General features: G+C 35.7%; 8 protein-coding genes across 10 annotated transcripts; 5 read left to right on the top strand and 3 right to left on the bottom strand.

The window, feature by feature from the left end:
• The first annotated feature begins 34836 nt into the window (after nt 1-34836).
• On the top strand, nt 34837-35301 carry LOC140804780 (uncharacterized). Its single transcript, XM_073160909.1, has one exon. It carries the CDS (start codon nt 34837-34839, stop codon nt 35299-35301), a length of 465 nt encoding a protein of 154 aa, XP_073017010.1.
• A 7797-nt stretch (nt 35302-43098) lies between these two features.
• On the top strand, nt 43099-44862 carry LOC140811577 (proline-rich protein 2-like). The gene is made up of 2 exons (XM_073169545.1): nt 43099-43371; nt 43681-44862. Exons 1-2 carry the CDS (start codon nt 43212-43214, stop codon nt 44640-44642), a joined length of 1122 nt encoding a protein of 373 aa, XP_073025646.1. The 5' UTR covers nt 43099-43211; the 3' UTR covers nt 44643-44862.
• Nucleotides 44863-45256: 394 nt separating this feature from the next.
• LOC140828162 (carbamoyl phosphate synthase arginine-specific large chain, chloroplastic-like) lies at nt 45257-56166 on the bottom strand. 2 transcript variants are annotated; one of them, XM_073191156.1, is made up of 4 exons: nt 56047-56166; nt 48059-49403; nt 47263-47955; nt 45257-46992 (listed from the first exon to the last, which is right to left on the bottom strand). In XM_073191156.1, exons 2-4 carry the CDS (start codon nt 49376-49378, stop codon nt 45424-45426), a joined length of 3582 nt encoding a protein of 1193 aa, XP_073047257.1. In that variant the 5' UTR covers nt 49379-49403; nt 56047-56166; the 3' UTR covers nt 45257-45423. The 2 variants fall into 2 exon arrangements, with proteins under 2 accessions (XP_073047257.1, XP_073047250.1); XM_073191149.1 differs by having other exon boundaries at nt 56059-56166.
• A 15112-nt stretch (nt 56167-71278) lies between these two features.
• On the bottom strand, nt 71279-74587 carry LOC140828144 (uncharacterized). 2 transcript variants are annotated; one of them, XM_073191139.1, is made up of 8 exons: nt 74465-74587; nt 73684-73958; nt 73485-73577; nt 72736-72880; nt 72529-72639; nt 72367-72449; nt 72227-72284; nt 71279-71605 (listed from the first exon to the last, which is right to left on the bottom strand). In XM_073191139.1, exons 2-8 carry the CDS (start codon nt 73945-73947, stop codon nt 71526-71528), a joined length of 834 nt encoding a protein of 277 aa, XP_073047240.1. In that variant the 5' UTR covers nt 73948-73958; nt 74465-74587; the 3' UTR covers nt 71279-71525. The 2 variants fall into 2 exon arrangements, with proteins under 2 accessions (XP_073047240.1, XP_073047233.1); XM_073191132.1 differs by having other exon boundaries at nt 73684-73976; nt 74465-74556.
• Nucleotides 74588-75949: 1362 nt separating this feature from the next.
• On the top strand, nt 75950-92730 carry LOC140804771 (kinesin-like protein KIN-7O; the record flags this gene model as incomplete). Its single annotated transcript, XM_073160899.1, has 23 exons — nt 75950-76121; nt 77135-77270; nt 77735-77824; nt 78064-78182; nt 78572-78685; nt 78777-78858; nt 79123-79190; nt 79266-79340; nt 80415-80560; nt 80640-80742; nt 81632-81712; nt 84013-84081; nt 84186-84245; nt 84320-84478; nt 84900-84956; nt 85419-85655; nt 85726-85791; nt 85867-86049; nt 91338-91442; nt 91992-92069; nt 92143-92286; nt 92444-92557; nt 92644-92730. Coding segments are annotated over exons 1-23 (2406 nt in total), but the record flags the coding sequence as incomplete, so codon positions are not given.
• A 366-nt stretch (nt 92731-93096) lies between these two features.
• On the top strand, nt 93097-102733 carry LOC140828135 (kinesin-like protein KIN-7I). Its single transcript, XM_073191122.1, has 9 exons — nt 93097-93220; nt 93300-93485; nt 94051-94257; nt 94390-94479; nt 94555-94695; nt 101009-101103; nt 101189-101265; nt 101512-101592; nt 102273-102733. Exons 2-7 carry the CDS (start codon nt 93369-93371, stop codon nt 101223-101225), a joined length of 687 nt encoding a protein of 228 aa, XP_073047223.1. The 5' UTR covers nt 93097-93220; nt 93300-93368; the 3' UTR covers nt 101226-101265; nt 101512-101592; nt 102273-102733.
• Nucleotides 102734-108837: 6104 nt separating this feature from the next.
• Nucleotides 108838-111516, top strand: LOC140828127 (arginine decarboxylase-like). The gene has a single exon (XM_073191111.1). It carries the CDS (start codon nt 109251-109253, stop codon nt 111390-111392), a length of 2142 nt encoding a protein of 713 aa, XP_073047212.1. The 5' UTR covers nt 108838-109250; the 3' UTR covers nt 111393-111516.
• A 20201-nt stretch (nt 111517-131717) lies between these two features.
• On the bottom strand, nt 131718-138786 carry LOC140828117 (kinesin-like protein KIN-7F). Its single transcript, XM_073191103.1, has 15 exons — nt 138632-138786; nt 138015-138164; nt 137782-137860; nt 136959-137407; nt 136402-136491; nt 136155-136255; nt 135881-135994; nt 135729-135810; nt 135564-135631; nt 135403-135468; nt 135159-135283; nt 134566-134893; nt 133208-134119; nt 132774-133054; nt 131718-132412 (listed from the first exon to the last, which is right to left on the bottom strand). The coding sequence occupies exons 4-15, from the start codon at nt 137179-137181 to the stop codon at nt 132091-132093; spliced, it is 2712 nt and encodes a 903-aa protein (XP_073047204.1). The 5' UTR covers nt 137182-137407; nt 137782-137860; nt 138015-138164; nt 138632-138786; the 3' UTR covers nt 131718-132090.
• Nucleotides 138787-144179: the final 5393 nt, after the last annotated feature.

Genomic DNA, 144179 nt, shown 5'->3' with positions numbered 1-144179 from the left:
AATTTATTATAAAATAGAGGACCAACAATACAAATAGATAAATATATAGCACAAAAAATATAGTTTTTTCAAAAAAAAATTATAAAGATTCAATACTTGATCTTGAAAAATATAAGAAAAGGTTATTAAACTCAAAACTGGGGGTAGTTTTCCTTGTATGGGCATCCCGAGATTTCATGATTATTAATAAATATGTTTGAATTATATTAATATAAATATCATCAAATATTATAAAATTGCCTTTCGTAGCTCATTAATTAAATAATTTTAAAATAACGTATTTAATATACCCTATAAACATGCATTATTTTTTGTTCAGACATATATATATATATATATATATATATATATATATATATATATATGCAAAACTTGTGTGAGACGGTCTCACAGGTCGTATTTGTGAGACGGATCTCTTATTTGGGTCATCCATGAAAAAATATTATGCTAAGAGTATTCTTTTTTATTGTGAATATGGGTAGGGTTGACCTGTATCACAGATTAGGATCTATGAGTCAGTCTCACATGAGACTCACTCACATATATATATATATATATATATATATATATATATATATATATATATATATATATATATATATAATATATATATATATATAGAACCTGCTTTCACCGAGTTGCTACAGAACAAATGAATATTACATCAATTTTCATGTGTTCAAACTCCTCAACAAAATTCAATAGTGGAAAGGAAACATCAACATTTGCTTAATGTTGCTCGATCTTTGTTTTTCAGTCTCATGTGCATATTCGTTTCTTGAGTGAGTGTATTTTGACAGCAACTTATTTGATAAATTATGTGCCTTCACCATGGACTCATAACAAATCTCCTTATGAGTTGTTGTATCAGAAAAGCGTTGTTGGTTGCCTTCCATTCGCAACCACATTATCAGCTCATTGTGAAAAATTTCTTCCAAGAGCTCGTGTATGTGTCTTTTTGGAATATCCCCCATGCATGAAAGCACACAAGTTATTGGACATTAGGAGCAAGTTGAACCTCGGTTCTTCCATCAAGCTATCAAATTTGATGCATGGAGGGCAGCAATGAGTGATGACCTTGATGCAATGGAAGCCAACAATACTTGGTCAGTGGTTCTTCTTCCTTCGATAAACAACCCATCAGTTGTCGTTCGGTATACAAGATAAAACACAAATCTCGTGGATCTATAGACAGATATAAGGCTTGGTTAGTTGCTAAAGGATACACTCAACATGAAGGCGTTGATTTCTTTGAAACCTTTTCCCCAGTTTCTAAACTAGACACTGTCGAAGTTTTACTCACTCTAGCTGCTAGTCAAAGTTGAAAACTTGCTCGGTTGAATGTCAACAATGCCTTTCTAAACGGTGATCTACGTGAAGAAGTTTACATGGATCTTCCCTCCCTTGGGTACACTCCCAACTTGAATCTAGATTTATACAATCTCAAGCTGACTATATTTTATTCACCAAAGGCTCGGGTTCTTCTTTCTATGTCTTGCTAGTATATGTTGACAACATCATCATTGCGGGACATTCTCTTAGTTTAATTCATGAGTTAAATTTTGTTCTCCAATGCAAATTCAAACTTGTGGATTTGGGTGCTCTAAAATACTTTCTCGGTCTTGAGATAGCACGGTCGATACATGGTATTTGTTTATCACAACACAATTACACGTTGCATCTACTCGAAGGTTCAGGTTTCCTTGCTTCCAAGCTTGTGATTGTGCCTATGGAACCCCATATTCAACTCAGTCTCACATATTCGAATTACTTGCATATCTCACCCAATATAGAAACATCATTGGTCGTCTACTCTATGTCACATTGTCATGACCGAACATCACATTTGCAGTACACAAATTGAGTATAATTGTGTTCCCAATCTCGTTCTTCCCATTTGAAGGTTGTGCATCATATTCTAAGATATCTAAAATTAAATCATGGGCAAGGGATTTTCTTTCCAGCCTCTTCTGCCATCCAATTACATGATTTTTCAGATGCCGATTGGCCTGCATGTGCTGATACACGAAAATTAGTCACCAGATTGTGTATTTTTAGGTGACGCTTTGATTTCATGGAAAACCAAGAAACAAGTGACTATTTCCAGAACATCCACAGAGGTAAAATATAGAGCTTTAGCAACTACAACAAGCGAAGTACTAGGGCTTACTCAGTTACTCAAAGACTTAAATTGTAACGTACCGTACTTTTAACTACTTAAAAATTTGCGAAAAAATTAAAAATTTCTTAAATAAACGTGAACATTCAAAATTCGATAAAAGAAATAAACTGTACGTCTCACAAGTTGTTGCAACAAAGGTTGAAGTTTAAAGTTTGACAAAAGTATTAAATGTTTTCATAAGACTTAAAACATGACGGTCCTCGGGTTTAGCCTCCCGCTCAGTCCAAGCATGCTTTGGTTACCACCTCCAGCCTCTTCATAAACATCCTCACCTGCATCGATCAAGTCTAGTGAGTCTAAAGACTCAACACGTATAAACTGGAAGTAACAAGTACTACATAATAAGATCACATGCAACTTTAAAATAGATCATTCATACTTAAAACTTGACTTGTATATCAAAACCTGAACATACGTGCATACATACTTAGACGTGCCATCAACATAAATTTTTCTTAAACATGTCTGCATACTTGAACATACATAGCTTCATCATTTTGCGTAGAGATATGTTTCAATGCAAGTGACCCATAACATAATCGCCTTATCAGACTAAGCCACAGTACTGGGCTGACAAGATTGAATCCACTGCCACATACATGAGATCCCCGTTCATAATTAACGGGCTGATTGGTCTCCGTTCATAATCTAACGCTTTCTAATCTCGATCTAAACCCGTTCATAATTTAACGGACGGATTGATCCCCGTTCATAATTTAACGCTTTCCAATATTAAACATAATTTGGTCACAAGACATTTAGCATACCTCAAAAACTTAAAATATTTTTTCTGCACGTCAAACATACTTACTTGGCGTTGAGGGATTCGTTGGATCTCGCTTGGGGTCACTGCTGCACATACTAACATGAATTTCAACACTTAACTTGCATACTTAGACGTACGTATTCTTGCTCACCACCGAATTAAATAGATAGATTATGACATTCTAGATCACTCGGGACTTGATCCTCGTTAAATCGTCGTACTAACCCATTACATCGAACCTCGAAAAATCTCTAAAATTATGTGTGAACATTTCCAAAAAGTAAATGACATGAACTCACTATAGAACTTGAAAAGAAGAAAGAAAAAAATATTTTTACAGATGGGGCCGCACTTGCGCGGTAAAACCTTACCGCTCGCGAGCCAGGGTCCGCGCTCGAGCGATAATAAATTACCGCTCGAGCGCTGAGCCTTCTGGGGAAAATACTCGGACAGAAAGAGTGACGCTCAAGCGGTAAAATATTACCGCTCGGGCGCCGAGTCTTCTGGACTCCGCGACACGAAGCTCAAAACTCCTACTAAATTATATGAATCATGAACTGATCTATCGAGACTCATCTTAGGACGCTATGACAGAGATTCAACTCAAACAAAAGTCCCCAAAAACGACGACTCACAACAACTACGCAACATAATCCCTAACATGAATTTTAACACCAAAATACTTCCTACGACTTTTACTTCAACCAAGTGCCTACCACCGACACAAGACTAAGCACCAAAATTTATCACAATGTCATACTCACAATACCCAAACGCAGCAGCGATCCACCAATGGTTCCCAATGAAGCCTGCAACTCAAAAACTTCAAGAACACATCAATAACACATTTTCAGAAAATGCAGTTTGAGCAGTCTCTCAAAAATCACCATAACTCACTCAATTTTTATCCAAATACTTCGAATTTTATATCAAATAGAATGTATCAAAAAGTTCTATGATTTTCATGTTGAAAGTTTTCTCAAAATCAGGACCGAAAAATCACAGTTTTTAAAAAAAAAGTAAAAATGAGATTTTCACATCCAGAAACGTTCAAAAATACGATCTAAACAATTACCGCTCAAACTTTACACTTCACACATGTATTTTTACGCATAAAAACAACGCAACACATACTATAACATGATCGACGCAGGAAAAATAGAATATACATGCATTTTGATAATTAGAATTACCGAACAACAATACCGAAACGGGGAGAGATGCGAGGTTGATCGGAACGAACGTGGCACGTTTTTCTTGCAATAAAATCAACAAAACTTGCTGGAAAAAATTTCTGAAAGGATGGGCGGCTGTACTTGGGAAGGAGAACCCTAGGCTTTTTCTTTGAAATAAAAAATCTGAATGTGTGTGTGTTAATCGGTTTTTAGTGTGTGTAAAAACATGTATGTGTGTGTGAGTGTATAAAACGTGTGTGTTTGTTTTTAATTAGGAGAAATTATAGTTAAATTAACTAATTAAAATACTAATTAAAGGTTAACACACCTTAATTTAATCAAGCTCCTCAATTAAAATAACTACACATTAATTTTATAAAATTCTCTAATTAGCACAATAAAATACAAAAATGCTAACTTTAAAAGTTTTAAACTCTTAAATCACTAAATACATAAATAAGGCTTTTAAAATGCTAACCTAAATAAATTATTTAAAATGCCCCAACCTCAACTTAAAATAAAATATCACATTTAAAAGTTCCAAAATCGTCACCGGTATCCTTTCCTCGAGCTCGCCTCGAATAATCGCCTGAAACATGGAACTCGAAAAGCATTTTAACGTGCATCGCATAAACATTAAAATAATGCAATTTAAATAAATCATGCATCAGTAAAATCATTTTAGACTTAAATAAAATATTTAACGATTAAATAAATGCATGGTTTATACGTGTACTGAATTTGGGCACTACATGCATATCACCATTTCTACTCATGCCACTATATTTTGTGACAGCCAATCAACCATTCATCTTGCTTATAATCTTATATTCTACGAGCGTACAAAACAAATTGAGATCGACTGTCATTTTATTCGTGAGAAAATCAAGGAAGTTGCGATTAAACTTCTGCTAATTCCGTCTTATTTACAGCACTCTAACATGTTCACAAAATCGCTTCCATGTTCAGCTCTTTCTCATTTGATTTCCAAGATATATGTCAAAGATATTTACAATCCATTTTGAAGGGGTATCATATTAATAGTTCGGTTTAGATATTAGTTAAACGGTTAGTTTATTAACTTGATTGATTACACGTGTATAAATAACAAGTGTAAAATTGACTTGAATGAATCAATCCATTTTTATTTAAGTGCATGCTTATCTTTGTAATAAAGACAAGAATAGAAACTAGTCCTGGATGTAGAAACTCCAAAGGTTGCCACAGAGAAAGTAGATCAATGCGTTCCTGGGAAGTTATTTTACTCGATGGCGGTTAATAGGAAAGCATTCCGGAAAAAAATGACAAGGCTTCTACAGACGAAAAATAAGGTGGCCATAAAAAATGCAGGTGATAATATATTGCTATATGAATCTACATCGTTGGTGGATCAGCATAGGGTTTTGATGGAAGGGCCAAGGAGCCAACAAATACAAAACACCATCTGAGGTGATATTTGATTAGATGTCTATATGGGTGTAGTGCCATAACGTTCTGGTGGCCGTAATGCACAAAATGATAATGGAAAGGATAAGGAACCAGATCAATCAAGTAAAACAAGTCTATAGTCTAAGCATACAGATCGAGTGAATATCAAATCACCATTACTTTTCTAAAGGACTTAACTAAACTAATAGCTACTAAGAGTCCAAAACTATACATGTTTCCGTCGTTAGCCCTTGCTGTTGAGAGCCCCAAAACTAGAGCACAACTTTGCAACAACCTTAGAAGCACTTAGCTATTGCCCGAGCCTCGATTATATGGCTAAGAACGCTTATAAATTCACAAGAAATGAAAGAGAAAACTTGAACTTACCACTTGAAAATGAAATATTCATGGCCTTTTTATAGAAGATGTTTGGTAGATCCGATCCTGAGTTCGGATCGTCCAATCTCTACATGCACAGCGTTTTGACACTTCTGTGGATACTTAGGTTCGGAAGGTCTGAACTGGCCTTCGGAAGATCTGATCTCCCACGTGTTTGTACAGTTTTGACACCTCAATAGACTGTTTGGCCATGAAACTTCGGAAAGTATGATCTATATTCGGATCATCCATCAAGTTCGATGCTTTGGAACCCACCCTTTGTGGATCCGATCTCTTCGGATGATCCGAATTGCATTTATTTGGTTCCAAACTAGTTTACAATTTTATTTTTTTGATTAATGACCACTTAAGCATCTTTAACATTAAAATTGAACTCAGGTCACTACATTATCCCCCTCTCAAGAGATTTCATCCTCAATATTAAGGATAGGATAAGCAAAATCAATGGAATTGAGAAAACACAATATTTTATTACAATTGAGGAGTTACACAATACAATCGCTGAAACAAAAGAAAGTATATCTCAAAACAACTCTGGATACTCTGACGCATACGACTTTATAACTCCCAAGTCGCTTCCCTAGTGCCTTGGCACTGCCATTACACCATAACCAGTGGTATGTTCTTCTTCCGAATTACTTTCAATTTTCTTCAGGCAATCCTGAGCGGTTTCTCCACATAGGATAGATTTGGATCTAGTTGAATCTACATACTGTCGTAACAATGATACGTGGAAAACACCATGAATTCTTGAGATATATGGCGGTAAATCCAAATGGTATGCTACATCTCCAACCTTTTCCAGAATCTCAAATGGACCAATGAACCTCGATGCGAAATTGCCTTTAAATTGAAATCATCACCTTCCGAAAAGATGAAACATTCAAGAATATGTGTTCTTCTGGCCAAAACTGTAGAGGTCTACGCTTGGTGTTGGCGTAACTGGCTTGCCTATGCTATGCAGCTCTGATTCTTTGTTTGATCAAGTTTACCTTATCCACAATCTGCTGAACTAACTCTGGTCCCTCTACCTACCGCTCACCGACCTCATCCCAAAACAGAGGTGTATGATAATGGCGCCCATACAAAGCCTCAAAAGGTGACATGCCGATACTGCGATTGTAGCTATTATTATATGTAAACTCGATCAACGGTAAATGATATTGCCACGCTTGATCAAAATGCATCACTGATTCCCTAGGCATATACTCAAGTGTACGAGTGGTCAACTCTGACTGGCCATCAGTCTCTAGATGAAAGGTTGTACTCGGACTCGATGTAATACCCAATGCTGGCTTAAAACTGCCCTAAAAGCATTAACTAAACCTTGGATCTCTATCAGAGATAAAACTCAACGATACACCATGTAGTTGTACAGTCTCCTCAATGTAAAAATGAGTCATGCGATCAAAAGAAAATATCAGTTATACGGAAAGAAATTAGCAGACTTGGACAATCGATACACAACAACTCAGATTTTCGTCATTGTTCCTTGAAGACATAGGCAAGTGGGTGACGAAGTCCATCGTCACATGTTCTCACTTCCAATCGGGAATTTTAAACTCTGAAGAAATCTTCCAGGTCGTCGATAATCTGCCTTGACTTTCTGACATACACGGAACTTAGACACAAATTGATAAACATTGCGCTTCATTCCTTTCCACCAGAATCCCGTATGCAAAGCTTTGTACATTTTCATACTGCCGAGATGAATGGTGAACCTACTCCGGTGTGCTTGAGGCAAAATATCATCTCTCAATTCCGGATCATTGGGTACAACCACTCGTCTAGATAAAAAAAATATCCCATCAGACTGGAAATTGAAACCAGGAGCATTATCTCATTTAGCTAGTAGGTTAACCTCTGAATTTTCGGGTCATAGAACTGCGCATTCTTTATGCGAGTATGCAAGGCTGGCTCAGCTAGTATTGTAAAGACTCAAATCCCTTGTTCCTATTTCTTGTGTTGAAATGTGAACCCCGAAGAAAAACATTACTATCAGTGCTAGAAAGGGAACTAGTATGAAGTGAACTCATATTCACTTTACTCGGCGATAAAATTCGTAGAACCTGGATGGTACTTATTCTCCCAGTCATAATATTTCAACATATCCATCCATCGGAGTTGTCTCATGTTCAACTCAGCCTGAGTGAACAAGTATTTTAAACTTTTGTGATCTGAATAAATCTTGAATATCTCGCCATACAGATAATGAAATCAGATCTTCAACATAAATACAATGGTTTCAAGATCTAAGTCATGTACGAGGTAGTTCTCCTCGTGAGATTTCAACTAACTGGAAGCGTAAGCAATCACATGTTCATTATGAGTCAAACACACATCCTAATCTTCATAAATATGCATTGGTATAGACTACAAATCCACCAGATCCAGACGGTAAAAATAACACAGGTGTTATCGTCAATCCTCATTGCAATTCCCAGAAACTCTTCTCATACTTTGCTGACCACTCAAAAGCTGACCACTCAAAAGGAACATTTAAAACGACTATAATATCTATATGTGAGGACTCCTCAATAAACTTAGTCAATGGTCTATCTATATGTGAGAACTCCTCAATAAAACGACTATAATATCTTGCTAATCCAAAAAAGCTACAGATCTTTGAAGTTGTAGTCGGACGCGACGAATTCAGAATAGCATGTCATGTTTGGGTCAATAGAAACTCCATTTTTAGAGAGAACATGAACAATGAACACCACTTGATCAATCCAGAATTCGCACTTGTTCTACTTGGCATACAACTGTTTATCTCGCAAAATTTGCAATAATATCCTCAAATGTCGTGAGTGTTCATCTATACTGTGAGAATATATCAAAAAATCATCGATGAACACTATGAAGAACTTGTCAAGATATTCTATAAATCCTCGATTCATCATATCCATGAAGACTGCAGATGCGCTAGTCAAACCAAAAGGCATCAATAAAAACCCATTTTGATCGTACCTCGTACAAAAAATTGTCTTAGAAATATCCTTGTTGCAAACTCGCAAGTGATAATAACCAAACCTTGTATCAATCTTCAAATACACAGAAGTCTCTTGAAGCTGATCAAACAGATCAATAATGCACAGTAAGGGATACTTATTCTTGATCGTCACTTGGTTGAACTATTTGTATTTGATACAAAGATGCATGGAACCATCTTTATTCTAAACGAAAGCAGTGTTGGTCCCCAAGGTGAAACAATTGGACGAATATAACCTTTGTCCAACAAATACTACAGTTGCTACTTCAATTCCCTAATCTTTGACGGTGACACACAATAGGTGCACGGGAAATTGGAGTTGTCCTCGATATAAGTTCAATCCCAAAGTCAAATCCTCTAACAGAGAGAATTCCTGGAATCTCATTAAGAAACACATCTGGAAATTCTTGGACTATTGGGATACTCTGGATATCAACACGGTCCATGGATGTATCGATTACTTAAATGAGGTGTCCTCCCCCGTCAGACTCTAATGCATGACAGGATTTTAGGGCAAATACCACCGGCACCGGGGTCGCGCTCCCTCACCATAAAAGAACCACATGTCATCTCCTTTCGGACAAAACTGAACCATCCTCTGGTAACAATCCATAGTGGCTCAGTATATAGTCAACAAGTCTAACCCAAGGATGCAGTCAAAATCCTCCATCGCAAAACCATCAAATTGGCATTCAACAGGTTATCCTCAAACTCTATGGAACAACCTAACAATAAATGCTCAGCCAAAACCTAATGTCCCATTGGAGTATACACAAGTAACAAAATGTCTAAAGAAACATACGGCAACTTGGACTTCTTGAAGAACTAGCAGAAATAAACAAATGTGATGCACCTGTATCGATTAATATAACGGCAGGTATACCACTTAAAAATAAAAGTACATTTGATCATACGCTCGCTCTCAGCCTTGGATTGATCGTGGTTGAGAGCAAATACTTGCATTGGAACTCTAGGACGAAGATTAGAACTATTATGTGGTGCTGGGATTTTTCTGCTGGAAAGAATTATGAGAAACACTACCGAATCCTCCCATATTTGGACAATATTTCTTCAAATGACCCATCTCACCACATAGATAACATGCCCAGAAGCTCTACGGCACTCCTCTGTTGGATGCTTTCTCCCAAAATGATCATAACGACCCTTATTCTTCTTAACAAAACGGAAAACGCCATCGGAACCAGAAGAAGAAGATAAAGTACCTTGCTTCTTGAATGATCGAGGACGCAAAATAAGAGAATTCGTAGATCGAGAAGAAAACAACGCTCTAGCATGGTTCACACTAATCTCGACCTGATGACAATGGTTAACCAGGCCCTAATAAGAATTAAGATCATCACATACTGACACTCGATCAAATATCTGATGATTCAGACCCTACAGGAAGTGGTCATACTTGGCGGCATAACTCTCATCGATATGCGGACAAAACAAAAATAGATCCATAAACCTATGATGATACTCATTGATGGACATACTGTTTTGCTTCAGACTGAGAAATTCGGTTGAATTTGCATGAAGGAGAGCTTAAGCGAAATGCAGATTCAGAAAAGCTTTACGGAAATCTGCCCAAAGTACTTATCCCTGCTTGTGGACGAACTGTGAAAATGTGTACCTCCACCACTTCCGAGCTCTACCCTCAAGCAGAAAACTAATAGCCTCTATATTATGCTCCTCGGTACACTAGAGAGCACTGAAACAACTTTCCATATGCTCGAGCCAATCCTCTCTTGCCTCCAGAGTTTGACCATACATCAAAAGCTTTGGTCCCGTCACTAGGAATAGATGCAACTCATAACGGCTTCTACCACACTCACGACCAACACTTCTTGGATACTCTCATCACCATGTCTGATAATCTAAAAAGAGTAACGAACATTATCAAAAGATTTGGTCCTGTCACTAGGAATCGATGCAACTCATAACGGCTTCTACCACACTCACGACCAACACTGCCATGGATACTCTCATCACCATGTCTGATCATCTAAAAAGAGTAAAGAACATTATTCCCAAAACATATTTTCTAAATCCCAAAAATCTTATGCATGCTCTGATACAATAAATGTAGTGACACCAAGCCCGAATCGCATACTAACCAGAACTTAAGCATAAATTAACTTGAATGTAAACTTGCGAAAACGACAACAATAATCTCAAAACAAATCTGAAGGAATACAAAAAGTTACAACTAAAAACCAAAATATCAATTATACAACAAAATCAAATCAGTGCCTGAAAACTCTAATAGAAAAAACTGACATAGAAACGAAAAAACCCCCACAACCTGTCACTAGCTCCGCCTCTAACACTGCCTCGTCTAACCTAAGGCATGCCACGTCGAGTGGGGTGTCCAAGATAGCCATGGTCGAAAAAAATGGAGCACCTGGGGTCTCGGTACCCCTCAGGAAGAGTAGAAGAAGGGGTTTAGGTTTTAGGTTTGGCGGCAGATTTTATCTTGCCTTTCTCCTGGGCACTGGAAGTCCCAGCAGCCTGTCGAGAAGCTTTGGATTTCTTGGAGGGTTTGCGAGTTGGGTTTCGAATTTGAAGTGGAGGGAGAGATGTTTATTTTTTGGAGGTGGTCGTAGATTGAGAACAGGAGAAACTTCTGGTGGTAGAATTGGAGTGTAACTCGGCGGACTCATATTCCAATGAGTAGAGCACGTTTGCACCAGAGGTAGAAGAGTAGAATTTGACATGTTACCGTGCAAGAAAACTTACAAAAGAGGATGAGAGAAATGTAAAGCGTGGTCGGAGTCACATAACGAGAAATCATAAAACAAGAAGAATGTCGGAAGAACGAGAACCAGAGAGCTGAAGTTGCAAAAGTGATAATAAAAAAGGGTGATTAGTATTTAAAGACGCCAGAGGGATTATCTGAGCCATTTATCTCGGATGGAATGAAAGGGCAGGATGCACCTTATAAGTTGAACCAAATCACTCAGGAATGTGAACGATGGGTCGGGTAGGTGAAGCGACATTTGACAGACACTCATCTTTTCAACTGTCAGGGCTTACGTCACGTTTCCATCAGCCCTAGCCCTCCTAATATTCAAATGTCCCACTGTTTTTCCCAGCCAAGTGCAAGCAGGACCACTCGAGACAACGAGTTGTACTCTAGCCCGACTAATTAAGGATTGAGTCGTGATGTCCTAGGAAAGGCTCAAGTCATCTTTGGACTCGGACGGAGAAAGAGAGACCAAGAGGATACCGACCTGGAGATGGTCCAGGTAAACAAATGTATACCCCACCTAGACATCCATTTTCACCCCGGACATGTAGCAACTAGTTAAGCATATCAGACATGTAGACCCATTCAAGCTCGGGATCACATCCCTAGTCGGATAATATAAAGAGACTAAGTCAACAAATCATAGACCCTGTCCACGGGCAACTACAGACACGCTCACCTCCACGTGCACAAATTGTGATGGGAGCAAGACGTGTCTGCTCGTGGCCACTACCCAATAATCCCTTGATGGTCACCGACCTAGGTACTCTATAAATACCGTCCATGTCCTAGTATGTTTTTTATAAAACAAAATTTTTGTATTGTCAAATTACAAAATCATTATATTTTTATTTAATAAAAAATCATAAAAACTTATTTTAATAAATAAACTCTTAACTAAAACTATCATATCCTAATAAATCAAATTTTTATATCACCCATATGACTTATTATTGACCTGTAATCTTTTATTTATTAAATTAATGATCAAAGTATTATAATAATTATTTTATGTAAAAAAAATTGAGGGGGACTAAGCCCCTGACGCTGTATGGGTCAGCCCGAGGTATCTTCCGCATGAAAAATGCTAGTAATTATATTGTATATTATAAATATGTGATACTCGTGATCACCAAATGTATGTTTCTTATTTTTCCTTTCATTAATAATTGTTAACTAAAGTGATTTTTTATCCGCTTAAAATTAGAATATAACAACATTTCCCCCAACCACATTAAAATATTTAAAAACAAGTAGCATACAGATACATATTTAAATGTCCAATAATATTTATTCATTATTTAAATATTTAGTAGATAAAATAATATATAATTTTTAAAATATTTTTTTCTAACAGTTCTACTAGCCAGGATATCGAATGCAATAGTAATAATGTCAGTTTAATGCAAAATATTGTTATCATCATTTGAATGTTATCTCAAATGATATAAATATTTTCGATATAATAATTTATTTAAAATTTAAATGTATTCATTACAGTATAACAATCATTTTAAATAATTATTCAAATGCTTATACATAATAATTTTAAATATTAATCATAATAATTAGATAAAATAATATTTTGTGTATTACACGAATGAGATACTAGTACATATGTAGACATGAACACCCATTGGTGATCTCTACAAGATGGATATAAATATGCCAAAATAAAGTTTCATTAACAAGATGATAAGTCAAAATGTACAACTTTGGTTACAAGATGAATAGAATTGACATGCCTTATTTGTGTATTTCTCATATGGTTATATAGATGATTTCTATATTTAAGATTCATTTTTATCCTGAATCTTTTAAATTTTTTTTATTAACTGGTCTTGATATAATTTTGTATGACCGAGCGTTTGTCGTTTTACCAAAAGTTATAATCGATGATAATTGTGCAAATCAAATATTTTAAACTGCACAACAGCTCAAGCACCAATATTCGATCGCTCTTCCAGCAGAGACAATTATTGCACCCGACAATTTCTCTCCCAAGAATTGCATTTCTTGCCATCAATGAGAATTGAATTCTTGACATTGTATCTGATGCCAATTGTAGGATCGAGCGCTTTCCGTTTTACCAAAAATTATAGCTGATGGTAATGGTGCAAATCAAATCTTTTAAACTGCACAGCACCTCAAACACCATTGTTAGATCATTTTTCCACCAGAGAATTATAGCACCCAACAAATCTCTCTCTCATATATTATTTAATAAATAAATATATATCTAGCTAGCTAGTAGTGAAAAAAATACCGAAATGTTCGATACATCAAGTTTACCGTATTGAAAAATACCGCATTTGCTAAAATTTTCGGAATACTTAATATTTTGGTACAGTACGGTTACGATACCGAACTTTTCGATATGATAACGATATGAAATTTGAAAATTTCGATATATACCGAAATTCCGAAATTCCGAACAATATATATGTGTGTGTATATATATAGATATAAAGTTAATTTATAAGATATTGATGAATAAACTCATATTTTGTCAGGGGAAAAGAGTGACAACTCATTACACGTTGATCATTTAATAATTAATAATAGTAAGAGATTTTTTTAGAAATAATAATAATATATAGAATTTACAGCAGATATTTTTTTTTTCGCTGCCGTGGAGGAGGAGCTACCATAAGTTGAGGGATTTCTATTTATCACATAAATTTTGGCCTGATAAATTTAGATATCTTATAAAATTTCCAAAAAAAAAAAAACTCATATCGATCTCACATGTCAATTGTATAAAAAATATTTTTCAAATTATCTAAATCATTAGAAAATGTTATATTTTCACAAATATATATTTGATATCGTACGAGAGACCTATTCTAAAATCTTATATAGTTGGAAAAATTTGAAAATAATAAAAAAGATTGATAAATGAAGAGGATGAAAAATTCATAATGTTTGAGGAGACACGATCGAAACAGATATCCTCGTATAAAATTTTATTAATTTTAAGTGAATTCTAATTTTACTTAATCTTTGGCATTAAAAAAAATTAGAAGCAAATGTATGCGTGAATAAAATATTACAAAAAATACTTTTATTAGCTTTTCAAGTGTTTTTCTAAATATAAAAGCTCGTCTAAATACATTGCAGAAAATTAAAAGTATTTTTGTTTTAATAAATGGATGTAAATGATTTTGTATCTACACACTTGCTTGATATGATATAACATATGTAGCACCGATATTATAAGCATACTTCAGACATGATGCCGACGTGGTATTGAAATTTATGCAATAGTCTGCAAATCATTTTATTCAGGTGAACAATGCTAACCAAGTCAAATGTTACAGGCTCACCCGATTAAATGTTGGTAAGAAGAATCTAACTCCTGATAGTTGGTTAAGTAATCATCAACTCGGACACCCTCTTATGAACGAAATGGTAGTAAATAATAGCGTAATGTGGACACTTATGTAATAAAGGATTAAAAATTTAAATTGCAAACCATCTATTGTGTTAAAACTTATGGATGCCTAATTGGTTACCAAAATATAATTTAAACTTATATGACTAAAATTTTATTTTATTTCTTTCTTTTAACGTTTATAATACATGTATAAAAAATGAAGTAAATTGTATATATCACCTTTGTAAAATATATATATATATATATATATATATATATATATATATATATGTATATATAAAAGCATTAAACCCCCACTGCGTGCACTACGTAATTGTCCCTGTTATGAGAGCAATATAAACTTGGTGTTTAGGTTATTATACTATTTAAAATATTGAAGTTGCATCATTACCACTAATTAAAACTTTTAGTAAATTAAGTGAAAAGCAATTGATCTCACATTGACATCAATGTCAAGGTCATCTATTCGATTCTAATATATTGCAAGCAGTACAACTATTTGGAGGAGATTGTTTGTGGGGACCCGGACGCTAATCATGTTCTTAATCGTCATTGGGACTAAATCAATTATAATAATCAGGGTCTAATTTTTTTTTTCTTTTTAAAATGCGGAAGGTAATGGAATCAAATTCCTATACATATCAGTATAAAAGTATAAATCTGATAAAATATACAAACATACATACTCAGGTTCAACAACTACTATCAAGTGTTTAAACCCTAACTCTAGTCCAAGTCCGATATCACCACTCTAATCTCGATCTGTCTTCGCCTCTGTGACCCTGTACCTGTCCCACCTGTTGCCATGCACACATACAAACAAGACAACAGTCGGATAACTCCGGTGAGATATAAATATCCCAGTATAAACAATGTATTAAATGCAATCATATAAAACATATATAAAAGCATAAACGGACATCGAAGCATGTATCTAATCTAACTACATGAATCAATAACTCGTGATCTACTCTTATCTTATCTCAAATCTAGGGATCCCAATCTAATTTAGACTTTGGTATGCTGTATCGAGTGTGTCTGAGATAGACGTCGATCTACATCTGAAGCTCGTCGATACACCGAAGTCTAGAGTCTTATCGGTTCTGAGAAAGACTCGGCGGTTCTGCCCTAGCTAGGCTGTCTGCCCTAGACTCGGACTCTGACTCTGTTCTAAGTCAATACATTAACATATCAATCTGATAATCTGCGAATATCAATGCAATAAAGTAAAGTATGTGATTTAGGGAAACTCAAGTCAAACCTAACTTGAGTTGTGCAATCCCAACTCAACATTTATTTATACCTTTCTTGCTGTCTTTCTGATACAATCGAAGTCTTGTATATTCGCAGATGTGTATTCCCTAACTTGAATTGAATACAATCGAAGTCAAACCTAACTTGAATTGAATACAATCGAAGTCAAACCTAACTTGAGTTGTGCAATCCCAACTCAACATATATGATGTGTATTCAATTCTAACAACATCATAATTCCAAAACATGTCCAAACGTAATAAAACTTACGTCTCAATGTAGCCTGCGTTGCTAGGAACACGGTGTCGTACTCGGATTCAAAATCAGACGGATTCCTCACAAAAAGGCGTAAGGATTCTAGGCTATTCTCGGAAGTCTCCTCCTTATTTCTGAAGGATATCACGTTTGTATGTATATATATCCACCTTGCATGTTAATAGAACGTGACATATTTTCTTGCATTTTGGTCGGCGCTCGAGCGGTGCAAAACTACCGCTCGAGCGCGGTAGTTTCTGTCCAACAATTTCTGAAGGCACCCTTGGCGCTCGGGCGGTCAAAATATACCGCCCGGGCGCCAAACTTTCTGCCCGCGACGAATATTACAGCAACATTGGCGCTCGGGCGGTCGATCTTTACCGCTCGGGCGCCAACAATTCTGTCCGAGAAGTTATATACTTCATATGCTTGGTTTAATTCGATCTCGTAATGGCCCGGCTATAATCACATCAATTTAATTTCAATAATCTCCGCTTAATGTGATATAAAATCTAGGGCATTACATTTCTCCCCTCCTAAGATATGATTTCGTCCTCGAAATCACAAGCATTCAATCGTATCAGTAAGGAGTATATATACAAAACTGTATACAAATTTACATCATCTAAACAACTCTGGGAATTCTTGTCTCATATCTGATTCCGTTTCCCAGGTTGCATCTTCTACACCATGACGAGTCCATTGAACTTTTACCAGTGGAATTGTCTTCGTTCTGAGCTGTTTTTCTTTACGATCAATAATCTGAATCGGTTTTTCAACATAGCTCAACGCCTCATCCAGTTCGGCCTCGTCTGGTTGGATAGCATGTGAAGCATCAGGAATGTACTTCCTTAATAACGATACATGAAAAACATCATGTATCCCAGATAATGAAGGCGGTAAGGCAAGTCGATAGACACGATCTCCTATCTTCTCGAGTATCTCATAAGGCCCAATGTATCTTGCAGACAGTTTCCCTTTCTTGCCAAATCTGACAACTCCTCTGAAAGGTGAAATCTTCAAAAATACTCGGTCTCCTGTCTCAAATACCAACGGTCTACGTCGAACATTGGCATATTTGGCCTGTCTGTCTTGTGCTGCCTTCATTTTCTTTTGAATTAGCTTCACTTTTTCTGTCATATCTCTAATCATATCTGGTCCAATCTCAGGAACTTCAGAGATATCATCCCACTAAAGAGGGGATCTGCACTTCTTTCCGTACAATGCTTCGAATGGTGCCATCTCAATACTCGTCTGATAGCTGTTGTTGTACGAAAACTCACAAAGAGGCAATGCATCTTGCCAATTAGTGCCAAAATCTAGCACTACTGCTCTCAGCATATCCTCCAGTGTCTGGATAGTCCGCTCTGACTGTCCGTCGGTCTGTGGATGATATGCGGTACTCAGATGTAACTTCGTACCGAGAGCCTGCTGCAAACTCTGCCAGAAGTGCGAAGTAAATCGAGGATCACGATCTGATACAATCGACTTCGGCACTCCATGCAATCTGACCACTTCTCTGACATAGATCTCTGCCATCTGATCAAATCTGTACGTCATCTTGTACGGTATAAAACATGCGGATTTGGTCAATCTGTCAATCACGACCCAAATCGCATCACAACCTTTGGAGGAACGCGGCAATTGCGTCACAAAATCCATGGAAATGTGATCTCATTTCCATTCAGGAATGGACAAACTCTGTAATAAACCTCCTGGTTTCTTTCTTTCTGCCTTCACCTGCTGGCAATTCAGACATTTGGAAACAAATTCGGCGATATCAGTCTTCATTTGTTTCCACCAGAACTGTCTTTTTAAATCATTATACATCTTTCTGCCACCAAGATGAATGCTGAATCGACTGTTGTGCGCTTCTGACAATATCTGTCGTCTCAGATCTGAAACATTCGGTACAACCAGACGATTATTCACATACAAGACGTTATCACGTACCTGATATTCTGATCGATGTCCTGTTCTAACCATCGATATTGATTTCTGTACATTCCGATCAACTTTCTGAGCTGCCTTAATTCTCATAATCAGCTCGGGTTCTACTTGCACCGTATAAAGTCTCAACGGTCTATAATCTGTTTCAAATTCTAATCCAGACAAACAGCAGTCTTCTATCAAATTTGAAACACCAATCGTCGATAATGATAAAGAACATACCTTTCGACTCAGTGCATCAGCTGCTGCATTAGACATTCCTGGATAGTATTTGATTTCACAATCAAAATCTTTAAGCAAATCAAGCCATCTTCGTTGCCTCATATTCAATTCAGATTGTGAAAACAGATATTTCAAACTCTTATGATCAGAATATATCTCAAACTTTTCACCATAAAGATAGTGTCGCCATATCTTTAATGCAAAGACAATGGCTGCCAATTCAAGATCATGAGTTGGATAACGAGTCTCATGTGGTTTAAGCTGTCTTGAGGCATAAGCAATAACATGGCCTCGTTGCATCAGCACACATCCCAACCCTCTGTGAGAAGCGTCGCAATAAACCACAAAATCACCAGTACCGGATGGAATGGTCAACACCGGAGCACTGGTCAATCTCTTCTTCAGCTCCAGAAAACTGGTCTCACATTCTTCAGACCAAACAAATGGAACATTCTTCTGAGTCAGCTGAGTAATTGGTTTAGCTATACTCGAGAAATCTTTAATGAAACGACGGTAGTATCCTGCTAAACCCATGAAACTGCGAATTTCAGGCACTGATGTCGGTCTTGGCCAAGAAATCACGGCTTCCACTTTACTAGGATCAACTGATATACCATCTCCAGATATAATATGACCCAGAAATACTACTTGTCTTAGCCAAAACTCACACTTCGACAGTTTAGCATATAACTTCTCAGCCCTTAGAATTCGCAACACAGTTCTTAAATGCTCAGCATGCTCACTCATATTCTTGGAATAGATCAAAATATCATCGATGAAAATAATCACAAAATCATCGAGATATTTCTGGAATACACGGTTCATCAATCCCATGAATACAGCTGGAGCATTGGTCAGACCAAACGGCATGACAATAAATTCATAGTGTCCATACCTGGTTCTGAATGCCGTCTTTGAGATATCAGAATCTCTGACTCTCAGCTGGTGATATCCCGATCTTAAATCAATCTTGGAATATACTGAAGAACCCTGCAACTGATCGAATAAATCATCTATACGAGGCAAAGGATATTTATTCTTTATCGTTGCCTTGTTCAGTTGCCTATAGTCGATGCAGAGTCTCATCGAACCATCTTTCTTTCTTACGAATAGTACTGGAGCACCCCAAGGAGACACACTCGGTCTGATGTACCCCTTGGCCAGTAAATCTTCCAACTGATCTTTCAATTCTTTCAGTTCAACTGGTGCCATTCTGTACGGAGCTCTAGAAATCGGTACTGTACCCGGCATCAGTTCAATGCTGAAGTCTATCTCTCTAACTGGAGGTAATCCCGGGATCTCATCTGGGAAGACGTCAGCAAACTCACGTACCACTGGCAGATCTACCAATGCTGGACTCGACTTCAGTAAATCTACTGAATATACAAGGAATCCTTCTGCTCCTTTCTGTAATAATCGAGTCATAGATAATACGGATATTAAAGGAATTCTCGATCTAGAACCCTTACCGTAAAATTTCCACTCGTCAGCCATATCTGGTCTGAATCTCACTATCTTGTGGAAACAATCAACAGTCGCTCTGTACTTGGTTAGCATTTCAATACCGACAATACAATCAAAGTCAGACAATCCAAGTACAATGCAATCTAACTCAATCTCATGCCCGTCATACTGTAGTACACAACGCTTAACGGAATTTACAGATATCAAACCTATCCTCAAAGGCGAAGATACTGACACTACAGTATCTAAAGACTCTACAGGCAATGCATGACTCAATGCAAATCGTTCAGAAATAAATGTGTGTGAAGCACCGGTATCAATCTGTACTGAAAGGAATATTTTATTCCTTTATTATTTTGCTAAATTGATATTATCAATTTATGATTTTGTCTTTCTAGATTATTAAATCTTGCTTGATTTAATTTAAATGATAATATCTTGGTTTACTTATTTGTAGACTATGAGATCTTGCTTTATTTATCTATAGATATTATAGTATTTGTTTTTAATATGATTTGTATCTCCAAGATATTTTATCTTTATTTGAAAGTGTTTTTTATCTAATGAAAATCTTGTTTCCATATTTTGTAGGACACTTTTATGGAATAAATTTTAGGTCAAACTATTGATATAAAATATGGATACCCTTGCAGCCTTACAGTGGGGTTTTTGGAGAGGAGAGAGTTGGACTAGGAAGCTTTTCACATAGAAGAAATTACAAAAGTCCAACATATATTTGCTCTACATTTTTATGTGATCGGGTTGTCACTTTATTGTGTAGGTGCTGAAGTTTTGTGTGATTGTGGATCACTTTGTTGTGAAGAGAAGCTGCTGGAGTTTTTGGGAGTCTTCGGGAAGGTCGGCAGAGGAGTTCTTACATAGAAGAATATACGAAAGCCGAGCCTATTTTTGATGAGAAGTTTTCGTGTGATCGATTGATCACTTTGCAACGCAGAAAGCTGCTGGAGCATTTTCTGAACACACAAGTTCAGTATTAGAGATTTTCGTGTGAAGTGTTTGAGTGATTGATTCACAGATTTTCCGTGTTGCCGATTGGTGTTGCCAACACTCGGAGACAACACTGACGCAGAGTGTTGGACGAAGAGTGGTTGTGTTTGTTTTAAGCAATACGTTTTTATTTTATGCATCTAGTTTTTATGTGGTTTATTTTGATGCATTTTTAATCCTTGGAGTGTCAAGGAATTTGGTTTTGTTTTCTCACTAGTATTGTTTTGGTGTAAACGATTTACATAATTTTTCTAGTGAATTTTTTGCCATGAGACATCGCACAAGTATTCGTACTTGTGCATAATTTAAATTTGGTGTTAATTTATTAAAGTTATATTTGTGTGTTAAATACTTAACTTCCGCTGCCGTGTTGCGTATAGTGTTGACAACACTGGACACAACACTAACTTCTGATACACACATTATAATAATGTTTTTATATTTATTTCCTGCACAACAACAATTCCTTTCAAGTGGTATCAGAGCCAACGCTTGATACACTAAGTGATTGATTCTGGTTTATTGTTGTTTTTTTTTTCAGAAAATTTAACAGAATCCCGATGGACATATTATCCAAGAATACTGCTGTTTTGAAGGAAAAATGCTGGCTGCAAGTCAACCCGCACGGTGTTGCCGCTGGTGTTGCAACACCAGGCCGCAACACCACTTCAAAATCCTTGTGTCTCAATGCTAAATCTCACAATGACTCAGGTAATCATGAAATCCAGGATACTGATTCTGTTGAACTCACATTTGAATGTGTGTAGGCTATGTATGAGGAGCTATATGAAGATTGGATAAAAAGAAATAAAATAAATTTGATCCTCACCAAGGAGAATACTGATCTGAAAGAATCTGTGTCTCGACTTGAAGTTGTGCTTAGCAAGAAGGATCTTGAATTGTGCAAAGTCAAGGAGGAGCTTGAGAAGGCCTCAAAGACTCTTGCAAAATTCAACTCATGTTCGTCAAAACTTGACTCAATGCTAACTATGGGAAAGGACAACATAACTGGTTTTGGATATGTTGAAAGCACATATGAACATGGTGAAACTTCCAATTCTAAATCAAAATCAACCATGTTTGTAAAGGCAAGCGAAGACTGCTCTGTCCCCTTAACAGTGAAACCTCCCATGAAGACTCTGTCAATCTCAAAGCAAGCCTCGAAACAAATGCTGAAACAAAATAGAGCTTCTTCCTCTCTTTTGAAAGTTGATCCTCCAGTGAAGATATCACAAATCAAGAAACCAGTGTCAACTTCCAAACCAAAGCAAAGAAAGCGACATTTTATCTGTCACTACTGCTATAAGCCTGGGCACATCAGACCCTTCTGCTACAAACTAAGAGCCGACTACCTGAATTGGAAATCAAATCGGGTGTTGCCCACCGTGTTGTCCAACACCAGGCGCAACACCGCAGTCAAGAAATCTTCCACAAGGAAAGTTTGGGTACCTAAAACTGTTATTCGATGCAATATCATTTATACTTCTTTAAAAACTGACATTGTAGGTGCATGGTACTTCGACAGTGGGTGCTCATGCCACATGACCGGATCTAAAGAACACCTCACGGATTATGTTGAAATAAAAAGTGGGAGTGTAACCTATGGTGGTGGTTCCAAAGGAAGAATTGTAGGCAAAGGAACCCTGAACGTTGATGGGCTTCCTGAACTTCACAATGTTCTACATATTGAAGGACTTAAATCAAACTTAATAAGCATAAGTCAACTTTGTGATGATGATTTACATGTTAAGTTCAATAAAAATAATTGTGAAGTTTTTAATGATTCCAATGTTTGTGTAATGTCAGGTACTCGTTCTGCTGAAAATTGCTATCAATTGGGAGAAGGTGATGATTGCCGAAGTGCCAAGATGAGTGATTTAGACATATGGCATCAAAAACTGGGACACGTGAGTATCAATATCTTGAAGAATCTGCGTAAGTTTGATGCTGTGAGAGGTATGCCCAATTTAAATTTAGGTGTTGTGTATGTCTGTGGTCCATGCCAGAAAAGTAAACAAACCCGTGTTGCGCACCCGGTGTTGCAACACTTTGGGACAACACAGTGCCTTGAACTTTTGCATATGGATATACTGGGTCCAATGGATGTTGAGAGCTTGGGTGGTAAGAAATTTTCGTTTGTTTGTGTTGATGATTTTTCTCATTTTACTTGGGTAAGTTTTCTTAGAGAAAAATCAGATACATTTGATGCTTTTAAGAAGTTGCATGCTAGGATAAAAAATCTGTATGATATGAGGGTGGTTAAAATCAGAACCGATCATGGTGAGGAGTTTGAAAATTCTCATTTTATTTCTTTGTGACATAAGAAAGGTATCACTCATGATTATTCTTCTCCGAAGACCCCTCAAAAAATCGGCATAGCTGAAAGGAAAAATCGAACCCTCCTAGAAATGGCTCGGGTCATGCTTAGTTCTAAAAATTTGTCAAAATGTTTTTGGGCCGAAGCTTTAAATACGGCATGTCACATTTCCAACCGTGTTAATTTAAGGAGTGGTTCTACAATGACCTCATATGAGATTATAATGGGAAGAAAACCAAACCTTAAATATTTTCATATTTTTGGATGTGTAGGTTATGTGTTGAATGATAGAGATCATCTAGCTAAATTTGATTCAAAAAGTGATAAATGTCTTTTTCTTGGATACTCTACAAATGGTCGTGCTTATCGTGTATTTAATCTGAGAACTAGGACTACAATGGAATCAATTAACGTTGTGTTCGATGATCTTGCAGATCTGACAGTTAAAACACCGGAGGCTGATGTAGAAGAATGGCTGGATATAAGTGAGGCACTGACCAGAAACAGTGTTGAGTCTGGTGTTGAGACCAGTGAGGCAACACCAAACACAACACCGCCTCTGAACCGAACAGAAACTGTGGATAATGATAACAATGATAATGATGATGTGGTGATTAATTGTGAAAGAGAAATTCCCAGCAAGATTCAGAAGAATCATCCATCATCACAAATCATTGGTGAATTACATGATGGTGTGCAAACAAGAAACAAAGAAAATGTGGACTACCGCAAAATGATTGGTTTAATCTGCATGAGCTCCACGTTTTCCCAGGCTCCACGGGCATGGCACGGTAGGTTAGCTGACAATCTGATACATCTGGGCTTTAAACGAGGTGAGGTTGATAAAACTCTCTTTATTCAAAAATTGAAGCATGATATCCTGATTTGTCAAGTTTATGTAGATGACATTATCTTCGATTCTTCATCACAAAAACTTGTTGATAACTTTGTTGAGTGTATGTCTTCACACTTTGAAATGAGCATGGTAGGAGAGTTGAATTTTTCTCTTGGTTTAAAAGTTAAACATTACATGATGGTATATTGTGACAACTCAAGTGTTATAGACGTTTCTAAGAATCATGTTCAACACTCTCGAACAAAACACATAGACATAAGACGTCACTTTATTCGAGATTTGGTTGAAAAAAGGCATAATTCACTGGAATTTGTTAGGACTGATAATCAATTGGCTGATATATTCACGAAACCTTTGAATTTTGAGAGATTTTCCAATCTTCGGAAATCTCTCAGCATGTGTGTACTTTTAAAAACATTTGTTCAGTGTTGTCCGTGGTGTTGCCAACACCAGAGACAACATTCGTTTGTGCATGACCATTACTAGGATATTAGGCATACTGCATATTCATAATCATCCTATTTATTTGTGCAATGACTGAACAGTGAAGGCAAATTTCTGAAAGTTACCCTGAGTGTTCATACTTCCAATCGTATGTTGATAAATAGATTTTGCTCAAATCCAAGGCATTGAGTAGTTGAGGACATTCATGAAAATCGTGATCTTGTCTAAAGTGAAAAGATGACTTGGAAAATGTGAGCAAAAGGAGAAAAACAGAAAAGAGGTAAATAAAAAAAATTGTTTAGAAGAAAATGGAAAAAGCTACCTAGAGGATTCCATTGAAGACCGTTCTTCTAGTGTGGGAGCTACCACTTCTAAGTAAAAAATAATAATGGAAAAAGCTACCTAGGGGAGTCCATTGAAGACCGTTCTTCTAGTGTGGGAGCTACCATTTCTGATCAAAATAAAATTTTATGGAAGTTTGAATAAAACTCAGTGGTGTTGCCAACACCAAGTTCTGACATAGCACAGTTTTTACATTGCCTGACATTTTGAAAATTCATCATATTGGAGGCATATGTAGGACATGCATATTGATTTTTGTTTCGTGAATTCATCATGTGCAGTGACATATCAGTGTTGACCTATGACAGTTGATAAAAACCTTGATTATCTAGATTTTGAATTTATGTGTATACTTGTGTCAGTGAGTTATAATCGACGTGGGTTTTACTGGATTTTCTTTTGAAATCGTCGTAACACGAGTTTGAATCAATTTTACTGTTTGATTTTGGGATAGAATCGTTATGAGTGTTTTGGGTAAATTTCGGAAATATTACATTTACCATGCGGTTTTTTTTTTTGAGCTGAAGGATTGAATCGGTGTATTGTTTTTGTTAGAGTAAGAGCATATATGTTTTGTTATAGTCTGATTTTGGAACTTGGCTTACATTCTGGCCAAAAAAGGGGAGTATGAGGACCAAAAATGCAAAAGAATGATGCTGAGTATCTGGAGTTGCTGAGCTTGAATGAATACTTATACTCTGTCTTTAATGTTCTTTTTAGGTTGCTTTACATGATTAATGAATTTCTCATTCGTATGACTTCTTATGTTTTCAGGTGTTCTAATGATGGTGTTGACAACACTGTCAACAACACCAGTGTTCTAACATGTTTAATTCAGGGGGAGATGAACTTTGACTCAGGGGGAGACACACTCCAATGCAGGGGTAGCTTAACTGACTGCGAAGCTAACCAAGATTATCATTTTTGGATGTTTTGTCCAGAAAGGCAAAAAGGGGGAGATTGAAAGGAATATTTTATTCCTTTATTATTTTGCTAAATTGATATTATCAATTTATGATTTTGCCTTTCTAGATTATTAAATCTTGCTTGATTTAATTTAAATGATAATATCTTGGTTTACTTATTTGTAGACTATGAGATCTTGCTTTATTTATCTATAGATATTATAGTATTTGTTTTTAATATGATTTGTATCTCCAAGATATTTTATCTTTATTTGAAAGTGTTTTTTATCTAATGAAAATTTTGTTTCCATATTTTGTAGGACACTTTTATGGAATAAATTTTAGGTCAAACTATTGATATAAATATGGATACCCTTGCAGCCGTACAGTGGGGTTTTTGGAGAGGAGAGAGTTGGACTAGGAAGCTTTTCACATAGAAGAAATTACAAAAGTCCAACATATATTTGCTCTACATTTTTATGTGATCGGGTTGTCACTTTATTGTGTAGGTGCTGAAGTTTTGTGTGATTGTGGATCACTTTGTTGTGAAGAGAAGCTGCTGGAGTTTTTGGGAGTCTTCGGGAAGGTCGGCAGAGGAGTTCTTACATAGAAGAATATACGAAAGCCGAGCCTATTTTTGATGAGAAGTTTTCGTGTGATCGATTGATCACTTTGCAACGCAGAAAGCTGCTGGAGCATTTTCTGAACACACAAGTTCAGTATTGGAGATTTTCGTGTGAAGTGTTTGAGTGATTGATTCACAGATTTTCCGTGTTGCCGATTGGTGTTGCCAACACTCGGAGACAACACTGACGCAGAGTGTTGGACGAAGAGTGGTTGTGTTTGTTTTAAGCAATACATTTTTATTTTATGCATCTAGTTTTTATGTGGTTTATTTTGATGCATTTTTAATCCTTGGAGTGTCAAGGAATTTGGTTTTGTTTTCTCACTAGTATTGTTTTGGTGTAAACGATTTACATAATTTTTCTAGTGAATTTTTTGCCATGAGGCATCGCACAAGTATTCGTACTTGTGCATAATTTAAATCTGGTGTTAATTTATTAAAGTTATATTTGTGTGTTAAATACTTAACTTCCGCTGCCGTGTTGCGTACAGTGTTGACAACACTGGACACAACACTAACTTCTGATACACACATTATAATAATGTTTTTATATTTATTTCCTGCACAACAACAATTCCTTTCAAGTACGTAAGCAGAGTAACCACATAAAGAACAGTTACCTGCTACAACGTCATCTGATGCTTCCTGGGCCTGCTCCTCTGTCAAAGCGAAGACTCTGGCCTGCTGTCTCGGAGGCTGACCAACTATCTGGCTTCCTCCTGGCCTCTGCTGTGGCTGAGCTGGCGCTGGCTGGAATGTATGAACAGCAGCTGATCGTCTCTCAGTCTGTGCTGCTGATCCTGATGACTCGGCCCCCTGAGTTCTCTGCGAACCTCTCTGTGGACACACTTTAGCAAAGTGTCCCGGCTGTTTAGAGACATTGCAACTACCAGTCAGTCCCTGGCATTGCTCAGTAGCATGTCTTCCTCCGCAAGTCTTGCAATAAACTCCAGTGTAACTCTGGCTCAATCTGAAACCACCGGAGCTGGAAGAACTACTGCCAGATTTCTTGAATTGCTTTCCTCTGGCTTTCAAAAATTCTTTCTTTCCTCCACTACTGCTGCCACTCTCAAATCTGGGAGGTGGTTGATGTGGTCTCGGTGCTGGAGGCACAAATGAAGCCCCTTTCTGTCTCATCAGACCGGCTTCTGCTCCCTTGGCTCTGTTCAGGGCATCAGTAAAATTATCCGGCCGCCCTGTGTTCACCAATGTGAAGATGTCGGGGTTCAGGCCATTGATGAACTGGTCAGCAGTAGCTTCTTCGCTGTCAGCCACATGTGGAGCAAATTTCAGCAAGGAGGAGAACTTTGACATGTACTCCTCTATGTTCATCGGTCCTTGCTTGAGGTTGGCAAACTCCGCCCCCTTATCCTTCCGGTACGACACTGGAAAGAATCGTTGATAAAATTCAGTTCTAAATATATTCCAGGTAATATCCGTACCTCTATGGTCCTTGGCTCTCTTCCTTGTGATCCACCAGTCCTTGGCAACGTCGTGTAACTGGTGTCCAATTAATTTCACTCTCTTCTCATCTGTATACTCCAAGGATTCGAACAACATCTCTATATCATCGAGCCAACTCTCGCATTCCACAGCGTTCTCGGTGCCTTTCAAGGTTGGCGGATGAAATGATTGAAATCGTTTCAGTAACGTTTCCATTGGAGTCGGAGTGACATCCATTGGAGGATGGGATGTACTTCCCTGTTCTGGTACTCGTCTCGGAGGCATTGATAAGTGCAAGATTTGCACTTAATTTACATTTAAATCCATTTTGAATTATGCTTGTTTCGAACAGAATTATGCGTTTTTGGTTTGTTTATGTTGTCATTTCAGAAATGGAGAAAATAGCGGACACGAAGCCAAGTGAACCAAGAAGTGCATTACCACGAGCACGCCATGGGACAGAAGTGCGCGCGCCATCGCGCCACTTCACGCGCAATCGCGCGCACATACACTCAAGCCTCGGACAGAGCCTCGCGCGCGCCCGCGCGAGATCACGAGCAGCCGCGCGCAAAGATGTGCAGGATGATCGACAGTGGCTGGCGCGCCACCGCGCCAATTCATGCGCACCCGCGCGTACAGACCCGAGAGCAACGCGCGCCAGCGCGACTTCATGCGCGACCGCGCGCATACATTCACGGGCAGATGAACAGCAACTCGCGCGCCACCGCGCCATTTCATGCGCCACCGCGCGCGCGCCGCAGCCAGAATAAGTATAAAAGCGCGATCGCTAGGTCAGAAACGGGGCAGCCGTTTTGGGAGAGAAAACACCTCGGAGGGCTGGAGAAATCAAGAGACGAAGATCCGGAACGCGAAGATCGATCACAGATACGAAGAACGACGGATCTGGACACAGAGACGACACTTCGGATTTGTCTTTTATCTTTCGTTTTTATATTTTCGTGTAACTCAATGTCTGAATCTTCAAACATGCATTGTGTTTATTTAGATTTCGTGATGAACTAAATTCCCATTCTAGAGAATGACGTAACTCTGTTGATACGATGATTTGACACCGTTGTTTATGTGATTGAATTCCGCTTTCGTTTAATTGTGTTTTCTGCGTTTACTGCACTGCAATTTACTGGCCATAAATTGTTTGTTGTTTGATTAATCTTATAACTCGGGAGAGGAACTAGGATTATAGATCATTAGAGACACATCGTTAAATGTTTATAGCGTTCGGAAGGCGTATAACTTTAGCGAGGCTTAGTAAGAACATTGTTAGCATTTATCTATGAAACTTAGATTATAATTAGGAATAATTGAATCGAAGTTGATAGATACACTTTATTCGTCACTTGGGAAAGGGTGAATAAAACAATCTAAGTGTTCTTGGCCATTAATTGATTGAAATTCAGGAATATAAATTAAACTGTGAATAAATTATCGTGGAAACTTTGTGAAATCATTTCTCTAGATATTTTCTCTCATTGATATTTCTCAATTCAGTAATCTAATTAATTCATTGTTTTCAATTAATTCGTTTAAACAAACAAATCTGATTACTGATTTTTCTAGATAAAGTCTTGGCTATTTTAATTACAAGAATTGATATACATTTTTATACACACTCCTCGTGGGATCGATACTTGTACTCAAAGGTACATTTTACTATAACTTGACATCGTGCGCTTGCGAGCAGTTAAGAAAACGCGCAACAAGTTTTTGGCGCCGTTGCCGGGGAGTGTCAAATTTGAATTTATATCAGTATTGTTACCAATTAGTCTAGATTTTAATTTAGAGCTTTTATCTTCCTTTTATCTTATATTGATTAAGCGTTTTATTTTTTCTTCCTGTTTGACAGTGTATGCTAAGATCGCAAAACTCAGACTTGCTTATTTTTTATCCGGAGATCGAAAGGACTGCGAGAAGATTAAGAAAAGCAATAAGAGAGGAGATTCAAGCAATGGCTGAGAACAGAGAAAATGACAGACGCGACCAACCAAAGGCGATTCCTATAAGAGATCACTTCCGACCAGTGATCGGCAATCATTACTCTGGGATTGCAAGAGGAACAATCAACGCCAATAATTTCGAATTGAAGCCCGCTCTAATCAATATGGTTCAGCAAAACCAGTTTGCTGGAACAGCCACATCTGATCCTCATGTTCACCTGAGAACTTTCTTAGAGATAACGGACACGGTAAAGATTAATAATGTTTCTGATGATATTATTAGACTGCGTTTGTTTCCGTTTTCTCTCAGGGATCAAGCACGAGGATGGCTACAATCGCTTCCCTTGGGAAGCATCACGACATGGCATGAGCTAGCCACGAAATTTTTAGCGAAATACTTTCCCCCTGCAAAATCTGCCCAGTTCAAGATTGAGATCAGCACGTTTAGGCAGACTGAATTCGAGCAATTGTATGAAGCATGGGAAAGATACAAGGAGCTGTTAAGAAAGTGCCCAAACCATGGCTTCGAAGACTGGGTGCAGATTGAGTTATTCTACAACGGTCTAAATGGGCAAACAAGAGGAACAGTGGATGCTGCAGCTGGTGCCACGATCTTTGCCAAATCTCCTGAGCAAGCTTATGACTTGCTCGAACAGATGACGATAAACAGCTACCAGTGGCCGTCGGAAAGGGCAGGAGTAAAAAGGACAGCTGGAGTTTATGCGGTGGATCCTATTACGTCACTCACTGCGCAGGTATCTGCATTGACCACTCAAATAGCCGCGATGAACAAAGTGAGTACATCTGACATCGAGGGTCCATCGATGGTTACTGAGGAACTATCCACCCCTGAAGAAGCACAGTATATCAACAACAGAAATCAGGGTGGATATGGAGGATATAGAGGTAACCCTCCCCCTAACACTTATCATCCTGGATTAAGAAATCACGAAAACTTTTCTTACGCAAACAATAAAAATGTGTTGAATCCTCCACCGGGGTTCAATACATCAAAGGGGGAGGGAAAGCCTTCATTGGAAGATTTGATAGGTACATTCGTTGCTGAGTCTGGAAAAAGGATGGCGAAAACTGAATCTCGTCTTGACAATGTGGAGACTCACATGGGAAACATGGGTGCCACAATGAAATCTTTGGAAACGCAAATCGGACAGTTGGCCAAGCTCTAAAAGATCAGAACAAGGGGCAATTTCCCAGTAACACAGAGGTGAACCCAAAAGAGCAGTGCAAGGCTGTCACTTTGAGGAGTGGGAAGGACTTAGAGATACACAGTCCCAAAGAGAGAGTGGACAGTGAGAAGACAGTTGAAGAAAGTGAACCGGAGGGATCCACGTCTGAAATCAAAGTTGAACCACTTCCAGTGTATAAGCCGACTCTACCCTACCCTCAGAGATTCAAGAAGAAGAATTTAGATGATCAGTTTGCAAAGTTCTTGGAAATTTTCAAAAAGATACACATCAACATACCATTCGCTGATGCTTTGGAGCAAATGCCGAATTATGCAAAGTTTATTAAAGATGTGATGTCTAAAAAGAGGAAGCTGCAAGAGTTTGAAACAGTGAAGCTTACTGAGGAGTGCAGTGCCATCCTACAAAAGAAATTACCACAAAAATTGAAAGATCCAGGGAGTTTTACTATTCCTTGTTTTATTGGTGGTTCTCATTGTAGTAAAGCTTTATGTGATTTAGGAGCAAGTATTAATTTTATGACATTTTCTATTTTCAGGAAATTGGAGCTTGGAGAAGTTAAACCAACTACTATCACCCTACAGCTTGCAGACAGAAGTCTCACGTATCCGCGTGGGATCGTCGAGGATGTACTGGTAAAAGTGGATAAGTTTATTTTTCCTGCTGACTTTGTGATTTTAGATATGGAAGAAGATCATGATGCTCCATTGATCTTTGGGAGACCATTCTTGGCGATTGGAAGGGCATTGATTGATGTTCAAAAGGGTGAACTCACCTTGAGAGTTGGTGGAGAAAAAGTTATGTTTAACATCTATCACGCCATGAAGGGATCGAATGAGGTAAGCACTTGTAAAAGCATTAATGTTATAGACTCATGTATGTCTCTTGATTGTGCAGGAATGAGGGATCCATTGGAGAGCTGTCTGATAGGTGCAGCAGGAACTGTTGATGAAGATAATTGGGAAGTGAAAGAGCAATTGGTGGCTCTTGAAGCACTACAAAAAGAAAAGAGAAAAGATGCACCGCACGAGGAGTTGGATGTAAATGAGAAACTAGAGGTAATACCACCTTACCCTGAGTTGAAAGAGTTGCCAAGCCACCTGTGTTATGCCTTTTTAGGTGAGAAGTCGACGTATCCGGTAATTATCTCTTCCTCCCTCTCGTGTGATGAAAAAGATAAATTATTGAGAGTGCTGAGAGAATACAAAACTGCCTTAGGATGGTCGATATCTGATATTAGGGGAATTAGCCCAACTATATGCATGCATAAAATTTTGATGGAGGAGTCGTATACTCCTTATGTGGATCACCAGAGGAGGTTGAACCCAGCAATGAAAGAGGTTGTGAAGAATGAGGTACTGAAATTATTAAATGCTGGTGTGATTTATGCTATTTCTGATAGTAGCTGGGTATCTCCTGTCCAAGTAGTACCAAAAAAGGGTGGAATGACAGTGGTAAAAAATGAAAATGATGAATTAATATCTACTCGTACTGTAACTGGTTGGCGAGTATGCATTGATTATAGAAAGTTGAACAATGCCACACGAAAAGATCATTTTCCATTGCCTTTTATTGATCATATGCTTGACAGACTTGCAGGTTATTGTCACTACTGTTTCTTAGATGGTTATTCAGGTTATAACCAAATTGCTATAGCTCCGGAAGATCAGGAGAAAACAACATTCACATGCCCCTATGGCACGTTTGCCTTTAGGAGGATGCCTTTTGGGCTATGTAATGCACCTGCCACTTTCCAGATGTGTATGATGGCCATATTTGCAGACATGGTGGAGGAGATAATGGAAGTCTTCATGGACGACTTCTCGGTATTTGGCTCGTCATTTGATCATTGTTTATATAACTTATCCCTTGTTTTGCAGAGATGCCAAGAAAAGAACTTAGTTCTTAACTGGGAGAAATGCCACTTTATGGTCCAAGAGGGCATAGTCCTTGGACATAAAGTGTCGTCTCGGGGATTAGAAGTGGACAGAGCCAAGGTGGTTGTCATTGAAAAACTTCCTCCACCAAAGAACATCAAGGGAATAAGGAGCTTCCTCGGACATGCGGGGTTTTATCGTAGATTCATTAAAGATTTTTCTAAGATCACTAAACCCCTGTGCAATTTACTTGAAAAGGAGTCAACTTTTATATTTGATGATAATTGTTTGCAGGCATTCGAGAAGATAAAAATGGCATTGGTGACTGCACCAATTATGATAGTGCCGGACTGGGAGCAGCCCTTTGAGCTGATGTGCGATGCAAGTGACTATGCAGTAGGTGTAGTGTTGGGCCAGAGACGTGATAAAGTCTTTAGATCAATCTACTACGCAAGTCGTACCATGGATGCGGCACAGCAAAACTACACGACTACCGAAAAGGAGATGCTTGCAGTAGTATTCGCCTTTGACAAGTTCAGACCCTACTTGGTAGGTACAAAGGTAATCGTTTTCACTGATCATGTAGCTATCCGATACTTATTTGCCAAGAAGGACGCAAAGCCACGCTTGATAAGGTGGATCTTGTTGCTCCAAGAGTTTGATTTTGAAGTAAAGGATAGGAAGGGATGCGAAAATCAAGTGGCTGACCACTTGTCAAGACTTGAGCTAGAAGAGAAGGAAGAAGAGGGAGCCATACAAGAGACATTTCCAGATGAGCAGCTTTTTGAGGTAAACTCTATACTTCCTTGGTTTGCTGACATTGCTAATTTTTTGTCTTGTGGAACCCTTCCCCCAGATATGAGCTACCATCAGAAGAAGAAATTCGTCCATGATATAAAGTTCTTCTATTGGGACGATCCGTTCGTGTATAAGAGGTGTGCTGACCAAGTGATTAGGAGGTGCGTGGAAGTTCTTGAAGCACAACAAATTTTGGAGAAGTGTCATTATTCACCATATGGCGGACACTTTGGAGCGTCACGAACAGCAGCTAAGGTATTGCAATATGGTTTCTATTGGCCTAGTTTGTTTAAAGATAGCTATACCTTAGTAAAATCATGTGATAGATGCCAGAGGTTAGGAAACATCTCTAGGCGTCACGAATTACCACTGACAAATGTTTTGGAAGTGGAACTTTTTGACGTTTGGGGCATAGATTTCATGGGACCTTTTCCCCCTTCCTTTGGTTATTCTTATATTCTGTTAGCTGTTGATTATGTGTCGAAATGGGTGGAAGCAATCGCCACCAGTACTAATGACTCTCATGTTGTAGCGAAATTCGTACAGAAAAACATTTTCACCAGGTTTGGAACACCGAGAGCCATCATAAGTGACGAAAGTATGCATTTTTGCAATAGAATTTTCAACTCACTATTGGCCAAATATAATGTGAAGCACAAGGTGGCACTAGCATATCATCCGCAGTCGAATGGACAAGCTGAAGTATCCAACCGGGAAATTAAGCAAATACTGGAAAAGACAGTCAACACAAACCGGAGGGATTGGGCCATGAAGTTGGATGATGCGCTATGGGCTTATCGGACCGCATTCAAGACGCCTATTGGGATGTCTCCCTATAGGCTAGTTTTTGGGAAAGCATGCCACTTGCCACTAGAGCTGGAGCACCGAGCATTTTGGGCAGTTAAAAAGTTGAACTTCGACATGAAAGCTTCTGGCGATGCCAGAAAACTGCAGTTAAATGAGATGGAGGAATTCCGCAATGATGCTTATGAAATTGCCAAGATCTACAAGGAGCAAACTAAGAAGTGGCATGACAAAATCATTGTCCGAAGGGAGCTCAAACCAGGACAACAAGTAATACTATTCAACTCTCGTTTGAAATTATTTCCTGGTAAACTAAAATCACGTTGGTCAGGGCCGTTCGTCGTAGAAACAGTATATCCTCATGGGGCTATCGAGCTGAGATGCAGTGATGGACGAACTTTCAAAGTCAATGGACAGCGGGTTAAGGCATATTATGGAACTGAAGTGAGGAATATTGACAATCTTAGTCTGGGTGAACCAAATTGAACAGGACTGGTAGTCGGGCTGACGACGTTAAACCAAGCGCTGTGTGGGAGGCAACCCGCATTTATTTATTTTTGCATTCGTTCTGCTTTATTATTTTAATTCTATTTCTTAGTTAATATTTTTAATTTCTTCTATAATTGTATTAATTTGAATCGTTTTATTTTTGCAGGTTAATCATTTATATATATATATAAAAAAAAAAAAAAGTGGTAAGAACAGACGCATGCACGCCACCGCGCCACCTCTCGCGCAGCAGCGCGCGTGGAACCAGGGGCAAGACCAGAAGCATGCGCGCGGCAGCGCAACTTCTCGCGCCAGCGCGCGTCTCATCAACCATAAAAAAAAAAAAACAGAAGCCATCGCGCCCCAGCGCGAGTTCTCGCGCGACCGCGCGCACCTGATTATCGAAGACAGCCAGTAGCAAGCACGCGGCCGCGCCACTTTACACGCGCGCGCGCGCGCTCAATTATTGACAGCAGACAGTAGCCAGCGCGCGGCCGCGCCACATCTCGCGCGACCGCGCACGCCGCGTTCAGTCCCCACTTCTTTAAATACCCTCCTCGCGATTTTCTACCCTAAATTCTCCTCTCCCTCACCACTCAGCCGCCTCCCCTCACAAATCCACTCTCCTTCTCATATCAAACTCCTCTCCCACTCACATATTTTCACTCTAACACCACCATCTACTTACCTCTCCACCTCCCTCACACCTCAACACCACAAACACTCCTCCCTCAACACATATACACACCCAACCACCACAAGCAACCACCACTAGCAGCGCCGCCGCCGTCCTCCCAAAACGCCGCCCCTCAGCCGCCGCCGCTCTAGCGCCGCCGCCTCCCTCCAAGCCGCCGGTGTTCTTTCTAGTCGTTTGCTTCAAGTAAGGGTACCGTTCCTTCCACAATATTATTGTTTGGGGATCAATTTCAGAATTCTAGCTGTGTTGGTGGAATTGTGCTCTCGATTTGCTGATTATTATTGTTGATACAAAGTGATAATTATGGCGCCTCGTAAAAAATCAAAGGATGGGGCTTCCTCCTCTCGTTCCTATGATGCTCACAAATTTTGGAACGAGGAAGCCTTTCGGGTATATGAGAGCACCTTGTCTAGGTCGATTATTCCAGAAAGAGGGCTAGATATGACATACCCCGACTGTGCATTCATTAGAGAGGTCGGGCGACGAGGGTGGATGGATATAGCTCAGTCTCCACCAGACGCTGTGATATCCGTAGTCCGTGAATTCTATGCGAATTTGAGAATCAAACATGAAGAATACGGAGTTTTGGTGCGAGGGCAACTCGTCTATTTTGATTCGTCCACTATTAACGCAATCTACAATCTGCCGGAGTTTGAAAATGACGGGTACACTGAGTTGATCACGGGGGATGTGAACTACGATGAGATTATCAGGACCTTAGGCATCGAGGGTGCAGAGTGGCGATTGAATCAGGGCTCCCCAGTCACTTTGAAGAAATCCGATTTACGCCGTAACCACGTTGTTGGGCATCTTTTATTCTCTCACGGATCATGCCCTCCTCCCATCAGACTGAAATTACAAAAGACAAAGTGGCGTTAATTTACGCCATCATGACTGGGCGGACCGTGGATTTGGGGAAGCTTATTAACAGTTATATCATGCGTGCTGGTACAGGACTTATGACCGTCAGCCTCCCGTGCCCACATACCATCACTACATTATGTCTTTATGCCGGTGTGCAATGGGGCGCCGATGAACAGGTCTTGAAAGCCAAGAGCCCAATCACAGTATTTGAAGTAGAGCGTTCGCACTTCGGAGGCGAAATAGAACGGCAACAGGCTAGGGCAGCTTATAATCGGAGGGCCAGAGAACGTCAACCACCACCACCACCATCGATTCCTCGTTCTAGTTTGCGAGATAGAATGTTCCGACTGGAACAAGAGTCGCGGGCTGAGCGCCGACGGCAGGCCGAACACCGACAGACTACTAGTACCTTCATGTCCTACATGATGGATTTCACGACGGCACTTACCCAGCGGTTCCCACCTGGACCCGAGGATGTTCCTTACCCACCACAACCAGCCTGGCCACCACAGTACCCACAGCCGATGGACGATGATGATGAAGGATCTGGGGATGATGATTCGAGCCCCGAGTTCTGACACTCGGGTGCGAGGTATGTGTTGTCATATTTTTTATTTCCATACATTGCGGACAATGCATACTTTAAGTTTGTGGGGGTAACAAATTGCTTGTTGGAATCTGAATTTTTATTTTGCACAGTATTTAGTTTGATTTTTTTATTGCATTCTATATTTGTTAGGTAGAGTCATGGATAAGTAAAATGTGTGACCGATGATGAAAACTGAATTGCGATCCTGAAATTTATATGTGTTCATGATAACTTAGGAGTCACAATTATTTTGCACTGTCGTGTTTGTTGATATTATCGTTGTTTAGAGACAAGTTGCATGCCTGTGATGCTAAACAGATGAGGGAGATCTGATTATTGGTAATTCTTGCATGACATTGATTGACACTTTTGCAATCATAGGAATGAGCTAGGCAATTGTTCGCAATATCCTTGGGCCTGTGTTCTTTGCTTATTGTCAATTGTAGCCCTTTGAGCTTCAAGTTTAATTGAGATGCTTAAATTTTCTTCGTGCACCTATTTCATATATCATTTTTTTTGAAAATTGCATGTGATTGGTGTGTATGAGTTGACTAATGGATTGACGGAAGTCTAGAACTTGTTTGAACACTTTTCGAGGCGAAATACGGATAATATGTGACATAGGAATGATTTAGGCGATCTTTGAAACCGTTGAGCCTTCGAGCCTACCAAATGAACATGAAATATCCCTAGTGTCCCATTTTGAGCTTACTAAAAATCAAGTGGTGTGTGTCAATGACATACAATCAACCCCCACTTGTATCTATTCTACATCCCACAACAACTACCTAATGAAGACGATACACTTATTTTCCTACCTGATTTTGAGAGAAAGAAATTCATTGGTGGTGTAGTGATTCAAAAGCTCCTTGAAAAGAAAAAAGAAAAATTGAAGTGAGCAAAGAGGGAGTTGAAAATAGACAAAAAGAAAGAGAAAAAGTTCAATCAAAGAAAATATAAGGGAGACGAAGGATATGAATGAAAAGAAAACAATAAGTGGATGGTGAAAAAGAAAATGAAAAAGAGTGAAATTGATGAAGAGTTGATTATTTCTCTCAAATTTTGAATTCCATACCTTTTATTGTAGCCGTGAGCCGTGGCCTAACGTTACAAGCCTACAAGACCTATTAACCTTGTCACATTTATCCAATATACTAGTGGAGAAAAGTTGTTCAAGTCAAGCCTATGGATACCTGAAACTCATTGTCAACAAGTATAGACCTTAACCACTTGCTTGCAAGCATCTCATTTTGTGATTTCATCTTTGGCATACTTGTGTTGATCATCTTTCGAGCCAAATAATCACCGAAAAAGTCATATGTGATCTGTGAATGCAAATGTTTATGTTGATGATGTGAAAGTTGAACTGAACTGAGGATTTCTTGATTCTGTAAGGCAAAGGGGCATTACAACTTTATTTGAGCATTCGATGGGGTAAACAAACATTGACATAACACACACACACGTGACTCTTGGGAAATCGTGAATTACATGAAATTAGATGAATCGGAGGTCATTATCACTTTTTGCACATCCATGACTTTAGTAGTTTGCGTATTTTTATTCCTTCTTTATTAGCTTTTCTTATATTTTGCTCGGGACTAGCAAAAATTCAAGTTTGGGGGGTTTGATAAGTGCAAGATTTGCACTTAATTTACATTTAAATCCATTTTGAATTATGCTTGTTTCGAACAGAATTATGCGTTTTTGGTTTGTTTATGTTGTCATTTCAGAAATGGAGAAAATAGCGGACACGAAGCCAAGTGAACCAAGAAGTGCATTACCACGAGCACGCCATGGGACAGAAGTGCGCGCGCCATCGCGCCACTTCACGCGCAATCACGCGCACATACACTCAAGCCTCGGACAGAGCCTCGCGCGCGCCCGCGCGAGATCACGATCAGCCGCGCGCAAAGATGTGCAGGATGATCGACAGTGGCTGGCGCGCCACCGCGCCAGTTCATGCGCACCCGCGCGTACAGACCCGAGAGCAACGCGCGCCAGCGCGACTTCATGCGCGACCGCGCGCATACATGCACGGGCAGATGAACAGCAACTCGCGCGCCACCGCGCCATTTCATGCGCCACCGCGCGCGCGCCGCAGCCAGAATAGGTATAAAAGCGCGATCGCTAGGTCAGAAACGGGGCAGCCGTTTTGGGAGAGAAAACACCTCGGAGGGCTGGAGAAATCAAGAGACGAAGATCCGGAACGCGAAGATCGATCACAGATACGAAGAACGACGTATCTGGACACAGAGACGACACTTCGGATTTGTCTTTTATCTTTCGTTTTTATATTTTCGTGTAACTCAATGTCTGAATCTTCAAACATGCATTGTGTTTATTTAGATTTCGTGATGAACTAAATTCCCATTCTAGAGAATGACGTAATTCTGTTGATACGATGATTTGACACCGTTGTTTATGTGATTGAATTCCGCTTTCGTTTAATTGTGTTTTCTGCGTTTACTGCACTGCAATTTACTGGCCATAAATTGTTTGTTGTTTGATTAATCTTATAACTCGGGAGAGTAACTAGGATTATAGATCATTAGAGACACATCGTTAAATGTTTATAGCGTTCGGAAGGCGTATAACTTTAGCGAGGCTTAGTAAGAACATTGTTAGCATTTATCTATGAAACTTAGATTCTAATTAGGAATAATTGAATCGAAGTTGATAGATACACTTTATTCGTCACTTGGGAAAGGGTGAATAAAACAATCTAAGTGTTCTTGGCCATTAATTGATTGAAATTCAGGAATATAAATTAAACTGTGAATAAATTATCGTGGAAACTTTGTGAAATCATTTCTCTAGATATTTTCTCTCATTGATATTTCTCAATTCGGTGATCTAATTAATTCATTGTTTTCAATTAATTCGTTTAAACAAACAAATCTGATTACTGATTTTTCTAGATAAAGTCTTGGCTATTTTAATTACAAGAATTGATATACATTTTTATACACACTCCTCGTGGGATCGATACTTGTACTCAAAGGTACATTTTACTATAACTTGACATCGTGCGCTTGCGAGCAGTTAAGAAAACGCGCAACAGGAATATCTAATAATCAAATAGATTAGTAACAAGTACAACAATTCTGTTGCAATTCTCCTCTGACCATCTTACTGCTGATCTAGAATCAGTACTGATCCAATCTCAACACAACATATTACTATATCAAATCAGATAAACAAGTAACATGTAATAAAGCAGTAAGACATGCTAGCATTCAAAAGCAGGAAAAAAAACTCAATCTACCCCGCTCACTAGCCTCTTATATCTCAATCTAAAGGATCTGTCGCTCTGATACCACCTGTTGTAGGGACCCGGACGCTAATCATGTTCTTAATCGTCATTGGGACTAAATCAATTATAATAATCAGGGTCTAATTTTTTTTTTTCTTTTTAAAATGCGGAAGGTAATGGAATCAAATTCCTATACATATCAGTATAAAAGTATAAATCTGATAAAATATACAAACATACATACTCAGGTTCAACAACTACTATCAAGTGTTTAAACCCTAACTCTAGTCCAAGTCCGGTATAACCACTCTAATCTCGATCTGTCTTCACCTCTGTGACCCTGTACCTGTCCCACCTGTTTCCATGCACACATACAAACAAGACAACAGCCGGATAACTCCGGTGAGATATAAATATCCCAGTATAAACAATGTATTTAATGCAATCATATAAAACATATATAAAAGCATAAACGGACATCGAAGCATGTATCTAATCTGACTACATGAATCAATGACTCGTGATCTACTCTTATCTTATCTCAAATCTAGGGATCCCAATCTAATTTAGACTTTGGTATCCTGTATCGAGTGTGTCTGAGATAGACGTCGATCTACATCTGAAGCTCGTCGATACACCGTAAGTCTAGAGTCTTATCGGTTCTGAGAAAGACTCGGCGGTTCTGCCCTAGCTAGGCTGTCTGCCCTAGACTCGGACTCTGACTCTGTTCTAAGTCAATACATTAACATATCAATCTGATAATCTGCGAATATCAATGCAATAAAGTAAAGTATGTGATTTAGGGAAACTCAAGTCAAACCTAACTTGAGTTGTGCAATCCCAACTCAACATTTATTTATACCTTTCTTGATGTCTTTCTGATACAATCGAAGTCTTGATTCAAGGTTTGTCACTGTTCAATCTGGCAATGACAATATCAATATTATGTATCAATATTCTAATCGAATCACAACATCTCTGTTTAATCACATTCTGACGGTACAATAGTACAATCTCGCGATACTGATAATATTATATCAGTCTATATTAATTCCAATCATTTACAATTAACCACTGTACCAATCTGATATCAATTCTAGTCAATTTCATTCTGAAATTCATAACAATTCTATGTTCAGTACGTTTCTTAATCTGACTTCGATTCTACGCTGTCTAACATGTCACGAACAACATATATGATGTGTATTCAATTCTAACAACATCATAATTCCAAAACATGTCCAAACGTAATAAAACTTACGTCCCAATGTAGCCTGCGTTGCTAGGAACACGGTGCCGTACTCGGATTCAAAATCAGACGGATTCCTCACAAAAAGGCGTAAGGATTCTAGGCTATTCTCGGAAGTCTCCTCCTTATTTCTGAAGGATATCACGTTTGTATGTATATATATCCACCTTGCATGTTAATAGAACGTGACATATTTTCTTGCATTTTGGTCGGCGCTCGAGCGGTGCAAAACTACCGCTCGAGCGCGGTAGTTTCTGTCCAACAATTTCTGAAGGCACCCTTGGCGCTCGGGCGGTCAAAATATACCGCCCGGGCGCCAAACTTTCTGCCCGCGACGAATATTACAGCAACATTGGCGCTCGGGCGGTCGATCTTTACCGCTCGGGCGCCAACAATTCTGTCCGAGAAATTATATACTTCATATGCTTGGTTTAATTCGATCTCGTAATGGCCAGGCTATAATCACATCAATTTAATTTCAATAATCTCCGCTTAATGTGATATAAAATCTAGGGCATTACATTGTTTGTATACAATAATTGTCTTTGTTAGAAAAACAATTGCTACATAAAACTTAGGGTTTTATATGGTATAAAAAAAAATTTAGTAATAATCGATACATGAAGCTGCTCGCTTTAAAAGATTGGAGTAGCAATCGATACATGAAGCTTGATTTGCTACACGATTTAAAATATTAGAGTTATACAGATACCACTAATTATAACTTTCGTTAAAGTGACAACACCCAATCATGCAATCCCTTATGTAAAATCAAATATCTTCTAAAACCATGTATTTTTTGCATCATTCGCAGAGGGTTTTTTGTGTTTGTTTTTCTGGGTTTCCACATAGCACGTTGTTAACAACTATTATTACACCCACAAAAATATTATGAATACAGGCAACGCGTGAAAAAGGGCCTATATATCACCTATGGCTAGCTAGCTCTAAGCAAATGACGATAATTATCTGCCTTCAACTTATGGGCCGGCGGGACTAATGCAAAATCAATTATACAAACCAACATGTGATCTCATTAAGTTCTACAAGTCGGCTGTATTCATTACACGCAGTGAACTGATCCCAAGAAACACTATATATATAGAGATCGTGCATTCCACTCATTCAAGAATCAAAAACAGATGTATAAATATAGAGATACATATAGTTTCTGATATTGGGCTAATGCCCTTTTGTTTTCTGGTTAATTCTTGAGTAATTGGTTGAAGAGTTAAAAGCTCAGTGGGGTAAAATGAGGGTTCATTCTCTTTGGGGAGGTTTCTTTGTTCTGTGTTTACTATTTGCAGTTGGTTTCTGTAATGCTGATCCCGACAATACGATCAAGGTCGTCGGGACCGGAGAGTGTGTAGATTGTGAGGAGAATCACTTTAAAACCAACCAGGCATTTTCAGGTAATAAACCGATTGCAAATAACAAGTGACATTTTGTGAGAAGTGAGAAGAGCACGACATCGTTGTCTGTTTTTGACTAAAATGTCATTACATTGTAATTTTAAAAAAAACAATCCTTGGATAAATTTCATTAACATGATGTATCTTGGCTTTAATATAAATGATGACACACGACATTTACCTTCCTGCTTACTGACAGAATAATCAAGAAACTTGAAATTTCAACTTGTATAATTTAATCTATGTTTCTTGGACATTATTTGGATGCTCACGTTCTTTTACCTTTTTCACTCTTTTGTATGAATTAAGGACTTCGTGTAAGCATAGACTGCAAGCTTAAAGATGGAAGGATCAAAAGAATCGGCTTCGGGGAGCTCGACGATGAAGGGAAATTCAAGGTCTCGATCCCGGAAACGATAGTTGAAGATGGACAAAAACTCAAAGAAGAATGCTATGCGCAGTTGCACAGCGCGGCTGCGGTTGCTTGTCCTGCCCATGATGGCCTAGAGGCAGCCAAGATTGTGTTCAAATCTCAAACCAAAGGCAAATACACCTTTAGCCCAAGCAAGAATCTCAAATTTTCAGCTGTATTGTGCACTTCTAAATTCTTTTGGCCGATTTTCAAGTTCCCTCCTCTCCCATTTGATCCTTGGAAGAAGCATTTCCATTGGTTCCTTCCTCCCCCAACACCCGCCTACCAGTCACCGGTCCCTGTTTACAAGCCGAATCCACCAGTCTACAGCCCGCCGGTTCCGGTTTACAAGCCTGAACCACCAGTCCACAAGCCAGAACCACCTGTATATAAGCCACCTGTTCCGGTTTACAAGCCTAAACCACCAGTTTACAAGCCGGAACCACCTGTATACGAGTCACCTGTTCCAGTTTACAAGCCCAAACCTCCAGTCTATAAGCCTCCTGTTCCCATTTACAAGCCGAAACCACCGGTCCACAAACCTCCTAAAATACCATGTCCACCAATCTCCAAGCCAGAGCCTCCAGTCTACAAACCTAAACCCAAGCCACCAGTTTACAAAACTCTTCCCCCACCAGTTCCTATCTACAAGCCCAAACCCGAGCCACCGGTTTACAAGCAACCAGTTTACAAGCCTAAACCCGAGCCACCGGTCGTGACGAAGCCTCTGCCACCTCCAACTCCATATTATCCACCAGTGATCAAGAAACCTTGTCCTCCTCTTCCACAGCTACCTCCAAAGTACTTCAAACACCCCAAGTTTGGCCATTTCCCACCACTCCCTCCATATCATCCATGAGCATTTCAAGAAGGTGTAATTCCCACCTCTGGTTCATCTTCAAAAAGATGCATCATGAAGATTAATATATTATTTGCAGCATTTAATAATTAAAAATACATTTTTTTTTCAAGTTCTTTATGTTTCAAGAGAATTAAGTGACTGAGACAGGAAATTGCATCAGTTCTTGTTTCTTTGTAATGTTGTCTTAAAGTTCAAATATATGATCGGCTATTCTCTTCGTTTGCATGAGAATACAAGATGTATATCAATCATATAAAACAAGAGGACTGAATGATATGTATAAAGCAAGAAAAACGAGAGGTGAAGCCTTTTGTTTGCTGTTTTAAAGAAAAATATTAATAATTATTTAAGATGATCCAACATTTTTAATTATGTTAATTTCTTCCTAATATACGTCCGATTATAATTTGTCTTCACTTTAATTGGGTCGTAAGATATTAAATACGAAATTATCTAGTAAACTTATATTTTATGCACTGTTTAGTTTAGATCACACATTAAAAGGGAAATTAATATATTTCACATTCAAATTGAAATATTGTCGAAAATTATATGATATTAAATCATCCCTCCTTCAGATGTATTTACAGGCACTTCATTGGATTACAAAATATAAGAGAATTGACTTAATAATTTTCGCAAAAATCCACATACAAAAATAGCATAGGCTTAGGAAAACACAGCAGCCATAGTTATGCTCCCAGAGCCCGAGAGAGAGACGGTATACAAGTCCAACAAGAACTTACAGAAAAGATGAAATCGATGGCAAGATATCACTTTACAAGTGTAATCTTTCTTGAGAATGAGATGAAATGGACTGTAATGTTGCGCTTCTCTCTTTTTTATTGTCGGTGACGAAGTAATCTTGCAGAGCTGACATCTCAATCTTGCTGCTTTTTAAACTTTTAATGGCTTCAGCAGTGGCCAAAGCTCCAGCAACAGTAGTTATTATAGGAATCTTGTAAGCCAGAGCCATCCTTCGCAGCTGTCTTCCGTCAATTTGGTCAAGTTGGTCACCCGAACTTGTGATCACCATCATCTGGATTTGCCTGTTAGCAATCATATCACCGGCATGAGGCCGTCCTTCGTGCATCTTCAACACTCGCTCGACTGGAAAACCTTCGGAATCAAGGACATGGGCTGTGCCAGAAGTTGCAACAATCTTGAAACCAAGTTCAAGAAAGGCTCGGGCAATTGTTGCAAGATGGGACTTGGTCAAGTCGTTTAAGCTGAGAAAGAGGGTACCAGAAAGAGGTGGCTTCTGTCCAGCAGCTATCAACGCCTTTGCAAATGCAATTGAGTACTCGTAGTGGATGCCCATAACCTCACCTGTACTACGCATCTCTGGACCTAGAATAACATCAGCTCCTTGGAATTTCTCGAATGGGAGAACGGCCTCTTTAACAGAGACGTGCTTTGGGATAACCTCTTTTGTGAACTGCAAGTCCTGGAGAGATTTCCCTGACATAACTAGAGCAGCATACTTAGCCAGTGGATGACCGATAGCCTTGGATACAAAAGGGATTGTCCTAGATGCACGAGGGTTAGCCTCGAGCAAGAAAACTTCCCCTGAACCCGTAATTGCATACTGACAGTTCATTAATCCAATCACATTCAACCGCTTTGCCAATTTTGTTGTCCAGTTCCTAATTGTTTTTAAGCATGAAGATGACACAGTTTTTGTGGGAAGCAAGCATGCTGAATCCCCGGAATGGACTCCAGCCTGTTCAATGTGCTCCATTATTCCACCGATCACTACGTTACCGTGTGAGTCGGTGAGTGAATCGACATCAATCTCTATAGCATCAGACAAGTATTTGTCAACAAGAACAGGACGCTCGGGATCCACCTCAACAGCAGTTTCAAGATAAGTTACAAGTTTTTCATCACTGTAAACAATTTCCATTGCCCTGCCTCCTAAAACATAGGAAGGTCGAACAACAACAGGGTAACCAATGTCTGCAGCAATAGTTAGTGCATCTTTTTCACTCTTGGCAATTCCTCCTTTTGGCTGCTCTATCTGTAATTCCTTCAAAATTGCATTAAATCTCTCCCTATCCTCAGCAGCATCGATAGAATCGGGGGATGTGCCCCAGATGCTAACAAAGCCAGCACCACTTCTAGACTTGGGCTTGTGCTCATCTAAATAATGCTCAATAGGAAGAGCCAGTTTTAGAGGAGTTTGACCGCCAAATTGGACAATGATGCCATCAGGCCCTTCCAAGTCAATGACATTCAGAACATCCTCCACTGTGAGAGGTTCGAAGTAGAGCCGATCACTGGTGTCATAATCTGTCGATACTGTTTCTGGGTTTGAATTCATCATGATTGTTTCATAGCCTGCATCCTACACAGAAAGAATTCCAAGATTAGAAGATAACACAGAAAAGTAATAACTAAACTATCTACAATCTGATTGAAGGAAAATTTAACAATAAGGTACATGTCCCTGAATATATTTTCACAAGCAATTTCCTAGAATATCAATTGATTGTAAATTGGTATTTCTTCACTCTTGCCCAAAAAAGACATTAAAGCTCAACAAGTTCATAAACAAGCATTTTTTGCGAAGTAAAAGGGGGGAAAACAGAGCACCAATCAATTAAGATGCACAAACCTGAAGGGCAAATGATGTATGACAGCAGCAATAATCAAACTCAATCCCTTGTCCAATCCGATTTGGTCCTCCACCTAAAATCAAAACCTTTTTCCTTTGAGAGGGAGCTGATTCACACTCAAAATCATAGGATGAATACATGTAAGGGGTATCAGCTTCAAACTCTGCGGCACATGTATCCACTCTTTTATATACTGGTTTAACTCCAAAAGATAATCTCTTCGATCGAACTTCTTTCTCAGTGGATTTTATGGCATAAGCAATCTGTTTATCACTAAACCCTCTTTTCTTCACTTCCCAAAAGTCATCGACAGTCATTTGTGACAAATTCCAAGCCAAAAGATACTGTTCCACATCTACAAGTTCTTTAAGCTGAGTGAGGAACCATTTATCAATGTAACTCAGTTCATGGATATCATCCACCTTCATTCCCCTCTTCATTGCAGCATATATGGAATGGATTCGATCTGGGCTGGGCACCCGTAAATTGTATTTCAGTTTCTCCCAATCCCAGTCAAGTTCCTTGACTTGTGCACAACCCCATCCAGAATACCCACATTCAAGCGATCGCACAGCTTTTTGAAATGATTCTTGGAATGTTCGGCCCACTGCCATGGATTCACCAACAGACTTCATCTGGGTTGTTAGAATTGGCTCTGATCCAGGAAATTTCTCAAATGCAAACCTAGGTATCTGCATTTGCACACAAAAATTAGATGATATTAAAATTAATGAGTGAAATCAATAAGCCATAATAAGCGCATGAGCCAGATATCAATGAAAAAATGAGCATCACCTTAGTAACAACATAGTCTATGGAAGGCTCAAAACTTGCTGGGGTTTTCTTTGTGATATCATTAGGAATCTGATCCAATGAGTATCCGACTGATAACTTGGCAGCCATCTTGGCTATTGGGAAACCAGTTGCCTTTGAGGCCAAAGCTGATGATCTAGAAACTCTAGGATTCATCTCAATCACCATTACCTCTCCATCTTCAGGATTAACAGCAAATTGAACATTTGAACCTCCACATTCAACTCCAATTTCCCTAATAATAGCAATAGAATAATCTCTGAGTCGCTGGTACTCCTTATCTGTCAAGGTTTGTGCGGGGGCCACAGTGATGGAGTCCCCAGTGTGAACTCCCATTGGATCGATATTTTCAATCGAGCAAATAATCACCACATTATCTGCTAAATCTCTCATAACCTCAAGCTCATACTCTTTCCACCCCAACAAGGACTTCTCAACCAAAACCTGAGATGTCACGCTAGCAGCGAGCCCTGACTTACATATGGCCTCGAATTCCTCCCTGTTATAAGCAATCCCACCTCCTGTCCCACCTAATGTGAAAGCAGGACGGATAATCAAGGGGAACTCCCCAATCAAGTTGGCAATTTCGAAGCATTCCTCAAGTGTAGTTCCAATCCCTGAAGGAGGCATCTTAAGTCCAATATTCTTCATAGCCTGCTTAAACAAATCCCTATCCTCTGCCTTCTTGATTGCATCAAGCTTTGCACCAATTAACTCCACACCATATTTCTCAAGTGCACCACTCTCTGCCAGTGCCACAGCAAGATTAAGTGCCGTCTGACCACCCATAGTGGGCAACAAAGCATCAGGTCTCTCCTTTTCTAGAACTTGCTCAACCAAGTCTGGTGTCAATGGCTCGATGTAAGTCCTATCTGCCATTTCAGGGTCCGTCATTATAGTGGCCGGATTTGAATTAATAAGGATAACCTCATATCCCTCTTCTCTAAGAGCCTTGCAGGCTTGTGTACCTGAGTAATCAAACTCGCAAGCCTGCCCTATCACAATAGGCCCTGCTCCCAAAATAAGGATCTTCTTTATATCTGTTCTTTTACCCACACCTTTTTTATCTTCAAGAACCCCTCCACTTGATGAACCATAACCATTTTTGACACCAGTAGCCTCAGTTAGTGCAGAATTTAACGTCAAGTGGCGAGATGACAGGTAGAGACTTGTTGAACTCTTCTTTAATGCTACTTTTGTCTGGGTGAAAAGGTGGGGGGAAAGCTCTCGTACGGGTATACATGGATTGGCTTGAACTAGGTTACATAGAGCATTACTACATTGATGTGCACAATGATTCATCTTCTTTTAACGCTGCTAGAATTTCCTACAAGAATCAACACAACAGCATTGTAAAAAAATTGCAAAAATACGATCCTAGCTTGAACATGCAATATCCAGAGAAAGAAAAAAAATTAACCAAACGGCAAAAAGAAGAGTTTGTGTCGCTGGGGAAAGGAGAACTAATACAAAACTCCTCAAATTCATCCTACTAAATTTTATAGATTCATAAAAAGACCATATCAAGCACATAACAAACTCACACTTCCAAATGAAGGTGGTAAAAAATTTTTAAGTAAAAAGATAAATTGTTTTAGAGTAGGTGCCCAGCGAGTCAACTCGTGGCTTGGGCTTTATGAACTCTTGTGTAAAAACAATCTTTATTTTTAATAATATTTTACGATTTTATCCAATTATGTTATTTACTTTATCTGTATACTCATGCAAACTGCATTGATAAAGTCATTGAATATACTATAGGTATCATGAGGTCTGTCTCTCCACGTAAGATAATAAAACTCATTAGGAAGTGTACCGTATATTCTAAACAGACTCCTAGTGGATTCAACCGCCTAAAATAAGGATAAAGGCCGCTTGAGTTTGAGACTAGCATATATGATGTAAACGTCATGTTTCATTGGTAAAAACATGGAGATGTCCAATCATACAGATGAGTAATCATTTGATGATGCACTGAACAACCCTCCATCGAACTTTCCAAGTGATTATCACTTATCGAGTGGAAAAGTCTGCGGTTATGGTTGTACACTCTTAGTCCTTTGATCCGGGACAACGTAAAAGCTCTACATACTATCATGTACTTTGATCTGTTTACCGCCTCCATTGAGGGTCATTAGGTGGCGATAATATATGTAGTTTCGAAATACGTATGTGTCAATGCATTGTACTCGAGGATTCACTACTCGCCTACAGGTAAAGATATCATATGTTATCTAATGAGTTAATAATGCAAGAAATCTCTGGCCAGATTAAGACTTGTGCATTTTGGAAAGGTGTTTGCTTTGTTGCACATACCATGTCACTATTATTAATCAAAGATCATATATCACATCGTTATCGAATTTATTTGCAACTCCTGACATACCAATGGTTGCAGATTTGATCGGGATATAGGAGTTTAAGGAACTGTATTGGTAAAACAATAACTTAAGGCTCTTGCAAGCACTATCAGTGATATCTAGGGAATCATGGGACGATACTACTAGACTCTCTTACCATGATCCGATGGGTAAACAATCAGACTAGAGTTCTGACATTCTTGATCAAAGGTTGATGAAAAGAATGGATTAATTAGGGCAAATAAGAATAAATTTTTTTTGAATCAAATGAAGTTGTGAACCAACGGCTAGCTGTATCTCTGAACCATTGATGATCACACAAGTATTGGATTATGTGTTCACGTTGAGATAGTCAAATTCAATTATATGAATTAGGCGACTATAATTTGATAGATATCAAACAGATTACTTATAAAGGAGTTTATAAATTAATTCAATGTAATGGAAGATGTGGATGTTAGCTTAACAGCTAATTAAGTGAGGATAGTAGAACTGTCTGGTAACGCCCAAAATCAGTCCATATAGACCGCATGCATGAAAATTATTAAATTGCTAAAATATTTTAATCAACTGATTTTGGATGCATAAATGATATATTTTGAGTAAATAAATGATTAATTGTGTAATTTTGTTTGGTTCATAATTAAAGATTTCAGAAGAATATCGATGGTTGGGTGGGACGGAGGAACAGAGACGATTAAGGTCTTAAAGATTTAAAAGCTAAATTTTTTTTTTAGTTAAGAAAATAATTATTTTAAATAATTTAAGAATTATGGAATTTTTAAGGTCAAATAATAGTGGGAGCAAGGAATTATGTATTTTTAAGGAATTTTTTGGAAATAGATATTTTAAACTTTTTAATTTAAGACCTAATGATTTTATTAATCTTAATGGGCCTAATTAATTATTTTAAAACTAGTGTTAATCAAGCCCATTAGTTAAGTAATTTGAAATCTTTTAAAATTCTTTTTAAAAGAGTTTTAAACACACTCACACCTAAACACCTACCCCCCACCCCCGAAACACACACACACACACACAAAAGTTACGAGAATTGAAAAAGAATCGAAGAGGAAGAACGGCCGTAACATAGAACTCTTGATCAAGGAAGTTTTCGATTTTTTTCTCCTTCGTTTTTTGATTTTCTTCCTCGTTCTTCCTTCCAAAAACGATCACCCGACTCCCTTGCATCCCAAAGTGGGTTTTCGGTGGGGTTTTGACGAGAAAAAATGGTAGAAAATGGGTAGAAATCGTCATTCGTTCGCCACCGACGTTCCACCGCTTCGGTATTCGTATTTCGAGCGTTTTAAATGCAAAGGCACGTTTCTAAACTTTCTTTTTGCACCATTCAAATCATAATATGTGTTTTTATGTTTTGAAGCATGAAAATTATATTGATCGAATTATTTGACGATTGGATGAATATTTTTAAAAATTTTGACGTTTTTACGCTCGCTTGAGACATGTTATGACTTCTAAAGGACATGATGCCATTAGGAGACATTAAAGGATTGGAAAAGGAGTCATTTAAGGGCAGGATGAGGGCTGGTCATATGCAAAACGAGCCGTGCTTGGGTGAGGCTAGAACCTAGGGTTTTCAAGAGTTTCTTGGGGATTATGGGATGGCTAGGGGACGGCTCGACCAGGGGCTCGATAATGCGTGGTCAAGACCCTGTGAGGGTTGCGTCCTAGGGCTAGGAAGAGTCCTAGCATGGATGGACTCGCTGATGGACGAAGGAAGGTAGTTGCGGCCACAAGGATGGAAGTTTAGGGCTCGGGTTTTTGGGAGACTAGGCGAGAAGGCTGTGGACGGTCAGGGGCTGGTCCAGTAGGGTCACTAGGGTCCTAGGAAAGGGGCTAGGGTCTGGTCCAAGGCTGGCTAGAGGGTGGCTCACCTTTTGGAGGGGCGTGGCTTAGGAATAAAGGAAGGGTTCGAAAATGGCTAGGAAAAGAGATGGGGCTCGAACCGTAGTCCACAGGAGTTGGTTCGTGGTTCACTGGGTATTTTAGGGATGAAAAGCTTATATTTAAAATTTGGGGAGAAAATATTAAGTTTGGAATTAATTCGGTTTAAAACGCTTCACAGTTTAGATGGTTCGTGATAGGTTCGAGTCAAGAATCGTAAGAAAAAATCAAAATTTGGAAGTTCGAGGTCCACGAGCAAAATGGTCATTTTACGTCACGGGTAGTAGAAAGGTCTGACAGTGTCCCGAAGAATCATAATACATGTTAAATGATATTTTAAAATGCTTATGATGAAAATATGATATTTTATTATATATGTACAGATTGTACGATTTTTCCCGCTAAATGCCATTTTTAAAGGACACGATATTTTATAAATAAAAGGAAAGGAAAAATATTTTGAAGAATGTGAATTGAATGTGACACCAAAGCTTTAATGGGATATCGTGAGGGAAAAGTCCTCGAAGGAAGCTCGTTTATGGGAAAAGGCCCCAGAGGGAGTCCGACGATCGTATTTCCATATTTGGCCACGGGCCAGTGAAAAGAGTTGCAGACGCCCCGCCCTCAGGTACTGGGTATAGCTAGACTGATCAGTCGACCTTGATGATATGATATATGATAAGTCACTTTCAAGAATCAAACTTCACCCAAAAATGATATACGATGATGAAAAGCTTTATGATTTATGATTTACCTATGATTACGAGTTTTTACGACAGCTTATTTTATTAAAATATTTATTTTAATGTTGCATGTGCCTGTAAATACATTATTTGTTACGTATGGTTACAACATGCTGAATCATTAGACTCGCTATGTTTGGATAGTCGCGGGCGATGATGATTTTGAGGGAGGCGCTAACGTTTGAGTGAAACGGGCCCGGCAGTACACATCCAAGGGACTTTTATTTTCCGCGTTAGCTTAAAATTTAAAGTTTTAAAGAAAAGATTTTGAGGATTATTTTATTAAAGGTTTAATGCTTTATTTCGAAGTTTAGTTTTGGATAATTTTAAATTGACATACGATTCTGTGGTTGACGATTTACGGATTTTTATGCATTTAAGTTTTTAAATTATTCGTTCTTATGTTGGATGGTTTTGAAGTTAGAAGAAAATGTTTAAAAGAAAAAAAATTCCTAGTATTTATTCAAATTTTAAAGTTAAAAATGTCTGTTTTAGTGAAGGAGTTCACAAAATTGGCCTCTGCCAAAAATGGGTCAGTGGAAAATTGTCTATCGAAATTTTCTTATATGAACGAGATTTGTACCTGTTAAGATGTGTCATATCGGTCGGATAGAGTTCTTAGGAGTTGTATATATGGACTTGGACAATCATCCCCCCTTAAACTAGTTTTTGGGATTGAGTTAGGTCCAAGTCTCAATCTTAACATAGTATCAGAGCTCACGTTCCATTGTTATGTATTTGATTGCTCATAGTTGGGCAACTCGTTCTGCCCGTATTTGGGTCATTTGTAAACTTCACGCTCCAGGTGTTCATCCCTGGGCATGAGAGAGGTATGTTAATATGTCTCACATCTGTTGGATAGAGTTCCTGGGTGTTGCATATAAAGACTTAGACAATATCCCCCATTGAGCTAGCATTTGAGGTTGAATTGGTCTGTTACATCGGTGATTTACTAAGTCTTTGAGCCATGATGTTTGTGCGGATCATTGTGGCATGTTGCCGAGTGCATGCGGCAGCGGTTGGAATGGATCGGCTAAGTGTATAGACGACTAGCACATTTGGGAGGGTGTGCTAAAGGCAGCTAAGTGTTGGAAGATTTGGACTTGGCTATGCAAGCAAGTCAACTCGAGTTGGTTAAGGCCTTGGACACGTTTAAGCCTGGAATCTGATGTTTGGGCAGTTGTGTGGACGTTTTGGGACACCTGGCCAATGTTTAGGACAAGTGGCAGGAAGACAAGCATGCAATCTGGCAGCAGTTAGGCTTGTTCTTATCCAGACCAAGCAGTTGGGCTTGACAAGTGGCAGTTCCAGGAGCAGTTACTCGAGTTTATCTGATATTGTTGCCTTGTATTTCGTTTATATAAGCCATGAGTTGCACAAGGCTTTGAGAAATACGAGTGTTAAGCCTTTTTGTGTGCAAGCCATTGGCAGATTGTTTCCTTGTATTGTGAACTATTGTGTTAGTGCAAGGTTGGGCAGATTTGCCTAGTCTAAATCTCAATCTTAACATTAGAGTTCCTGATAATTGCATATATGAACTTGAACAATCTTTCCCCCTTGAGCTAGCTTTTGAGGTTGAGTTAGGTACAAGTGTCAATTAAAATGGTATCAGAGCTGAAGCCCACAGTTATGTGTTAGACGGCCCATAGTTGAGCCACCTATTAATGTCTCCACGTTTCAGTTGTTCGTTCCTGAGCGTGAGAGAGGTGTGTTAAGATGTCTCATATCGGTTTCAAGTGTAGAAAATACACACATAGAGATTTTGAATAATGAAATTGTTAAATCTTGATTCAAGTAGGATTCCTTATTAGATGGTGAATTAAATTTTATAAATATTTCATTAATTGTTACATGAAATAATAATTTCGGCCAACTGAAATTTTTGTTTTCATTAATTGTTACATGAAATAATATTTTCATTAATTGCTGAGTCACATAAATTTTTGGCCAACTTAAATTTTTAGAGAAAAATTTTTCGGCCACTTCCCTTCTCAGCACCGCCACAGCAATGCCGCCGGATTTTCGAAATCACGGCGATCCAATCTCGACGCAAATTTCGTTTAAATCTCTAGTGCGACTACACGAGTAACAGAGTTTCTGATCGTGGATTATTTGACGATCGAAGGAGGAAGAAAGTTTATAAGGAAATATAAGGAGGACTATCTCCGTTTAAAATATGGAATAATTTGAGATGTCCAGTGTTTAAAACACAAAGGTAAATATTCTAAACGTCCTATAAATAGTTTTAAATCATACGACGTCCAAAATCGTTTTGAACATAAAAATAAAAAAAAAATTAAACCTTCCACTACATCTTAGGTGCGAAAAACGGTACTCCAACATACTGTACAGGTTTAACAAAACCCACAATATAGTAGAAAACTTTCAGAGTAAAAAGACACCCAGAATATACAGTTTGTAATTTATACAGGTTTATATCAAGCTGATCCCGAAAACATGAACAGAGTCACCAAAAAAATCAAATCACTCAAACCAACCATACCTGATTGACAACAAGAATGCAACATACAATTCATTTTTAAAGTATTTATGCAGTCTAAGCAACGAAAATAGAAAGTAGTATTTTGCATAAATGTGACTAAAACTGACAAATCCAAAACCATGTTTCAACACAAATGTCACGGATTAAATTCCTGTTGGACATTCACAAAAGTGTCGAATTCAAAAATTAAAAGTTCCAATTTTCATTAAAGGTTGGAACTTGTGGCATGTGATTTGTAATGTAAAAATGCATTCTGGCATCACCCGTTTATAAATATTGGTAAAACCGAAAAGCCCGAAAACCCATTTCCTGAACACCAAAGCTTCAAAGTTCAATTTTTTACCATTCAATCACTTGAATAATATTTTTCATTGGGTCAATTCAACAAAAACCTGAGGCATTCACACAAAAACAAATAGAAATCCATTAAACTCCAATTACGTAAATGGGAATACTCACTTAAATACTTACTCTATGCTGGAAATGGAGGAGAGGGAGAGGAAGAAGAGCAAGGGGGCTTGGCTGCTCTTTGTTAATTGTGCTCGAGTCTTGGAGTTCAAAGCAAGGGTTTTGGATTTTTTTTTTTTTTTAAGATTATCCACACATATTTAAAAGGTTAATTTATATCACAATTTCCCAATCTCTATTTGCTCTTACCTCAAAAAAAATTAAGACAAAATTCTATTACTCAAAATCTTATAATATATAAAATCTCGTGATATAAAAATAAAATCTCATAAATAAAATTTATTGAATATATTGGATATACCTTTATTCTTGTAGTTTGGATTTAGTAGCTTTTAAAAAAAAGTATTTTAAATAAGAGTGGGTCTCATGTGAAACTATTTCACGGATCTAAATCTGTGAGACATACTCATATTCACAATAAAAAGTAATACTCTTAGCATAAAAAGTAATACATTTTCATGGATGACCCAAATAAGATATCCGTCTCACAAATACGACCCGTGAGACCGTCCCACACAAGTTTTTGCCTTTAAATAAATACTTTTGTAGTTTTATATGTGTTTGGATAGGATTGTGTTTTTAAAAGCACTTAATTAAGTTAAAATAAATGTTTTTTTCAAAAGTCTAAATTTATAGTTTTTAAGTGTTTTTCTAACTGACTCAAATTTTTTTAAATAATTTTTTTATCTATTTATCCATACACAAAACTATTAAACTTTTACCTAAAAACTTTTAAAAGTCAACTTAAAAAAGACACTTCTTTATGTTAAAAAAAAACACTTCTTTAAGCAATATGTTTTTAAATCCAGACGCACTAATGTAATTAAATCTTAACAATTTTTTTTAAGTTAAGAATTTCTTCATAAATCCACTCCATTACTAAACAATCATCAACACTACTATTTTGGTGTACGCGTGAGTTACGTGTTTGCACAATCCATTTCTTTTTTTAACGAAAACAAAAAAAATGATAAATTGTTGAAATAAAATTAGCGTTTTCGTAACAAATATTCACAAAAAGCTCAATAAATACGTCGATTTTACAAATATATATGGTATTTTATTCTCTCTATTTTATTTATTTTTTGGATCGACAAGGAGATACGAATTTGCCTTGTATATAAACATGTAAAAATCAAACATAGCTCCTTTAGCATCCATGTCTACTCGTAGAGCTCTGTATATGAGAATAGATCCTAGGACAAAAATGACCAAAGACCTGCATTTACCATTTATATATTAATAAAAAAATTTAACTTTATCGGTACATTCTCTATATATGATGCTATTAGAAATTTTGATAAACTACACTAGAATATATGTAGAGACGGTCTCATGTCATTTTGATAAACTACACTAGAATATATGTAGAGACGGTCTCACATGAGACTTTCTCTCGAATCTTAATCTGTGAGACGGGTCAACCCTACCTATATTCATAATAAAAAATAATATTCTTAACATAAAAAGTAATATTTTTTCATGGATGACCCAAATAAGAGATCCGTCTCACAAATACGACCCGTGAGACCGTCTCACATAAGTTTTTGTCATATAGAGTGAGTCTCACGTGAGACCGTCTCACGGGTCATAATCCGTGAGACGGGTCAACCCTACCCATATTCACAATAAAAAGTAATACTCTTAGCATAAAAAGTTATACTTTTTCATGGGTGATCCAAATAAGAGATTCGTCTCACAAATACGACCCGTGAGACCGTCTCACACAAGTTTTTGCCTTGATTAAAAATACATACAAAAATAAAATTGAAAAAAAAAAATAAAGGTGGTTAAATTTCATCATGTTAGTTAGTATAAGGGTCTGCTAAACTTTAATTTAATTAGATAGTAAGATATAAAATTTGAAGATTTGACTCATAATCCGATGGAGGTAAAGTCTACAAACCGACACACTTATTGACTAGCAACGTGGAACAAAATCCCATTGCCATGCACCACCGTAGGATGTCATAAGCACACTAATACACAACCAAAACACCTTTCAAATCCAAGCAAAAGACTCGTAAGTTACTCATCACCTAATTAATTTCTATTAAAATAGATGTCCAGTAACTCATCTTTTAATTTGAATTTTATTTGCTCTTATATAAAAATAAATTTATTTTAATAATATTTTACGGTTTTATCTAGTTATGATATTTACTTTATTTGTATATTCATGCAATCTGTATAGATAAAACCCTTGAATATACAAAAGGTATCATGAGGTTTGCTTCTCAATGTAAGATCATAAAACTCATTAAGAAACATAATGAATTGTTTCTTTTTGATTCAGCCTCCTAAATGAGGATAAAGGTTGCTCGAGATGAAGACTGACATCTGTGATGTAAACGATATGGTTCATTAATAAGGACATGGAGATGTCAAATCATACAGATAAGCGATCAATTTATAATGCAATGAACAACACTCAGTTGCCTATATCTGACCAGATTAAGACATGTGTATTTTGGTAAGGGGTTCCTCAGTTGCCTATATCATGTCATTATTAATACTCAAATATACATTACATTGTTATCGAATTCATTTGCAGCTCTCGATATACCAATGGTTGCAGATTCGATTGGGATATATGGGCTGAAGGGACGACGTATTGTACGACAATCATAACTTAAAGATCTTGTTGGCACTGTCAATTATACCTAGATAATCATGAGACGATGCTATTAACACTCTTACCATGATCCAATTGGTGTAATCAAACTTGAGTTCTGACGTTCTTGATCAAATGGTTAATGAAAAGAATGTGACTAATTAGGGTAAGCTTGAATAGGAACAAATATTGTTCTGAATCACATGGAGTTGTGAACTCGCGACTAGCTGTATATTTGAACCATTGAAGGTCACACGAGTATTGAATTATGTGTTCCCGTTGAGATAGTCAAGTTAAAGAAGTTGAATTTGACGATTGTAGTTTGATGTAGATCAAACAGTTTAAAGGAGTTTATAAGTTGATTACATATTATTGAAGTTGTGGGAGTTAGCTTAACTGTTAATTAAATGATAAGAATGGAACTGTCTGTTTTAGTGAATGAGTTCGCAAAACTCACAACTACAAAAAGAATCAGTGAAAATTTTGTCCTTCGAAATATTTTTTTTCATTATATGAACGAAATTTGTATCACCGAAATACCACCGTTGTCTGATCATCGATTAAGGTTATAATTAGTTTACAACTATTTATTTACTAAATTTAAAATATATTAACAAAATAATAAGTTAGTAGTAGTGATTACTAAGTACAAAATTATCGTGAAACATTATAAAATATTCTAGAATAGACTAATTAACTAATTAAGTAACTAAATAAAAGTTATTAATTTAAAACATAAATAAATATATGTGTGTGTGTTGTATTATCAAAAATTGATAATAATTTAATTGTGCATGATATTTTTAAGAGTAGAAAATACATATATGACTATGATAGTCTTTGAATTATGAAAAACAGTATCCTGAAAAATTGAGAGTCGTGATTAGATTAGGGAAAGACTTTTAATATATGTGTATTCTATGATTGAATAATACACATAGCTTTTACACAAAAAATTATCTCTCTCCCTCACATAAGTTTTCGGCCACCCCTCTTCCTCCGTGCACTTCCACCAGCTACTGTCGCCGCTTGCCGGAAGTTTGATAATTCGGACAATCAACCCTTGACACAAATTTCGTTTAGGTCTCTAATACGATTTTTAATATACAAGGAATATGATTTCTGGTCGTGAACCTGATTCGGGAGATTGAAGAAGGTGGTTGATTTAGTATTGAATGGCCAAGCACATATCTTTGCGCCAAAGACGTTTGATTCCATAATTTATTTTTTCATTTTACTTATTTAATTTTTTATCATGATATCGATTAATTAACAATCTTACTCTAATAATCAGCATTTTTTTTCCCTTGATTGTAGTATTTTTCCACCGAGGAATGACGTGGCATCTGCCGTGTCAGCAATATTTGTCACAACGTCAGCACTCTAATGAAAAATGACTAAGTTAATCAAATCAATGATCGGATCGGGTCATATACAAATAATTATAGTCATACACAAATAATTATATCTTTTTATCGATCGATGTAATAAATATAAATATGACATGATGCATAAATCATATTCACAAAACTATAAAATGTGACACACATTGAATGGTGATTGTGATAATTCTCCGCTATTGACCTCATACTAATTATGCATATTGATGCAAGGAATGGATCTCTTTTCCATCCAAGAAAAGGTAACTGAATCATGTAAATAACAAAAAATAGAGGATAAAATAAAATAAAATATGTGGGTAATTAATTGTGTACTTTTACTATTTATTTGAATAATGTAAATAACAAAAAAGAAAGGATAAAATAAAATAAAATATGTGGGTAATTAATCTTGTACTTTTACTATTTATTTTTTAAAAACTTTTCGTTATTGTTAAAACAGAAATAATTAATCTAAAATTATTTCAACCATATTGTTACAAAATAATTTGAGGCGACTCCCATTATCACAATTGGGACTTCAATTTTCATGGATTTCAGGGGAAGAAATTGATAATAATAATCCAAATATCTAAATCATGATAAAATTTTCATAAATTTTTATAAATAATAATACAAGAGATTCAAGATTTAAAATCATGATAAAATTAAATTATTGGAAAATTGCAAATTTGGGTTTTATGTTTGTATTGTTGCGATTATGATCATCTAAGTTACCAAAGTTCAGTTCAGTTCAATTTAGTTAATTATTTTATTTTTCTGCTATTTTAGTCATTTTCCACATGTCATCGATATGGCGTTGACATACTGCTGATATGTCAAATGTCACAATAGTATTTTCATATAAAAAGAACTAAAATTGGAAAATAAATAGCCAAAATTTTTAAAAAAAATGAAAAATACCACAATAAAAATCACTTTTATAAATATAAAGCAAAAAAAAAAAAAAAAACCATTTTCCCTAAATTATTTTCCTCATCTCTAGTGAGTATATACTTCCCATGGCACCCCATGTAGCTAGAGCAGCCAACAGAGTGGGTCATTGAATCGTTACAGCCAGCCCAAGGCTCTGGAATAAAATTAAGCAATCACTTTTCAATTTTTTTTTCTTAAACTAAATTTGTAAATAATTTATTACATATTTTATTATTTACACACACACATAGGGGTGTGCATTCGGTCGGTTCGGTCACCGACCGAACCGAATTGCCAATAACCGAACCGAATTTTATTTTGATAACCGAACTAACCGAATTAGTTTTAATAACCGATCATAAATTAACCGAATTAAAATCGGTTAACCGAATTAACCGAATTTTTTTAAAAAAATAAAATTAATATAAAAACATTAAAAATATTATAAATTATATAATAAATCTATTTTTTTTAAAAAAAATAATCTATTATTCGGTTAATTCGTTTAACCGAACTTTTTTTTACGAAAACCGAAACCGAACCGAATTAACCGATTTTTTTAAACTTTCAAAACCGAATTTCCGAAATAACCGAACCGAATTTCTCAATTGACTCGGTTCGGTCGGTTATTTCGGTTTAACCGAGATTTTGCTCACCCCTACACACACAGAGACATATACATCCTCATACACATGCATATTTGTATGTATGTATCATGTGGCATACATAAATATATACATCTCTACTCAATATAATGAATAAGTTCCTTGTGCGCGGTGAGCACGGGTCTAGCCACTGCTGGTTGGTCAGGTTACCATGATTTACCTCCTCTCACATACCCGTCGGGCAGGGTGTGAGGGGCGCCCGGGGTGAGCGATTTCACCTTTTGGAATAATATAATGAATAAGTGATATTTATGGTCATAAAAAAATAATATTTAAGAAAATTAAATTATAAATCTCTTTGTCTAGTTCTACGTCGTAGATTTGATTTAGTCCAACCACATAAACATTCATCAAGAGAGATGACGCAATTGCTGTTATTGATCGAAAATAATACATAAAATTCAAAAGATTCAGTTTGAAAGAATCTCATGAGAAATTGAAGCTACGCTGACAATCTATCCCATACGAATCAAATCGTCAACAAGTAAGCTTCAAATTCGCCCAATAGCACAAAATTATATAGGATAGAGTACGACGTGGACGGATTTATCATCCTTTCGAAGTGCTGATATAGTTCGGAAACGTTTATAATATTCATATATGAGAGACGAGTCAACCCTACCGATATTCACAATTAAAAGTAATACTCTTAGCATAAAAAGTAATATTTTTTTTCATGGATTGCCCAAAAAAGATATCTGTCTCATAAAATACGACATGTGAGATCGTCTCACACAAGTTTTTGCCTAAGGAAATAATTGGAAAAGTGTACGAGTTTATTAATCGAAACTTCTTCGATTTTTTAAATATTTATTTTGTTTACAAGCCCATCAAAATTAAATGCAAAACTCTAGTTGATCAAAATGAAGCCAAGATTAATTATAATATGAAACTTGTTGAAAGATTAATTACTGTGATTTTGAAATGAAACGCCACACGCAATTTGAAATGGGTACAAATTTTTAAATGTAGAGATATATAAAATAAACAATTTTTTATTATATATATTTCCTAATTTAAATTTATGTAAGTTTCTGTTTGATTTGCAATTATTAAAATTTTGATTTTTGTTCTTTATATTTTCCCCCATAATTCATTGCTATGAAATATTTATAACTTTATCGTTTACTCACTATTGTTTTGACTATTTGCCCGAAAATTAAAATTTTTTATATGGAATAACATGGAAAAATTGCAAAATTGGTCCTTCAAGTTGGCTTAATTTAGATTTTGGTTATCTAAATAGTGAAATTTGTGTTTTAGAAACAATTTTGCTTCTTATGGTAGGGTTTATTCCTTTTTTATTATGTCTTGCTAGTATTCCGATTTGAAAAAAAGGATTAGACAAAAGGATTGCCCAAGAAAATGTCTTTGTGTCATTGATTATCGACTATATCTAACCAAAAAAAATTAAATTTTATCTATTATATTATAAATTATATAAATTATATAATTTATAAATTTGGAATGCATTTGTAAATTAATATATATGTTGGTCTGTATGTTTTAAAACAATAAATTCATAAAAAATTTTAAAATGTAATGTTTTTTCGGTATAAAATGGTATATACCGATACCGTACCGAAATCTAGGTATACCGTACAATTTCAATATAATCGGTATGTTAGTTATATTTACCGAAATTTTCGGTACGGTATATTGTATATAATATTTGGTACGGTACAATATATCACTCAACAGAAGTAACCGTGATTCATAAATTTGGTCTTAAATAATCCAAAACAAAACCATGAACATAATAAAAGTTCTCATATAAAAAATTTCTGAGTGAGTCTCATGTGAGACCGTCTCACGGATCTTAATCTGTTAGACGGGTCAACTCTACCCATATTCACAATAAGAAGTAATACTCTTAGCATAAAAAATAATAATTTTTCATGGAAGACCCAAATAAGAGATCTGTCTCACAAATATGACCCGTGAAACTGTCTCATACAAGTTTTTGCCAATATTTTTTTAGGAATTCTCCATGTCAAATTTTACTAATTAAAAGAAAATTTAAAAAATTTACTTTCAAATAAAAAAATATAAAAAAAAGGAAAAAAAAATTGGTAAGAGGAGGACACCGAGACTAGAAGCTAACACATATGGCTTCTTCTAGCTCGATTCTTTAAATATTGAGCACCAAATAATTAAATCGGGTTTAATTTTTAAACCAATCGGAAGACACTCAAAATAATCTTTGTAGAAACCGATTAAACATTTTGGTAAAGTAATTAAAACATATGGAAGTTGAATGTATAAAAATGTTTTTGGTCTAAACGTTTTATCAAACACTTGGTATGCAGTATTTTTGGTATTTAAATATGCATAAAATACTTCAACAATGCATCTTAAAAACAGTAACAATAATAAATAAATAAACACGAATTTGTTTATGATGTTCTGAGATTAACAACTCATATGTCACATCTTCTTTCCCTAAAGAAGGAGGCACCTCCTTGTATAAATCCATTTTTACTTAGGAATTATCCATTGTTTAATCGAAACTCCTAGCACATTCTCGATTGTGGATCGCAAGCTTATAATCCGCACGATGTTTAACGTCTCTTATGCAAATAATACGTATACAATATTTTATTTCTTTTTGTGAAAATTCACTCATCTAAACTTTGAAGTTCAAATCCATGTATATGTGTGCGTGATTGTGTGTGAGGGTTTTTACAGTATATGTGTATATCAAATGTATCCTGACACATGAGCTTGCTCTCATTTTAATTAATTTCTTCATGTAGGCTGCTCATACTTTGTATCTTCTTCTAAATGTCCCATTTGATCTTCAAGGTGTTGTATTTATAGGCTCCAAAAAGTATATATACCTTAGACATAAGAATATGAGTATTTGGAAAGATTCTGTAAAGTTTCTGATATTAAAACGATCATTTACACCTTGTTGGGTGTTTTTCCCGAGCTTGACTTATTTTGAGGTCCGCTTTCAATTTGTCTTGTAAGCTAGACTAATCATTTAGTTGGATTCGTCACCTAAACCCAAACTGATGAGGTATGCCGAAATCATCTCAACATAAGCAAAACTAATATTTTCACAATCATTTATCAGCATCTTAAACTTTGATTCATACTTTGACTTGTGAATATGATTTGTAAATAAACCTTTTGGCTTCATAACGCATGCTGAATTGTTCTATTTGGATAATCGAGCTGATCAGGATACCAAATAATGTAACAGCACATGCTCAACTGATTGTTGTTTTCGTTACAATCAGTTTGATATTGCAACAATTAGTTTGCTTAGATAACATCCAATTTAACCCGACTAAAGTGAAATACCACTTGTTTGAAATTGAGTTTTTTGTCCATTCAATTTAGCGGCTAGTTATTTTCATCATTGAGATGTGAGATATCATTGAAACGTTGTAACTTCTCATATTTTTAGTTTGACTAAATTCGAGTTTCAGTTTCCATCTTTAGTTAACAACTTCACATTTGAGTAAATATGCTAGAAACATAATAACAAGTTTGTTATCATCAAAATCAAACTTGTTAAAGTTTCTAAATTCAGCAATCTCCCTTTTTTGATGATCACAAAACTTATATAAACATTGATTTCAACTAATATTTTTCTCTCCTTTTTGTGTGAAAGAAAAATTCATATTTTCAAAACAATTTAAACACAAAGTTTTTATCCCCTTCTATATTTAAAATCAATATCTCCTTTAAATTATAATGAGTTATCCCCCTATATTTCTGAAATTTTGAAATTTATATAAGTAGATGGAAGTCAAAATTCTTCATAGTCTATTTTCTGCAGCAAGACATATGTCTCGATTTTAATGAATAAACTGCTTTTCCTCTAACATTACTAGGTTTCAAATTTTATACCACTGCAATTTTCTATAAGGTTGCGTTTGGTTGGAAGGATAGGATAAACTAATAATTAGTATGTAAATGATAAAGAAAATAATTGTGATAGAATTGTAATATATGATGTAAAATAATATTATGTTTGGTAAGATTTTTAAGTGTAGGATAATTTTGAATTTTTTGATGAAAAGACGAAATTGCCCTTCCCCTTCGTGACGGCGACAGTGGCGGCCGGCGGCCGGCGGAAATGGTCGACCGGAAAGGTCAACAGGTGAGATGGCCTGAAACGGCTGCCGGAAACTTACCGACGGATTCTCAAAAACCGTCGCTCATAGCGACAGATTGTTAGCGATGGTTTTGAGAAAACAATCCGTCGCTCATAGCGACGGTTTTTGAGAAACCGTCGCCGATCTTGTTTTGAATTATTTTAATTACTAAAAATTAGACATTTAACGACGTTTTTTAAACACACCGTCGCTAATGGCGACGTTTTATAAACAAACCGTCGCTAATAGCGACGGTGTTTTGACAAACCTTTCTACACAAACCGTCGTTAATAGCGACGGTGTTTTGACAAACCGTCGCTCGTCGCTGGTCGGCCGGTGCTCACCGCGGTCGGCGGTCCGTCTGTGGTTGGCCGGCGGCGGTCGTGGAGGCGGTGGTCGGTGGCGGGAAATGGTGGTGAGTTTGAATTTAGAAGAAGGGTAAAATCGGAAAAATAGGAGGTATTAAGAGTGGGATAAATAATCCTAGGGGGTGAGGAGGTATTATTTTAACCTACCTAATATAACCTAATCATACCTAGGAGGGATAAGATAGGTTTATTTAAAATTGAACCAAACACTTGATTGGGCCGGATAAATTAGTCTATCCCTCCTAATCCCTCAAACCAAACGGGGTGTAAGTATAGTTTGCAACGCAAAAAATAGTTTGTCATTTCGACACTCGAGCAAGGTGTTACGAAATTTTTCCCCTTAATAATACAAGCTGCTGGAAAATTAAATTTGACATATATATGTTAAAAAATATGAAATTTCGAATTTTAAAGATCAAAAGCAATTTCAAATACTCTTTCAGGAAAAATCGGCTCTGATACCACTTGCTATAATCGATTGGAGAATAATCGTTGAGCTACAATAACTCAGTTCTTGAAATTTTGTACACCGAAAAATTAAATCGAGCTTGATTTTGAAATCGAGGGGAAGACACTCAAAATTAACTTTCACATAAACTGATTAAATATTTTAGTAAAGAACTTAAAATATACGTAATCGGAATGTGTAAGAACGTTGTTTGTTGAAGCATTTTATCAAAAAATTGGTATGCGATATTTTGATATTTGAAATACACATAAAATAATTCAATGATACATCTTAAAAAAGTATTAATAAATAAATACGACAAATAAAAATATATGAATTTGTTTATGGATGTTCGAAGATTAACAACACATATGTTATCCCTTCTTCTCCAAAGGAATGATTCATTAGAAGACTTGTATATAAATCCTTGGAAAAAAAATTCAACTTTAGACTTGCATAGTCGAAACTCCTAACACACTCTCGATTGTAATCCACAACCTGACAATTTGCATAATGCTTAACATCTCTTATACAAAAACTACAAACATGATTTTTAATGTTTTTTGTGTGAAGACTCACTCATCTAAACTTTAAAGCTCAACTCCTATGTATATGTACGAGTGATTGTGTGTGATGATTTTTACAATGTATGTATATATCAAATGTATAATCAGACTTGAGCTTGCCCTCATTCTAGCTAATTTCTTTACGTAAGCTATCCATATGTTGAATCTCTTTCTACGTCTTATATTTGATCTTCAAGATGTTGTATTTCCAAGCTCCAATAATTATATATACGTTAGACACAAGAATATGACTGTTTGGAAAGATTCTAGATAGTTTCTGACATTAAAAATGTAGTGACCCGTTCCAGAATCACCTACTAATCAAAAACTAAGCATGCAATTAACCTAATCAATTATAATCAGAGAAAACAGCGGAAATATGGCCAACAACAATAGTTATACAACCCAATCGAAATCGAAGTCTAGACTAACTCAAAATGAAATATCCAGTACAACCATATCGAATCAAATGGAAAACACTGAAAACTAAACCAACCAGCTACTCAACGCCCTCCTCCTGCTCCTCCTGAGCCATCCAACCTGAGGCCTGCCCCGTGGGAATGGGGTGTCCAAGAATAAACAAAACCGAGGACGTGAGCGATAAGAACGCCCAGTACAAAAGTATGAGTATACAAACCTATAAGAAATGCACATGCTATGATATGATACCAGGGTAGTCAAGAAACAGGAATCACAAAGGATCTCAAAATGCTCAGTCTAGAGGCGCCAAGTGGATAGTGCCGCGCGGTCCAACCTCTGGGTCACTGCATCCACTACAAGACAGACGTGGACCTAAAATGTCCCGGACCACCGAAGCCCTCCCGACCCGTCGGCCACTGTGTACTCTCGGTGTCCATGCGTCCACAAGACAGGGCTGAGCGGCCCCAAGATATAGCTTATCTCGAAAGAGATACAGCTCAACAGTAAAGGCTATCTCGAAGGAGATACGGCTCAACATGATATGCAATATGCATCATAACTCGTGACATAATAGCATGCATCATATGACATATAACAATGCAGCAAATACTCATGCAACACATATAAGAATGTATACTCAACCAGGATATCTCGGATAGTACTTTCGTACCTCTATCACAGCAAGCCTAGCCTTACGCAACACCGCTAATCAAGTCTAACCCAAGCCTACGCATCAAAAGCATACTCAATCAATACTACCATGCTCGACTAGCAAAACCAGTACTCCCTAGTACTACCAAAGGTTTAGGGTTTACCTTCGTCCGTCGACAGCCCTTTGATGTCGATTGCCTTGAAACTCAGGCGCCGCTACGCTACTACTCCTGGCAGCTCTTGGCTATCGCTCGACCACAAACTAACCCTAGAAACCTTCCAAATCCTCTCAACTATGAGGCAAAATCATGAATTGGCAAGTCACAAATGAGAAATCCGAGCACTATTTATAGGCCATGTTCGGATCCTCCGAACAACACTTCGGAACGTCCGAACGCTACGTGTCCATTGGCTCTTGACAGCTCATGATCGGATCCTCCGATCATACACTTCGGACCGTCCGAACATGCATGGAAAATGACGTGTCGATCAACACTTGACACCTATAATCGGATTCACCGAACTACACTTCGGATCGTCCGAACTCTTCGGTGCTTCCGAACCCTCTTCGGTCCGTCCGATCATGACCATAGCCAAAATTACACCTTAAACCTTCTTAATCACCATTACTCCGTTAATTACCCAATTTGGAATTCGGGCTACTACAAAAAAGGTCATTTCCGTCTTGCTGGAAGCTTTTCCCGAGCTTGACTGATTTTGATGTTCACTGTCTGTTAGACTCGTCAGCTAGACTGATCATTCAGTTGGACTCGTCAACTAGTCTGAACCAAACTGATGAGGTCTGCTGAAATCAGTGCAAAACTAGTAGTTTCATCGTTATTTATCATTATCTAAACTTCGATTCAGACTTGACTTGTAAATAGATTTGTAGATAATAATATTAGCTTCATAACGCATAATAAATAGTTCCATATGGATAACCGAGCCGATCAAACTGACCAAAATAGCGTAATTACTCATGCCCGACTTATTGTTATTTCATTGCAATTAGTTTGGTCTTACAACCATCATTTGTCTAGATAATATCTGATTTAGCTCAACTGACGTAAATTACGACTTGCCACAAATTGAGTTTTTTGTTAATTCATTGTGGCGAGTAGTCATTTTCTTCACCTGAGCCGTAAGATATAAATGCAACTCGCCGTATTTTCAGTTTTGGTTAAATTCGAGTTTCAACTTCCATCTTGAGTTAATAACTTAATACTTAAGTAAATATATTAGAAATATAATAAGTAGTTTTGTTATTTTAAAAATCAAAATTTCTAGATTTTCTAAACCAAAAAATCGACTTTTAACCCTCTCATGTTAATTACTCATAGTCTTGTTGTGACAAATTACTAGATGACTGCCCTTTTTTCTTGATCATAGTTTTTTTTTAAAAAAAATTCTGTGATAAATAACAAATATATTATTTTTTCGTGAGTTTGAAATCAAGTAGACACATATTTCCCTTATGGTCACGTTTTATTGCGATATCTATGATTATTGTTCAGGTGTCTTTGGATTAAATTGTGTTCAATGCTTTTTATTTCTTTTCTTTCCCTCGACCAAATTCCTACAATAAAAATAAAAAATAAAATTAAGTTCCACCTGAATAAATATTTAAAAAATATTTTTATAAAAAATGTGTTTTACACAAAAGTTTTAAAAGTTGTTTTAAATATGAATATGTGTTTAAACAAATATTCTATAAAAATAATTTTTATAGTTAAAAATAAATAAGAAGATGTTTGGTCAACGATTCTATAAAACTGTGTAATTGTAATTTTCTATTTTTCCCTTTTTTTTCTTGTTTGTGATTTATCACTCGTTTAACCCACATTTTTTATTTTAAAAACATAAAAAAATACATCTAAATTATTCTTTAAAATTATACTTGAAGAACGATTTAAAAAAAAATCATAAAATTTTCACAAAAATCTTGTCAAAACACATACTTTAAATATATTTTTCACTTATAAAAAATTAAAAACATTTTAGAGTGTTTGTTGTTTAGTCCTTCCAAACCAGAAACCACCCTTCCCTTATCTCATGTCCTTTTCCATTTCCTTTTAATTCATATATTTATTATTGTTCAACAAGAATATTATGAGATTTAAGAAAACGATCTTCCATGAAGTTTCAAGTTTATTTTTTCCTCAATTAACATCGGTTTTATCTTCGTTTTCATTGTGTGAGACGGTCTCACGGGTCATATTTGTGAGACGGATCTCTTATTTGGGTCATCCATGAAAAATTATTACTTTTTATGCTAAGAGTATTACTTTCTATTGTGAATATGGGTATGGTTGACCCGTCTCACATATTATGATCCATGAGACGGTCTTACATGAGACTCACTCTTAAATTATTGTAGTTGGTTCATAGGAATCACACATGTGAAATTTAATTTGCGAGCTTGTTATGACTTATTAAGTTCTCATAATGGTTGCCAAAGATGTTACATATATCAACTCTGTTTGGACAAACACTTGAGATATTTTTTTATTTATAAGCAAATTTTTTTTTTAAATGTGTTTGAATAATATTTTTGTAAAATGTTTTTGAAAAATACAAGTATACTTCTAAAAAAAAAACTGAAAAGTGTTTTTTTTTTTATGTTTTTATAATTTAAAAAATGGGTAACACGAAAATTTAATTTTTTTATATAATAGTTATCCACAAAAAAACTTGATAATTATTTTTAATTATAAAATAATTGTTTTAAAAATAGTTGTTCAAACACTTTTTCAACTTTAAAAACGTTTTTATAAAATAATTATTCACACATATTTATTTTTAAAACAGTTTTTAAAATTTTTATATTTTTTTGTAAAAAACATTTTCAACAGTTTTTAAAATAGTTGTCCATACATTATTCCAACTCCTTTTTATAAAATAGTTATCCAAACACATTTATTTTTAAAACAATTTTTTAAAAATTCTATAAAAATCTTATAAAAACCATTTTTATAAAAACGTTAAAAAATATTTGTCCAAAATTAACAATAGGTTCTTGCTTGCATGCCCGTAGAATATTCATCAATTAACATGTGTGCGGGACCGATGTCACAATCTCCCTCCATAGAATATTAGACTAAATGAGAGATCTTACAGTTTGATTAGTATGGCATTAAGGAACAATCCAATGGGGATTCCATTAAAATAGTTGACGACTGAACTAATTTCGCGACGACTGAACTAATTTCGCGTTCTTGGGATAACAAATCACCAAACAAAAACTGCTTACAACTACATAAGCATAGATCTTCATGAGAGAAGTGTGCTTGGACAGGACAGAATAGTCAAAACCATTACAGTATCTCCCATTTTTGCTCCAGCGAGGTGGTGATCATAGATATGCAGTATGCAGCGCTCAACGGAAAGGAAGAAACTGCGAGAAGCCATCGCCTTGTAAGAAAACATAGAAGTAGAGAAACAAAAAACATAAAATGATACCTAATAAGTCTAGAGTTACATTTGGATCAAAGGATTTGTGGGAAATATTTCAAATGAATCTACTATACAGGAATTCGAAACTCATTACATGGATTAATAGACAAGTTAAAAATACAAAAGGGGGGATTTCAAAAGCATCCAAACAAGTCGGGATGATTTCAAAGCTCGGATTTGAAATCCTATCATCCAAATACACCTTAGATGGCTTCTGAATCACACGAGTCGTTTAAACTTGTGCCAATAGCTTCTACATTGCAGGAATTTGGGTGTTCCAAATACTTAAGATTCGGCTAGCCAGTGATATGCATTATCTAAAACATCACCATCAAAGATGCTCAAAAGGGAAACAAATACAAGATTTTTTGGATGTCTCTCAAAGTAATATCTCCTCTATCGGTAACGACTTGACCTCTGGCCCATTAACATCCAAGAACAACTAACAGGGACAGCTTGAATAGTATACACTTAAAATAAAATAAGAAGCTTCCGAATTGCAAATAAATGGAGGTTTATGCTCAATAATATCATAGTACAGAGGAACTTAAACTTGACTTACTTGAAATATAATCCTCTACATAATCTTTTTCAATTTTCCCGTGGGCCATTGCCCCAACCTGTACATAAACCATTTCAACTAAGCAAGCAATTCGTCCCAGTAAAAATATTCAGCACATTGTGAGCAATTCTCGAGCATACCACAAAAACAAGGTCCAGCTCACGGTTGACAGTACCAACATAATCATGAATGTTAACCAGTTTTTCTGAACTGTGTGAGAAGCCTGCTCAAGAAAATCGCTAGTCATTTTTCATGGCCACTAAAAAACAATAAACAAGAATAAATAGTGAAGTATAAGTTACCAATTTTACGAGATTTTATCGGTAAGTACTGGGTGACGGGGTTCTTGATGACACGCAAAAGTTTTTCCCCCTTGCCAGCTGCAGTAATATGCAGCTTTTGTAGAAGTTGCACTGCAATATCGTAGTTAAGAATAAAATTAAAAATCACAATAGAAAGCGAGTGTACAAATCGCACTGTAAAGTTCTTGTCACATTCAGCCAACTCACCCATGAGACCAGAGAATCGCTTATATGTCCTCGGCATACGAGCATGAGGTTTGATTTGAAAAAGAATACCTTCTTGTGTCTTCACATATAAAGCTTTCAAACGTCCTACTTTGTTCACACGACTGTCCAGAATTGTTTGGATTGCCTAAAGTTCCAAACATGTTGAAGCTGCATATCAGTACCAGGACATTGTCCACAAATGAAAGCACTTACGTCCAATACGAGTAAAACCATACTCATTATGAAAGCATCATAAAGGCACTGAGGATGCAAGAAGATAAAAATCACCAGTCACTCTTAATCCTATGTGACGTGCATGATTGGATGAACGACAATTTTCACAATGCGTCACCTTAGCTATAATTATAACAAAGCACACATCAACATACATGACTGAGGGTGTGGGTGTAATGCAAAGCTGTTCATGGCTGGAACTTGTAATCAGTTGATGTATCACTCCCTTTTACTAGTTTACAAGATGACAGATTCATAGTGCTGAAATATCACCTCACATGATCCATAGAAATGACAGTTTTCAACAACTAAGCCACATATAATGATGTTAACACCCTATGCTCTAGCGACGTACAAAACACAGGAATATAGTCTGATAGACTTTCATATATGTCATACACAAGTTTTTCATACATCATTCTTGATCCAACATACGGAACAAATGCACAGTTAGTAAAGACACAATTTCCACATAATGAAGACAGTAAAAGTTCTCATCAAATATCATCACAGACCTGAAATGCAATATCAGGTCGATACTCTGCCGGGTTCCGCTTATTCTTCAACAAATAATTAGCATGCTCATCCGAACTCAAAAGCTGATAGTTCTACAAATCAAAAGCCAAGTGCGACATGCATTAACAAAAATAACAGTAAATCTCTGACAACATTACCGCAGTTTCAAAAATGTTCATCTTTTCTTCCAGAACTTACCTTACCAACTTTGGCAATTTCCAGTGATGCCTTCTCGAGGATAAAAATTACCCCAGGCTTATTCTCTGATTCAACAGGGACAATTGGAATTCCAGGCATTTCATCAATCAAATTTTCACTATTGGGTTCCACGGCTTCCGTTTTCTGCTTCTTTGGCAGCTGCAGGGATTCATCTTCATCCAACGGCCCGGGTTCTTCTCCTGGATCGTACTTCTCTTTCTTCGTCTTTCTCTTCTGCCCTTTCACTTTATAAGTTCGCACCATTTTCGTGGAGCCTAATTTGATAAAATAATCTGTGGAAATTTAAACATTTTCTCGAGACGAAGCTATTACACAATTGAAGTTGAAATTAAAATCAGACTACAAAAGGTCAACATCAGGGCTATACTTCGACTAACCAGAAAAAATATCACAACTCTTGAAATTTAACATAGTAACACATCAAGACATAGAGTCGATTATATATGTGCGAGTACAAAACGAATTCCAACCGCTGCTAACTATCAATGTAACTTGCTAACTGTTAGTTTAACTCTAATGACATATTGTACGCTGCTAACACCATGAATTCGGTAATGGGTTTAAACTGAGCAACAGCAACAACCCCAAATTTTCATTTCAGTGTAAAACACTTCAAGAATTCAAATACGTAGTGTATTCTGCTCCGATTCCTCTATTCGATTATGGACTCAAATTATTTCCAGATGCCAATAAAAATCCGAAACAAAACAGGACAAAATCAACGTGCATTAAAGAACAAGATGGAACAGAAAGATCTCACCTTTCCAAAATCTCTGCCAGTTTTCGTGGTAGGGCGAATGATTGCGGGTGGAGATTTTGAAAGGAGCAAGGCCTCGGGTGTGTCGAAATGGGCCAACCTAATCTTTTTGCAAAAGGGTTTGGCCTTTGGGCTCTATACTCCTTGGCTTTTTATTTTTGAAAAGGAAATAAAAAAATATCATTAATATCCTGAAAAAATAAAAAAATTATGCAAAAATTAAATAATAAATAAATTAAACAAGAAATCGTTGGAGTAAAAATTGAGTAGCTAAAATTATTTGATTGAATAATGTATTCCATGTTTTTTTATGTATTCTTTTGTGCATTGAGTTTAAAAGTTCTACACTATTATATGTTAGATTTATTGTGTATCTTGATACGTTAAAATTTTTTAAGAATTTTTTTTTTCCAAAATAAATTGTATTACTTTTTTAATATATTTTATACATGATATTAAATTTTAAAAAACACATTAAACAATATTTAATTTTTTTAATATCCAGTCCTCGTGTTTATAGTGTGTTTGGATATTTAAAATTTTGGATTTAGAAATAGAATTGGATTTGAAAATCCGTGAATTTAGGATTTTATCTTGTATTTGGTTTCAAATTTAAAATTTATTTCTTGTTTGGAAAAAAATTTGAAAATTTGAAAATTTATTAAAATAACCTTAATTATCTTTTACGTAAATCAATATTTAAAACACATTATTCACATTATTAAAAAACTGAAAAATTAAAATTAATTTTATCATTTATTTTTCTATATCATTTCAATTATATATTTGTGTTATATAAACTACATAAACTCTTTTATAATTAACTACTTTTAATTAACACAAAATAAATTATTAAAATAAAATAATCAAACATAACAAATAAGAATTCAAATTTAAATTTTACGAAATAAATTATTTCAAAATTAAATATTCAATTAACATCTTAATTTTATAAGTAGAAAAATAAATTATTATTGAATAAAGAATTATTCAATATTCATGACAATTATAAGAATATATTTTGATACTCAATGAAAATTTAAGATCTAATTCCAGCAAGTGACACTAATCCAGACGCATGTTTTGAATTTGCCCTAAGTCTGAAATCACGAAGAAAACCGTTAGAAGGAGGCCGAGAGGGTGTCCCGACGTTGCCCATCCGACGCTCAAGTCAGAGCTAAGGGTGCTCCTGAAAAATAATGTAGTGAATATGAAGAGTTGGACACTCAATTTATAGGAGAATACATGAGTCTGTCATGAGCCTTCTACATTGATTAGGAATGGACCCTTGCCCATGATCCGGTGTGGTCTCGATTTAGATGGACTCGTAAATGAGATATGAGATCTCAATAACCAAATATACAAAATAAAAAATAAATAAATTTATCATTTAATCCGACATTACATATATATATATATATATATATATATATATATATATATATATATATATATATATATATATAACCTTCAAAGCTTAAAGCAGCTCAAGAGCGAGAAAGGGAAGGGGAAAAATATTTAGTTTCCCGCTCAAACAGAGAGAGACAAAAAAGACTCGCAAACACTTCTGCCCTTGGAAGAACTCAAAGTAGTAAAAGTCGGGGAGAATGTGAAGCAAAATCGTGCTATGCAAACGGAGCTCTGCCCGGGATTAGACAAGGTAAAGAAACCATAGCTATTGTATGATTTTGATTCTTTAGAAATTATGTTAGCCGCTGCTTCTTGGAATTTCTGGCTGAATTAGTGGATCAGGACAGCATACGAAGCACAATTGAATTCCAAAGGATTACTAGACTTTTCTGATTCGATTATAAACTGAAAATTTAACTGTAAACTTGAAATGAGTTATGCCATTGTGTTGAAATATGCTTAAAATTTCCCGAATTAGTTTATCTAATAGCTGTTTGAGACCCAAGACCGGCACAATATGCCCCAAAACAAAACATTGAACGGTGGGCAATCTTCATGGTGCTTTTGCTAGTTGCCCAGATCTGGTTTTTCAAAAGCTGTGGTTTGTATCCTTGGCCTCCAGCTGAGGGTGTTTATCTGGGTTATGTGGCGTCTGGTAGTGTAACGAAGTTCTATAATTGTGGCCATGTTTATTTTCAACGTCTATTGATTTATCTGTACTCAGGTTCTGAATACACTGATCGAACCGAATGTTGAGAGTGCCTACCCTTGATCCGTTCCTTGACAAATATGCTATCATATACCCCATAGTAGTTGTGATATTTTCATTTTGTCAGGGGTGAATAGTTTTCATCTTCATGTGTCTTGTTTGCTCTTTTAACTTCGTTTCTCGGTCACCGTATAATTACTTCAAAGTGGTTTCTCTGAATTTGTTTTGTTTCCTTGTTATCCTTGCATGCTTTATATTATTTGTTCATAGTTTGATGCTACTTTGTTCATGTAAACAAATTTTTTATTAATATCCTGTTCTTGAAGCAAAAAAAAGGTTTGCTGTGGATTTATTATTTTGTATTTAATAATCTGTTTTAATGTTTTTTCGTTCTTTTTTTTTTTTTTGACAATGCTACTTCATTCATACTGAGGATCTGGAATTTTTTACATTAACAAATGTTGTTTAATGCTTTTATATTTATTTGTTCATTCTCAATTACCATTACCCTACTGCTTATCTCACACAATCTCACACCATAATCTAACATACAGGTAATGAGAAAAATGGATCGAATCCATGTTTCAGTAAGAGCAAGGCCCTTATCACCAGAGGACATCAAGACCAGTCCATGGCGCATTTCTGAGAATTCCATTTTCATCCCCAGTCAACAATCTAAATTTGAATTCGGTACATATTTTCTTCTTTCTTTGTGTTTTTCTATTAAGAAATTATATTTTATGAAAGTGATACATAAAAAATATGGAAGTATAAAGCCTTTTCCCAAACACCTTATGTTGGCTCAAGTGTTTGGTAAAAAGTAGTTGGTAGGAATGTATCAGAAGGTTGAGGTATATACTCTATTAAGTAGGTGTTAGGTGGTTATGGATGTCTCCATTGCCAATATCCGATCATCATACATCTATACGATAGATATAAAATTTGGATGTATTTCTTAGTTTCCTACATGAGTGTGGTGCTGAAATACAAAATGATTTTTTGGGCCATCTCCTACGAATTTTAATTTTTGGAAAAAGTGTATTCCAACTGAAAAGTTGGAAAAATGAATTTTACCTATGCCACATGCAATTGAATTTTATTCTATGGCATATAACTGCTTGAGTTTTCAATTTCTTTTCTGGCATTTTTTGTAGATCGAATATTTGGGGAGGAGAGTAAGACTGAAGATGTGTACAAGGCACAAACCAAAGATATAGTAGCGGCTGCTGTCAAGGGTTTTAATGGTATTTTTTTCGCAATTCATTGTCTGGCTTCTTTGAAATGGAAGTACTTTGGTATAAAATTGAAAAATCAAACATTTTCCTCTTTGTAATTCAAATTTTTTGACTAGTCAAATGTGCATATGATTCAACTTCGATATGCTAAATGGAATTTATCTAAAAAAAATAAATGCTAACTGGTACATGGTTTATTTAAAACAATTTAATCTCATGAATTTTAGACACTTCTTGTCTTTTTTAAGGAACGGTTTTTGCATATGGACAAACAAGTAGTGGGAAAACTCATACAATGCGAGGATCAAGTTCTGAACCTGGAGTTATACCTCTGTCTGTACATGAACTTTTTCACATCATACAACAGGTACTTGTTTCTTCTAATTGCTAATTCTGTGATGTTTTGAAGTTCTTTACAAAATGAAAGCTTATCATCAGCTAGCAATAGTAGAAAAATAACACAAAAGCATAAAAGATGGTTGGATGGTGTGATTCAGTTTATTTTATGTGATTAGTTGACTGCCTATGAATTTTTGATGTTTTACATAAGTTGAAAGCATGGAACGCAAAAGGTTAATCACAACAGTGATAAAAAACTGTCAGCTTAGCCAACTCTCACAAGCTACTCAGCAATTGTATATGACCTCATATTGAGTAAACAACATCCTGTGCTGGAATTTCTACAATGGTTGGTTTGTACGCTGATACTGGTCCTTATAGTTGGATGCGATGTAGTATAATTGTTTCTTTTTCAAGGACATGGATCGTGAGTTTCTTTTACGGATGTCATACATGGAAATTTACAACGAGGAGATAAATGATTTGCTAGCTCCCGAGCATCGAAAGTTACAAATTCATGAAAGTATCGAGGTACAAATTTTTGGGATTCTACCAACATGACTATTCCGAGTATCAAAATATTTGTGTAATGAACATCTCCAATTTCATGTAAAAAATGAAGCGAGGAATCTTTGTTGCTGGGCTAAGAGAAGAAATTGTAGCATCTGCCGAACATGTCCTCGAACTTATGGAGTTTGGAGAATGTAAGTTTCCTCTTATTTTTTTCATGCATCTAAATTTTGCCTCTGTTTTGTAATTTATATGGTTTCGATTTCGAAGAGTTTATGAAAATTCAAGAATTTATTAGCTTGTATATCACTATAGCAAGCTTAATCCCTCGTCTATTTCAAACATGAGAAGAAAATGGAAAGTTAGAAGCAATCCAACCTCACCATGTTTTAGTGATTCATAGTTAAAGTCACACATGCTAACAATTGACTCTTTTGGTTTTGGATATGAATTTACAGCTCATCGTCATATTGGAGAGACTAATATGAATGTATACAGTAGCAGGTCCCACACAATATTTCGCATGGTATGCATGCTCTATTTTCCTCACCATATTTGTGGTTCTATCAATTTATGTAATTAAATGTTTGTGAAAACATAGATCATAGAGAGCAGGGAGATAAGTGATGATGCGGAAGCGGATATATCTTGTGATGCAGTTCGGGTCTCTGTCTTGGTATGTGGTCAAAATCCTCTCTTTGTTTTGTCATCTATATTTTTTTAAACTTGTACTCTTACGTCGAACTTATTGGTTAGTATGAAATCAGTTTCTTCAACTTTTTCTTACAAAATCTTTCATTTTGAAAACCGAAGTTCCTTCTAATATAAATGTGTGATTGTTCCTTGATGTAAGGGTACTGGTACTATTTAATTGAACCATTGGCTCCAAACGACCTTCTCTTTCAATGTCTTTGACTACACGATGATTTGATTGAAAGCTCTTACAATTTTTTGTATTTGTTTTTTGTTTTTTTTTATCTCATAGCACTATTGCTGGAGGGTTTTTCAATGCTTGAAGAGTTCATCTACTAGACTAGCTGCCTATATAGTTTACTTTTCAAGATGAAAAGTGGGATATTATTAATCATTAATGAGGGTAAATTCTTGTAATTATGCCACGACTAGAGAGGGTACTTCAATCTGTCATATTTTTCAGGAGATGGTTTCTCTAGGGACAGTGCTTTGTTTTTTTTTGGAGAAAACTCAGATTGGAATTTTTGGTTTAGTTTTATTGCATGGTTATTAAAAGCACAATAATATTCTCGGGTTTCATTTTGCTTAGGCGCAAGGTGCAAAGTTAAACACGCACCTGATTAAGTGAGGTGTTCTGAGGAATAATGACAGAATCTGCATAGTGAAGAAAATTTCATCTCGATTATTTTTTTTACAAAACATTAAATGATAATAAAAATTACTTGGTAGTAGTATAAATGAATTAACATTACCAAGCATGTCATCTTGGATTTATTATCCATACATTCAAGGCATGTTTTAAAATAGCATTTAGCGACCAGGGTGAGAAAGTTGGGGCTTTACAATTAAGAAATTCAGTTCATTTCGGGTATGAGCCTTGGCTTGTTTCAAGGCACATTGTGTGAGCTTTTAAGTTAGGTATACGATTTGTTGGGCTTTAATAGGTAGAGACTATTGAATCAGTTGGTTAGATAGTTGTATTTCTTTGATTCCCTTTTACTTGCTTTTAATATATAATTTGTTGTTCTGTAAGCTTGTAGTTTTTACGATCTTGCAGAATTTAGTGGATCTTGCTGGTTCAGAACGTGCTGCAAAGACTGGAGCCGAAGGCGTTCGATTGAAGGAAGGTTCCCACATCAACAAAAGCCTGATGACCTTGGGGACTGTCATAAAAAAATTGAGTGAAGGTGCTGAGAGCCAAGGGTAAGAATTATTAAATTTGATAATGTGTTTGACAATTTTTGACAATTTATGTTTGTAATACATCACCCAAATATTGCAGAGGGCATGTCCCTTATCGAGACAGCAAACTCACACGTATTCTGCAACCTGCATTAGGTGGGAATGCAAACACTGCTATCATATGCAACATTACACTTGCACAGGTGAATTTTTTTTAACTCAATAAACCTAGTCTTATTTAGCTGCATTCTGGTAAAATAGATGGTGTTGCTAATACTGATTTGTACATTGATCATTGATGTAAAAGGATGTTAGCATCTTAGGTACTGTAGTCACTTGTGAATTTGGGAGCATTTTACAAGAAGTTGGTCAAGTTTATTTTTTTCCTGTTCTATATAAGAAATTAGTAGGTGCTAGAGGAGGTTTCCTTTCTCTCACTTATCTTAGAATATAGGGTTACATAAACATTGTTTCTAGACTAAAATTACATGGCAAATTGACGTGCTTTGAGCGTTGAAAGTTACAAGGTTGTGTTTTCTGAGCAAGATAAATGATTTCTAGTAACTTTGGTGAAATTGGTTGTTTATGTGATTTCTTCTTGCTCTTTTCATCGGAATGCACAACACCAATAAATTAATGATAAGATTTTTCTAAAATGATCGAGTAAAATGCCAAAATTGTTTTACGTGGAATTGCAAGTTTACATAAGCAAACCCAAGTTTTCAAACCAGTCACTTTTATGACCAGATGCTCTTTCTTAGCCGACGACGAGCCTTTTTCAGCGTCCAAAAGCACCACCCATTGTTTTTATCTTCTCTTGCTATTCATGTTCTCTCATATAAAAATAATGTCAGTTTCATCGTTTCGAAACAATATTTCTGCTACCATTATCTTTAAATTTACATTGCTTAATGGACTATTTTTATTTTCATGCATCTTCTTTCTGAAATTAATCTCTTTTATTATGGATGATGTTTGATTGGTTGCCTATTTGTAATTTTGAAAGCATACAGGGTCGCTATTTCTTTCTCGTTTACTTACTGATAGAAATTAGTTCCCTTTAAGTGTTCATGTGAACTCGTTTGATGTCAGATACATGCCGACGAGACAAAAAGCAGTCTTCAATTTGCAAGCAGAGCATTGCGTGTGACGAACTGTGCTCATGTAAATGAGGTGATGTTCACGTCACATATTGTTTCAATGGGGTTATTGGGGTAGTGATTCATATTCCATGCTTTGAAACTGTTTGCCTTTCTAATTCAGGAGAGAAATGATAGTTACTTTTATACCATAAAACAATAATGATAGGAGGAAACCCTCAGAACTGGCTACACGTGACAATTTTGAAGTCTTCATTAACTGTAATGTTCGTTGTTTTTTATGCTTAAGCTATTTGTCTAAATGGCTCTACAGCACTCCAGATTGAATTTGTTAGTGTCCACAGTCTGGTGCTCTTATTTCCCACAACTGCATCACATGCACTTGCATTTTATGAACCGAGGCACTATTGTATTTATCATTCTGCTTGTGGCTATACTTGCACTTGTGACTCTACTAGTTTCAGAAATCAGAAGAGCCTTATTTTTGGCATCCTGCAATCTTGCTACATGTTCTAATCGATGTATGCTTGTGCTAACGAATGTGGTAGTTTTGAAAACCCAACATTATTTTGGTTTGTTGAGTGTTGTTAACACGCTTTCACAAATACACTGCGACTTTAGTCAGTTGGCATATTTTCCTCTCTTCCGAAATGTATCAAAGGCTTTGTACAGTAGCTGGAAAAATGATGATAAATATTCTTTCAAGAATGTCAAAAAAATTGTCGAGTTGGAAAAAGTCATTCCTATAAAGAGGTGGTAGGTTGACATTAATTAAATCGGTCCTCAGTGCCATGCCGACTTACTTCATGTCCCTCTTCAAGGTACCTACTAGGGTGGCAGAACTTATGGAAAAATTGATGCGTGACTTTTTGTGGGATGGACCCGATGGGGAGGCCCATTCCCATGTTGTCGGTTGGGAGCAAGTGTGCAAGCCGAAAGAGAGAGGAGGTCTTGGCTTGGGGAACATAAGAATGAGAAACTTGGCGCTTTTAGGTAAATGGTGGTTGAGATGCGCGGTGGAACAGGAATCTTTGTGGAAAAAAGTCTTGGCGAGCATTTACGGGACTCAGGAAAATGGAAGAGATATAAAGTTGGTGAAGAATTCGACTTTTAGAAGCCCATGGAAGTTCATTTCTCGTTCTTACTCGATTTGTCATCACTTGATTGGCACGGTACTTAAGGGGGGGGATTTCTTACGTTTCTGGGAGGATAGGTGGGTGGGAGTGGTGTCCTTTAAAGAGTTGTTTCCTAATCTGTTTCGCATTTCTTTGTCGGTTAACAAACCAATTAAACACTTCTACTCTATTTTCGATTCTCAGGGTGTATCTAATTTTCAATGGGATGTGAGGTTCAGAAGAGGGTTAAACGACGTAGAGTTGGGAGAGTTTAGTGATCTTTTAGGTGTCTTAGATTCAGTTAGGTTGAGCGTGGGGCTAGCGGACGTTCGGGTTTGGTTAGGAGATCCTTCTGGTGCTTTCTCTGTGTCATCCCTTTACAGCTCTTTCTTTTCGAATAACTCAACTGATGAGTTCCCATACTATTCTAATATCTGGCAAATACAAAGGTAAAAGTGTTTTCTTGGATTGTGGCTTTGGGAAAATTGCAGACTTGCGATGCGGTTCAGAGACGAAGGCCTGGATTTACATTATCACCACAGTGGTGTACTCTATGCAAGAAAGCTGAAGAAACCCAAGATCATATTTTAGTGCATTGTTCTTTTACGAATGGAATATGGAACAAAGTCATGAGTCACTTGGGGTTCGAGTGGATTTTCCCAATGACAGCGAAAGAAATGTTCATCATGGAGCCGGGCTTCCTAAAGGGAAAGGGACTGCATAAATTCTGGTTCATAGTTGTACATTGCATCTATTGGTCTATATGGCTGGAACGAAACAGTAGAATCTTCAGGGATAGAGAAGAATCTTCGGAAGCCTTATGGGAGACAATCAGATTTAGAGTGGCGACATGGACAATCATTATACCACATTTTCAGCATATGTCGGTCTCGGATCTTGTTAGGGATTGGAGTTTTATCTATTGTTAGTTTTTTTCAAAATTGATATAAGGATTCTATTGTATGTGCATTATTCCTATGTATTGTGGAACACTCATCCACTGTACATGTAACTCTTTCTCTAATATATTTAATCATAGTTTCTGATAAAAAAAAAAATGATAAATATTCTTTCAATCAGTTTACAATTCATCATGAATTTGTTCAATTCTTCACGTAGTTGTTATTTATATTTTTTCCTTGTCTGCTTAAAGAATGTGGTAGTTTTGAAAGCCCGACTTTATTTTAGTTGTTATTTATATTTTTCTCTTGTCTGCTTGTTTTTCTTTGCATTTGGCCTAATCTAATTTTTATTGCAGATATTGACTGATGCTGCTTTGCTCAAGCGTCAGAAAAAGGAGATTGAAGAACTTCGAGCCAAATTGCAGGTTAGAACAGATTTGCTAGCAATAATCTTGAAATAAAAGATTAAGCTAAGAGTATTGGCGCATTAGGGTAGCATGATAATATGTTCATTTTTTTTGGTTTCCAGGGTTTACATTCAGAACATCTAGAAGAAGAAATTTTAAATCTGAGGAATACATTGCTAACGGTTCGTACTGAATACTTCATATGTTTGTTAAAGTTACTATTATGTTGTATTGGAAATTCGCTACTCATTGACAGAGTGAGTTGGAAAGAGAGAGAATGGCCTTAGAGCTGGAGGAGGAAAGGAAAGCTCATGCTGAACGAGAGAAGAGATTGGAAGAGCAAGCAAAAAAAATTGAAAACTTGAGTTCAATGTTCTTGTGTGCAAATAGGGATGAAACTCGTGATGTTTATAAGGTCTGTATTCTTTTCTTATCATCTTTGTAGTCAAGTTCTGGTATGATTGTTTGATGAGTTTAAGTGATGCTGTATGGTCATTAGTAAGTATCAAATCTTTTTAATTTGATGTTCCAGCTTATGTGAAAGATTGATAGAAATAAGAAAATCGATTGAAAAAACGTGGTGCTGACCTCATAGCAACTCCAACCCCCCTGCCCCCTGTTTTTTTTCCAAATCTTGCACAAAGACGCTCAAACAAAAATTACGCTGTAATGGAATACCTTTCTGCTGTTTCTATCCTGTGGTCAAGTGATGGATCTAGTGGATCATCAGTGTGCTTGAGCAGTTTGTTCTTTCACTGCTATTTTATTTTACACTTTTCCTTGATTTTATTTTCTTATTCTTCTGTCTATATAATTTTTGTCTATAATGCTTTTAGGTTAAAAGGCGTGATACCTGGTGCCCCGGAAATCTTGCCAGGGAGACATCACAGGAGGTAACAGATTTGCTTATGGTAGTATTGAAGTAACATATTAAGGTTCTTAGCTTACCCGCCGATGTGTTAAAAAATTATCTACAATTCTCTGTTCTGTCGGCTTTTAACGAGGAACCATCAGCGAAAAGGTTTATTACTGTATGGATAAGAAACTACTTCAAGAATTAAGTAATCACAATAATTACCTCATAGAACCTGCTTTTATTTTATCTTCCTAGTTCCCTACATCAGTGGAACTGACGTTACAAGTTACTGATTACATCAGCTTTAAAATAAGAACTGGATAGCACTTAATATGACCTAGTTTCAACTGTGCCTTAAGTACTCAAACGCTATCATGTTTTCCTTTATCAGATAGGTTTCTTTGTCGTAAGTGCCATACTGTATGTGCCGGACTTATATTCCTTAATTTTCTGACTACAATTTCACGATGTGTTTGTAACATTCTTCCTTGGTGTTTAGTTATACTCTCCCATCAAAGAGAGACCTTCTGATGTGAAATCCTCCGTACCAGATCGAAGAATGGGGTCGCTTCTTCCTTTTCAAGAGTTGGTGACTGAAACAAGTACCGCCACTGTTTGCAAACAAATAAAAAATTATGGAGAAGATGAAACGGAAAACTGTCTACCTGATCCACATGCATTGCGACATGTCACCAGTAGGCGAAAGGCTGCACCCAGAAATAGAAGTCTACCAATGGTTAATTGCATAAAATTTGACCCCTTTATTTACTATTTAAATCCTATTGAACTTTTCGTTTCTCTTGCAGGAGAACCAGGATTTGGCAGAAATTAGACAAGAATATGAAAATTTACTTCTGAAATTTGAAACTCATGTATGACCTCACTTTTGTTTTTATTTTATGAATGGTTGCATTTGTATCTCTTTTGCTAAATTTTTCTCTATGCAGAAAACGATTAGTGATGCACGTATCGATTATTTAACAAGGAAGCTTGCTGAGGCTGATCTTATTTTGGATGCGGAAGACAAAAGTATTAATGGACTAGAAGTCAACACAACATCTCTTCAAGATGGAAATAGAAATTTGAGGGACACTGATGCTATTCTTGTCATAAAGAGACTCCAAGAGAAGGTATTTTTCAGTCTTTTTTGTATTTATTAAGCAATATCTTCTTAAGCTCTCTGTTGCTTGATTGTGTCCTTTCTTCTAGGTAATTTTTCGATGTATGGTGTAGAAGTTACAGAACACGATAGATTGTAGAGAAAATTATAATATCCTATTTTTCTGTATATATAAACTTAACAATCGATACACTTTAAATAGATAAAGAACCTCGTAATCATATCCCAGCAAATCTGTGAGATATTTTATTTCTATCAAATAAAATAAAATCATATCTTGAACAAATCTTTCTTAGATATACTTCTCAGCAATCCCCCTCAAGTTGCTACGAAGATATCTATCATATCCAGCTTGGTGACTTGTTCTTCAAATACTTGTCTTGACAACCCCTTGGTTAGGACACAAGTTATCTGCAATGTACTGGGACCAAAAAGAGTACAAATAATGCTTTCTTTAATCTTCTCCTTTATGAAGTGCTTGTCAACCACAATATATTTGGTTAGCCGCTTTGTCATCACGTTATAGCTTTATGGGAAAGTTCATTGTCCTGTTTAGTTCCTCCATAACCCTTTTAACCATAATACCTCACATATTCCTTGAACCACAGACCGAAACTCAGTCTCTGCACTGTTTCTAGCAATTACATCCTGTTTTTTACCTCTCCAAGTTACCAAATCACCCCGTACAAATGTGCAATACCTTGTGGTCGATCTTCGATCAGTAATTGATCTGGCTAATCTGCGTCAGTATATACTTCTATCTCTTTCATTTCATTTTATTTCGAAGAATATGCCTTTCCCAGGAGTTTCTTTTAGATATATTAGAATTCAGTACACTGCTTCAAGATGTTCGGCATAAGATGATTGCATAAATTGGCTTATTAAACCCACCGTGAAGGCAATGTCGGCTGTGTGAGCTAGATAAATCAGCTTTCCAACTAATCTTTGATATCTTCCAATATCAACTGGAATGCCATCTTTGATGTCTCCTAGTTGAGCATTTGCTTCCAAAAGAGTATATGATCGCTTGCACCCACTCATCCCTGTTTTTTTCTTCAGAAGATCCATCGCATATTTCCTCTGCACGAGATTATAATTCCTTTCTTGGACTTTGCCATCTCCATTCCAAGAAATATTTCAGTTACCCCAAACCTTCTTTTTTTTGATGGAAAACTAAAATTATATTAAATTTTGAAATCTTTTACATAGTAAGCGGATGAGTGATCCGCGGAATAAAAGGAAGTACAACAAATTAGTCAATACAGTACGAACTTCCAATCCCTAACTACATCCGAAATAGCTACCCCAAATCTTTCATTTCAAATTCCTTTGCTAAGCTCTTCTTCAGTCTTCCCATTTCTTCTATGTCATCTCCTGTTAATATTATATCATCAACATAAACAATCAGTATAGATATCTTGCTCGTGTTGGACTTTCTGCTAAAAAGTGAATGATCAGATTGTCATTGATGGTATTCTTGGCTTTTGACAAATTTTGTGAATTTATCAAACCATGCCCTGAGAGACTGTTTCAGCCCATACAGTGATTTTTTTAATTTGCACACTTTTTATCCAAAAACATCAAGGAAACTAGGTGGAGGCTCCATATATACTTCCTCATCTAAATTTCCATTTAGGAAATCATTCTTCACATCCAGTTGATTTAGTGACCAATCTAGATTAGCTGCAACAGATAAAATGACTCGAATTGTGTTAAGTTGCCATATGAGAAAATGTTTCAGTGTAGTCCACTCCATGTGTTTGGGTGAATCCTTTGGCAACGAAACGAGCTTTGTATCGTTCTTGGTACCCATCTGAGTTTTATTTGGTAGTGAAGACCCACTTACAACCTATAACAGACTTACCACTGGGCAGAGCTTTCGTCTCCTCATGAATTGCTTCCTTCGGCCTTCCACTCAGGTATCTTTTGAGCCTCCTGTACATTGTTACTTGTTAGGAACACTAATGACGTTCATCTGAGAGATAAATGTGTGATATGAAGATGGCAAATTTTTATATGATACGAAATGTGAGAGATGATGTTTTGTACACGACCAAACACCTTTCCTTTGAGCAATTGGAAGTCCGATGTCAAGATTTGTTGAGGTGCCATCGTGAGTTTCCTGATTGGGTCTCAGAATTGATTCATGGCTAGGTATTGGGGCAGAGCCTCCCATTTTCTTTGCATCTCTTCTCCTTGTGTAAACAAAATCAAATGTCTTACATGTCTCTATCGTGTTAGTTGGATCAAGAGTGTGTTCAATTAATTGCTGATCGGAAGCTTTGTTATTTCCAAATTCAATTTTGAAATCTGAATTGGTTGAGTATTCATCTTACTTTAGACGCTCATGCTCTCACTGAAGATGAGAAGTGTAGTAGGACTGACCTTCAAAAAAGGTGACATCCATAGAAACACATATTTTTTTTTTAAAATAGGATCAAAGCATTTGTATCCTCGTTGGTTTGCAGGATAACCAACAAAAATGCACCGAATGACCTTCTCATGAAGTTTCGAAATTTTCGGATCATGATTATGAACAAAGGCTAGACTTCCAAATTTGTTGAGAGTAATATTTCTTATCAGTCGCGTGTCAGGGAAACATTTTTGATAAATGGTCATAGGAGTTTGAGAGTTCAAATTTTTTGTGTGTAACTGATTGATCAAGTGAGTAGCTGTTTGTATTGTTTTTTCCCCATAGGTACTTAGGAACTTAACGTGAAATCTAATGGCCCGAGCAACTTTTAGGAGATTTTTATTTTTCCTTTAAGCTACTCCATTTTGTTGATGAGTACGAGGACAAGAACTTTGATGTATAATTATGATTAGTGAAAAAATTCCCTAGCATCTGATTGAAATATTCTTTGCCATTATTTCACCGAAAAATTCTGATCCTAGCATGAAACTGTGTCTAAATCATTTTATAAAAATTTTGGAAAACAATTCCCGCTTCAGCTTATCTTTTAAAAGAAATACCCAAGTCATTCGGGAATGATCATCAGTAAAGGTTATAAACCACTTTTTTCCAGACAGAGTTCTTGCTTTGCATGACCCAAAATGTCACGTCTCGAGACCGAGACACGACATCGACATTTTTTAACAATTTATTGTTATAACAATAAGCCTCGTAGTACATCAAATGACCAAAAAACCAGTCTATTACATAAAACAAAATTGTCTACCTTAGGTTTCTAAGCTTGAGAAGCCGAGATGCAAATGCTATGAAGACTAACTCAGTAGTTTTTATGTTGGAGGTGTTAGGAATTTAATAAATCATTGTGATTGAAAACCATATATCACAACAAGTCAGGAATTAATGTTGAATTAAAAGAAAATAAATAATTGTAATCACATACCTAAATCCATTTATTGATTTAGAGTGAGAGACAAGGATCTCTTGAGGCAACAAAAAATCAACCACTTTATTTTTGTCTGAGATGTGAGTAGGAGAGAGTCTCGAATATGCGTATTGTATAGTTTGCATTATCCGTTGTACCTCGGGGACGATAACCATATATATAACATATGCAATCTTTGACCCATCACAAAAGACTTATTTGTGCAATTTATTTTAATACTTTGGAAACCCATAATTAATTAGACATCTCATAGTTATTTAGGATTGCAAAGCGCACTAAATCGCTAGGGTACTCTGAAACTTGAGACGTAAGGCGAAGCGTACGCTTTATCGAATCAAAGTGCATTTGGCATAAATTTTATTATGTATAAAATGATTTATACTATAATATTACATAAATTAAATATTTTTCACAAAGATAGCAAATATTATAAATACAAATTTATCAATAGATAATGTAGCGTAAATCATAACATCATCTAAAATTCATTAGTAAATCATCAATTCATAGTATATTAAGAAAAAAACTTCAAATATCTAAATCGTCAATTTTTTTTTCATCCTCAACTATTCCAAAACAATGGTGAGTCATGAGTGTAGAAAAAATTAGAGTAAAAGTTTGCATAGAGGATTACAATATCATCTAAATCATCAAATTCCTCTTCATCCTCAACTATATCATTATCATCATCTTAGGGTGAAGATTATAGTAAAAGTTTGCATTGAGAACTTATGAACTTTCTGATTAAAAAGTCTTGCATAAATGAGTGACAATAGGGTTTTTTTTTTTAAATCATAAAATAGTCACGGGCTTTGCCAATTGGGCTTCAAAATTTGTTGAACTTGAGTTAATTTTTATTTACCTACACAATATCAGCGCACTTCTTTAAAGTGAACACTTCTGCTCCTCTCGGATGCCTCGCGCCTAGGCAGAGGTGCACGCTTTAAGCGCACTTGTTTCTAGTGCTGCGGCCGAGTAATAACCCAGGCAATGGGTGCGCCTGGCTAGGCGACAGCCAGACGCAAGCTTTTAATAACTATGGATCATCTTATTGAATTCTTTATTAGATAGCGGGTTCATGTACAATTAATTAATTTTGTGAGCCCACGAAGGAGTTTCAACAGTAGGCGGTGGAACAAAAGGAGTTACACTTGGATATCTCTAGACCATTAGGAAGATGTGCTTAAGAGGCTCCCAGATTCACAATTCAATGTTAGATTGCACTGCAATTTCTTAAATTTTTAAAGAAATTGAATATGACTCACGTTAAACACTGCTAGGCCATTTTAGTTTGTTTATTTGATGAGTTTTACAATTCAAATTACAATTAACTTGTGGGGAGTGTGCCAATCATCAATTGGTGTTTCTTTTTTATATTTTATATATAAATTTAAATTATATATTCTGTTTTACAAAGGGTAAAGAAAGGATGAGAGAGGACAAACATATTTAGATCAAAATTAGCTGACCTAATTTTTATTAAACCAACTTTTGAAGTTTAATGTTTTCATATGCAAATTGATCTTGACAACCTTGCATGCTATTTGATAACCAAAATTGGCCATAGTTTAAGTAATTTTGGAGAAGATTCTGCCTTGAGAAAAGAAAAAAACCACCCTTTCTGGTCTATGCAGATGTCTTCAGCAAGATAGAGACTTGTCCCTGGCTTGGCATTCCGTACTGCTATCAAAATCAGTGTCCGCTGCTGAGTTTTAAGCTATAATTAGCTACATAATCTCTCATTTTCTGGATCACTCATTAAGTGCTCTCGCTGCAATTAGAAGTTTTGAATGACACCTATGGCTTTCAATTTGGAAATTTATAGAAGATGCCCATATCAATGTTGGTGTTTGTCATTACAAGTTTGAAGTCACTGCTAATTCCCTTCAGAATTTTTGCTTTGCATTATTCATTCTTGTCATTGTCTAAATACCATGCACAGATTGCAATGTTAGAGATGGAGAATTCCTCAAGTCAGCAAAATTTAGATTGCTCAGCCGAATTAGCAGCAGAGCAGACTATATCCGCACAGAACAATTATAAAAAGGTGTTGTGCTTTGACTTGTCTTACCTACAGTTTGCTATGAATGAAAAATATGCTTAATGAAAAAGGGACTTGAATTAAGTTTATTTTAGTCCATGTTATTATTCAAAGTTAATTTGCATGTTTTACCAATTCGACTTTCTTTTCTTTTTTTTCCCATCTTTATTTGAAAACTTGTGGTCTTGTCTTTGTGCTTTCAGATAAACTGCTCTTAGAATTGTGATGTTTTCTCATGTTATCATGTGACTATGGTGTTTCTTTTGCATTTTATTCCTCTACCTCCCTCTCCTCCAGAAACTTGTGACCAAATATGAGTTGCCCCATCTTCACTCACAAGTAATTTGTTAGTAAAAAGAATGAGAAAATAAATCAAGTAATTATAAAATTGTACGATACTCTGATATTAAATTATTAAAAATTACATCTGACTGCGAGGTTACTGTTTAAAAATTTCTTATAGACAAGAATTTTCTTCATGAGGTGAAAGTCTCCGTTTTGAAGTTTTTCGTTCTTTCTTCTATGTTGAATTTCTAAAATCATGTTTTGGTTCAGCTTTATGAGGAACTTTTGCTTGCACGAGAAGAAGAGACTCTAGTTCATCAGGCACTGACTTCATCTCAGTCTAACAGGGTACCTGGCGAACGAGTTTCAGCTCATAATACAAAATTTCTTCGTGTTTTAACTGGTTATTCACTTTTTTCAGGAAGAATCTGGTTGGCTGGTCAATCTATTAACTGAAGCTCAAGAGACAATGGAATTACAAAATTCAGAGCACTTTGTTGAGTCCATCTCTTTAGTTCTGGATGACTTTCGCCGTTGTTTTTCTGTTGTATCAAACTTGATTCTTGTGAGTGAGCTGCATTCAACATCTGTTCTATCATTCTTGACCATCCTATTTTAATATATCCAGGAAATAAAAATTCTTCGCCATTTAGTAGCATGGGTTATGACAATATCTTTGCACATGATTTTATTAATCCACAAATATCTGTTTGTTGTTGCAGGATCTTAAGCCCTCAGCTTCTCAGATCTTGCTTGAAATGAAATCTATAGTTAATAGCCATGAGAAAATACATTCTTGCTTGAGGAACAAAATTATTGATCTTGAGAATGAGAAGGTAGTGCTTCTACAAGTAAATACAAGGCTACTTTTAGTTTTTTTACACTCTGCTAAAGTTTCTCAGCATCTCTTTTTGCAATTTAGCGTGTTCTCTGCTGTCAAGGTTCAGAACTTCAGAGTAAGATACAAGAATTAAGTTTACAAATTCAAAATTCTGCAAATTCATTAATGGTATGCTATTATTATTATTATTATTATTATTATTATTATTATTATTATTATTATTATTATTATTATTATCATTATTATTATTATTATTATTATGATTATCATTATTATTATTATGATTATCATCATCATCATCATCATCATCATCATCATCATCATCATCATCATCATCATCATCATCATCATCATCATCATCATCATCATCATCATCATCATCATCATCATCATCATCATCATCATCATCATCATCATCATCATCATCATCATCATCATCATCATCATCATCATCATCATCATCATCATCATCATCATCATCATCATCATCATCATCATCATCATCATCATCATCATCATCATCATCATCTCCTTGTCATCTTTCTCTTTGGCCAAGGAAAAGGAAAATATCAGAAAGGATTTGGAAAAAACAAAATTGAAGTTAAAAGATGTAGAATTCAAGCTAAAGAATGCTGTCCAAGAAAAAACAAAACTCGAGGTCTTGTACCATTTCTCTGGTATCATGCATTTTTTTTATATATCTGTCCTGTGCCTGCAATTCATTTTCCTGTCGCCAGGGTGAGAAGGCAAGCGCGGAGAGAGAAGTTAAGAGATTGCACGGACAGAAGGCTCTTCTTGAACGTGATATGAGTAAACGTGATACTATATTTTGCAGAAGGCCTGAGACAACTACAGAAAGGAATTCAAATGTGTTTGATCAGAAACGAGCTAAAGACACCGCTTCGGTAGAACTGGAAATGCAGGTAGATATCCATTTTATGTTGCATATTGTGACCAACTGCTCCCGCAACAAAATTATTGATCTTTGGCGCTTGGAACCGTGAATAAGAACCTCCGAAAAATCAAACCAGAGAGAAGAACTGGAAGTTGCACAATTAACATGATTAGCTTAAGACTTTTTGAAAGAAACATATTACCCGTTTTTATTAGTCAATATCCAATTTCCACTTTGCTTATTATTACACTGGTCATCTCTTTACTGGTGCACAATTTTATGGTTGTAAGACTTATCATTTTGGTTAAGAGTGAAGGTTTGGATAAAAGTTGTTTTTTAATTAGCATTGGAAAACGGGGTCAAATAATTATTTTGTACAAACATGGATAATATTTTTGATGATCCCACGATTTATCTTCAGCTCACGTCATTTTTGTTCGCTGTCTCTTTTTATTAGTTGTCAGCGCCCTTTTGAGAAGACCGGAAGGGTATTCAGTGTGTCTTTTACTTCTCTAACAGGCGACTTGTTTTTTGTGCAGTATGCCTTTTCATTTTCTTGATTGATTACATTATGTTTCTATCATTTTGATTAGGAGGAATACAATAAACTGGAAGTGCTTGCATTTGAGATGGATGCCACTATAGAGTCACTCGAAGATCAACTAGCAACTGCACATGAGGAAAAAGATGTAATCACTTCTAGATCTGAAAGTTTGGCTCTTGAGTTGCAGGAATTGTCTGATGAGTTAGACTTGACACGCTCAGAATTGTGTTTGCTGAAGGAAGAAGTTTCAGTTCTCGTAAACTTTTCTATTTCTTTGAATTCTACTGTTTCTAGAAATGCTTTATCATTATTTGAATTTACCTAATTTTTGCCTGATTAGCTAGCTTGTTTTCCCACACCAATCCAATTTACTGTGAAAATATTTCAGAAAACAAGTTTGGAAGAATCTAGGGCCTATGGGCAGGAATTGGATAGCTCTCTCAATTCCATGTTAGAGGAGAAGGATGAGTTATCAATGGTATAATTAAAAGGTAACTCGTATAACTTTCTCTACCATATCCATCGATTCATTTATTTTATTTCTTTTTTGTAGCAACTCACTGAAGCCCTTTTAACAATGGAAGAGGAAAAGGCAATATGGATGTCCAAGGAGAAAGCATCTGTGGAAGTCCTTGAAGAAAAGACAAAGTTATATACAGCTAAAATATCCATGCTATCTGAAGAATTGTTGCAGGTAATCTTTCAAATTTGACATACTATGAGTTAGCCAAGGTTGTCTTTGCCCTGCTTTTGATTCTTTTTTAACGTTTGGAAACCCCATGAAGGTTTCTGTTGGAAGATTTCCTAGAATATTGTATATATGTGTACAGATTTTTAGGATTATATTTAGATAATTAGCTGTTAGAGAGATTTTAGGAGTTCATTTGTTAGTTTCCTTTTTAGGAAGATTTGTTTCTTGTTTTGTTTAAAAGTAGAGTCCATATATTAATGTACATGCACTGTACGTAAGAATATACAAGAATTATTACCTAATACTTTGTGTGTTTTTCTGTATATTTGGCATCATAGACAAATCAAAGATCTTAGGGCTTAAATTCGCTTCCGAAAAATGTCTAAGGCCATGAGTTCCCTGCCTCCTCCACCTGAGACTCAACTTGTTTGAAACCCATCTGAAAATCATGCCATTCAATCATTACAATCCACTCAATGGTGATAATTTCCTTTGATGATCTCAATCAATTAGAATGTACATCAGGGGGAGAGGCAAGATCGGTTATATTACCTGTGAAACAACAAAGTCTGATGCAAAAAACCCAGCCTATGCCACTTGGGATGCTGAAAAATCAATGGGGATGACTTGGTTGTCAACTCTGTGGCCGAAGAGATAAGTGTGAATTATCTCTTCTATTCAACATCCAAAGAGTTATAGGAAAATGTTTCGCAGATGTACTTGGGGAAATTCGCCAAGGTGAGAGTTCTGTGACCATAATTTTCAATTCCCTTAAGAGAATTTGGCAAGATCTGGACTTATTCAATGATTACGAGCGGAAACCACCCGATGACTGCAATTACTCTAAAAGGATGACCGATGTTGGTCGCTGACACACTGGGAATGCTGGTTGACAGGGCTAAGGGATTGAATGAGGTAAGAGGACTAGTGGTTGGTAGGGGAAATTTGGAAATCTCGCATATTCAATTTGCTGATGATACGTTGTTTTTGGTACAAACGGAAAGACATGTAAGGAAACTAGTGGAAATACTCAATGTATTCGGGCAGAAATCGGGGTTGAAGATAAACTTTGAAAAGACCGTGGTGTTGGGGATTAATTGCGATGAGGAGGAGGTTGTTGGCTTGGCACAAGCAATTGGGTGCAAATATGATGACTGGCCTATTAAGTATTTGGGGGTACCATTGGGAGGGAAACCTATGACTCTCCAATTTTGGGAACCTGTACTTACAAAAATGTCTAAGAAGCTATCAAACTGGAAAAAGTTTTTCTTATCCAGAGGTGGTCGGTTGACTTTAATAAAATTGGTCTTAAGTGCATTGCCTTCTTATTACATGTCATTGTTTAGGGTGCCAGCGAAAGTTGCAAAAATCATGGAAAAAATGATGCGAGATTTCTTGTGGGATGGAGCGGACGGGGATAAAAGATGTCATGTTGTTGGGTGGGATAGAGTATGCAGACCAAAAGAGAGGGGAGGTTTAGGATTGGGGAATATTGGTTTGAGGAACAAAGCATTACTTGGGAAATGGTGGTGGCGAGGTACAGATGGAAAGGAGCAGTTGTGGAAGAACGTTGTTAAAAGCATTTATGGTCTTCAAGAGAATGGATGGGATTTGGGACTGGCCAGGACCGCGACTTTCAGAAGCCCTTGGAAATTTATTTCACGTTCGTTCCCGGCAGTTCAACTATTGAGTGGGATGGTCTTGAGAGGGGGGAATAACATCAGGTTTTGGGAGGATGTTTGGGGGGTAGGGGGTCTTTCTTTCAAAGAACGCTTTCCGTCTTTCTTTAGGATTTGCAATGTCATCAATAAACCAATTCGTAATTTTATTGAGGTTGTTGATTTGGAAGTCAGTAACAATTATCGATGGGATGTGCGCTTTAGGAGAAATCTTAGTGATCTTGAACTGGGGGAGTTTGTTAATCTTGTGGAGGTCTTAGAGTCGGTCAGATTAGAGTTGGGTTCGGGGGATGTCAGGGTGTAGTTGGGGGATCCAACGGGTTTGTTCTCTGTCCGATCTCTTTACGAGTCTTTCTTTCCATTCCATAGATTTCTTTTTTTCCCACATTTTCATCATATATGGAAAGTACCTATCCCGCAAAAGATTCAAATTTTCTCGTGGATCATCGCACTGGGCAAATTACCAACGGCTGATTTGGTTCAAAGAAGATGGCCATATTGTGCTTTACGGCCGCAGTGGTGCTATTTATGTCGAAACCACGAAGAGGATCAAGATCATCTACTGATACATTGTTCTTTTTCGAGAAGCTTATGGATTAAGGTGATGCAAGAGCTGAGATTTTATTGGGTTTTTCCGAGAAGGGCGAAAGATATGTTCATCTTAGATCCAGGTATTCAAAAAGGGGCTGCAGCTAAGACCTTTTGGTATATTGTCGTTCATCACACGTTCTGGACATTGTGGCTCGAGAGAAACAACAGGATTTTCAGTGATTTGTCCTGCTCGATTGACAAAGTGTGGGAGGTGCTCAAATTCAGGGTAGCGGCTTCAACAAGAAGTATCAGCAAAACTGGCCATATTGCTATTTCGGATGTAGTTAGGGATCCGAATTTCGTACTGTATTGACTGATTTGTAGTACTTCATTTCTTTGTGCGGATCACTCATCCGCTTACTATGTAAAAGATTTGATATTTTAATATATTTTTAGTTTTCTATCAAAAAAAAAAGAAAGATCACCCATGGCCATTCCTGAAGCTCATGCTAGTCGTAAATCCTTCCAGAACCATAGTGTATGAGACAAAATTGGCCGCAATTGTGAATATTGTGGAAATAATTCTCTGTTATTTGACTCTTATATACCATGTTCTGGAGTTGAAAAGATTAGAATAGCTGATGGCAGTTTTTCATCCATTGCAGGCAAATGAAACATTAAAATTTTGGAACATATTACTATGAAATCTGTTTTACATGTGCCAAAACTTGCCTGTAATCTCCTTTCTGTCAGTAAATTGTCAAAGGATTATAATTGTTCAGCTTTCTTTCTTCCATCCATTTGTGTTTTAAAGGACCAGAACTCGGGGAAGATGATTGGAATTGCTAGATAAATGAATGGGCTGTACTACTTTGATGAAACTGCTTGCTGGAAAAATAAGGCTCATGGATTAGGTAGCTTTAATTCCACTTCTGTCAATGATCAAGTAATGCTATGGCATAGACGATTATGACATCCTAGTTTTCTGTACCTAAACACTTATTTCCTGCATTATTTAAAGGAGTTAATTATTCAACATTACATTGTGAAGCTTGTCATTTTGCTAAGATCGTCGTGTTTCCTTTCAAGTAAAAACATATTCTGCCTCGAAACCATTTTACTTGATTCATAGTGATGTTTGAGGACCATTTAAAGTTAAAACATCTCTGGAAAAATATGGTTTGTGACCTTTATTGATGACCGCACAAGAATATGCTGGATTAATGTACTGGGAAAATATCTGAGGTTGAACAAAGGTTCAAAGATATTTTTCTCATGATTGAAAATCAATTTCAAAATAAAATTGACATTTTAAGATGTGATAATGGCACTGAGTAATTTTATCAACATTTTCTTTTAGAAAAAAGAATTATTCACCAATCAACTTGTCAAGAAACACTACAACAAGGCATTGCGGGAAAAAAAAGACATTTACTTGAGTTTGCTCGAGCCATTGTGTTTTCAATGAATGTTTCAAAATATCTTTGGGGAGGTATTCTTTTAACTGCATGTTACTTGATAAATAGAATGTCATCTTGAATTTTGAAATTTGATACACCGTTGCAAACCTTAAAAAGTTACTTTCCCATGTCGCGCATCACTACAACCTTCCCTCGAAAATTTTTGGCTGTGTTTTCTACATGCATATACCTAATGTTTTCTAGTCCAAACTCGATCCAAAATCTGAAAATTGTGTTTTCTTAGACTATGCTTCTAACAAGAAAGGGTATAAATGTCTATGCTTCTAACAAGAAAAGGTATAGGTGTTTTAACCCTGTCACTAATTTTTTTTGAGAGCACGGATGTCCGATAAGTTGTTGATTCAAAAAAAAATTCTTCATGGGGAGAACATGGTGGTTGAGGAAGATAATTTTTGTGACACTTTACCTGTTCCAAAAATTATACCAAAGGCTTATGTTCCCTTAATTGGTTCATATAAACATTTTGTGGAAAAAACCGTCAGAAGTACGGAAACTAGAAGTCGTACCTCATCTATGCCAGACATTACTCTATCTAAGACAGGAGGAGAAAAGCCTCGACAGGAACTTCGAGATTATACCAGAAGAAAGTTCCTCAAAAGTGCTATTGCCCCATTTATTTTGTAAGCAATTGATCAAATCAAACTTGCCGAGTGATGGTTCTACAAGTCAGGGTAATATTCCTTCCACTCTTCTTACCTCTCCATCATTTGACATATCTCTCTCTGATGTTGATTTTTTTATTGCACTTAGGAAAAGAACTCGAGCATGCACTAACCATCCCATTGCTAAGTTTTTGTCTTATGGAAAAAATTGTCACACTCATAAAGGCATTTGTGTCTAAGATTTCTAATCTATCTGTTCCAAGAACTGTCCAGGAAGCATTAGGTGATCCGAATTGGAAATTAGCAGTGATGGAATAATTTAATGCTCTTAGGAGAAATGACAGTTGGACTAAGATAATTGAGTGCAAATGGGTGTTTACGGTAAAGTGTAAATCTGATGGAAGTGTTGATAGATACAAGGCAAAACTTGTAGTGAAAGGATTTTCTCAAACTCGTGGTATAGATTACCAAGAGACTTTTGCCCATGTCGCTAAGGTTAACTCTATTAGAATACATTTTTCTCTTGCAGTTATCTCCAACTGGCCACTTCATCATTTTGATTTGATGTTAAAAATGCATTCTTAAATGGAGATTTACAAGAAATATATATGGACTTACCTCCGTGTTTTGAAGAAATGTTTGGAAAAAGGAGAGTGCAGGTTGAAGAAAGCCCTATGTGGACTAAAGCAGTCCCCTAGAGCTTGGTTCGAGCGAATTGGGAATGCAGTGAGGAGACATGGTTTTTTACAAAGCCAAGCTGGTCACACTTTATTCTTTAAACATTCCACCGAAGGTAAAGTGGTCATCTTAATAGTCTACGTTGATGACATTATCATGACTGTAGATGATTATCTTGAGATAAATAACTTGAAGAAACAACTTGAAGTCGAATTTGATATCAAGGACCTTGGAAAGCTGAAATATTTTCTCGGGATGGAATTCACTAGATCGAATTAGGGGATGTTTATCAGCCAAGGTAAGAATGTTCTTGACTTACTCAAAGAAACGGGGATGATTATAAGGCAACAGATACTCCAGCTGAACCTAATGTTAAGTTGAAAGCCGCAGCAACAAATGAAGTGGTGGACCGAGAACATTATCAAAGAATAGTTGGAAGGTTAATCTGTTTGGCATACCAGACCTGGCATAGCTTTGCAGTAAGTGTTGTGAGTCAGTTCAGTGCATTCACCTGGACCTACTCACTTCGAAGCTGTGTCCAAAATCTTGAGATATCTCAAAGGGACACCTGTGAAAGGACTTATGTTAAAAAATAGAGGTCACCTTCACGTGGAGGCCTGTATAAATGCTTGTTGGGCAGGTGATGTCAATGATATAAGATCTATATCAGGATATTGCGCCATTGTTGGAGGTAATCTGGTTATTTGGAGAAGAAAAAAATAGAATGTTGTTGAGAGGAGTAGTGCTGAAGCAGAATTTCGTTATGTTGAACATGGTTTTTGCAAAGTGCTGTGGATAAAGAGGCTTTTGGAAGAGTAGAAGATTCTCCTACCAGCACCAATTAAAGTCTATTGTGACAACAAAGTGGCTATTTCTATTGCTCATAATCCAGTTCTATATGACAAAACAAAACATGTAGAAGTGGATAAATATTTTATCAAAGAAAAAATTGACAGCGATGTATTATGCATGCCTTATATACCTATTACTAGTCAAGTGGCTGATATACTCACCAAGGGCCTTCCTAAAGCACAGTTGAAAAATTGGTTTATAAGCTTGCTATGAATGATATATTCCAGTCAGCTTGAGGGTGAGTGTTGGAAGATTTCCTAGAATATTGTATAGTTTTGTTCGAGAGATCTTAGGAGTTCATTTGTTATTTCTCATTTGTTTCCTGTTTTTTTAAAAGTAGAGTCTACATATTACTGTCCAGACACATAAGTAAGAATAAACAAGAATTATTACCCAATACTCTTGTTTTTCTGTCAATTGTTTCTTTTCCCCTTTTCAACTTTAGAAATGGCATTGATGAATGTAATCATATGGTAGAGAAAATTATACACAGGTGAGAAATGAATTGGGGAATTGTACAAAATATTCAAAGGATATTGAAGAAAGGTTGAGAAGGCTAGAAGAAGAAGCGAGTTCTGTGAAGTGCAGGTTTCATTTTGGTTATTGGTTGATGTTTTTATTGGCTTTTGAACATTGATATTATTTTTATGGCTTGATACTTGAATTTTAGTAGGGAGACATCGTCAGTAGTTGATCTCACAGGCCAATGAACCAAGAGCTTCTGATGATGAAAGCGAAAGATATGTAGAGGTAAGATTTCTGTTCTTTGGCCATTCTTTCCCAGTGCCATACGGCTTGAGATGTTGAGTGTAATTGCTTTTACAGGCCTGACTCATGGCTTAATTTGTACGCACTTTTGTATTACCGTTTCTACTAGAAATTAAAACATTAACAGTACTTTTGCGTGTTTTGATGTAAATCATGGGGCGTGTGGGACTTAAGATGTAAGAAAGTGTCGAAGATCAGCTTGACTTTTATCTTTTCCCTGTGCCACAGGAAGGCAGGATGTTGAAGCTAGAGCATGAATTAATGGAGCAGAATAATAAACTTGCTAGTTTGGAAGCCCAAATTCACAAAGTAAGAATCTTGTACAATTGAAGCAGCCATCCTATTTCTTCTATAGCAGTTCATACATGGTGGGTTATATGTATTTGGCGTGTGGGATACTGTAGCAAAATTAAGTTGACTTCATATTTCTTTGTTATAAAACAGCGAGTCCGTGATCAACTAATTAACCCGATATTGGCGTAGGTTTACTTGGAATCAAGTCCCAAGTTTGAATTCTGTTTAGTTTGTGTATATTAAAATTTAAACAGAAGGAGCACCTCAAGGGTGGTTGACACGCGCAGATACTATGCTCCACCGGGTGTAACACACCGGGTGGGGCAACAACCCTTGGATTAAATCATGTGGGGTCCATGTTGATTCAAGGGATTGCAGCATATTATCTGCAGCTGACGCGTCCAGGTTTTGGCCCTTGGCTGACTCAGATCTGAAACCAAGTACATAGCAGCTCAAGGGTGGTTCTACAAGGACCTAAAGCAATCAAATGGCTTCATCAATGTAGTTGGCCATTGTGCAGCCATAGCCAGTTGACTTTAAATGCATAAGCAGACAACTACCTTCGCGTAATTCTCAAACAAAAAAATATTGAAATCTGGTGTCACATTGATATTGTGCAAGTTTTTTTTTATTGATTATTTAAAATATTTATTCGTTGTTTAGAGATGGTATTGTTTTTTGTTGAATCTTAATAGGATCAAATTACTAACAACAAGGAGAAGGCAAAATCAAGAATGAGGCTTCGAGGAACACAAGCAAAACTCGACTCTTTTCGTATCAAATACGAGCATGGTGTCGAAGAGATGGAGCACATGGACAAGAGGTACAGAGAAGCTTCAGAAAAGCTGAAGAAACAGTTGGGTGTATATGGTACCGAAGTGTTAAATCTCAAGAAGCAACTCTCGACTTTACAAGGGCGATCATAATCTACCCATTTATCTGCTTGTTTGATGTGTAAAATCAAAGTTGAAAAAAAGGTCAAGTTTTAGTACTTTTGAACATTTCAATTTCATGGCCCCTTGGTAAAAATATTGGATTCTCAAAGTTTATTTGAAGTATGGTTCGAAATTCAGAAACAATTTGTAAATTTTAATAGATCTTTTTACGAAGATTATTAATGGCTTTATCTTGGGTATGCTCATGCTAATTTGTGCTTCATGTTTCATTTTGTGTACATTGTTTATCAGAATTTTAGGTAAGATAAATTTTATACTTTACCGGGTAGATTTTTTTAATTAAGGAAGTAATTTTTTTTCTATTTGATAATTTTGAAGAGAGTTGATATATAATGAATGAATACTTCTTTAATCGAATATGTTGTTTACAAATTATTATAATATTAGGTTAAATATTATGACAAGTGGTTTATGCAATGCGGTTTGGTGCAGTTCTTGAAAAAATAACAGAACTGCATATGCAGTGCGGTTTATGATTACTATTTTTAATCGTGATTTTTATAAAATATTAGGAAAAACGGTGCGATGCAATTCGGTTCGGGCTATTAATAAAAAAATTTGATGACCCATGCCTCAAATTATAATGATAGTACAAAGTGACAAAAATCAAATTATAATAATATTTTAATTTTATTAATATGTTATTCATTTTTGTAAATACCTCGAATCTATACTATATATGTAAAAATATGCAAATTTGAAATATAATTTAACTTCCACATATAGAATAAGTTGCCGTAAAATATGGAGGATCTACGTCATCCAAGATTTTAAGAATGAAGGACTCTATAGGATTGAAAAAAATATCCTAAAATGTTAAATCCCAAAGTGATGTTTTATGCGAAAAACATATCCTATATATTGAATTTGTAGTCCTGATTCATACAAAATATTTTCTCTCTGAGCTACAATTAATTTTCGGATGAAAAGCGATATAAAATATTGAAAATCTTAAACATACATACGATATTGAGAACAAATTTTTTTATATCTAGTATAAAAGATAAAATTTTGATTAATAAATTAGAACAACTATATTAACATCAATACTTTCTACACTTATCTGTGTGTTCAAATATCATATATTAATACCCAATCTCAAAGAATTTATATTGTAATATAATATATTAGTACCATATTTTTAATGTTTTGTACCAATTTACATATGAAAAAACGTGTCATTAATAAAAATTTTATTATACATGTTTGAGTACTTACAAATCATATATTAGTTTCATATCTGAAACATTCAATTTTCATATATCATATATTAATATGGTTTTTTTCAAGGTTTTGTACCGAATTTTCTTTCCAAAAAGACATGTCATTAATATCAAATTTTATTATACATTTTTAGGTATTAAAAAATCATATATTAGTGTCAGATAAAAAAAATTAGTTATGAAATATCAATATTTGTTCCATATTTTCAATGTTTGTACCGAATTTCATTTGAAAAATACATGTGTGCCCAAGGAGTGAATAAATATTTTTTGGTTAGTCAAGGACTTAACAAAAAAAAAATAAAAATTTGATCTGACGTGTATTGAATACACATTTAACTATTAAGATGAAGATTTAATGATCATTTGTTTGTAAAAGAAATATACAATTTTAATAAGAGTAAAATTCATTTTGATACTCGAACTATTGATAAATTGATACATGAATTATTGTAAATGACTTAATTGATAATGATCAAACTAAAAAGTCATTGTACCCTTAACATAAAATGTTTTTAAGTTTAATTACTATTATTAAAATCAATTAGGTACACAATTTTATTTTCAAGGTTATATTTTTATTAATTTTCAGTTTACCCTTAATATAAATTCGTGAATTTTTTACTTATACTTTAATTTAAATATAAATAGAAAAATATTTATTTTATTTTTATTGGTTATTAAATATATTTATTGAGTGTATTTTATTGATATATAATTATAATACTTTAATATACATAGAAAAAATACCATTTCATTATATGTTTATAAATATTTTGAAAATATGCTATATTTAGTATATAATTTATTAATGACTAAAATATAAATATATTTGAAAAATATTAATATACTTATTTATTATAATTTTTAAATAAATATACATTAATTTTTGCACGTTAAATAATAAAATATACGAAAAATAAAATGTGCATTTAGTTGAATTTATTAAAAATAATTGGACTTAAAATAATTTTATTAAAGGTTCTAAAATTTACTTTTTAGATGGATCATGTATCAGTTAAGTCATTTATAATAGTTCATATACTAATTTATCAACCGTTCGTGCATCAAAATGAATTTACTCATTTTAATAATTAACAATATTAAACTGGGTAAAATAACAAAATTTCCTAAAAAAAAAACAATATTAAACTGGGTAATATAATTTTTTTAAAGAAATCTAATAATTAGCTGGGCAAATTTATTTTAAATATCCAAATCCAAACTTCAGTTTACATTCAGTCCCTGACGAAATATGTGTTTGCACTTGTTGATCTAAAAAAAATTTGTGCATTCCAAGTGCCCACATGAATTTTAATAGTAAAAATCGATACAAAACATTGAAAACACGATATTAATATATGATATTCGAATATTAAATTATAATGCCCGAGAATTTAATTATCGTAATCTGAAATGCTTTGGATTTAATCCGGAATGATTTATTTAATTAATCGAGATGATTATAGACGGAACGGATCGGACCGGGAGAGTCGCGAAAAGAATTAAAATTATGTGTGCAAGAAAGGTCCCGCGCACATGCGCGGAGATGGCAGAAGCAGCGGCGCATATGCGCGAAGATAATGGCGCATATGCGCGGAAGGGACAGAATGGTTGGTGCATATGCGCGGAAAGATTGGCGCATATGCGCGAGAAGGAAATTGCTAGTTCGAAGGAACTGGCGCATATGCGCGACTTTGTGCGCGCATATGCGCGAAACGTGCAAGACATGCACCTTGCCACTTGTCTTGCGTGCATGAAAGGTATATATATATGCATGTAAAAACTCGAATTCTCCTCAGAATTTGCAAAGGGGAATCGAGGAAAGCTTCCGGGGAAAACTTGGTTCTTAGTTTTAGAAATTGATTTACGAGCAAACCGTCTATCTGAATTGAAATCCGACTTCGGTACTGTGTTCCTATCAATGCAGGCTACGACTGGACGTAAGTTTTATTACGTTTAGACAAGATTTGATTTTATGATGTTGTCAGAACTGAATAGAATTCAGATATGATGTTTCTGTTGTAGTAAACATTGTATAATCGAAGACAGATTGAAGAATAGAGGGGTTATACAATTGTTATGAATTTTAGAAGATATTGACTTAGAATTCACACTAAATTCTAGTATTCTTGGTTGAAGAATAAATAGATGATTATTCTTATGGGTCTGGATAGATTAGTCAGTAGTTATATGAAGTCAGATCGAAGAAATAACACCGTATGTCTGTGTTATGCATTTCAGCATTTTTGACAGTTGTCTGTGATAGATATTGATATGCTGGGACTAGAAGAATGATATTATGGTATTGATATTACCATTGAGACATCAGTTGATTCAGATTGATTAGTTTCAGTATTGGTTTCTGTTATCGTGTGATATTGTTGATATGAATCAGATTGTAGTTTATAAAGATATTGATCAGAACAGATTGTAAATCGGGTTACACATTGATACAGTGTATCTGTTATTGTCATTTCAGATCAGATATGGACAAATTCGACTTTGAGACGTCGTCTTCATCAGATCAGGAAGACAAAGGTATAATTCATGTGATATTCGGGAAGAACAACTCAATTGAGATCGCGTTGAGTTGCCCACTAAATCACATACTATACTCTTGTTATGTTTTATATGATTATGCTATGATTATAAATTGTTATTCATGCATTAAGATAGGACAGTCTGGAGATCAGGCAGACTCTAGACGTTCGGCGATATCTCAGCTTAGGGGAAGATCACCTCCCCTATTGTAGATGTGGATACAGATCAGGCCGAAATCTAGGAATAAGACGTACAGCACCTCGATTGGTAGGGTAGGTGACAGCCAGTGACGTCTTATTCACCTCGGGATCCCTAGAGTTACAGATCGAGTCGAGTCTAGACATGGTTTGATTAGGACTGCATGCGTATATAGATGTGGCTCCTAGATCATGGGACCCATCGTTATTGCTTCCAGTTGTGCTAGCATGTTTTTATGATTTAGATTGGTTATATGCATGTTTAGCTGATTTGAAGTGCATGCTTGTTGTGATTAGATTTCATAGCTTATGAAATCTAATGTTTTGATTTTATTCATGACAGCATGTTTCATGAACTATTTTATGTATATACAGATTTACCATGTTTTATACTGGGATTTATTTCTCACCGGAGTTATCCGGCTGTTGTCTTGTTTTGTATGTGTGCATGACAACAGGAGGGGCTGGTTCGGGGTCAAGATGATGATGAGAGAAGACGAGTTTAGCGTGGTGATTCCGGACTTACAGTAGGCTTGGTTGTATTACTGGACTTTAGTAGTTGAACCTTAAATTAGCTTGTTGTACTTGTAATACTGAATTGTAGTTTATACAGACATGTATAGTATTTAGATTCCTTTATCTTCCGCAGTTATATTTTAAAACGAAAAATTTTTTAGACCCTGTTTATCAGAACAGATTAGTAAATCCCGATAAGAACATGATTAGCGTCCGGGTCCCCACACAAATAGTTAAAATATGACATAAAAGATTTTTTTTTTTAATTTCAACACTTGCAACATATGTTTAAGTACTCAAAAATCATATATTAGTATCAAATCTGAAACAACTGATACTCAAAGATCATATATTTATAAAATATTTTCTATGTTTTGTACCAATTTTCATCGGAGAAAAGACAAATATGTCATTAATACCAATAATTGCTTGTTATGATCAATCATTTACCACTAGACCAAAAGCTATAGTTGTTAGCTAAGCTGCAACTTTATTTCCTTATAATTGTGGCAACATAGAGTGCATATGTTTAGGTGCTAATGGGTCGGGCTATTAGTCTCAAGATTATGAAGATGTGCGTATTTATCTGTTGGTGCTATATCAAATCTCTCAGAGATCAGCTTTACCTTTTATTTACTACCTACCCCGTCCTCAACAGAGATAATATTATCCGTTAAGATCTGTCGCTAAACTTTTACGGTCCACTTAGCTAACCAGATCAAGTGGCACAACGTCAACAGCTTTACGCACGAGAACTTCTCAAAAGGACACTCATTCCAGTACTACTCTCACTTATGGAAGCTTAACCCAACATTGCTGTATATGTTTGGGTACTAAAAAAATATTATTACTTGATCTAAAACATATTTTATTCAAATATCATATTTTCAATATTTTATAGAGTTTTATCCCGAAAATAAACATATTAATCCTGAGAATTTAAAAATAATTTTTTGGATAAAAAAGTACAAACATATATTTTTTCACACAAAAACAAAATGCAAAGTCATGGTAGATTTGGAAATTTCTGAAAAAAAGAAGTAATATGAAGATTGGGCAAAAAGTGGGCCTCAGAATTTGTCTTCGCGCGGCGACTCGACGCTGATTCAAGTCTGTCAAGACCATCTGCCACCCAAACTAATTAAAGCAATTTTATTTTTTTCCTCCCAAAATTAGGGAAAAACAATTAATTTGAAAAAACTCAAATATACTATTATTATCGATAAATTTAGATCTGTAAATCTCAAATATAAATATATACATCTGATTTTGAGTATATGTTTTTTTATACAGTTGTTTTAATAATTTTTTAGGTAGATAAATATAAATATAAGATAAACTATTACGAATTTATATAAAAATAATAATATTTAAGGGTTAATATTTTATAGAAAATTTTATAATCAATTCAGTGTAAATTGTCACTGAGTACTATAATATATTTTTGACAAAAACTTGTGTGAGACGATCTCACGGGTCGTATTGTGAGACATATATCTTATTTGGGTCATCTATGAAAAATATTATTTTTATGTTAAGATTATTATTTTTATTGTGAATATGAGTAATGTTGACCCATCTCACAGATTAAGATCCATGAGATGATATCATATGAAATCCACTCTATATTTTTTGGATACTTGAAAAATTAGATACCAAAGAAAGTTGGGCAGATGGATTAAATTTGGGAAAATAATAAGATTAAATCGGGATAAAATTTGGGAAAATAAAAAGATATTAAATCGGGCCCAAAGTTCGGGCCCATGGCCCATCCTTTTATAGGAACGCAGCTTCTCCTCTCATGCAATTCTCGCTCAACCTCAACTTCGCGTTGCAGAGTTTGCTGAAACCCTAGCCTCCCGCTTCATATCTCCGTTGCCATTCGTTCTCCGCCGTATCTCCTCCGCAATTCCCTCTCTCTGCCAAATTCTCCAACTCTGCTATCGATTCTGTATGGTGGGATTCGTGTTCGGGCTTTAGAATTTCGTTTTTCGGTTGAAGGGCAGGCGTGGGGATATCGGGGTCCTATAAGCGTGCGTGTGGCTTCCGTTTTGTCGTTACCTAGATCACTTCTTGCTTCGTTTGAGGGGGTTGCCGGGGCTCCAGCCTCGGCGGGTGTTAAGGCCCCCACCTTTACGTCATCATTCGATTCGTAGAATGGTTTTAATTTAATTTTTTGATTTGTTTTTTGTGTATAATTCAAGAAAAGAACAGTTAGATCGTAGATCGGTGACGAGATGCCTGCCCTTGCTTGTTGCGTGGACGCTGCCGTTCCTCCTCCGCCTCCCTACGGTGTACCTAGCTGGGACAGCACTCTCCCGGCAACTCAACCTTCCGACAATTCCGTATCCGCCGTCTCCTCCTGGTCATCCGCCCACTCGGCGTTGCTTTACCGTATGAATGGGTGGGGCGCGCCTTACTTCACCGTCAACGCCAACGGAAATGTTTCTGTTCACCCTCATGGAGTTAAGACTCTGGTGCACCAAGAAATCGATCTTCTCAAAGTCGTGAAGAAGGCTTCCGAACCGAAAACATCTGGCGGACTCGGGATTCAGCTTCCTCTTGTTATTCGTTTCCCTGATGTGCTGAAGAATCGCCTTGAGTCTCTGCAGGCTTCTTTTGATCGCGCTATCCATTCGCAGGAGTATGGAGCACATTACCAGGGCGTTTATCCAGTGAAATGCAATCAAGACAAGTTTGTGGTTGATGACATTGTAAAATTCGGGTCAGGCTTCCGCTTTGGACTGGAAGCGGGGTCCAAACCGGAGCTTCTCGTAGCCATGAGCAGTCTCTGTAATGGAAGCCCAGAAGCGCTTTTGGTGTGCAATGGATTCAAGGATGTAGAATACATATCTCTTGCTCTTGCGGCCACAAAGCTACATTTGAATGCTGTCATTGTGCTTGAGCTAGAGGAAGAGCTAGATGTCGTTATTGATATGAGCAGGAAACTCGGTGTTCGGCCTGTGATTGGACTTCGTGCAAAACTCCGAACCAAGCATTCCGGCCATTTTGGTTCTACCTCGGGTGAGGCAGGAAAATTTGGGCTTACGACAAGCCAAATTCTCCTAGTTGTTAAGAAATTGCAGCAGTGTGAGATGCTGGATTGTTTGCAGCTGCTGCATTTCCATATTGGATCTCAGATTCCTTCTACATTTTTGCTTGCTGATGCTGTTCACGAGGCTGCTCAGATTTACTGTGAGCTGGTTCGCCTTGGAGCTTGTATGAAAGTCATTGACATAGGCGGAGGCCTGGGAATCGATTATGATGGCTCAAAGTCTCAAGATTCAGATATTTCTGTTAGTTACAGCCTTCAAGAATATGCTTCAGCTGTTGTTCAGGGGGTCAGATTCATCTGTGACCGCAAGGGAGTTAAACATCCCATTATTTGCAGTGAAAGCGGACGTGCAATTGTTTCTCAGCACTCGATTTTAGTGTTCGAAGCAGTTTCAACAAGTTACCATGATTCTCCACAGATATCTTCTGCCGAGCTTCAAATTTTTGTGGAGAATTTGACCAATGATGCTCTTATTGATTACCGGAATTTATTCGAGGCATCAGCTCATGGCGAGTATCACAGTTGCTTACTCTACGCAGAGCAGCTGAAACAGAAGTGTGTCGAACAATTCAAGCAAGGTTCTTTAGATATGGAACAGCTAGCATCAGTTGATGGCCTCTGTGAATTCGTGTCCAAGGCAATCAGGGTGTCTGACCCTGTTCAGATTTATAATGTGAACCTATCAATTTTCACCTCACTTCCTGATTTTTGGGGAATTGGCCAGTTGTTTCCGATTATTCCAATCCACAGGCTCGACGAGAGGCCTACGATGAGGGGGATTTTATCGGACTTGACCTGCGACAGCGATGGAATGATCAACAAGTTCATCGGAGGCGAGTCCAGTCTACCTCTGCATGAATTAGAAGGCAACAGAGGTTTGAATGAAAATGGTGGGGCATACTACTTGGGAATGTTCTTAGGTGGGGCTTATGAGGAAGCCTTGGGGGGCGTTCACAACCTGTTCGGTGGCCCGAGTGTAGTGCGTATCTCGCAGAGCGATGGCCCACACAGCTTCTCAGTGACGCGTGCCATGCCTGGGCCATCTTGCGGAGACGTGCTACTGTTGATGCAGCATGAGCCCAAGGTCATGTTTGAGACCCTCAAGCAACGTGCCGAAGAATTCACAGTTGATGATAGCAGCTGTGCAGCTCTTGTAAATCGCATTGGTTCTTGTTTCAGTAACATGCCGTACCTCACGTCTACATCTTCTAGCAGCATTAATGCTAAAAATGGCACTCACTCTTATTGCAATAATGAGACGAATGCTCCGGACGGCGGCTCAGTTGCTGCCGAGGACGAGCAGTGGTCTTATTTCATGGCTTGAGGTAATAATCTTTAGTGGTTCTAAGTTTTATGGTTAAGGTTTCATCTTTCTGTTTTTTCGAAAAATTTCGATTTCGACTGTGTTGTTCCATCCCAGAAGTCGGATGGAGAGACTTAGAAGTTAGGAGGATTTGGAGTGTTAAAGATTATGTTGTAGAAGTACAATCAATGAGCTTCAAGTTGTGTAAATTAAGTGCTCACAAGTTTTTGTATGCTGGTAATGAGAATGATCCATGATCATTTCTTCTCGTGCTTTAGAAATGTGGATGCTTTTATCTATACTAGGAATGATATCGCACGTGGTTAATGAAAAATATAATAACGAGATTTAGATAATTTTTAAAATCGTTTGAATAACATCTTGTTTATGAGTATTTATTAATCTAAATATATCAAAACACAATAAATAAAAATACAACATGACGATAAATCAAATATATTCACTTATTTATATAACAATTTTCAATTTGCATGATTATAACATAATAATAGCTCTATCAAATTAACAAAGATATTTTTCATCCAAATATCATTCACAATGAAAACAATATAAATAAAATTAAGAGAATAGTAAATTTTACTAAAACCAAAATCTCAATGTATTTAAATGGAGTGCCTATAGTGATTGTCAAATAAAATTCTCTTAATTAACTAAATTATCATAATGATGTTAAAATAAAACCCCTAAACTTGTTATTAAGTTAAATATCAATTGTGTTTTTGCTAACTTTTAACTCCTTGCGAATTTTGTTTAACGTTTTCCTTTTATAGAATAGATATTACACATCAACTCAGATATTTTAAACGCTGCAGTATCTCAATCATCATGATTCGATCGATGTATCCAACAAGGACAATTATTGTACTCCAACAATATCAATAATTACACTAATTGCAATATATGGGAATCGATCTCATGACTTTGACTCTTATGTATACCAATTGTAAGATCACGCATTTGTCGATTTACCAAAAGTTATAACCGGGATAACGATGCAACATTAATTAAAATCTTTTAAAATCGTAAAACAACTTAAACGTCACATTTGGATTGTTATACCTTACATAAACAATTATTGCACCTAACAAATATGATATAGTTGTTATTTTACATTTTAGAAATCATTTTTTTAAATCAAATTTATTCTCACTAATCAAATAATTTTATAACATGAATAATGACTAAAACACAAATGCCACAAAGAGGGAAAAACAGGGTGGAAATAAAATTAAAAAAAAAACGAATGTCGCAAAGAAGACAAAGAAAAGCAAGGAGAAAACAATAAAAAAAAAACGAAGAAGAATGATAAAACAAGTGAAAAAAGAATACAAAGGTAATACTAAATGTCACGAGAATATATACACACACTATATATATATATAGAATATAGATATAGATATATATATATATACACACACTAAATATTACAGTAAATCGATATAATTTTAAATAAAATAAAATGTTAAAATTTCAGATTGTTTTTAAACAATGTGAGGTTCGTCTTCCAAAACGATCTTGCTTCGTTCATTTCTGGAGTCCAAATAAACCCAATAAAAACAAGTCTGTTCCAAATGATACACAAGACAAGGAATCAAAGTCCAATAAAAAAGCTAGATAATTCCAATGTTTTTCTCGATATATAATATAGTTGTATAAAACTATTCATATTTATAGTATCGAGACTTTTGTGTTTTCAAGAGTATGAAATTTTAATATGTTTAGTTTAAAATATATTGTTTTTATGAATTATTTTATCGCAAAAATTTCTATGAGACCGTCTTATTAGTTAGATTTGTGAAACAGATAGATAAAATATGAATATGTCTCATGTGTGATACTGTCTCATATGAAATATACTCATATATTTTTCTATTTTATGACTTTATATGAGTAATTTTTTTAATTAAAAATTAAATACATATTTTTTTTACGTTTCGACTTTTATGCATCGTTCACATAACCATTTTATGAGACGAACTTCAGTCCGACCCAACTCATGAAAATATTAATTTTTATGCCAAAAACATAACTTTTTATGGTATATATGAATCAGGTTGACCCTTCTCACGGATATAGACCCATGAGATCGATCGTCTAATAAGAGACCAACACAATCTTGGGATAAAATATGAAGAATATCACATTTTAAAAATAAGATGTTTTTTTTTAATATTGTTTATCTATATATGATTAAAAAAAATAAAATATTAAAATTTTAGCTGATGACATTAGTGATGACAATGGGTCAGGTTTGAGTAGGAATTTATATCATTCGTTTGCATCCCCATTTATTATATTTATCATCATCCCCATCCCATCCACATCGGATATTAAATTTCATCTTCATCTCCATACACGTCGGAGGATTGGATATCCATACCTTACCCAAATATCATATTATCACATTTAAATGCATTTTCTCACATTTGCATTTGACAAAATGTGGATATTTATTTATACTAGGAAAAGACACGTGCGACGCACGTGAAAATACACTTCTATTATCAATTATTATTGTTAAAGAAATGAGATCAAAAGAGATTAATTTACAGAAAATTATATATTAATGGTTTTCATGCGATTTTAGTCAATAGAAAAATGAGTAATGTTACATGTATAACAAAATTTGTACAATATAATATATGTGTAAATTCAAGATTTGATCTATTGTTTCATTGTTAACAATAAAATTATAATTCTAATCCATGAATTTGAAATCAATTCATCCAAGCGCAATCTAAATAAATTAATAATTGTTGAAAAACATATTAGTAATAAATCTTATAATTTTGTATAAATTAGACATTGGAGAAAATATAATATATAATTTATATCATACAGTTATTAAAATTAAATTCGAGAGAAGAAAAAAGTATAATACATAGCGTTGACCACCTATTTTACCACGTGCTACTGATTTATGAAAAATAAAAATACAATATAGATAATATATTCCAAACCTTAAATTAAATTAGTGCGTCAAATGTTTTCTTCTTTTATATTTTCAATTTTTATTTCTTTCACGTTTTTTTTGTCATCATTTTTTTTCTTCTTTGTGAAAAAAAACAATATTCTCATCATATTCATTAGCAAATCTTATGGTGCTGTCGAAATCAATCGTTTGCATTTTCATATATGTATTTTTTGATTCTTTTGTTGGACGACTTTTTTATATAATAATTTTGATGCTGAAAATCTTTCCCTGCAATAATATCATTATTGTTGAAAAATAATTTAAAATGTGTGTATTGAATATTTGAATGTTGAATATTTGAATGTTGAAAATAATAGTTGTAAATATTGAAAAGTTGTGTGTGATGATGTAGGTGATGATGAATTTTATTTTTGGATTATGTGTAAAGAAACTCTATAAATAGATCTCTCATTTGTGAAGAAAATCACAATTGAGTAGAGAGAAAAATATTATAAAGTGTGTAGTTTGGTAAATTTTGAGAGTTTGAGATTTTTACTTTTTACCATAAATTTTTACTTTTTCACAACACGTTATCAGCACGAAGCTCTAAAAGTCCTACATACTTTTCCAAGCTCCGAACAGAAGAAAAAGGTAACAAAAGTAATAATTTTTATTTTACTGTTATTTATTTATTGTGTATATATATTTAATATATAATATAATGTTATTATTAATAATAAAAATAATTTTTTTTCAAAAACTAGTTATAAATCCTGAGAGGATGTTAAGACGACATCCCACACTCCCGGCAATGGATACAACAAGTATAAAAGCCTATAAATTTTTTAAACAAAATAAATTATGACACTCCTTATAATATTATGATATGATATACATAATTATTTAAACATGTCTAATATTATATACATCATATTATTACCATAAAATTATACAAATACATACATTTATTTTCTGTACATCAACGGTCATAAACGGCAACAAACGGCTAGTTTTTGCCCTATAAATATCATCTCACAAACACATTCAATCACTCCAACTTTCTCTTCTTCTCTAAAAATTATTCTTCATCAAATTTTTCGAAGAAAAAAGAAGATGGCTTTCTCAAGGTTATTTTTAATTATTTTGGTTATCATACTCACGAGTCTTGTATTTATCGGAGAATATCCTCCTCGTGTGTTTTCTTTATTTTTACAAATGATTGTAGTTGTTGTTTATCCATTACTTTGTATTGCAATATTCATTAACTAATAAAATGTATCGTAATTTTTTTAGTACCACCATGTCAAATTTCACAAAGCTCGAATTTGTTGTGCTCGACATCACGGGAAAGAATTATATGCCATGGACTCTAGATGTAGAAATGCATCCTGAGTCATTGGGTCTAAGCGAGACTATTAAAGAAAATGACATATGTACATCACAAGAAAAGGCAAGAGCCATGATATTTTTGCGTCGACATCTCGACGAGGGATTAAAATGTGAATATCTGACTGAAAAAAATCCCATGGCTTTGTGGAAAGGATTGAAAGAAAGATTTGAACATATAAGGGAAGTTATACTTCCGACCGCCCGTGATGAATGAAATATGTTAAGATTCCAAGATTTTAAGAAAGTCAGTGATTATAATTCAGCGATGTATCGAGTAATCTCGCAGCTAAAATTTTGTGGACATGAGGTCACAGAATCTGAGATGCTTGAAAAAACATTTTCCACGTTTCATGCATCAAATATTACTCTACAGCAACAATATAGAGTACGTGGATTTGCGAGATATTCTGAGCTCATCGCCTGTCTTCTTGTGGCGGAAAAAACAACGAGCTATTAATGAGAAATCATCAGTCCCGACCCACTGGATCAACAGCATTTCCAGAAGTAAATGCTGTAAGTAAAAATGAATTTAAACCTCGAAACCAAAATCAAATTCAAAGACAAGATTTTGGTCGAGGTCGAGGTCGTGGACGTGGACGTGGACGTGGAATTGGCCGTGGTCGTGGTCATGGTCGAGGCCGTGGTTTTGAAAATAATAGAGATAGTTATTTTTATAACTCATCTCAAAAGATCGTCCCAAACCATCCACTGAAAAGGCATCATGAGAATACAAGTGTTAATGAGAATCACTCAAAAAGATATGAAAGTTCTTGTTACAAATGTGGTACTCCAGGACATTGGTCCAAAGTTTGTCGAGCCCCTGAGCACCTTTGTAAACTTTATAAAGAATCATTAAAGGGGAAAGAAAAGGAGACCAACTTCACTGAACGCAATGACCGTTTGAGTGATTCAACTCATTTTGATGCTGGTGATTTTATGATTGATTTCTCTGGAAATGATCAACATGTTGGTGGGATAGAAATGAACAATTTTGATGCTGCAGATTTTCTCAATGATTTTTCTGAAAATGAACAATATAGTGGTAGAATATAAATGTACAATAATTTGTTTTTCATGTATTCATATAATAATGTTTTATTATACAATTATGATATGTGTTATATTTATATATGTATTATCAGTAATTTTATTTCATTGCATATTTTTTTGAAGTTCAAATATGGAAAATGCTATGAGCAAAGCTGAAGTTTGCATACCCGATAGTGGTACAACGCACACTATCCTCCGAGATAAAAGATATTTCTTGGGACTAAAATCAACAAAATCAACGGTGAATACAATATCAGGTCCTGTAGACTTGATTAAAGGATGTGGTAAAGCACAATTTTTGTTACCTAATGGTACAAAATTTTTGATCAATGATGCTTTATATTCACCATAATCGAAAAGAAATTTGTTGAGTTTTAATGATATATATTCCCATGGGTATGATACTCAAACAATGAATGAAGGAAATGAGAAATATATGTGTCTTATCACATATAAATCAGGAAAGAAATATGTGATTGAAAAACTACCAATGCTCCCTACTGGATTGCATTATACACATATAAGTCCCATTGAATCAAACATGGTAGTTGATAATTCTTCGATATTAACCAATTGACATGATTGATTGGGACATCCTGGTTCAACAATGATGCGAAGAATTATAGAAAATACACATGGTCATCCACTGAAAGACCAGAAGATCTTTCAGAATAAGAAGTTTCAATGTAAAGCATGTTCTCTTGGAAAACTTATTATAAGACCATCACCAGTCACAATCCAAACTGAATCACCAATGTTTCTTGAACGTATTCAGGGTGATATTTGTGGACCAATCCATCCACCATGTGGACCATTCAGATACTTAATGGTATTGATTGATGCCTCCAGCAGATGGTCACATGTATGTTTATTGTCAACTCGAAATGTTGCATTTGCAAGATTACTTGCTCAAATAATAAAATTGAGAAATCAGTTTCCCGATTATACAATCAAGAAAATTAGACTTGATAATGCTGGTGAATTTACTTCCCAGACTTTCAATGATTATTGTATGTCTGTGGGAATCATTGTTGAGCATCATGTTGCTCATGTACATACACAGAATGGATTGGCTGAATCATTGATTAAACGTCTGCAAATGATTGCTAGACCAATGATTATGAAAACAAAGCTCCCTATTTCTATATGGGGACATGCAATTTTACATGCTGCTTCATTAATTCGCATCAGACCAAGTGCATATCATAAATACTCCCCATTACAGCTTGCATTTGGTAAAGAACCAGACATTTCTCATCTGAGAATTTTTGGATGTATGGTGTATGTGCCTATTGCACCACCACAACGAAAGAAATGGGACCTCAAAGAAAGGTTGGAATTTATATCGGTTATGATAGTCCATCAATCATTCGATATCTTGAACCTCAAACAGGCGACGTGTTCACAGCACGTTTTGCTGATTGTCATTTTAATGAGGAAATCTCCCAATGTTAGGGGGAGAACAAAAACATACCGAAAAGGAAATTACATGGTATGTATCATCATTGTTACATCTGGATCCAAGAACAAAACAATGTGAAAAAGATGTACAACAAATTGTACACTTGCAAAGAATAGCAAATCAAATACCAGATGCATTTGCAGACACAAAATGGGTAACTAAATCATATATACATGCTGCAAATGCCCCTGCTCGAATTGAAATTCCAAAGAAACAAATGGAAGATACTCATGATGTCATTAAACGCTTGAAGCGTGGAAGGCCAGTCGGTTCCAAGGATAAAAATCCTCGAAAAAGAAAATTCATAGAGAAACACGATGATCACAAAATAAAGAATGATGTTTCTGAAGAAACACATGATGATCATAAAATAGAGAATGATGTTCCTGAAGAAACACATGATGATGAAAATGTTCTGTCAGAACCACAAACTGACGAGAATCATGAAATCTCTATCAATTACATTAATACTGGAAAAATATGGAACCGAAAAGATATAGATGAAATTGATGATATATTTTCTTATAATGTGACAATCGACATCATAAATGATAACGAATATCATGAACCAAAATCTTTTGATGAATGTAAAAATCGGCAGGATTGGATAAAATGGAAAGATGCCATCCAGGTTGAATTAGATTCGCTAAATAAACGTAATGTTTTTGGACCTATAGTCCTTACACCTGAAGGTGTAAAACCTGTTGGATACAAATGGGTTTTTATTCGAAAGCGAAATGAGAAAAATGAAATAGTAAGATATAAAGCTCGACTTGTTGCACAAGGTTTTTCTCAAAGGCCTGGAATTGATTATGAAGAAACGTATTCTCCTGTGATGGATGCAATTACGTTTCGGTATTTGATTAGCTTGGCGGTATCTGAAAATTTAGAAATGCGTCTTATGGATGTTGTTACAGCTTACTTATATGGATCACTTGATAGTAATATATATATATATATATATGAAAATCCCTGAAGGATTTAAGATGCCTGAAGCACAAAGTTCAAAACCCAGGGAATGTTATTCTGTGAAATTACAAAGATCATTATATGGGTTAAAGCAATCAGGTCGAATGTGGTATAATCGACTAAGTGATCACTTGATGAAAAAGGGATATGTAAATAATTCAATATGCCCTTGTGTTTTCATTAGGAAAACAACATCCGGATGCGTAATTATTGCTGTATATGTTGATGATTTAAACATCATTGGAACAAATAAGGAAATTCAAGAAGTTGTGTCATACTTGAAGGAAGAATTTGAAATGAAGGATCTTGGAAAAACCAAGTATTGTCTTGGTTTACAAATTGAACAAAAAGAATGTGGAATGTTTGTTCACCAGACAAATTATACAGAAAAGATCCTTAAACGTTTTAATATGGATAAAGCAAATCCTTTAAGTACTCCAATGGTTGTTAGATCAGTAAACATAGAAAAGGATCCATTCCGTCCATGTGAAGATGATGAAGATATTCTTGGTCCAGAAGTACCATATCTAAGTGCCATTAGTGCCCATATGTACCTTACAAATTGTACAAGGCCTGATATATCTTTTGCCGTGAATCTGTTGGCAAGATTTAGCACATATCCAACAAAGAGACACTGGAACGGAATTAAACATATATTCCGTTATCTACGAGCAACGACAGACTTGAGACTTTTGTATTCAAAAGATGCTAGTCCAAGTATAATTGGTTATGCTGATGCTGGATACTTATCTGATCCAGACAAGGCACGTTCCCAAACTGGATATGTATTTACTCGTGGAGGCACTGCAATATCTTGGCGTTCACAGAAACAAACGCTTGTAACAACTTCATCAAATCATGCCGAGATTATTGCACTACATGAAGCAAGTCGTGAATGTGTGTGGTTAAAATCATTGACCCAACATATCCAAACCTCATGCGGATTATCATTCGACGAGAAGCCTGTGATACTATATGAAGATAATGCTGCATGTGTTACTCAAATGAAAGAGGGATACATAAAAAGCGACAGAACTAAACATATTCCTTCTAAGTTCTTCGCATTCACCAAGGAGCTAGAGAAGAATAAATGTATTGATGTTCGTCACATTCAATCAAGTGAAAACTCATCAGATCTCTTCACAAAGGCACTACCTACGACAATATTCAGAAAGCACATATATAATATTGGGATGCGCAATCTACGAAACTTGTGAAGAATTGTTCATGTCAACATCAGGGGGAGTTTACGTGACTGCACTCTTTTTCCCTTACTATGGTTTCTATCCCAATGGGTTTTTCCAAGTAAGGTTTTTAACGAGGCAGTACAAAAACACGTAATGAAGACATCATCGTATCATGATCATCATCATAAGGGGGAGTGTTGAAAAATAATTTAAAATGTGTGTATTGAATATTTGAATGTTGAATATTTGAATGTTGAAAATAAGAGTTGAAAATATTGAAAATTAGTGTGTGATGATGTAGGTGATGATGAATTTTATTTTTGGATTATGTGTAAAGAAACTCTATAAATAGATCTCTCATTTGTGAAGAAAATCACAATTAAGTAGAGAGAAAAATATTATAAAGTGTATAGTTTGGTAAATTTTGAGAGTTTGAGATTTTTACTTTATACCATAAATTTTTACTTTTTCACAACAATTATCCTCAATATTCATTCTTGTGTTGTTATCGTCTTCTATTACTTATATTTCAATATCGTTACAATTGAGATAATTGATGATCGTATTTTATTCTTTTTAATTTTTTGTCGTTCGAAATCTAATGATATCTTTTTGAATTCAAGGTTTTCGTTGTTGAAATTTTTTCTTATATTTTTAATGTCTTCAATTATAAATTATTTAAATCGTTTTGTCCATTTTGAGAAGAAATGCATATTTTTCTCTATTTGATGTCTTTGCAGGTCTCCACACAAATTTAGTTTTTTGTGGAAATTTTTTTTCCTTTCATTTACAAGCAAATAAAACCAAAGAATTTTGTTATTTCAATCTTCTACAAATTATGTTTCTTTTTTGTAAAATATTTTTTAACTTAATCTATAAGCAAATAAAACCAATGAATTTTGGTTATTCCATCTTCTAGACAACTGACAAATATGATTTAATTAATTTTATATTATATTTATCAAAAAATGTTCAACTCTTAGTGATATAATAAATTTATGCAATATATTTTTTAAATACAAAAATTCAAAATTACGATCAACATATTTTTTTATATTTCATACTATATTATTGGAAGTATTAAATTTTTATATATTAATTTTTTTTCTTGAGAAACTTCTTGCATATATAAACTCATTCAAAAGATTATAGATTTACAAAATAAAAAAAAAATCATATTCGATCAATTTAATAATTTGTGAAAAATATATGTTCACTTCATCTACAAACAAATAAAAATCAAATAATTTTGACCTTTCTTATTATCAATCATAAGGAGAAATATTGAGTAATGCTAATGAATAATTTTTGTAAAGATTTATTCATAATAATTATAAAAATTTACCTTCAAAGATATGTCATTTCAGATTACATAAAGTTATAACTGATTTGCTTATATTCATCTTTTATAAAAATACATCTTCGTCAATTGCAAGATCATCAAATATGTAATTGTTATAGTTTCTGACCTTTACAAAGATGAAAAATATTGATAAATTTTAATAATAAACTTAGGGTTTGAAAAATATTAGTTGGATTTTTTTTTTATAAAGAAATATAAATAGAATAAATACTCACGAAATATTTATAAGGTCATCTTTCTTCTATATTCGATCATGCTTCGCATCATTTTTGTGAAATGTAATTAAGTACTGTCGAACCTTCTTCATAACACCAACCCACATGATTTAATTATTTGGCTTCATTATTTAAATTCATCGTTTTAAATTAATTAATCTCAGTTAATATAAAATAAAGGATATTTAACTTTATGTCCTTACACAATTTTTTTTTTGTGGAAAAAATTCACTATATTTACAACCAAATAAAACAAAAGAATTTTGGTATTTCAATATTGGACAAAAAATCTACAAATTAACTTTTTTGTGAAAACATTATTTTCACTTCATCTATAAGCAAATAAAACCATTATATTTGGTTATTTCAATCTTTTCAAGTCAATATTTTTTGTGAAAAAGTTTGTTCAATTTATCTATTAAAAAAAATAAAAAACAAAGAATTTTAGAGTTTGGTATTCGGATTGGGTATATGTATGATTCTTTAAGATCCATCCTCATACCTAAAATCTTCATACCCGATTAGCTATTTATTTAATCGGGTAAAAAATAACCTACATATCCTCCTCCATTCGGGTCGGATATCGGATTTTCCATCGGATTCGGAGGAAATTTGTTGCATTTGAATATTTTTTTTAAGTAAATCAAAATTTTACAATATATGGAAATTTTTTTCAAGAGTGATTTTATTAAATAGTATATTAAATAGATAGAGTGATATGTTATTAACATTTTTTTTATTAACATGAGATGTGATACTTACCTATCTAGCGTATTATAATTTTATATCTAATAATACGTGTTTGCATAGAAAATTATGAGGCGTATCAGACACGTGATCGTGCCAAATGTGAAATGATCCGATTTCTATTATCAAACGTTGTGTGTTTTGATTTGACTGTTTGTTATAATTCTCTCGGTATGATTTCAAAGATAAAAATTTGGTTGAGGAATATGATGAAATTTAGAGAAAAAATCTATGAACAACATCAAATTTAATTATATTCTTCGAACTTGAACAACATTTTTACAAGAAATGAGCAACATTTTTACAAGAAAATTGGAGAAATAACATGAACTGAAGAAATAATGTTAATAGAAATTGAAATAATTGAACATATATTGAGAGAATTTGCAAAGCTTTGCAGTAGCTTTTTGCTGATGAGTTTGTGAGAACTTCTTCTATTTGTTCCTTCTGCTTTTTGTTCCATCCTTCCAAGTGATTATGTACATCTTTCATATTTATCGATTATGGATCTAGGTTCAACTGTCGTAGCCTTTTTTTGTGGTATGTTGTGCTACCATTTGATCATTCATATATTTGTTGATCATCACTCCATTTATTTGTCACTTTGTTTTCATTCATTTTGCAGGAATCATAGTTGGGAAAAGACGATGATTTGAGAACCTCAAAGGCCAATGCTATCTAAAAAATCAATGAAGATGAAAAAATCTTGCCTCATGGGAGTGCGGCTGGCCAATTCAAAAGAAAAGTAACAAGCGTCTGAACATATACATATGAAGTGTCATACACATTGAGAAGAAATAATTATAATTTTTTGCACTTGTTTGCCATGATCCAGTGTCTTTTTGATTTGTAGACTTGAGAAAGTGGCTTTCACGAAATAAACACTAGGGATAATAGTTGTATTTTTTTGCATTTGTTTGCCATGATTTGGCAGTGTCTTTCTGATTTGTAGACTTGAGAAAGTGGCTTGAAAGCCAAATATTCTTGTTGGAAACATGTTATTGTTACATCTGTTGCTTGAGATATATTGAAATTTTTGGTATTTTGGCATGTTGTATTTAGAGGGGAAACTCTGTCGATGTTTTTTAAAACGGCCAAATGACATATTTTAACCATTGCAAAAACATAAAGCTTCTATGAAAAACACCATATAATTTTCTCAACAAATTTTCGGTAGTCACAACATCAATTAACAACATTTATTGATATTTCATTGCTTCATCAACCAACCCTCATTTTATCACTAATATGGGCTAATGAAAATCAATCAATCCTGCAAATACGCCCTCAAGATTTAGTAACGACAGAAAACAACATGATCAACTGTTGGAAACTTAATTTTTGAAGTTTGACAAACCAAGCGTAAAAATATTGAATAAAATGATAAAGAAGATTGAAAAAAACTGATCTAAAAATACGCAAACTATTGGTTGCCTAACTGAATATTAGTGCGCAGATAAGGCAACTGGACTAAGCTAACTGAACTATGTAGTCGGCTGGATGATCAGTTGGAAGTGATCAGTTTTACTACAATCAGTTGAGACTGATAAAACAGTTTGACACGCCATCAGTTAAGGAATGTAGCTATCAACCGACAAATGTACAAAAGCAGACTGCAACATGTAATGGGAATGCCGCATTTCAGCAATGCTACAGTGTACGATTGTCAGAAGGATATTGACGTGGCAAACAACGGATAAAAAGATTCAAACGCACTCATTGTTACCGTTGGAAGCAAATCATATAAATAGCCGAGAAGAGCAGCTGATATAACATAACAAACCAAACTACCAAGTTGTTATTCTGCTGAAATCTCTTCACAAGCTTTCTGTTCATATTCAAAAGCTCACACTTAGCATATACATTCATAAACTTCAAGGTTATACATTGAGCTTATAAGCACAAACATATATCATTGTAATATTCGATCTTATAGATATCAGTTGTGCTAAGTAGTTTCAGATCAATTGAGAACTGATAAACTGCATTGAAACTAAAAGTTTCGATTTGACATTGTTAAGTCCAAAACTGAAGGAAGTCTGTACAAGTCTTGTATTGATCAAAGTCTTTTAGTGAATATAATATCTTCTAGATAGAAGGGGTGACGTAGGAGTGATTGAAATCTCCGAACATCCATAAATCTTGTGTCTCTTATTTTAGGTTTTATTATATCTGTCAGTCAGTTTATTTTCGCACTTTCATTAGTTAACTGATTGACATTGACATATCAAGATTTTCGAATTCAGTTTATCACTAAACTGACTCATTATTTGAAAAGGTGGTACATTTTCAAGTGTTTATTCAATCCTCCCTTCTAGATATTCCTTCACCTACCAACCGATCCTATCATCAACGACTTTTATTTATTCACAAGGGCTTCACTAATATTTACAAGTAAGTTTTGTAGATAATAACTTATAAGCCTATTCCCCATAGTCTTACAAAATTTCTTCATATACCATCAATTTATAAAAAAAAAAGAAAAAAATTAATTAAAGTGGTTGCACATGCTACGTTATACAATATTGACCAACCATAAAACATTTCATCTTCTCTTAATAATTTAGTTTTACGAATTTTCTTCCTCTTGCACTATCATGAGAAACCATCTCTGAACTCTATCAAAAGCTCTATTATTTCTTTTCTCACATCCTTATCTAACAACATACTGATATAAGTGGGTTTACAACATTCCGTAGTCTCCATGTTCATTTCTTCCAAGGATTTGGGTCTCCGGCTGTCGATCTTCCATCCGAGCCCGAGCTAAAATTAAATCTTCCAATTGTAACTCTAATTCTTCATTACCTTCACATTCTTTCTTATATGTTATTTCAGTTCCTTCGATATCCGGTAGCTCTTGAGATTGCACTTCATTCACCAGATGCTCCAATGTGGCTTTCCACATGGAATTTGCAGCTACTTATTTAGTGAACATCATCGACCTCCTCAATAATAGGTCGAACTATAGGTCTAGGAGAGACCATGGTTGTGGGGTTGAGGACCTTCTCAACTGCTTCCTTTATTTTCTGAGTGTCCGTGTACACTGCCTCTGATTGTCTATTCATTTTGTAGTTACTAAATTTTATAGGACCAAAAGCACCATCATAATGTCTAGCTTTCCCAACATTACAACTTGATTGATATGGCTGGGAATCAGTCTGCACCACTTATATATCACCCTTCTCCACATCAACAGTAACTGCTACATGGATGAGGTCATATAGTGATTGATATGAATCCAATATCTCCATAACAAAGCATGGAAGCTAGCACTAGAATTAACCAAGAAGAAGGCTGATAAAGAGGATTGAGACCCCACATTGATTTTCCTGGTAAGACTCCCAAGACCTTTGTTGACTCTCCAATAAAAACTGTAACATAGAATCCTATAAGAATCAAGTCTTCCACGCTCTTCACAACTTCTGGAGGATTTTGCAAGAATAAATATTAATAGCAGATTCATTATCTGTCAATACTCTGGACACCACCTTCTTAATAATTACTCTTTTCTCTTAATCTATAAGAACTCTTACACAATATTTCATAAGTCATTTTTAAGGCCTCTATATTAATTCCATTCTCTATAGAAACATCAGATTCACACATCTTTTTACGTTTAAATTTGTTAGGGAGTATTAAAGATCCAATAGCACAATCAAATGATACAATAATATGCCTCACTCTGAAAGTAGCTTTTTTGACCATACGATTATATTCCTCTGATAGCAAGTAATCATCCCCAGTCAACTTTCCACCAAATTTCTTCCTATCTCCCAATGACTTTTCAACTTCCATCTACGTTCAACACCCCTTTCTCTCAACATTCTTTGTTTTTGTGTTCAAGAAAGAGGCATTAGAAACTTCGGATATTCACACTCATTGTCACTATCCATCATGTATTGTCGTGGGAGGCACTACAAAAATAGACATTTTCAAATACTTTGGATGATTAACCAGAGGTATTTTTCTCGAAGACACCTTTTCAAATGCCTGCTGATTAACCATTCTTCCTTAATTCACAGGTTCACTAGAAGAACTCTCACCAAAGTATTGGTTCATCGGCCTTTAGGCCATGGATCTTCCATCATACCTAACATTCTCCAATGTCTCAAATGACTTCCTTCTAGGGTGGGATTGATGATCTTTCCTTGGAAAACTTTCTATTTTTGCCTCTCTCACCTCAAAAATCATTTTGTTGGGCACCCAAAATTTCTTAATAATTCCCCTTGACCTGGCATAAACGTTCTCAACTGTATCTTTCATCCTTTCACTTATCAAAGCCCGTAGATAATCTTTATTCACATTCACATTAGCTACTAAAGGAAAATGATCTTCATCCTCTGTCTTTGTTTATTTCTTCTAAGAGAATTTTAGAATTCCCTTATTTGATCCTCTCCTGTATTACATTCTTGAAATCCCATCTAGCATTAATGTTATGGTTGAAGAAATTATGATAATTACAGTAGTCTCTTTTCTTCACTTCCTCTCAGGTTGATAACTTGTGATATGAGGGAAATGTTATGAACTTTTCCTTCACCAAATAATCAAAAATCTCTTATGTCTTTGAAGTATCAAATGTATATGGTACTTGAACTGGGAAAGTACTTTTTTGGAAATTCTTCATTCTTGCGCTTTAGTAAAGGAACTGTGTGCGATCCAGAGTTTACCACATTTGTTAACATGACTTCTTGAAAGTAAGAGCCCATGGTGAACTTCTTTGTATGATTTTCCTCACATAATAACTGTGAAGACCCAAAATTTTACTATACAAAGAGACAAAGTACCAAGTTGATTTTAGCTTTGCATTGAAGATGAATTATTTCATGGAGGATAAAAAATTACATGTAATAAATCATGCAAAGTACCAAGTTGATTTTAGCTTTACATTGAAGATGAATTATTTCATGGAGGATAAAAAATTACATGTAATAAATCATGCAACCTTTGGCATGGATGATAATAAATAGCATGAAATAAACATGCAACCTTTGGCATGGAGGAGAATAAATTACATGTCATAAATCATGCAACCTTTGGCATAAAACTTTTTCAAGAGTGATTTTATTAAATAGTATATTAAATAGCATGAAACTTTTACGTACAAGTATAATACTTGATATATATATATATATATATATATATATATATATATATATATCGACATACTTTTCCTCCGTAAGTATGTCAAAATTTGCTTAAAAATACATTATGTATGTTTTTAAATTTCGATTGACATGATATATTTGTTTTTATTTGTTATGAAAATCCTTGAACAATTTGTTGTTGATATTACTTATAATATTGAAAGCATGTTTGAAATATTTGAAATACACTGTAATGATTCGCATTAGAAATGACAAGAAAATTCTGATATTTGATATGTTTTGTTTAAGGCCCTGATGCGGTGGAATATAATAATTGTTCTTTTGGCCTCGCCCCTTAGAGGAGTAACATATATGGGACTGATCAGTAAACCATGAAAAAGAGATGATTTTCAATGTTATGTTTGTATCTTGTTCGTATTGATTCAACATGTTTATGATTGAATTATGATAATGTATTTGTATAATTATAACCTTGATATTTGTTATGCCCGATCGACCCTCATTTACTGAGTATTTCCCAAATACTCACCCCTTACATTCACACCTCACATAAGAATGGGGAACAAATCAAAGATAAAGAACAAGAATACTTTTGGGGATGGTGATGAAGCCAATCCAACTCAAGACCAGTCTTATCATTCTGTCTTTTAGTTAGATTACCATGTTTTATGCTTCCGCATTTCGTTTTAATCGCATTGTAAATACGATTATTGATTTATGTAATAGACTGGCTTTAGGCTATTTGATGTACTACGTGGCTTGTTGTTATATGTTTTTAAATTGTTAAACAACACCGATGACACTTCTCGGTTTTGGGACGTTACAATAACTCCTCATGTCAGCTTTACTGCTAATTCGTAAAATCACAAAACTTCATTCTTTGAAACTTCTTTCTTATATCAAAATTGTGCCTTCTCTGAGCTATTTTCACAAAATCAGATTTGAAAAGGAACACTTTGCACCAACTCCTCATTTTCTTGAATCAACATAAAAAATCATCCACAGATTCTCCCGATTTTTGGATCACCCTTGGAAATTCCTCTATGCTAATTTTTGTCATTGTTCTAAAAAATTTAGTATGGAATTGGCGTTTCATGTAATGCCAAATCATAATGGAATTCCGAGGAAACATTGCATACCTGGTGAAATAAGCGCTATTTAAGAAATTGGGGAACAATATTAGCTTGTAGTGGACAAAATTATCCAAGTTTGCTAGTTCACCACGTTGGATTGTAAACCTTGCCACATGTTCCACAGTAGACTGGCCATCATCCCCTGAGTACAAATTGAAGTTTGGAATGAGATATCTTCGTGGATAAGGATTATCGATAAACAACATCAGGGTATGGTTTGTGAAACTCTGGTTGGTTGATCGCCTCACTCCTGGGCTATACAACTCTTGAATAACATCACGTACAGTCTCAAATTCTAAGACTGAATCTGTCTTAATGGGTGTGGAGGATAGCTTGCCCCACGAGTGTTATTCTCTGAATTTGGCACTAAATATCCACAAATTCTCCCATCATCATACATCCTGGATGCATGTTTGCAGAAGTCACAACAAGCGCATTACCATCCACTTGTTTACAATTACTGTGGTTTTCATGTCTCAGCCACGATTCATCTTCCCTTTTGAGCGGAGGAGTATATTTTTGTTCCCCAACAAACACAAGAATCGGTGATTCCTCCAGGCGGTAGTTTCCACCTACTTGAGAACGTCCGGACCCCTGGCCTTGGTCCACACACGACTTAGTTTCAATCTCTTTAAGTTTACTGTCTTCCGGTGACTTATTATCCTCCTTCGAGATTTTCTCAATTCCTTCATTTCTGTCATAATGTCCAACATGACTGCAGTAAAAGTGTTGGTCATTTATTTGATATCACTGTGGATATTTTTCTCCATGGACAACATAATATTTCATGAAACTTCCTCACTACCAGAAAATGCAACTCCTTCTTTCACAACCTCTTCTTAAAACTTGTGTACAAGTTGTTCGATGGATCTTATACCAACTTAAGTCTCTTCCCCTTGTGAATGATGGTCCTTTCCCTAGGGCTGAGGAACCGCTTCATGCTTATCAATAATCTCTGGTGGCATGAATCCCATCGGGCATGCCAAAATCTGTTTGCACAGAACATTGTGTGATGTGCCAGGCACATGATCGTGTCAAATATGAAACGATTTGACTTCTATTATCAAATGTTATGTGTCTTGATTCGATCGTTTGTTATAATTCTCTCGGTATGACTTCAAAGCTAAGAATTTAGTTGAGGAATATGGTGAAAATTACAGAAGAAATACATAAACAATATTAAATTTAATTATGTTGTTATGAATTTGAACAATTTTTTTACAAGAAAATTGAAAAATTAAGAAATTATATTAATGGAAATTGAAATAAGCAAACAAATAATTGAGAGAATTTGCTAAACTTTGCTATAACTTTTTACTGATGAGTTTGCGAGAGCCTCTTCTGTTCATTTTTTATTCTTTTTGTTCCATTCTTTCCAATGGTTCTGGCCACCTTCCATGTTTATCGATCATGAATCGTGGGTCAACTCCTTCGATCATGCAAACAACTAAATCCTTAATGGTCTTTGACAATTGATAGACTTTTATACAATTTGGTTGCAACAATATGTAAGTGTCACATATATAAATACAGATAATGTTATTTAAATATTTAATAACTCTCTCTTCTTGAAAACTAACATGTCTCTCTTACTCCCTTTATATTTTATTAGAATTCAATGTCGTTACCCTTCTCCATTTAGGCTACGTTTTGTTGGAGGATAAAATAATGAAATGATTAAGAGAGAAATGATAAAAAGAATGATTGAAATAGATAATGATAAAATAATATTATGTTTGGTATGAATTTTAAGAATGAGATAAATAATAATCTTTTGATGAATTGACAAAATTGTCCCTCCAGTTTTGTGGCGGTGGTCAGCCAGTCGGAAGCGGAAGCGGAAGCGGCGGCGGCGGCCGGCAGCGGGGGTGGTCGTCCGGCGGTCGGTGTAGGGAAGTAGTGGTGAGTTTGGATTTAAGAGAAGGGTAAAATTGGAAAAATATGATGGATTAAGAGTAGGATAAATAAATCCTAAGGTGCGAGGAGTGATTATTTTATCACACCTAATATAACCTAATAATTGATATGATGGATAAACTTGATTAAATAATCACCCCTACCAAACATGTGATTAGGTGGGTTAAAAAAATAAACCTACCTAATTACCCCTACCAAACGCACCGTTATAGTACATCCACTCTTCTTTTAACGATACCGATATTTTTAATTATTTAGAGATATATATTATCAAAATTATTTTTATTTAAAGGTAACTAATAAATTAGAACTTTTCTACATACCTTTTATATATAAATAACTAAATGCCTATATTCGTAGATTATTTGTTTAATTATTTTTAAATTTAAGTTGTTATATATTCCTATTTAATAATAATTCATATAAATTTTATCATTTTAATTTTTAAATATAATATAATTATGTTGATAAAACATGAAACTTAACATACATAAAATGTAAAATATTTATTGACGTCTCTGTTTTTGATTAAAAAAAAAAACAAAAACAAAAACAAAAACAGAATCTAAATAGTTAGAAATTGATTTCTCCTTCTATTTGATATTAAATTAAGTTAGAAATTAATATATTTCCATTAGAGACAAAAAATGGATAATAATTAAATATGAAAATTTAGTTCACTCAAATTGGTTGAATACGTCCGATGTCAACAATCTCATATACAATAAACTGAAGCGCCGATTTTCACTTGTCAAACTATTAAGCTTATATAATTTGTTATTTAAGCAATATTCAAAATGATTTGGAGATCACATAGAATTAATATATTTTACACTTATCTCCATTACATTATTACATATTAAAATAAGCACTTATATCAAATAGACCAAGTACAGATAAGTGAATACAAAACGACCATTTCAAAAGTATAGATCTTCTTCGTCTCTCATATATGTAGGCCTCTAGTATTTTTACGGGTGTACAGCCAATGTGTATATATGATCTAATGGTCGATATCTGTCCATTCCACAGTGAGCAATTGAATGCAGTTTCCAAATGACAGAATACTCTATTCAAATTTACATGAACATCAGGTTCTGAGCCTGAGAAGACCGAAGAAAACTCGTGGAAAAAGCTCATCAAAACGTAACAGAAAGGTGGAAAAATAAGTCATGACACTCGTTCGGTGAATTTATATGCAAAACCAGCTGTAACTTCTGAAACCGTAAAACTATTGCTACAATCCGTTATAAAAGAGACACCATACTGTTTTTCCAACTAAACGATCTTCTGCTCATACGTGGAGGCGTGAAGCTAAGTCCAAACATCTCCTTGTGTGCTTGCCCATGCTGCGAGAAGCCAATCAGCTTCGAAATGATGGCAGCACTCTTGGTGATACGGTTCATATTTTCAGTGTCACTCCATAAGAGGCGAACCAGTTGCAACCTCCTTTGTTTTGATTTCACACTGATGCCCCACTCATTGTACATCTTCGTTCTTTCGTCTTCTGTGCACCTTTTATGCATAAGCCTGCTCAGCATCTCTCTTTCACGTCGAAGAGCTTTCTTGCTGTAATGTCATTCCAAGAAAAGTAGGTGAATAAAGTTGAAAAATCAAAAGTTCAAATAAAGAATTTGAAGAGTGAATCCCAGAAAAATTCAACATTTCACACGTGTTGATGAAATTTCTGCCTATTAAACCTTTTGACCAAACTTAAAACTGTCTAGCAACTTTAGGATCTTATATACATACCCTGATTTGATTCCCACACCTTATTCCTGTCAACTCCAGGTAAGTTTCATGTTTCCAAAGTATTTTAAGTACTGGGAGTCTGAATTAAGTTCACCCATGCAGAATCATGTCTATGAAAAGCATAACAAGAATTTTCTGTTAAGAAGTAGATTGCGGATGAAAGTTTTATTGATTATACCTTGATGCTAGTGTCAGAGTTCGATTATCATGAACTGCTGAATCACCCCGAGAAAAAGTCTCCCTGAGGTAGGATAGTCTCCTATGCTCTACCTCCATGTAAATGGAATCTGTGAAATCGTCTTTAATAAGGAGGATGAAGTATGTCCTATGGACTAATGACACATTGCAAGCCTGCCATAGTTCAATAATCAATTTCTGCAGCTTCTCAAATTTCAAGGACCAATCTTGCTCTGGGTCAAAGGCAGCATCCCTGGCATTCGTTTTTCCCATCTCTTCAACCTAAGAACATCAAAACATGTTAAAAATCATCGCAACAGCGCTCCTTGCACATGTTACTGACTACATGCTAAGATGAAGGCCTCACATTAATTATAGGTGTAATTCTAGCGAAATGAGAATTAGAATAGAGAATAGGACCACTCTCACCCTCACCTGATTCATGGATTGATTTTCATACTGAAGCTTCGCCATCTCCTTGAGTCCAGCAACAAACGAACCAAGAGTGGGAATGTCCTCATCCCCTTGGGCATTCTTACCATTTGTTTCATCTATGAAACTACCAGAGTCTGAGGATAGAGAATCATTTCTGGACAATGCCTCATTATTAACACCATAAATAACAGGAGGAATTTTCCAGTGCTTTCTTTGGAAGACACTTTCTGGTCTTCCGGTGAAGCTTTTCTCCAACACTGTGGGTGGTGTGCTTTCACTTTGTTCAGGCATCTCGAAGTCCGGTGAACCAACCGTTAAGTTAGCTCTACTACTTCTGCTTGGTGTCATTTTTAATCTTTCAGAACCAGTCATACTGGTTGATGTGGCCCCAGGAGAAGATGACTCGGGGTAAGGCACGACCAGGGAATCAATGGTCTTCTGCAAATCTTGAAATTTCTGCTCAAGTAAGCCAAAAGAATGGCTGCTTTCTAAGTCACTAATTCTGGTGGATAATGCTCCTGCGGTCTCCTGTGCAATGACGCTCTCGTACCTAAGCTGCCACGCATCCGGTGATCTTTCTCTATTTTCACCATTTGACTCATCTTGTTCAGATTCAGCCATCTCGATACATCCAACTTCCTTACATATGTCATCAGAATATTCTCCAATCCCTGTCATAGACTCATCTATTCCTTTACTTGAATCAGATACGACATCAGATAACGAATGATCCTCACTGCTTTCTGAAAGTAGTGGATCTGACATCCCATTACATTCAAACTCTCCATCAACAGATAGAATTCCAACGAACTTTTGTGAAACCTTATTGTTTTCGACAACTCGTAGTAATTCCTCAATCCGAGAATGAGCAAGATCTCGTTCCTTCTTCAGCTCTCTATTCTCTTTCTCCAACTGCAAATATTGACAGAGGCGGAGTATTAACTTCAAATAAATAAGCAATAGGAATTTGAAAAAAAAAAACTGATTAAATTAATAGCTGGGTAAATTTAACAGTTGGTAGTAGCATCTCTCGGTAATCATTATGGAGAAGAAATTAGTACCATATACTCTTTCACAAGACCCATGCAGATATGTATTCTCGTGCTTGTGTGGATATGTACATCACAGAGAAAACTTTTATACCCTTAATAACTGGTGAAACCATTTTAGAGCACATTAATTTTATATTGAAACTGGACATAGATGATAATTCTGAGCAAAGATCAATTCTGTCCAGGTAGTTTGCATTTGCTGAACTTTATTTAAACGAAATGCTTTCTAGTTAAGTAAATTTTTTTTCAGAAAAATGTTAAAAAGAGAGCAGTGAAGGGTGAAATATCATGTAAACGAATCATAACCTTTTCAATCTGCACATCTTTCTTTCTTAACAATGCTGCATGATCACAAATTGATCCTGGACTTCTTAACTCGCTCTCCAGCCTAGCTACTTCTTTCTGAAGTTGTTTCACCAAAGCCTTATCAGACATCACAACATTGACCTGTGCGTTAGTTGATACTTCCTTTGCACAGGTTGCAAATAAAAGGGTGTTTCTTGATTGCTCAACATGGCTTCTGGCAGGGGTCAAGGTGCAAACTATAGCAGTTCTCGCATTGCCTCCCAGGGCAGGCTGCAGAATCCGTGTAAGCTTTGAATCTCTGTAATTGACGTGTCTATGCCTTCCTTTGCTGCATGAAGTCATATAATTCAAAAGTTGAAATGAAAAAATATCTGACTCACAGATGATGGGTGAGCAAAGGATACGGTTTGTTTGTAGATTAGAATTTTAATGAGGACGTGAATAATGGTGAGAGAGAGAGAGTCCCAGTCAATTTAAAAAGGAACTGTGTCCAGTTCGGTGTCATGAACGAGTGACCAGATTTGGCATACCAAATCATAACGAAGCTAAAAATACCAAATTGGTAATTTAAGATATTAGGATGAGTCATCAACCTCAGCTTCCGGATTACAGTCCCTAGAGTCAGTAAACTGCGATTTATATGACAGCCTTCTTTCAGTCTTTGCCCAACTGATAATGCTTGAGATGCGCGCTCACTGCCTGCCAGGTCAACAAAATTCTGCAGGCAAAGATTGAATAAACAACCATCTGAATAAATAGCAGTCCAAATACTTGCACATTTATTATCACCATCAGAAAAAAATGAGGAATTCATATGAAAAATCAATGTCACTCTACCACACTAGCAGCAAGGGTTGTTGAGTTGCCTTTCCCTAAAAATTCACGAGCAGAACTTTCAATTGTCTGGAAATAAAGATAATGACAACAAACGATGGTACTTAAATATTTTCCACAAAATTACACCAAAAATTGCTAGGGGGAAAGAAAGGTGAGCTAACCAGTCTAAGAATTTGATGGGATCTAGAGCTTGTTTCATTTAATGAGGTCTCTCCAACCTGTCTTTGCGCTGCAGAAGTTCAAGAAAAATGTAAACATACAACATGATATTCTCAGAAATATAATACTTGGAGACTAAACCAATAATCAGATGCAAAATGTCTTACCTTCGCAGATGGATAGCAACTCCTTGAGGTGATTCCAATCCTTTAAAGTTTCTTCAGTGAGTTTTTCTATAACAGTTCCCTTCTACAGAAGGAAGAATATAATTTAAAGAAACATATATGCATGTATTTACAAGATTGCAATACAAACTTACCTCTGGATCATCAAGTATCCTTAATGGAGTATTATCCGTGCTTAGGAGGTCTCTAACAACTTCGTTATATATCTCCATAGCAGCAAACTTTAGAACAAATGCTCTTTCTTCGTGCTGGAAGGACACGGAGGGGTGAAAAAGAAGAAAGTGCCATTTTTAAGAAAAGGTCGCAAACAAGATTCCTTTAAATAGGAAAGGAAAAACTGCACTAATGAAGAAATATTTTATTCGCCAATTCTCTGAGATGAGCATTATAGAGTTAGAACTTGCATACCTTAAGTATATAATCATAAATATCAGCTACCGTATACTCGGTAATACCATTCATTGTATATGTCTTCCCGCTGCTTGTCTGACCATATGCGAAAATCGTTGCTGAAATGGAAAGGTCCAAAAGATTATGAAATATTGTCGCAGCAATAGATTTTTCATACTGCACACAACTTTATTACAATATTTATCTGGATGAAGGAAGTTATAATCAACAAACATCAAACAGAGTCATCTAATATCATACTTACAGTTAATACCACCAACCACCGAAAGAGCAATATCTTTTGTTCCTTCTTCATACACCTCCCTGGTAGTGCAGTCACCCCTAAATACTCTATCTGCCATCATAAACACAGACACAGTACATGAAGAAGAAAGATGGTTGCATTATAATTCCTCAGCTGTCGTGATTTGCAAACACAAACAAGGCAACAAAATCGATATTGAAGTCACACGGCATGTTACTTAAAACGTTTGTGATTTGTACAGAATATTTCACTCAAGCTGCAACTTCTAGGATGACTCTGACATAACATTGCGGGCATTAACACTCAAATGACTTGTTATGACCTAAAATGGAACCTATATTCTGCCAAGGATTCTGTTGCATCCCCTTCAGAAATAGTATGAAATACAAACAGAACTTGCATAAAAATGAGAGAAATTGGATGAATTACTTTCGGTTCTTTTTCAAAGTACCTGATACTGAAAGATTGAGAGATATTATTGCATATTCGTTTCATGATAAAAACTGGAAAAGATTATCAAATCCAGATGTAACATGACAAAAAAATGCACTACTTACCAAGTGAGTAAGCTGTAGGAAGTCCAGACCGCTCCTGTAGGCTGTTCCGGTACAAAATAGTGGTCGAGTTGATGCATTCCCAATCCACAACTTCATTTCGTGCAATCTCCTTCTCGTTCAAAGGCCTTAATCTCACCAACACAAGAATCTTCTCATCACTTCCGTTCCCCATGCCTTGCAGCTTCTCCCAATTCAATAAATCTTCTGCAACAATCGCCCCCATATTTACCTCGACCCTTTTAATCCTAGAATCCACTCCAATCTCACCAAATGTGAATAAACATAACTAAATCTCGCCCAAAGAATCCCAACAAGAGAAATCGATGCAAAACTACTCAAGGGGCCAGTCTTGTCAGATGAAAAAGTCAAAGACAGTTGTCATTGTTGCAAATCAAGTAGTTAGACTTGCACTAGGAATAAAAGACTCCAGCATTCTAATGCATGAATATCTGCAGAAAAGATAGAGCAAGAGATATAATTAAAGAAAACTTAAGAAGTCATTAACAAACAATTGATATTGGTAAAAGGGTTAGTTGTTAGCGGTTGGTTGTGATTAAACATTTTGCTTAATGGCTGACCTAAAGCATTTCTTCCAACAGAAATCTCAATTACATTTTGGATAGAGTAAAAAATCTCACAATTTGTTTACTTTACTTAATGGGGACCCAACTATGCTTCGACTCCAAGTAATGATTTTGTCCAAAATGGCCGGCCAAACTTGAATAGTGGACCCCCATTATGCACACCACCACACACCCACTTCGTACAAAACATAGAATATTTGTTATTTTATTGGGAGAGTGAAACCGACAATGAATTTTACCTGAGGAATCATGTTTTGCCTCTGAACTGAGACTTGAGATTAGGATCTAAATAGAATGGTGGAGAGGAAGCTTTTGCCCCTGCAAAGTAATATTTCATCAGAAGAGAAAATATCAAATTGCCTTAAACCACACGATGCGTGAATAAATGCTGGATCTGATAATGGTATCACCAAATTAACGGTAACAAAATAAATTGAATAAGATTCAATTGATTATTAACCAGGAAACATACCATTGAATAACGGGAGAAAATCACGCGGTAAAATTAAATCTGCATCTGCTCAGTCCGCAAATCACTCAAAATATTCAGGTACGCTTCAGCTATCACCCTTAATTAGCCCATATGAAAAAAAGTCTCCTCTTCAAGGAAGCGTGAACTGTACTACATAATAATAAAATAATAACGTCAGTTTTTTCAGGTGAATATGCTTTACGCGTCCAGTAAAGTGAATATAATACTACCTTTTTCTAGAAAACAATTAATATGACACAACTCAAAGCAAAAGGAAAACCAAAAGTCATTAAAATGGAACTGTAAAAATCGAAGAAGCACAATATGGCAGAAAACAATGAGCAATGATCGATATTGCTCCTAAATCAATAGCTAACAGCTAGTCTTCTCTGCAATCACAATTTTAAGAGTCCTCCACCAACGAAGACTTATCTGAAGAGTACAAATCAGAGAAATGTTATCCATGATCACGCAGAATCTGGCAGGAAACAGTTCGGAAAACAATGCCAATGAGCAATGACCGATAACAGAAGAAGAAATCGCTCCTAAAAACAACAGTTGACAGCAATAACAATTTCACGAGTACTCCACCAAATAAGAAGAAAATGTTAACCAACCTCGGTCTCCGAGCGAAAAATCCAACGCAGATGCAATGGAAGACGAACTTACGAAGAAGAAATCGCCGTGAAATTCCTCTTCACATCTCGAACTCACTCTCGAATGCAAACAGATTGCCGAAGTCGGTTGGGAAATGTGACGGTGGAGTGTGTTGAATGACGGTTTTAACCCTGTCCTTTTCAGAAGTGGTCTGACATGGTAGACGTGAGCGACGTGGGTGTTTTGGGTATATTAAAGTGTATTAAATGAAGGCGTATGATGCGGACGATAGGATCTCTACAGCCAAAATCACTTTACCGTTGGATCAAATCGGGACCATTGGCCCTATTACCATTTGTTTCTCGTCATTAAGGATTGGAGCCAATTTCCATTTAAGAATAGGTCCATTGGAAAAAACGAATATAGAGCTATTAAATCTAATTCGAGCTAAGTCGACATCGGTCAAACTTTACACTTGTGTGAGACGGTCTCATGGGCATACAGATCTCTTATTCTGGTCATTCATGAAAAAATATTATTTTTTTTATGCTAAGAGTATTACTTTTTATTGTGAATATCGGTATGGTTGACCCGTCTCACAAATAAAGATTCGTGAGACCGTCTCACAATAGATTTATTCTTGCTAGTTATGTCACTTGCGCCTGGATCGTGACTAATGCTTCGAACCTATTAGGCTATGTTTGGTTCGAATGATAGGATTAAAGAATGATTGTTACGTAAATGATAAAATAAATGATTATGTAAAGATTTGTAATGTGTGCTGAAATGTTTGTTGTGTTTGGTGAGATTTTTAAGGGTGTGACTAAGTAATGGCTTAACTCTGAATTACCAAAACTACCCTTCAAATTATTTTCGAATTAAAATAATAACAGCCTTTTTTGATACCTATCCGCCCATTGCTTTCGATTCATTTGGTCCGCACATTTTGTTCTCGTCAAACCCTAGCCGCGACGAAGGAAAGAAACCCCTGATAGCTGTACTGTGATGTCGCCTAACACCTTTGATTGTTGATTTGTCTTAGGTGAATCAGTAAGGCGAAGAGGGGAAATTGGATTGTGCGTTTTCGTGTTCGCTAGAAATCTCAACAAAAAGTGACAGAGAAAAAATTTGTGCGGAAGGAAAATCGCCGTCCAACCTTCGTTGTGGCCGTGTATGTGAGTTTTCTCGAGGAAATTTTAGATAAAATTTATTTACAACTTCAGTTCTAATTTTCGTTCTCTTTGTTATGACTCTAAAAGATGATATTCTGGGTTCCAATTTGTGTGGGTGTAGGTTTTACATGTTAATCAACTGTCAAGTTTCTGTTCTTCGCTATTTTAGTACTTAACTCGACATATTTTGGGCTGAAGTTGAAAACTAATTATCTGTTTTCTGTCTTCAGCAAATTGTTTGCAGTTTCGAGTACGTTATTTGTGTAAAATTGTATTCTAACTACATATTTTTATATCTCTATCTGCTCTTAAGATTCATAAAATTAATATTTTCCATAGATTTGATGGATGCCAAGACACCACCACAATGCGAGTGCGGGAATGGGTATATGGTATTACGTGAAGCTGGTCAATATTCAACCAGACCGGGACAATACTACTATATATGTCCCGCCGGTTTGAAACATCGGAACCGATTCTATTGGTATGATGAATATAATCTTGAAAACTTTTCTACGAACAATGAACCAGCATCGAAAATTGAAATGGGTTCAAATTTGTCACCCAATGCCAACTCTTCTGGTACAATTCGTCGGCACACACAAACACGCAATGCAACTATAGGTTCACAATCTTCGACTGTGAAGAATGACGATACAACTGACCCGAAACAACACGTTCAAACTAATTCAGTTATGTCATCGACCACATCCGGGACACCCAACAGTGCAGTGGAGCACACACCTATATCGGTGGAATAAGTTTGTTGTTGTTTTGGTTCCTTTTGCACATTACTATGTGTAATGATGTTTTTCATGCTTGTCTTGCTTATTTCTAAGTAAGTGATATGTTGTGCCTAGGACTATTGTTTTGTTATCTCGTGGTGCGAACTAGATTAAACGTTCTTGGCTCAGGTTTTATATGAAGAAAAACTACTTGTTGCCAGTTTTTTGTAATATTTATTATGAAAGTGTTCGGTGATGTAATTGTTGTCTTGTTTCTGTGAAATAGTGGTAATCTGCTACTTTGTTTCTATTTTTATTACAATGTACAATATAATATGGAATGTACTCGCATCATTACATTTGTATTCTTGCCTTGCATCAAACAATGTAGCTTCAGTATTAACCACATGTGAAGGCTGCAATTAAGCAATGGTAAGATGACAGTAACAAACTCATCTCTCATTTTCAGATTCTACTTTATCTTAAGAATTCCATATGTACTTTGTTCAAAATTTTTTTGAATAGAAATTGCCGTTTTGAAGAGGACGGCTAACGGTGAGGGATTAAGGTGCAGTAGTGTTCATGACTTATGCTTCTTCAGTTGTATTCAATTCAAGTAAACTGAACCTTCTTACTTGCTGCAACCGAAGGTTGGTTATTTATATATGTCATATTTTCACTTGTATTGGCTGTGTTCGTAAATTTTAGAAGATTGATGGGATAAGCTTTAAATGCTATTGTCTTTGTCATACATAGGATTTGTCATTTACTACAACAACATTAATGTATATGTGTAGGGGTTGACCTAGCTTCTCTACAACATCAAATCAAATAACTTTTATATCTTACAGGATTTGCAATTAAAGTTGGTAGTTTTGTGTGTAATAAATGCATTATGATGTGTACTTAAGGGAGTGGTGTATGTTTAATGGTTGTGTGTAATTCATGCATCCGGAATTAACACAAAGCTTCTCTCTGTAGGCTATAAAATGTCGGTCACTTTACCTAACTGCTCTCAAGATTCAGTTACCAGCAAGTATGTAATACCGGTGATCTCCCTGTTATCTGATGAAGAACGCGACGGTGATGATACAACACCGAAAAACGCGAAGCCCGAAACAAAGGTGGGTGTGACTCGAAAACTGCCTGTGAAGAAAGAAGCAGCCGGAGCAACGACTTGTGACAGTCGCTCACACATATTACAAGGAAGTAATGAAGCATTTAAACAGGCACAAGCGTGGTTGTATTGCAGACAGTAGCTCGATCAGGAAGCGTGTTGCAACAGCGAAAAACGTTCTGGTTGTTGTCATCGAAACATCGGACGAGACAACTGGGTAAACATGTTAATTTATACCGTAGGTGAAATGGTCTTGCAACCACCCTTTTGTTTATTTTGTATTGTATTTTGGTTGTGAATATGTACTTGATGTTTTGGTGGGCAAGAGAACTTTGGTTTCTTCATGTGGCACAATCGGTTGTGTAAGAAGTATTGTTACTACGTTTTCATGGTTAAGCTTCAACAATTTGTAATGAACGTATGCTAGTTGGCTGTGTATGTAATATCAGGTTTTGTGTTAATACAATTTCCAGTGGATTTTAATTGTTTGTTGAAAGAGAGCATGTAGACGAGAAAGATATAAACAAAATCAGTACACGAAAATGGTATTATTTTGTATATCAAAGCAATATCCAGTGGAATCTAATTGTTTGATGAGAGAGACCATGTACACGCTAATTTAATAAACAAATTCGGTACACGAAAATGAGGGAAACAACTTGTACGAATACAAAGTAGGTTTATTTGATGTCAATAATTAGTACAAATTTTTAACGAAGAATTAAAACTTGTAATTTAAAAACATAAAGTATAAATTGTTAATAATACAAATAACTACGGCATAACAACTTGATTCGTCACAGAAAATCACTGAATTTATGTGATAATCAATTCATTACAAAATTGAAGTCTGAGAAAGCATTGTCAATAATAATAGGATTACCTTGCACTGCATAAGAAATGTGTGAACGCGTAGCAAAATTACAAATATAGCTTCGTCGTTGCCGTTCAACCAAAACAAGGAACGAGTGAACAAAAGACACGAAAGTTTAACATGAACACACATACAATACTTCGAACAAAACGTTTGCAAGGAAACTTCATAGTACCCAAAAAGTGCCTCATGCGAATCCATCCCGGCAACGTCATCTTAGCAACCTTCTCGCTAACGTCAATCTTCCGGCATCACCCAACCGCAAAAAAAGTGATAACTTGGCAGGATTGTCCACCAACAACTCAATAACAATAACTTTCTCTTCCTCGCTCAACTCTGTAATTGTTTCCATTACCTTTATAACAATGTCTTGTGCATTGCTCATCTTCTCATCATCCGCTTGTTTTGTTGTTGCCAATTGTTTGATAAGGTCTGTCATTGTATCTTTCGTGATGATGGCAAAATTATTTATGGCTTCCACTATCGCACCATCATCATCATCCAGCTGCTTCCGTTTCTTACCTTTTGACTTACCCGTTGATGTTGGTCGTGAGGATGGTGTTAGAGACTGTGACATTGACTCAGCAGCTCCCTCGTCAACGAAGAACAATTCCTCGAGGCTCGTACCTATATTGTTTGGTAATTCAGGTGTCATTGATAGGACCTCTTGAACTGCTGCGGTAAAATGCTCAGCTTTCTCTCCGGTAGCCCTATCATTACCAAAGATTTCGCACCAATCATGGTAATAAATCCACCTTTTGTGTCTCATTGATCGTGCACTGTTGTCTGCCTATGAATTTGATAAACAATACACTGTAATGTTTGTAAGTAACGAAATTTGCAAATCTGTAAAACAAGAAAAATACCTTAATTAATGATTCCCATATGTCATTTGAAGCTTCAATGGTCTTCTCTGCGTCGTTCCATCCGACGCCACTTTTACTTAATATCGTGACCAAAGATCCGTACAATTTCTTCCACACATGTACTTTCGAGTTAATATGTGGGTTTCCACGTAAGTTTGTGTTCGGGAAAGCTGTTTTCATACGATTTTCAAGAAAAGATAAGTACCCTGGCCGAAATCCATTCCCGCTCTTCCAACCTTCTACGGAAGCCTCTTTCAGTGATTGTATCAGCAACTCTTCCTCACGTTCACTCCAACTACGTCTTGTCTTCTCACCTTTCTTCAATTTGCCAACAAAACTCTCCGAAGTTGCACCACTTTCCATAATTATGATGTGGTTTCTGCCGTTGTGCTATGCCTGTACGGAGTACAACACAGAACTAGTTATACATGTTTAAAAAATTTCAATGACTGTCACAATATCATTTCGTACCCACAAACAGTATTGTTACTTGAAATAAGAACAGAATTACATAAATTTAAATCATGTTCTCAACACTTAGAAATAACGAAAATGAAATGCAACAAGTTCAAATCTTCAAACTGAGAAACGAAAAAAGTACATCAGTCATAATGTTTTAGTCCAAATTATTCCACATCGACATTGCGAGGTTTTCCCTCTACGTATCCCACTCATCCGATGACTCCAAGGTGTTGATGAAATCCTCCTGTGTCTCGTTGGCTGGACTTACTACATCATCATTCAATTCCTCAACTGGATCATCGGGCATTTCAGATCTGATGAAGTTATGCAACATCATACATGCCATTATGAT

This window comes from Primulina eburnea, chromosome 1 (assembly GCF_022965805.1).
Source record: "Primulina eburnea isolate SZY01 chromosome 1, ASM2296580v1, whole genome shotgun sequence".
NCBI classification, from domain to species: Eukaryota; Viridiplantae; Streptophyta; class Magnoliopsida; order Lamiales; family Gesneriaceae; genus Primulina; species Primulina eburnea.
This window is presented reverse-complemented; position numbering and strand designations above follow the sequence as displayed.

Bases quoted from the DNA above. Each gene is read 5' to 3' on its own strand.
- LOC140804780 (XM_073160909.1), top strand. From the start codon at position 34,837: ATGTCTCCCTATAGGCTAGTTTTTGGGAAAGCATGCCACTTGCCACTA.
- LOC140811577 (XM_073169545.1), top strand. From the start codon at position 43,212: ATGAGGGTTCATTCTCTTTGGGGAGGTTTCTTTGTTCTGTGTTTACTA. The intron at 43,372-43,680 runs GTAATAAACCGA...GTATGAATTAAG, and splicing joins AACCAACCAGGCATTTTCAG to GACTTCGTGTAAGCATAGAC.
- LOC140828162 (XM_073191156.1), bottom strand. From the start codon at position 49,378: ATGAATCATTGTGCACATCAATGTAGTAATGCTCTATGTAACCTAGTT. The intron at 47,956-48,058 runs GTGATGCTCATT...GTGCAAATGCAG, and splicing joins TAGACTATGTTGTTACTAAG to ATACCTAGGTTTGCATTTGA. The intron at 46,993-47,262 runs GTTTGTGCATCT...CTTTCTGTGTAG, and splicing joins ATACATCATTTGCCCTTCAG to GATGCAGGCTATGAAACAAT.
- LOC140828144 (XM_073191139.1), bottom strand. From the start codon at position 73,947: ATGGTGCGAACTTATAAAGTGAAAGGGCAGAAGAGAAAGACGAAGAAA. The intron at 72,881-73,484 runs GTCTGTGATGAT...TTGGAACTTTAG, and splicing joins GACCTGATATTGCATTTCAG to GCAATCCAAACAATTCTGGA. The intron at 72,640-72,735 runs GTGAGTTGGCTG...ACGATATTGCAG, and splicing joins GCGATTCTCTGGTCTCATGG to TGCAACTTCTACAAAAGCTG.
- LOC140828135 (XM_073191122.1), top strand. From the start codon at position 93,369: ATGAGTAAACGTGATACTATATTTTGCAGAAGGCCTGAGACAACTACA. The intron at 94,258-94,389 runs GTAAACTTTTCT...AAAATATTTCAG, and splicing joins AGGAAGAAGTTTCAGTTCTC to AAAACAAGTTTGGAAGAATC. The intron at 94,480-94,554 runs GTATAATTAAAA...TCTTTTTTGTAG, and splicing joins AGAAGGATGAGTTATCAATG to CAACTCACTGAAGCCCTTTT.
- LOC140828127 (XM_073191111.1), top strand. From the start codon at position 109,251: ATGCCTGCCCTTGCTTGTTGCGTGGACGCTGCCGTTCCTCCTCCGCCT.
- LOC140828117 (XM_073191103.1), bottom strand. From the start codon at position 137,181: ATGGGGGCGATTGTTGCAGAAGATTTATTGAATTGGGAGAAGCTGCAA. The intron at 136,492-136,958 runs GTAAGTAGTGCA...TTATGATGGCAG, and splicing joins TCCTACAGCTTACTCACTTG to ATAGAGTATTTAGGGGTGAC. The intron at 136,256-136,401 runs GTAAGTATGATA...TTTCCATTTCAG, and splicing joins GGTGGTTGGTGGTATTAACT to CAACGATTTTCGCATATGGT.